This window comes from Silene latifolia, unplaced genomic scaffold, assembly GCF_048544455.1.
Source record: "Silene latifolia isolate original U9 population unplaced genomic scaffold, ASM4854445v1 scaffold_112, whole genome shotgun sequence".
Classification (NCBI taxonomy): domain Eukaryota; kingdom Viridiplantae; phylum Streptophyta; class Magnoliopsida; order Caryophyllales; family Caryophyllaceae; genus Silene; species Silene latifolia.
In genome coordinates, this window is record NW_027413126.1 from 179,443 (window position 1) to 323,621 (window position 144,179).

A 144,179-nucleotide genomic window follows, 5' to 3' on the forward strand; every position below is an offset into this window, starting at 1 on the left:
CAAGGAAAAATGGTTCACACAACAAGTCACAATAACAAGAACAAATGGTTTACAAAACAAGTCACAAGGACTAATAAACAAGGAGAAATGGTTTAAACAATGAGTTACCAGGATTAATGAACAAGGACAAATGGTTCACACAACGAGTCAAAAGGACTAATGAACAAGGAAAAATATTTTACACAACAAGTCACAATAACAAGGACAAATGGTTTACACAACGAGTCACAAATACTAATAAACAAGGACAAATGGTTTAAACAACGAGTCACAAGGACTAATGAACAAGGACAAATGACTCACACAACGAGTCACATGGACTAATGAACAAGGACAAATAGTTTACACAACGAGTCACAAGGACTAATGAAATAGGACAAATGATTCACACAACGAGTCACAAGGACTAATGAACAAGGACAAATGGTTTAAACAATGAGTCATAAGGACTAAAGAACGAGGACAAATGGTTCACACAACGAGTCAAAAGGACTAATGAACAAGGAAAAATGTTTCACACAACAAGTCAGAATAACAAGGACAAATGGTTTACACAACGAGTCACAAAGACTAATAAACAAGGACAAATGGTTTAAACAACGAGTCACAAGGACTAATGAACAAGGACAAATGACTCACACAATGAGTCACAAGGACTAATGAACAAGGACTAATAAACAAGGACAAATGGTTTAAACAAACAGTCATATGGACTAAAGAACAAGGACAAATGGTTCACACAACGAGTCAGAAGGACTAATAAACAAGGGCATGGTTTAAACAACGAGTCACAAGGACTAAAGAACAAGGACAAATGGTTCACACAACGGAGTCACAAGGACTAATGAACAAGGACAAATAGTTTACACAACGAGTCACAAGGACTAATGAACAAGGATAAATAGTTCACACAACGAGTCACAAGGACTAATGAACAAGGAAAAATGGTTCACACAACAAGTCACAATAACAAGGACAAATGGTTTACAAAACAAGTCACAAGGACTAATAAACAAGGACAAATGGTTTAAACAACGAGTCATAAGGACTAAAGAACAAGGACAAATGGTTCACACAACGAGTCACATGGACTAATGAACAAGGACAAATGGTTTACACGGCGAATCACAATAACAAGGACAAATGGTTTACACAACGAGTCACAAAGACTAGTAAATAAGGACAAATGGTTTAAACAACGAGTCACAAGGACTAATGAACAACGACAAATGACTCACACAACGAGTCACAAGGACTAATAAAAAATGGGCATGGTTTAAACAACGAGTCACAAGGACTATAGAAAAAGGAAAAATGGTTCACACAACGAGTCACAAGGACTAATGAACAAGACAAAAAGTTTACACAACGAGTCACAAGGACTAATGAACAAGGAAAAATAGTTCACACAACAAGTCACAATAACAAGGACAAATGGTTTACACAACGAGTCACAAGGACTAATAAACAAGGACAAATAGTTTACACAACGAGGGACAAGGACTAATGAACAAGGACAAACGGCTCACACAACAAGTCACATGGACTAATGAACAAGGACAAATAGTTTACACAACGAGTCACAAGGACTAATGAGCAAGGACAAATGGTTCACACAACGAATCACAATGACTAATTAACAAGGAAAAGTGGTTTACACAACAAGTCACAATAACAAGGACAAATGGTTCACACAACGAGTCACAAGGACTAATAAAAAAAGAGCATGGTTTAAACAACGAGTCACAAGGACTAAAGAACAAGGACAAATGGTTCACACAACGAGTCACAAGGACTAATGAACAAGACAAATAGTTTACACACCGAGTCATAAGGACTAATGAATAAGGAAAAATAGTTCACACAACAAGTCACAATAACAAGGACAAATGGTTTACACAACGAGTCACAATGACTAATAAACAAGGACAAATAGTTTACACAACGAGGGACAAGGACTAATGATTAAGGACAAATGGTTCACACAACGAGTCACAAGGACTAATGAAACAGGAAAAATGGTTCACACAACAAGTCACAATAACAAGGACAAATGGTTTACACAACGAGTCACAAGGACTAATAAACAAGGAGAAGTGGTTTAAACAATGAGTTACAAGGATTAATGAACAAGGACAAATGGTTCACACAACGAGTCAAAAGGACTAATGAACAAGGAAAAATGTTTTACACAACAAGTCACAATAACAAGGACAAATGGTTTACACAACGAGTCACAAATACTAATAAACAAGGACAAATAGTTTACACAACGAGGGACAAGGGCTAATGAACAAGGACAAACGGCTCACACAACAAGTCACATGGACTAATGAACAAGGACAAATAGTTTACACAACGAGTCACAAGGACTAATGAGCAAGGACAAATGGTTCACACAACGAATCACAATGACTAATGAACAAGGAAAAGTGTTTTACACAACAAGTCACAATAACAAGGACAAATGGATTACACAACGAGTCACAAGGACTAATAAACAAGGACAAATGGTTCACACAACAAGTCACAATAACAAGGACAAATGGTTTAAACAATGTGTCATAACGACTAAAGAACAAGGACAAATGGTTCACACAACGACTCACAAGGACTAATAAAAAAAGGGCATGGTTTAAACGAGTCACAAGGACTAAAGAACAAGGATAAATGGTTCACACAACGAGTCACAAGGACTAATGAACAAGAAAAAATGGTTCACACAACAAGTCACAATAACAAGGACAAATTGTTTACAAAACAAGTCACAAGGACTAATAAACAAGGACAAATGGTTTAAACAACGAGTCATAAGGACTAAAGAACAAGGACAAATGGTTCTCACAACGAGTCACATGGACTACTGAACAAGGACAAATGGTTTACACGGCGAGTCACAAGAACAAGGACAAATGGTTTACACAACGAGTCACAAAGACTAGTAAATAAGGACAAATGGTTTAAACAACGAGTCACAATGACTAATGAACAAGGACAAATGACTCACACAACGAGTCACAAGGACTAATAAAAAAAGTGGTTTACACAACAAGTCACAATAACAAGGACAAATGGTTTACACAACGAGTCACAAGGACTAATAAACAAGGACAAATGGTTCACACAACAAGTCACAATAACAAGGACAAATGGTTTAAACAACGAGTCATAAGGACTAAAGAACAAGGACAAATGGTTCACACAACGAGTCACAAGGACTAATAAAAAAAGGGCATGGTTTAAACAACGTGTCACAAGGACTAAAGAACAAGGACAAATGGTTCACACAACGAGTCACAAGGACTAATGAACAAGACAAATAGTTTACACACCGAGTCATAAGGACTAATGAATAAGGAAAAATAGTTCACACAACAAGTCACAATAACAAGGACAAATGGTTTACACAACGAGTCACAAGGACTAATAAACAAGGACAAATAGTTTACACAACGAGGGACAAGGACTAATGAACAAGGACAAATGGTTCACACAACGAGTCACAAGGACTAATGAAACAGGAAAAATGGTTCACACAACAAGTCACAATAACAAGGACAAATGGTTTACACAACGAGTCACAAAGACTAATAAACAAGAAGAAATGGTTTAAACAATGAGTTACAAGGATTAATGAACAAGGACAAATGGTTCACACAACGAGTCAAAAGGACTAATGAACAAGGAAAAATGTTTTACACAACAAGTCACAATAACAAGGACAAATGGTTTACACAACGAGTCACAAATACTAATAAACAAGGACAAATGGTTTAAACAACGAGTCACAAGGACTAATGAACAAGGACAAATGACTCACACAACGAGTCACATGGACTAATGAACAAGGACAAATAGTTTACACAACGAGTCACAAGGACTAATAAAAAAGGACAAATGGTTCACACAACGAGTCACAAGGACTAATGAACAAGGAAAAGTGGTTTACACAACAAGTCACAATAACAAGGACAAATGGTTTACACAACGAGTCACAAGGACTAATAAACAAGGACAAATGGTTCACACAACAAGTCACAATAACAAGGACAAATGGTTTAAACAACGAGTCATAAGGACTAAAGAACAAGGACAAATGGTTCACACAACGAGTCACAAGGACTAATAAAAAAAGAGCATGGTTTAAACAACGAGTCACAAGGACTAAAGAACAAGGACAAATGGTTCACACAACGAGTCACAAGGACTAATGAACAAGACAAATAGTTTACACACCGAGTCATAAGGACTAATGAATAAGGAAAAATAGTTCACACAACAAGTCACAATAACAAGGACAAATGGTTTACACAACGAGTCACAATGACTAATAAACAAGGACAAATAGTTTACACAACGAGGGACAAGGACTAATGATTAAGGACAAATGGTTCACACAACGAGTCACAAGGACTAATGAAACAGGAAAAATGGTTCACACAACAAGTCACAATAACAAGGACAAATGGTTTACACAACGAGTCACAAGGACTAATAAACAAGGAGAAGTGGTTTAAACAATGAGTTACAAGGATTAATGAACAAGGACAAATGGTTCACACAACGAGTCAAAAGGACTAATGAACAAGGAAAAATGTTTTACACAACAAGTCACAATAACAAGGACAAATGGTTTACACAACGAGTCACAAATACTAATAAACAAGGACAAATAGTTTACACAACGAGGGACAAGGGCTAATGAACAAGGACAAACGGCTCACACAACAAGTCACATGGACTAATGAACAAGGACAAATAGTTTACACAACGAGTCACAAGGACTAATGAGCAAGGACAAATGGTTCACACAACGAATCACAATGACTAATGAACAAGGAAAAGTGTTTTACACAACAAGTCACAATAACAAGGACAAATGGATTACACAACGAGTCACAAGGACTAATAAACAAGGACAAATGGTTCACACAACAAGTCACAATAACAAGGACAAATGGTTTAAACAATGAGTCATAACGACTAAAGAACAAGGACAAATGGTTCACACAACGACTCACAAGGACTAATAAAAAAAGGGCATGGTTTAAACGAGTCACAAGGACTAAAGAACAAGGATAAATGGTTCACACAACGAGTCACAAGGACTAATGAACAAGAAAAAATGGTTCACACAACAAGTCACAATAACAAGGACAAATTGTTTACAAAACAAGTCACAAGGACTAATAAACAAGGACAAATGGTTTAAACAACGAGTCATAAGGACTAAAGAACAAGGACAAATGGTTCTCACAACGAGTCACATGGACTACTGAACAAGGACAAATGGTTTACACGGCGAGTCACAAGAACAAGGACAAATGGTTTACACAACGAGTCACAAAGACTAGTAAATAAGGACAAATGGTTTAAACAACGAGTCACAAGGACTAATGAACAAGGACAAATGACTCACACAACGAGTCACAAGGACTAATAAAAAAAGGGCATGGTTTAAACAACGAGTCACAAGGACTAAAGAAAAAGGAAAAATAGTTCACACAAGAAGTCACAATAACAAGGACAAATGGTTTACACAACGAGTCACAAGGACTAATAAACAAGGACAAATAGTTTACACAACGAGGGACAAGGACTAATGAACAAGGACAAATGGTTCACACAACGAGTCACAAGGACTAATGAAACAGGAAAAATGGTTCACACAACAAGTCACAATAACAAGGACAAATGGTTTACACAACGAGTCACAAAGACTAATAAACAAGAAGAAATGGTTTAAACAATGAGTTACAAGGATTAATGAACAAGGACAAATGGTTCACACAACGACTCAAAAGGACTAATGAACAAGGAAAAATGTTTTACACAACAAGTCACAATAACAAGGACAAATGGTTTACACAACGAGTCACAAATACTAATAAACAAGGACAAATAGTTTACACAACGAGGGACAAGGGCTAATGAACAAGGACAAACGGCTCACACAACAAGTCACATGGACTAATGAACAAGGACAAATAGTTTACACAACGAGTCACAAGGACTAATGAGCAAGGACAAATGGTTCACACAACGAATCACAATGACTAATGAACAAGGAAAAGTGGTTTACACAACAAGTCACAATAACAAGGACAAATGGTTTACACAACGAGTCACAAGGACTAATAAACAAGGACAAATGGTTCACACAACAAGTCACAATAACAAGGACAAATGGTTTAAACAACGAGTCATAAGGACTAAAGAAAAAAGGACAAATGGTTCACACAACGAGTCACAAGGACTAATAAAAAAAGGGCATGGTTTAAACGAGTCACAAGGACTAAGAACAAGGACAAATGGTTCACACAACGAGTCACAAGGACTAATGAACAAGACAAATAGTTTACACAACGAGTCATAAGGACTAATGAACAAGGAAAAATAGTTCACACAAGAAGTCACAATAACAAGGACAAATGGTTTATACAACGAGTCACAAGGACTATTAAACAAGGACAAATAGTTTACACAACGAGGGACAAGGACTAATAAACAAGGACAAATGGTTCACACAACGAGTCACAAGGACTAATGAAACAGGAAAAATGGTTCACACAACAAGTCACAATAACAAGGGCAAATGGTTTACACAACGAGTCACAAGGACTAATAAACAAGGAGAAATGGTTTAAACAATGAGTTACAAGGATTAATGAACAAGGACAAATGGTTCACACAACGAGTCAAAAGGACTAATGAACAAGGAAAAATGTTTTACACAACAAGTCACAATAACAAGGACAAATGGTTTACACAACGAGTCACAAATACTAATAAACAAGATCAAATGGTTTAAACAACGAGTCACAAGGACTAATGAACAAGGACAAATGACTCACACAATGTGCCACATGGACTAATGAACAAGGACAAATAGTTTACACAACGAGTCACAAGGACTAATGAAAAAGGACAAATGGTTCACACAACGAGTCACAAGGACTGATAAACAAGGACAAATGGTTTAAACAACGAGTCATAAGGACTAAAGAACAAGGACAAATGGTTCACACAACGAGTCAAAAGGACTAATGAACAAGGAAAAATGTTTCACACAACAAGTCAGAATAACAAGGACAAATGGTTTACACAACGAGTCACAAAGACTAATAAACAAGGACAAATGGTTTAAACAACGAGTCACAAGGACTAATGAACAAGGACAAATGACTCACACAATGAGTCACAAGAACTAATGAACAAGGACTAATAAACAAGGACAAATGGTTTAAACAAACAGTCATATGGACTAAAGAACAAGGACAAATGGTTCATACAACGAGTCGAGGAAGGACTAATAAACAAGGGCATGGTTTAAACAACGAGTCACAAGGACTAAAGAACAAGGACAAATGGTTCACACAACGAGTCACAAGGACTAATGAACAAGGACAAATAGTTTACACAACGAGTCACAAGGACTAATGAACAAGGACAAATAGTTCACACAATGAGTCACAAGGACTAATGAACAAGGACTAATGGTTTAAACAACGAGTCACAAGGACTAATGAACAAGGACAAATGACTCACACAATGAGTTACATGGACTAATGAACAAGGACAAATAGTTTACACAACGAGTCACAAGGACTAATGAACAAGGACAAATGGTTCACACAACGAATCACAATGACTAATGAACAAGGAAAAGTGGTTCACACAACAAGTCACAATAACAAGGACAAATGGTTTACACAACGAGTCACAAGGACTAATAAACAAGGACAAATCGTTGACACAACAAGTCACAATAACAAGGACAAATGGTTTAAACAACGAGTCAAAAGGGCAAATGGTTTACACAACGAGTCACAAGGACTAATAAACAAGGAGAAATGGTTTAAACAATGAGTTACAAGGATTAATGAACAAGGACAAATGGTTCACACAACGAGTCAAAAGGACTAATGAACAAGGAAAAATGTTTTACACAACAAGTCACAATAACAAGGACAAATGGTTTACACAACGAGTCACAAATACTAATAAACAAGGACAAATGGTTTAAACAACGAGTCACAAGGACTAATGAACAAGGACAAATGACTCACACAACGAGTCACATGGACTAATGAACAAGGACAAATAGTTTACACAACGAGTCACAAGGACTAATAAAAAAGGACAAATGGTTCACACAACGAGTCACAAGGACTAATAAACAAGGACAAATGGTTTAAACAATGAGTCATAAGGACTAAAGAACGAGGACAAATGGTTCACACAACGAGTCAAAAGGACTAATGAACAAGGAAAAATGTTTCACACAACAAGTCAGAATAACAAGGACAAATGGTTTACACAACGAGTCACAAAGACTAATAAACAAGGACAAATGGTTTAAACAACGAGTCACAAGGACTAATGAACAAGGACAAATGACTCACACAATGAGTCACAAGGACTAATGAACAAGGACTAATAAACAAGGACAAATGGTTTAAACAAACAGTCATATGGACTAAAGAACAAGGACAAATGGTTCACACAACGAGTCAGAAGGACTAATAAACAAGGGCATGGTTTAAACAACGAGTCACAAGGACTAAAGAACAAGGACAAATGGTTCACACAACGGAGTCACAAGGACTAATGAACAAGGACAAATAGTTTACACAACGAGTCACAAGGACTAATGAACAAGGATAAATAGTTCACACAACGAGTCACAAGGACTAATGAACAAGGAAAAATGGTTCACACAACAAGTCACAATAACAAGGACAAATGGTTTACAAAACAAGTCACAAGGACTAATAAACAAGGACAAATGGTTTAAACAACGAGTCATAAGGACTAAAGAACAAGGACAAATGGTTCACACAACGAGTCACATGGACTAATGAACAAGGACAAATGGTTTACACGGCGAATCACAATAACAAGGACAAATGGTTTACACAACGAGTCACAAAGACTAGTAAATAAGGACAAATGGTTTAAACAACGAGTCACAAGGACTAATGAACAACGACAAATGACTCACACAACGAGTCACAAGGACTAATAAAAAATGGGCATGGTTTAAACAACGAGTCACAAGGACTATAGAAAAAGGAAAAATGGTTCACACAACGAGTCACAAGGACTAATGAACAAGACAAAAAGTTTACACAACGAGTCACAAGGACTAATGAACAAGGAAAAATAGTTCACACAACAAGTCACAATAACAAGGACAAATGGTTTACACAACGAGTCACAAAGACGAATAAACAAGGACAAATAGTTTACACAACGAGGGACAAGGACTAATGAACAAGGACAAACGGCTCACACAACAAGTCACATGGACTAATGAACAAGGACAAATAGTTTACACAACGAGTCACAAGGACTAATGAGCAAGGACAAATGGTTCACACAACGAATCACAATGACTAATTAACAAGGAAAAGTGGTTTACACAACAAGTCACAATAACAAGGACAAATGGTTTACACAACGAGTCACAAGGACTAATAAACAAGGACAAATGGTTCACACAACAAGTCACAATAACAAGGACAAATGGTTTAAACAACGAGTCATAAGGACTAAAGAACAAGGACAAATGGTTCACACAACGAGTCACAAGGACTAATAAAAAAAGGGCATGGTTTAAACAACGTGTCACAAGGACTAAAGAACAAGGACAAATGGTTCACACAACGAGTCACAAGGACTAATGAACAAGACAAATAGTTTACACACCGAGTCATAAGGACTAATGAATAAGGAAAAATAGTTCACACAACAAGTCACAATAACAAGGACAAATGGTTTACACAACGAGTCACAAGGACTAATAAACAAGGACAAATAGTTTACACAACGAGGGACAAGGACTAATGAACAAGGACAAATGGTTCACACAAGGACTAATGAAACAGGAAAAATGGTTCACACAACAAGTCACAATAACAAGGACAAATGGTTTACACAACGAGTCACAAAGACTAATAAACAAGAAGAAATGGTTTAAACAATGAGTTACAAGGATTAATGAACAAGGACAAATGGTTCACACAACGACTCAAAAGGACTAATGAACAAGGAAAAATGTTTTACACAACAAGTCACAATAACAAGGACAAATGGTTTACACAACGAGTCACAAATACTAATAAACAAGGACAAATAGTTTACACAACGAGGGACAAGGGCTAATGAACAAGGACAAACGGCTCACACAACAAGTCACATGGACTAATGAACAAGGACAAATAGTTTACACAACGAGTCACAAGGACTAATGAGCAAGGACAAATGGTTCACACAACGAATCACAATGACTAATGAACAAGGAAAAGTGGTTTACACAACAAGTCACAATAACAAGGACAAATGGTTTACACAACGAGTCACAAGGACTAATAAACAAGGACAAATGGTTCACACAACAAGTCACAATAACAAGGACAAATGGTTTAAACAACGAGTCATAAGGACTAAAGAAAAAAGGACAAATGGTTCACACAACGAGTCACAAGGACTAATAAAAAAAGGGCATGGTTTAAACGAGTCACAAGGACTAAGAACAAGGACAAATGGTTCACACAACGAGTCACAAGGACTAATGAACAAGACAAATAGTTTACACAACGAGTCATAAGGACTAATGAACAAGGAAAAATAGTTCACACAAGAAGTCACAATAACAAGGACAAATGGTTTATACAACGAGTCACAAGGACTATTAAACAAGGACAAATAGTTTACACAACGAGGGACAAGGACTAATAAACAAGGACAAATGGTTCACACAACGAGTCACAAGGACTAATGAAACAGGAAAAATGGTTCACACAACAAGTCACAATAACAAGGGCAAATGGTTTACACAACGAGTCACAAGGACTAATAAACAAGGAGAAATGGTTTAAACAATGAGTTACAAGGATTAATGAACAAGGACAAATGGTTCACACAACGAGTCAAAAGGACTAATGAACAAGGAAAAATGTTTTACACAACAAGTCACAATAACAAGGACAAATGGTTTACACAACGAGTCACAAATACTAATAAACAAGATCAAATGGTTTAAACAACGAGTCACAAGGACTAATGAACAAGGACAAATGACTCACACAATGTGCCACATGGACTAATGAACAAGGACAAATAGTTTACACAACGAGTCACAAGGACTAATGAAAAAGGACAAATGGTTCACACAACGAGTCACAAGGACTGATAAACAAGGACAAATGGTTTAAACAACGAGTCATAAGGACTAAAGAACAAGGACAAATGGTTCACACAACGAGTCAAAAGGACTAATGAACAAGGAAAAATGTTTCACACAACAAGTCAGAATAACAAGGACAAATGGTTTACACAACGAGTCACAAAGACTAATAAACAAGGACAAATGGTTTAAACAACGAGTCACAAGGACTAATGAACAAGGACAAATGACTCACACAATGAGTCACAAGAACTAATGAACAAGGACTAATAAACAAGGACAAATGGTTTAAACAAACAGTCATATGGACTAAAGAACAAGGACAAATGGTTCACACAACGAGTCAGAAGGACTAATAAACAAGGGCATGGTTTAAACAACGAGTCACAAGGACTAAAGAACAAGGACAAATGGTTCACACAACGAGTCACAAGGACTAATGAACAAGGACAAATAGTTTACACAACGAGTCACAAGGACTAATGAACAAGGACAAATAGTTCACACAATGAGTCACAAGGACTAATGAACAAGGACTAATGGTTTAAACAACGAGTCACAAGGACTAATGAACAAGGACAAATGACTCACACAATGAGTTACATGGACTAATGAACAAGGACAAATAGTTTACACAACGAGTCACAAGGACTAATGAACAAGGACAAATGGTTCACACAACGAATCACAATGACTAATGAACAAGGAAAAGTGGTTCACACAACAAGTCACAATAACAAGGACAAATGGTTTACACAACGAGTCACAAGGACTAATAAACAAGGACAAATCGTTGACACAACAAGTCACAATAACAAGGACAAATGGTTTAAACAACGAGTCAAAAGGGCAAATGGTTTACACAACGAGTCACAAGGACTAATAAACAAGGAGAAATGGTTTAAACAATGAGTTACAAGGATTAATGAACAAGGACAAATGGTTCACACAACGAGTCAAAAGGACTAATGAACAAGGAAAAATGTTTTACACAACAAGTCACAATAACAAGGACAAATGGTTTACACAACGAGTCACAAATACTAATAAACAAGGACAAATGGTTTAAACAACGAGTCACAAGGACTAATGAACAAGGACAAATGACTCACACAACGAGTCACATGGACTAATGAACAAGGACAAATAGTTTACACAACGAGTCACAAGGACTAATAAAAAAGGACAAATGGTTCACACAACGAGTCACAAGGACTAATAAACAAGGACAAATGGTTTAAACAATGAGTCATAAGGACTAAAGAACGAGGACAAATGGTTCACACAACGAGTCAAAAGGACTAATGAACAAGGAAAAATGTTTCACACAACAAGTCAGAATAACAAGGACAAATGGTTTACACAACGAGTCACAAAGACTAATAAACAAGGACAAATGGTTTAAACAACGAGTCACAAGGACTAATGAAAAGGACAAATGACTCACACAATGAGTCACAAGGACTAATGAACAAGGACTAATAAACAAGGACAAATGGTTTAAACAAACAGTCATATGGACTAAAGAACAAGGACAAATGGTTCACACAACGAGTCAGAAGGACTAATAAACAAGGGCATGGTTTAAACAACGAGTCACAAGGACTAAAGAACAAGGACAAATGGTTCACACAACGGAGTCACAAGGACTAATGAACAAGGACAAATAGTTTACACAACGAGTCACAAGGACTAATGAACAAGGATAAATAGTTCACACAACGAGTCACAAGGACTAATGAACAAGGAAAAATGGTTCACACAACAAGTCACAATAACAAGGACAAATGGTTTACAAAACAAGTCACAAGGACTAATAAACAAGGACAAATGGTTTAAACAACGAGTCATAAGGACTAAAGAACAAGGACAAATGGTTCACACAACGAGTCACATGGACTAATGAACAAGGACAAATGGTTTACACGGCGAATCACAATAACAAGGACAAATGGTTTACACAACGAGTCACAAAGACTAGTAAATAAGGACAAATGGTTTAAACAACGAGTCACAAGGACTAATGAACAACGACAAATGACTCACACAACGAGTCACAAGGACTAATAAAAAATGGGCATGGTTTAAACAACGAGTCACAAGGACTATAGAAAAAGGAAAAATGGTTCACACAACGAGTCACAAGGACTAATGAACAAGACAAAAAGTTTACACAACGAGTCACAAGGACTAATGAACAAGGAAAAATAGTTCACACAACAAGTCACAATAACAAGGACAAATGGTTTACACAACGAGTCACAAAGACGAATAAACAAGGACAAATAGTTTACACAACGAGGGACAAGGACTAATGAACAAGGACAAACGGCTCACACAACAAGTCACATGGACTAATGAACAAGGACAAATAGTTTACACAACGAGTCACAAGGACTAATGAGCAAGGACAAATGGTTCACACAACGAATCACAATGACTAATTAACAAGGAAAAGTGGTTTACACAACAAGTCACAATAACAAGGACAAATGGTTTACACAACGAGTCACAAGAACTAATAAACAAGGACAAATGGTTCACACAACAAGTCACAATAACAAGGACAAATGGTTTAAACAACGAGTCATAAGGACTAAAGAACAAGGACAAATGGTTCACACAACGAGTCACAAGGACTAATAAAAAAGGGCATGGTTTAAACAACGTGTCACAAGGACTAAAGAACAAGGACAAATGGTTCACACAACGAGTCACAAGGACTAATGAACAAGACAAATAGTTTACACACCGAGTCATAAGGACTAATGAATAAGGAAAAATAGTTCACACAACAAGTCACAATAACAAGGACAAATGGTTTACACAACGAGTCACAAGGACTAATAAACAAGGACAAATAGTTTACACAACGAGGGACAAGGACTAATGAACAAGGACAAATGGTTCACACAACGAGTCACAAGGACTAATGAAACAGGAAAAATGGTTCACACAACAAGTCACAATAACAAGGACAAATGGTTTACACAACGAGTCACAAAGACTAATAAACAAGAAGAAATGGTTTAAACAATGAGTTACAAGGATTAATGAACAAGGACAAATGGTTCACACAACGAGTCAAAAGGACTAATGAACAAGGAAAAATGTTTTACACAACAAGTCACAATAACAAGGACAAATGGTTTACACAACGAGTCACAAATACTAATGAACAAGACAAATGGTTTAAACAACGAGTCACAAGGACTAATGAACAAGGACAAACGGCTCACACAACAAGTCACATGGACTAATGAACAAGGACAAATAGTTTACACAACGAGTCACAAGGACTAATGAGCAAGGACAAATGGTTCACACAACGAATCACAATGACTAATGAACAAGGAAAAGTGTTTACACAACGAATCACAATGACTAATGAACAATGAGTTACAAGGACAAATGGTTTAAACAACGAGTCACAAGGACTAAAGAACAAGGACAAATGGTTCACACAACGAGTCACAAGGACTAATGAACAAGGACAAATAGTTTACACAACGAGTCACAAGGACTAATGAACAAGGACAAATAGTTCACACAATGAGTCACAAGGACTAATGAACAAGGACTAATGGTTTAAACAACGAGTCACAAGGACTAATGAACAAGGACAAATGACTCACACAATGAGTTACATGGACTAATGAACAAGGACAAATAGTTTACACAACGAGTCACAAGGACTAATGAACAAGGACAAATGGTTCACACAACGAATCACAATGACTAATGAACAAGGAAAAGTGGTTCACACAACAAGTCACAATAACAAGGACAAATGGTTTACACAACGAGTCACAAGGACTAATAAACAAGGACAAATCGTTGACACAACAAGTCACAATAACAAGGACAAATGGTTTAAACAACGAGTCATAAGGACTAAAGAACAAGGACAAATGGTTCACACAACGAGTCACAAGGACTACTAAAAAAATGGCATGGTTTAAACAACGAGTCACAAGGACTAAAGAACAAGGACAAATGGTTCACACAAAGAGTCACATGGAAAAATGAACAAGGACAAATGGTTTACACAACGAGTCACAAGGAACATGGTTAACACAACCAGTTACAAGGACTAATGAACAAGGAAAAATGGTTCACACAACGAGTCACAAGGACTAATGAACAAGGACTAATAAACAAGGACAAATGGTTTAAACAACGAGTCATAAGAACTAAAGAACAAGGACAAATGGTTCACACAACGAGTCAGAAGGACTAATAAACAAGGGCATGGTTTAAACAATGAGTCACAAGGACTAAAGAACAAGGACAAATGGTTCACACAAAGAGTCACAAGGACTAATGAACAAGGACAAATAGTTTACACAACGAGTCACAAGGACTAATGAACAAGGATAAATAGTTCACACAACGAGTCACAAGGACTAATGAACAAGAAAAAATGGTTCACACAACAAGTCACAATAACAAATGGTTCACACAACGAGTCAGAAGGACTAATAAACAAGGGCATGGTTTAAACAACGAGTCACAAGGACTAAAGAACAAGGACAAATGGTTCACACAACGAGTCACAAGGACTAATGAACAAGGACAAATAGTTTACACAACGAGTCACAAGGACTAATGAACAAGGACAAATAGTTCACACAACGAGTCACAAGGACTAATGAACAAGACAAAAAGTATACACAACGAGTCACAAGGACTTATAAACAAGGACAAATAGTTTACACAACGAGGGACAAGGACTAATGAACAAGGACAAACGGCTCACACAACAAGTCACATTGGCTAATGAACAAGGACAAATAGTTTACACAACGAGTCACAAGGACTAATGAGCAAGGACAAATGGTTCACACAACGAATCACAATGACTAATGAACAAGGAAAAGTGGTTTACACAACAAGTCACAATAACAAGGACAAATGGTTTACACAACGAGTCACAAGGACTAATAAACAAGGACAAATGGTTCACACAACAAGTCACAATAACAAGGACAAATGGTTTAAACAACGAGTCATAAGGACTAAAGAACAAGGACAAATGGTTCACACAACGAGTCACAAGGAATAATAAAAAAGGGCATGGTTTAAACAACGAGTCACAAGGACTAAAGAACAAGGACAAATGGTTCACACAACGAGTCACAAGGACTAATGAACAAGACAAATAGTTTACACAATGAGTCATAAGGACTAATGAACAAGGAAAAATAGTTCACACAACAAGTCACAATAACAAGGACAAATGGTTTACACAACGAGTCACAAGGACTAATAAACAAGGACAAATAGTTTACACAACGAGGGACAAGGACTAGTGAACAAGGACAAATGGTTCACACAACGAGTCACAAGGACTAATGAAACAGGAAAAATGGTTCACACAACAAGTCACAATAACAAGGACAAATGGTTTACACAACGAGTCACAAGGACTAATAAACAAGGACAAATAGTTTACACAACGAGGGACAAGGACTAATGAACAAGGACAAATGGTTCACACAACGAGTCACAAGGACTAATGAAACAGGAAAAATGGTTCACACAACAAGTCATAATAACAAGAACAAATGGTTTACAGAACGAGTCACAAGGACTAATAAACAAGGAGAAATGGTTTAAACAATGAGTTACAAGGATTAATGAATAAGGACAAATGGTTCACACAACGAGTCAAAAAGACTAATGAACAAGGAAAAATGTTTTACACAACAAGTCACAATAACAAGGACAAATGGTTTACACAACGAGTCACAAATACTAATAAACAAGGACAAATGGTTTAAACAACGAGTCACAAGGACTAATGAACAAGGACAAATGACTCACACAACGAGTCACATGGACTAATAAACAAGGGCATGGTTTAAACAACGAGTCACAAGGACTAAAGAGCAAGGTCACAATAACAAGGACAAATGGTTTACAAAACAAGTCACAAGGACTAATAAACAAGGACAAATGGTTTAAACAACGAGTCACAATAACAAAGACAAATGGTTTACACAACAAGTCACAAATACTTATAAACAAGGACAAATGGTTTAAACAACGAATCACAAGGACTAATGAGCAAGGACAAATGACTCACACAACGAGTCACATGGACTAATGAACAAGGACAAATAGTTTACACAACGAGTCACAAGGACTAATGAAAAAGGACAAATGGTTCACACAACGAGTCACAAGGACTAATAAACAAGGACAAATGGTTTAAACAACGAGTCATAAGGACTAAAGAACAAGGACAAATGGTTCACACAACGAGTCAAAAGGACTAATGAACAAGGAAAAATGTTTCACACAACAAGTCAGAATAACAAGGACAAATGGTTTACACAACGAGTCACAAAGACTAATAAACAAGGACAAATGGTTTAAACAACGAGTCACAAGGACTAATGAACAAGGACAAATGGTTCTCACAACGAGTCACATAGACTACTGAACAAGGACAAATGGTTTACACGGCGAGTGACAAGAACAAGGACAAATGGTTTACACAACGAGTCACAAAGACTAGTCATTCAAAATAATCTGATTTTGGCTAAGGGTTGTGCTTGCTTTTATACGAGTCACAATGACAAATGAACAAGGAGAAATGGTCAACACAACGAGCCACAAGGATTAATTAACAAGGACAAATGATTCACATAACGAGTCACAATGACTAATGAACTAGAACAAGTGATTCACACAAAGAGTCACAATGACTAATGAACAAGGACCAATGGTTCACACAATGAGTCACAATGACTAATTAACAAGGACAATTGGTTAACACAACGAGTCACAAGGACTAATTAACAAGGACAAATGATTCACACAACGAGTCAAAGGGACTAATTAACAAGGACAAATGATTCACACAACGAGTCAAAGGGACTAATTACCAAGGATAAATGATTCACACAACGAGTCACAAGGACTAATAAAATAGGACAAATGATTCACACAACGAGTCACAAGGACTAATGAATTAGGACAAATGATTCACACAACGAGTCACAATGACTAATGAACAAGGACAAATGGTTTACACAACGAGTCACAAGGAATAATTAACAAGGACAAATGATTCACACAACGAGTCACAACGACTAATGAACTAGAACAAGTGATTCACACAACTAGTCACAATGACTAATGAACAAGGACCAATGGTTCACATACCGAGTCACAATGACTAATAACAAGGACAAATGATTCACACTACGAGTCAAAGGGACTAATTAACAAGGACAAATGATTCATACAACTAGTCACAAGGACTAATTAACAAGGACAAATGATTCATACAACGAGTCACAATGACTAATGAACAAGGAAAAATGATTCATACAACGAGTCACAACGACTAATGAACAAAGACAAATGATTCACACAACGAGTCACAATGACTAATTAACAAGGACAAATGATTTACATAACGAGTCACAATGATTAATAAACTGCAACAAGTGATTCACACAACGAGTCACAATAACTAATTAACAAGAACCAATGGTTCACACAACGAGTCACAAGGACTAATTAACAAGGACAAATGATTCACACAACTAGTAAAAGGGACTAATTGACAAGGACAAATGATTCACACAACAATTTACAAAGACTAATGATCTAAGACAATTGATTCACACAACGAGTCACAAAGAATAATAAACAAGGACAAATGATTCACACAACAAGTTACACTGACTAATGAACTAGAAAAAGTGATTCACACAACGAGTCACAATGACTAATGAACAAGAACCAATGGTTCACACAACGGGTCACAATGACTGATTAACAAGGACAAATGATTCACACAACGAGTAAAAGGGACTAATTGACAAGGACAGATAATTCACACAACAATTTACAAAGACTAATGAACTAGGACAATTGATTCACACAACGAGTCACAAAGAATAATTAACAAGGACAAATGATTCACACAACAAGTTACACTAACTAATGAACTAGAACAAGTGATTCACACAACGAGTCACAATGACTAATGAACAAGGACCAATGGTTCACACAACGAGTCACAAGGACTAATTAACAAGGGCAAATGATTCACACAACTAGGAAAAGGGACTAATTGGCAAGGACAAATGATTCACACAACAATTTACAAAGACTAATGAACTAGGACAATTGATTCACACAACGAGTCACAAAGAATAATTAACAAGGACAAATGATTCACACAACAAGTTACACTGACTAACGAACTAGGACTAATTCACACAACGAGTCGCAGACTAATGAACAAGAACAAATGGTTCACACATCGAGTCACAAGGACTATAATAACAAGGACAAATGATTCACACAATGAGTCACATGGACTAATTAACAAGGACAAATGATTCGCACAACAAGATACAATGACTAATGAACTAGGGAAAATGATTCACACAACTAGTCACAATGACTAATGAACAAGAACAAATGGTTCACACAATGAGTCACAAGGACTAATGAACAAGGACAAATGATTCACACAACGAGTCACAAGGACTAATTAACAAGGACAAATGATTCACACAACGAGTCACAATGACAAATGAACAAGGAGAAATGGTCAACACAACGAGCCACAAGGATTAATTAACAAGGACAAATGATTCACATAACGAGTCACAATGACTAATGAACTAGAACAAGTGATTCACACAAAGAGTCACAATGACTAATGAACAAGGACCAATGGTACACACAATGAGTCACAATGACTAATTAACAAAGACAAACGGTTAACACAACGAGTCACAAGGACTAATTAACAAGGACAAATGATTCACACAACGAGTCAAAGGGACTAATTAACAAGGACAAATGATTCACACAACGAGTCAAAGGGACTAATTACCAAGGATAAATGATTCACACAACGAGTCACAAGGACTAATAAAATAGGACAAATGATTCACACAACGAGTCACAAGGACTAATGAATTAGGACAAATGATTCACACAACGAGTCACAATGACTAATGAACAAGGACAAATGGTTTACACAACGAGTCACAAGGAATAATTAACAAGGACAAATGATTCACACAACGAGTCACAACGACTAATGAACTAGAACAAGTGATTCACACAACTAGTCACAATGACTAATGAACAAGGACCAATGGTTCACATAACGAGTCACAATGACTAATTAACAAGGACAAATGATTCACACAACGAGTCACAATAACTAATGAACAGGGACAAATGTTTACACAACGAGTCACAAGGAATAATTAACAAGGACAAATGATTCACACAACGAGTCACAAGGACTAATTAACAAGGACAAATGATTCATACAACGCGTCACAATGACTAATGAACAAGGAAAAATGATTCATACAACGAGTCACAATGACTAATGAACAAGAACAAATAGTTCACACAACGAGTCACAAGGACTATTTAACAAGGACAAATGATTCACATAACGAGTCACAATGACTAATAAACTGGAACAAGTGATTCACACAACGAGTCTCAATAACTAATTAACAAGGACCAATGATTCACAGAACGAGTCACAAGGACTAATTAACAAGGACAAATGATTCACACAACTAGTAAAAGGGACTAATTGACAAGGACAAATGATTCACACAACAATTTACAAAGACTAATGAACTAGGACAATTGATTCACACAACGAGTCACAAAGAATAATTAACAAGGACAAATGATTCACACAACAAGTTACACTGACTAATGAACTAGGACTAATTCACACAATGAGTCGCAGACTAATGAACAAGAACAAATGGTTCACACAACGAGTCACAAGGACCATAATAACAAGGACAAATGATTCACACAATGAGTCACATGGACTAATTAACAAGGACAAATGATTCACACAACAAGATACAATGACTAATGAACTAGGGAAAATGATTCACACAACTAGTCACAATGACTAATGAACAAGAACAAATGGTTCACACAAGGAGTCACAAGGACTAATGAACAAGGACAAATGATTCACACAACGAGTCACAAGGACTAATTAACAAGGACAAATGATTCACACAACGAGTCACAATGACAAATGAACAAGGAGAAATGGTCAACACAACGAGCCACAAGGATTAATTAACAAGGACAAATGATTCACATAACGAGTCACAATGACTAATGAACTAGAACAAGTGATTCACACAAAGAGTCACAATGACTAATGAACAAGGACCAATGGTACACACAATGAGTCACAATGACTAATTAACAAGGACAAATGGTTAACACAACGAGTCACAAGGACTAATTAACAAGGACAAATGATTCACACAACGAGTCAAAGGGACTAATTAACAAGGACAAATGAGTCACACAACGAGTCAAAGGGACTAATTACCAAGGATAAATGATTCACACAACGAGTCACAAGGACTAATAAAATAGGACAAATGATTCACACAACGAGTCACAACGACTAATGAACTAGAACAAGTGATTCACACAACTAGTCACAATGACTAATGAACAAGGACCAATGGTTCACATAACGAGTCACAATGACTAATTAACAAGGACAAATGATTCACACTACGAGTCAAAGGGACTAATTAAAAAAGGACAAATAATTCATACAACTAGTCACAAGGACTAATTAACAAGGACAAATGATTCATACAACGAGTCACAATGACTAATGAACAAGGAAAAATGATTCATACAACGAGTCACAACGACTAATGAACAAAGACAAATGATTCACACAACGAGTCACAATGACTAATTAACAAGGACAAATGATTTACATAACGAGTCACAATGATTAATAAACTGCAACAAGTGATTCACACAACGAGTCACAATAACTAATTAACAAGAACCAATGGTTCACACAACGAGTCACAAGGACTAATTAACAAGGACAAATGATTCACACAACTAGTAAAAGGGACTAATTGACAAGGACAAATGATTCACACAACAATTTACAAAGACTAATGATCTAAGACAATTGATTCACACAACGAGTCACAAAGAATAATAAACAAGGACAAATGATTCACACAACAAGTTACACTGACTAATGAACTAGAACATGTGATTCACACAACGAGTCACAATGACTAATGAACAAGGACCAATGGTTCACACAACGGGTCACAATGACTGATTAACAAGGACAAATGATTCACACAACGAGTAAAAGGGACTAATTGACAAGGACAGATAATTCACACAACAATTTACAAAGACTAATGAACTAGGACAATTGATTCACACAACGAGTCACAAAGAATAATTAACAAGGACAAATGATTCACACAACAAGTTACACTAACTAATGAACTAGAACAAGTGATTCACACAACGAGTCACAATGACTAATGAACAAGGACCAATGGTTCACACAACGAGTCACAAGGACTAATTAACAAGGGCAAATGATTCACACAACTAGGAAAAGGGACTAATTGGCAAGGACAAATGATTCACACAACAATTTACAAAGACTAATGATCTAGGACAATTGATTCACACAACGAGTCACAAAGAATAATTAACAAGGACAAATGATTCACACAACAAGTTACACTGACTAACGAACTAGGACTAATTCACACAACGAGTCGCAGGCTAATGAACAAGAACAAATGGTTCACACATCGAGTCACAAGGACTATAATAACAAGGACAAATGATTCACACAATGAGTCACATGGACTAATTAACAAGGACAAATGATTCGCACAACAAGATACAATGACTAATGAACTAGGGAAAATGATTCACACAACTAGTCACAATGACTAATGAACAAGAACAAATGGTTCACACAATGAGTCACAAGGACTAATGAACAAGGACAAATGATTCACACAACGAGTCACAAGGAATAATTAACAAGGACAAATGATTCACACAACGAGTCACAATGACAAATGAACAAGGAGAAATGGTCAACACAACGAGCCACAAGGATTATTTAACAAGGACAAATGATTCACATAACGAGTCACAATGACTAATGAACTAGAACAAGTGATTCACACAAAGAGTCACAATGACTAATGAACAAGGACCAATGGTACACACAATGAGTCACAATGACTAATTAACAAGGACAAATGGTTAACACAACGAGTCACAAGGACTAATTAACAAGGACAAATGATTCACACAACGAGTCAAAGGGACTAATTAACAAGGACAAATGATTCACACAACGAGTCAAAGGGACTAATTACCAAGGATAAATGATTCACACAACGAGTCACAAGGACTAATAAAATAGGACAAATGATTCACACAACGAGTCACAAGGACTAATGAATTAGGACAAATGATTCACACAACGAGTCACAATGACTAATGAACAAGGACAAATGGTTTACACAACGAGTCACAAGGAATAATTAACAAGGACAAATGATTCACACAACGAGTCACAACGACTAATGAACTAGAACAAGTGATTCACACAACTAGTCACAATGACTAATGAACAAGGACCAATGGTTCACATAACGAGTCACAATGACTAATTAACAAGGACAAATGATTCACACAACGAGTCACAATAACTAATGAACAGGGACAAATGTTTACACAACGAGTCACAAGGAATAATTAACAAGGACAAATGATTCACACAACGAGTCACAAGGACTAATGAACTAGGACAATTGATTCACAAAACGAGTCACAAAGAATAATTAACAAGGACAAATGATTCACACAACAAGTTACACTAACTAATGAACTAGAACAAGTGATTCACACAACGAGTCACAATGACTAATGAACAAGGACCAATGGTTCACACAACGAGTCACAAGGACTAATTAACAAGGGCAAATGATTCACACAACTAGGAAAAGGGACTAATTGGCAAGGACAAATGATTCACACAACAATTTACAAAGACTAATGAACTAGGACAATTGATTCACACAACGAGTCACAAAGAATAATTAACAAGGACAAATGATTCACACAACAAGTTACACTGACTAACGAACTAGGACTAATTCACACAACGAGTCGCAGGCTAATGAACAAGAACAAATGGTTCACACATCGAGTCACAAGGACTATAATAACAAGGACAAATGATTCACACAATGAGTCACATGGACTAATTAACAAGGACAAATGATTCGCACAACAAGATACAATGACTAATGAACTAGGGAAAATGATTCACACAACTAGTCACAATGACTAATGAACAAGAACAAATGGTTCACACAAGGAGTCACAAGGACTAATGAACAAGGACAAATGATTCACACAACGAGTCACAAGGAATAATTAACAAGGACAAATGATTCACACAACGAGTCACAATGACAAATGAACAAGGAGAAATGGTCAACACAACGAGCCACAAGGATTATTTAACAAGGACAAATGATTCACATAACGAGTCACAATGACTAATGAACTAGAACAAGTGATTCACACAAAGAGTCACAATGACTAATGAACAAGGACCAATGGTACACACAATGAGTCACAATGACTAATTAACAAGGACAAATGGTTAACACAACGAGTCACAAGGACTAATTAACAAGGACAAATGATTCACACAACGAGTCAAAGGGACTAATTAACAAGGACAAATGATTCACACAACGAGTCAAAGGGACTAATTACCAAGGATAAATGATTCACACAACGAGTCACAAGGACTAATAAAATAGGACAAATGATTCACACAACGAGTCACAAGGACTAATGAATTAGGACAAATGATTCACACAACGAGTCACAATGACTAATGAACAAGGACAAATGGTTTACACAACGAGTCACAAGGAATAATTAACAAGGACAAATGATTCACACAACGAGTCACAACGACTAATGAACTAGAACAACTGATTCACACAACTAGTCACAATGACTAATGAACAAGGACCAATGGTTCACATAACGAGTCACAATGACTAATTAACAAGGACAAATGATTCACACAACGAGTCACAATAACTAATGAACAGGGACAAATGTTTACACAACGAGTCACAAGGAATAATTAACAAGGACAAATGATTCACACAACGAGTCATAAGGACTAATTAACAAGGACAAATGATTCATACAACGCGTCACAATGACTAATGAACATGGAAAAATGATTCATACTACGAGTCACAATGACTAATGAACAAGAACAAATAGTTCACACAACGAGTCACAAGGACTATTTAACAAGGACAAATGATTCACATAACGAGTCACAATGACTAATAAACTGGAACAAGTGATTCACACAACGAGTCTCAATAACTAATTAACAAGGACCAATGATTCACAGAACGAGTCACAAGGACTAATTAACAAGGACAAATGATTCACACAACTAGTAAAAGGGACTAATTGACAAGGACAAATGATTCACACAACAATTTACAAAGACTAATGAACTAGGACAATTGATTCACACAACGAGTCACAAAGAATAATTAACAAGGACAAATGATTCACACAACAAGTTACACTGACTAATGAACTAGGACTAATTCACACAACGAGTCGCAGACTAATGAACAAGAACAAATGGTTCACACAACGAGTCACAAGGACCATAATAACAAGGACAAATGATTCACACAATGAGTCACATGGACTAATTAACAAGGACAAATGATTCACACAACAAGATACAATGACTAATGAACTAGGGAAAATGATTCACACAACTAGTCATAATGACTAATGAACAAGAACAAATGGTTCACACAAGGAGTCACAAGGACTAATGAACAAGGACAAATGATTCACACAACGAGTCACAAGGACTAATTAACAAGGACAAATGATTCACACAACGAGTCACAATGACAAATGAACAAGGAGAAATGGTCAACACAACGAGCCCCAAGGATTAATTAACAAGGACAAATGATTCACATAACGAGTCACAATGACTAATGAACTAGAACAAGTGATTCACACAAAGAGTCACAATGACTAATGAACAAGGACCAATGGTACACACAATGAGTCACAATGACTAATTAACAAGGACAAATGGTTAACACAACGAGTCACAAGGACTAATTAACAAGGACAAATGATTCACACAACGAGTCAAAGGGACTAATTAACAAGGACAAATGAGTCACACAACGAGTCAAAGGGACTAATTACCAAGGATAAATGATTCACACAACGAGTCACAAGGACTAATAAAATAGGACAAATGATTCACACAACGAGTCACAAGGACTAATGAATTAGGACAAATGATTCACACAACGAGTCACAATGACTAATGAACAAGGACAAATGGTTTACACAACGAGTCACAAGGAATAATTAACAAGGACAAATGATTCACACAACGAGTCACAACGACTAATGAACTAGAACAAGTGATTCACACAACTAGTCACAATGACTAATGAACAAGGACCAATGGTTCACATAACGAGTCACAATGACTAATTAACAAGGACAAATGATTCACACAACGAGTCACAATAACTAATGAACAGGGACAAATGTTTACACAACGAGTCACAAGGTGTGACACCCTTAAATTTAGCGATAAATAACCACGTAAAATCTACAGAAAAACTGACAGGATATGTTTGTAATTGGTTCAACTAGACAAAACCTGTAATTTTTAAAATTTTCCTAAACCATTCGCAAACATCTCCAACATTTCCAAGAGGAGGGTGCCAAAACCTGCAATGCTAACGAACTAATTTACATGCCATAGCTAACGATAAGAAAATATAATGATACAACCCAAAGAAAAAGAGGGAGACATATGTCCCTTCAAAATATATACAAAACCAAAAGTTAAAAGGTTTACTACAAAAATAGCCAAACTAGGTCCAAGGTTCTCTAGCTCACTAGCTCGTCCGTGAACCCCAACTAAGCATCAAGTACCTGTCAATCGCATTTTATACAAACACGAAAGCCACAATTCAGTGGGGAGTAACTTCGAGTCCTCCCAGCCACGAAACGTCATATTTAATGTAACATGAAGTGTAACATGTAAATAATGTGATAAACAATTTAATTAACAAGTATTCTAACCTATGAATACCAAACTGACCAAATTAAACTATCATGTGAAACATATAACAAGCAGTAATCCAAACTTTATCAATTGTAACCGGCTTACATCTCACCTATTACAATTCATAAAATCACCATTACAAGAAAGGGCAATATATCAAAGACAGGCATAAGTTCTTAGTACGGTCAATAGTCACTCTGTAACTCGAGTCTATACCACGAGGTAGGGAAGGTAATCGAACCGGTATCTTGGCTCAGAGGTTCTATCAAAACATGGCCAAGACACAACACAACCCTAGCCTAAAATCTGCGCAGACCTAGACATGCGGATACACACCACCGCACCCAAGACCCACAATTTTTCTAAAACAAAGTGAGTACCCTAAGGAGTCCACCAAAGGGTTGGCTAGTACTTAAGCTGACCACTTACTATCAAAATAAGTAACGAGGTCATGCCCCAACTTGGATATAATCCCACCAAGTAGGAACACAAAGGCTATTAAGCAGTGAACATATACTCGTCAAAGACTATAAAGACCTATCTATGACAAACACAACAACCTGCAAGAAAGTATTTAATACCAATACCATTTCTAGCAATATTAACAATATTAAAGGCTTTAGGGAATCTAGGGCCGTTTCTACAATATAAGAAACTATTAAATTCAACCAACTATACATGTGAACTAAAAACTTGATAAATGGCCTAAAACAAGAAAAAGGCCGATTATCCAATTCATATAAAATTTCATCCAACCGAATTTTTACCCGCAACCCCAGCCCTGCGACAGGTACGGGTTAAATTGCGGCTGACCAATCACTCAATTAACTGACATCGAATCAGTCAAAGGGACTAAGGCTCAGTTTTCGGCACAATCATCAAAACATTACAATTATCGCTATAAAATTCATTTTGAGCCTAATCATTACAATTTCATTTTATAATCTACCCTAACATGTGCAACTATCAATATGAGCATAATTCTACCAACCTCATTATCTTTACTACCTACATTATTCATTTCAAAGGTTTACCCATATGATTCTTATTCTAACTATAACATTAATGAACCTAAAATGATGAACAAAGCATGAAAAACCGCGAAACAAGCAACGGGCTGACCCGGGCCTGCCGTGGGCCTGCCGTGGGCCTGCACGGGCCTGCCGGGCCTGCTGGCCGCCACCCCCACACCTCCATTTCTCCATTTTTGTTCAGTATAACACCGTCTGAAACATAATTAATCGTTCCCATACTAATATGTTAACTTAAACTAACCAAAAGACATGAATTAGCCATGCATGCAACCATATTATCATGTGGAATTAACTACTTAAATAAAAATCACAAAAACATACAAAAACAACAAAGAATGTGGCGATTATTCGTCGAGTAACTCGAAATATGTTACCTTAAGCTAGAAAACGAGCAATTAGCACCTTGAAAACCAAACCCTATGATGTAAAACAGTATGGAAAAACGAGAATGAACAGATCGTTGAACTGTTCGTTTGAGTTTGTTAATTCTGTGATTGTGTATGTCGTGATAATTAGTAAATTTGCAGCGGAAATTGATTTGTTTGGACTGATTATTTCGTGATTAAGGATGTAACCTGGATAGTATGGTGAATTCCTAGTCCTAACCTCGCAAGGTGTCAAACGCAGATTCACGCAATCAACCTCGCAAGGAAGATCTAAAGATTAAGCTCGCAAACCTAATCAGAATAATGCTCACAAATGTAAACAATTTTATTGCTGGAAATTCGATGGTGTTTCTCTGATCATACACGGCCTAATATACTCCTAAACGAGGTCACAATTCGGCCCAAACCCTAGCTTGGAAATTAAGCTATCTTTCCTTTTCCTAAACTAACTAGGAAAATTATTCCCCTTTCCTAAACTAACTAGGAAAGTAATTAAAATACTAAAAACTAGAATACAATCAGATTTAGGGTATTCTAATTTGACTAGGATTAGGAAAATCTAGCTTTCCTAACTTTATTAGAAATAGTAATTAACTAACTTATTATTCTACACGATTTAGGAAACCGTGTATCCTAATCATCCTAGGAGCCGTGATATGCAACTCCAGAGCCGTGTTATGCAGCTCCCATACCTTCCCATTTTAGCATCAACACATTACTCGATCCAAGCTCAAATCCTTTTACTAGTTGAGTTACATTTCGACTAATAAGGATCTCATTTGCTTGTTCCGAACATGCTCCTGCATCATTCTCTCCTTCTTTTTGAGAATTTGCCCTCAAATCCTCGTCTTCTAGATATGGTGATAGGTCGCCTACGTTGAATGTCGCGCTCACCCCACCATATTCACTCGGCAACTCCAGCTTGTATGCGTTAGAACCATAACATTCGAGGATCTTGAATGGACCATCTGCTCGCGGCATCAACTTATTCTTCCTTTTGGACGGAAATCGTTCCTTTCTCAAATGTAACCACACAAGATCACCTTCTTTGAAAACAGGCTGCTTTCGATGTTTATTAGCCTTCTCTTTGTATTTAGCATTTGCCTTCTCAATTTGAGCTCGAACTTGTTCACATACTCGGAGAAATGCAGCTTGTCTTTCTTTGGCTTCAAAACTTAACACATCTTTCTTTGGAATGGGCACTAAATCGATTGGCAGGTATGGATTCACGCCATAGACAATCTCGAATGGAGCTCGTCCTGTCGTCATTGATGGTGTACGATTATAAGCGAATTCAGCATGCGCCAATTTGATATCCCAATCCTTTGTGCTTTTACTAACCAATCCTCGCAATAGACTCCCTAGAGTACGGTTGGTTACCTCGGTCCGACCATCCTGTTTGTGGATGGTGTGATGTCTTGAAAAGAAGCTTAGTCCCCATCAAACACCATAACGTTTTCCAGAAGTAACTAAGAAACTTCACATCTCTATCTGAAACAATAGTAAGAGGTATTCCATGTAATCGAACGATCTCTCTATAGTACAAATCAGCCACTTTAGTTGCATCATCAGTCTTGTGACACGGAATAAAATGCGCCATCTTCGAGAATCGATCAACTACCACCATAATCGAGTCCTTACCCCTCTGAGTTCTCGGCAAACCAAGGATAAAATCCATGCTTACCTCATTCCATGGCTGTACAGTGCACGGGCAGAGGTGTATACAAGCCCTTGGTGAACGTGCTTTTAGCCTTTTGACATACCACGCATTTCGCCACAATCTCTTGCACGTCCTTATTCATTCTCGGCCAGTAGAAGTGCTCACTTAGGATGTCACTCGTCTTATTAACTCCAAAGTGTCCAGCAATAGCCCCGCCATGAGCTTCTCGTACCAACAACTCCCTAATCGACCCATTCGGAATGCATAGCCGATTACCCTTGAAGAGATAGCCATCCCGAACAAGATACAAACCTCGTCGGATCAATGATTTCCTTTGAAAATTCTGGATCGACTTGTACGTTCCTTGATATGTTCGAAACCAAGAATCCTTGCATCCAACTCAATCAACAATGAATGCCTTCGTGATAATGCATCAGCCACGATATTAGAACTTCCCGTCTTATATTTTGAAGAAAACGTGAATGATTGCAAGAATTCTATCCATTTGGCATGTCTTTGATTTAACTTTTGCTGTCCATGGATGTGTTTAAGAGCCTCGTGATCAGAATGTAAAATAAACGGCTTTGGACGCAGATAATGACTCCAATGATCCAATGCTCTCACGATTGCATAAAACTCCTTGTCATAGGTTGAATAGTTCAACCTTGCGCCGTTTAATTTCTCGCTGAAATATGCAATATGCCTCTTTTCTTGTATTAACACGGCACCAATCCCAACACCACTTGCATCACACTCGACTTCAAACAATTTATTAAAATCAGGTAGTGCTAAAACAGGTCCGGAGCATAGCTTGCGTTTTACTTCTTCAAACGCCTTTTGGGCGCTGTTAGTCCACACGAACTCTCCCTTCTTGGTTAGCTCTGTAATTGGAGCCACAATCGAGCTAAAACCCTGGATGAACCGTCTATAAAATGATGCTAAACCATGAAAGCTTCGCACCTCTGTAGTTGATTTCGGAACTGGCCAGGCTTGAATAGCATCGACCTTGGATGGGTCCATACTTACCCCGTCTTTTCCCACAATATAACCAAGAAAGACAACACTTGAGACCATAAAAGTACATTTTTCCAACTTACCATAAAGCTTCTGATCTCGCAAAACTTTAAACACAGCTCGCAAATGTCGTTTGTGCGACTCTTCATCTTTGCTATAAATCAGGATGTCGTCAAGATAGACCACCACAAATTTGTTAAGGAACGGCCTTAACACTTCATTCATCAACCTCATAAACGAACTAGGAGCATTGCACAATCCAAACGGCATCACAAGCCATTCATATAACCCTTGCTTCGTTTTAAACGCGGTCTTCCACTCATCCCCTTCTCGAATCCTCATTTGATGGTAGCCACTCCTCAAATCCAGTTTAGAAAAGACACTCGAACCAGAAAGTTCGTCAAGCATATCATCAAGTCTTGGCATAGGAAAGCGATATTTGATTGTAATGTTATTTACCGCTCTACTATCAATGCACATTCTCCAAGTCCCTTCCTTCTTTGGTACTAATAACGCAGGCACCGCACATGGACTTAAGCTCTCTTGAACATATCCCCTATCTATCAATTCTTGGACTTGTCTCTGTAACTCCTTTGCTTCCTCGGATTACAGCGATAGGCCGGCTTATTAGGCAATGCCGCCCCTGGAATCAGATCTATTTGGTGTTCAATACCACGTAAAGGAGGTAACCCATCCGGTAATTCATCCGGAAACACATCCCGGAACTCTTCTAACAACTCCTGTACCTCACGGTCATCACACACACCAACGGACCCCAATTCACGAACCAGCAACACATAAGTTCGTTCCCCACGAGCTAAAGCCTCCTCAACCTCCCGAGCCTCCATAAACATACTCCCCTTCTTTGTTTTGGACTCTTTAATCTTATTAGGTGACATAGGTTTCAGATTATATCTCACATTACCCTTCATCACGCTATACACATTAGCTCTCCCGTCATGTTCAACCTTTCTATCGAATTGCCAAGGCCTACCCAACAGAATGTGGCATGCATTCATAGGAATTATATCGCACCACACCTCATCAGCATAGGGTCCTAAACTCAACGAAACTAAGGCCTGTTTCTTAACTTGGATCCCATTCTCCCCATTCAGCCAATGTAATTTATATGGTTTAACTCGGTCTTTAGTTTGCAATTTCAGTTCATCAACAAGGTCCCTCGCTACTACATTAGCACATGATCCACTATCAATAATAAGATTGCAAATTTTACGGTTTACCTTGCACCGAGTATGGAAGATTTGCTCCCGTTGTTCATTCTCGGTGAACCCGTTTCCATATGTAAATTACGCAAAGCACTAAACACTCCTCTTCACTCAATGGATCCAAATCGTAGACTTTTCCTTCACCATCAGTTTCAACATTCCCTTGAACTGTTTCTTCTTCTGGCGTGACAAATACGGGGATCATATCACATAATTCTTGAGCTGTTAGGGCTCGTTTCTGAGGACATTCGTTTGCTATATGCCCATAGCCTTGACACTTGAAGCAACGCCTCAAAGAACCCCCCTTTGGCTCGGCAACACCCTTTCCTTTGTCCTTGGGTTCTTCTTTCGGGATTTCTTTAGCCTTGCTAGAGCTGGCCGGAATATGAGTTGGTTCCCGAACTTTGTCCCTTGGAATAAGCATAAGGTTTACGTGCCTTTTCATGTTTTTCAAATTTTAACGCCAATCTGCAAACATCACTAAACCCGTCATAATTCTGGATTTCTACCTTTGTTGCAATCGCGGGTGTTAGGCCCTTGATGAATCTCGCCACTCTTAGCTCTTCTTTCTCCTCAAGATCGCACACGATTGACATCTTTTCGAATTCTTTGATGTAATCAGTCACGGACATGCTTCCTTGCTCTAAAGATTGGAGCTTTAAGTAGTTATCTTGCTCATAATCCCTTGGCAGGAATCGCCTCATCAAGTGCTTCTTTAATTTGATCCAAGATTCGATCTTGTCTTTGCCTTCCTTTCTCCTCTGTTTTTTCAGATTTTCGTACCATAAAGATGCATACTTTGTAAGCTTTAAGATTGCAACTTTAAATTGCTTCTTGTCATCGTATTCTTTATATTCGAAAACCCTCTCAGCTTGTCTTACCCAATCCAGAAATTTTTCCGGATCCATCTCGCCATCAAAGTCTGGAATATCGAGTTTTAAACCCCGATCATCATCGTTCTTATTTTTTGACTTCCTCTTTGGTTGCTCGTCCTCTTCTTCAGATTCGGATGGGGTGTCCGATTCTTTTTTCTTCTCTTTAGCCTTCAACATGCTTGCTATATTTTTTAACACATAAGCCATCTGAGCCATCTCCAACTTCAGCTCGTTATGACCATCTTCCCATGTTTTCGGACCTTCTTCACCGTCTTTAACCATGATTAGCAACGTCCCAAGACAGATCTATTAAGGAATAAATCGGAACTTAGCTCTTGTAACCAATTTGATGTAAAACAGTATGGAAAAACGAGAATGAACAGATCGTTGAACTGTTCGTTTGAGTTTGTTAATTCTGTGATTGTGTATGTCGTGATAATTAGTAAATTTGCAGCGGAAATTGATTTGTTTGGACTGATTATTTCGTGATTAAAGATGTAACCTGGATAGTATGGTGAATTCCTAGTCCTAACCTCGCAAGGTGTCAAACGCAGATTCACGCAATCAACCTCGCAAGGAAGATCTAAAGATTAAGCTCGCAAACCTAATCGGAATAATGCTCACAAATGTAAACAGTTTTATTGCTGGAAATTCGATGGTGTTTCTCTGATCATACACGGCCTAATATACTCCTAAACGAGGTCACAATTCGACCCAAACCCTAGCTTGGAAATTAAGCTATCTTTCCTTTTCCTAAACTAACTAGGAAAATTATTCCCCTTTCCTAAACTAACTAGGAAAGTAATTAAAATACTAAAAACTAGAATACAATCAGATTTAGGGTATTCTAATTTGACTAGGATTAGGAAAATCTAGCTTTCCTAACTTTATTAGAAATAGTAATTAACTAACTTATTATTCTACACGATTTAGGAAACCGTGTATCCTAATCATCCTAGGAGCCGTGATATGCAACTCCAGAGCCGTGTTATGCAGCTCCCATACCTTCCCATTTTAGCATCAACACATTACTCGATCCAAGCTCAAATCCTTTTACTAGTTGAGTTACATTTCGACTAATAAGGATCTCATTTGCTTGTTCCGAACATGCTCCTGCATCACCCTAACAAGCAACTAGCCACTATCTTCGACAATATACGAGTCCCCAAACTCGTCTTCCAATTCTTCACCTAAATAAACCATAAAAACACAATAATAAGTACAAATACCGAAATTATGCCAAAATCGTCTTAAAACAACTTCAAGAAAACTGAAATTAAAATATACCAGAAGGTAGATCTCGAAGAGAGGATTCCGGAAATATAAATTTTGTGAAAATCCGACAAGAAATGAGGAAGTTATGGAGAAATTTGCTTGGGATTTTGTATAAAAATGGTGTATTTGGTTTTGGAACAATTTAGAACATAAAGGAAGATGGGTTTGGTAAGAAAATCAGAAAAAGGAAGGAAGGGGGAAGGGTGCCGCGGGAAAGGGAGAGGAAAGGAGGAAGGTGCGGGTTTTAGCCGGGATTTTACGAGTCGGTTTTGGCTCGTTTCGATAATAATTAGAACCGCTTGTTAAACGCAAATTCCGACAAGACCAAAGTTCTTAAACACGAGATTACAAGAAAATTGAATACTCATACGACCCATTTCCAAAATCGTTTGCCCAATTTTCAATAGAATTGTCATTTTCCCCCCGATATGCCCTTATTTCGAAATAAAAAGTTTTTACACGGTTTAAACTATTTTTAAACATTTCGAAACTATCAAAATAAATACTTTTCTTCAAAATATAATAAAATTATATTTCTTTGAATTATTTTTACTTTAAATACATTAATATCAAATTTTACTTGATTAATAAATTACTTCCGAAATATATTAACGGTCCGAAATTACGGGGTGTTACAATCACCCCTCCTTTTAAAAAGTTTCGTCCTCGAAACTTAGAAGGAGAAATTATAATATACAACATCTTAATAATATAATCATAAGAAAATATAGGTATCTTTTCAATGAAACGGTGATACTCTCGTTGATGAGACAAGAATATCCACATTCATATCAAGATATAAAAATATTTCTACACCAATAAATGAGAAAACCCATTATTGGGACGTCACCAACAACGAGATTTAACACTCATTAATGATAAAACCATTAAAAATCATAAAAGCATTTTCAAAATTTTAGTTTAAAGTTCTATAGTAAGAATAATATCTTTACTAATTATGATTAAACACGGCTTAGTAACTCGGAAAAAGAGTAAGAAAAGGAATACCTTACGAGAATAATTCAGGATATTTAGCTAACATAGAAGCTTCAGTCTCCCAAGTCTCTTCTTCGACATTTCCACAACGCCAAAGAACACGGACTAGAGGTACAACTTTGCTCCTAAGCTGCTTGTTGGCTTTTTCAAGAATCCGAATTGGCCTTTCTTCAACCACCAAGTTAGGCTCCAATTCAAGAATCTCTTCTTGGATGATATGGCTAGGGTCACTAATGTACTTCCTCAATTGAGAAACATGGAAGACATTGTGAACCTTGCTCAGATTTGGGGGCAATTCTAAACGGTAAGCAGCAGGACCAATCTTTTCAATCACCCGGAAAGGTCCAATATATTTAGGGCTCAGCTTCCCTTTTACGCCAAACCGTTTCACCCCTTTCATAGGTGACACTTTAAGGAATACTTGATCATCAACCTCAAAGGAAAGTGGTCGACGACGGACATCAGCATATGATTTTTGACGGTCCTGAGCGGCCTTCATCCGCTCCCGAATGATCTTAACTTGTTCAATGGACTCGGTCACCAAATCAGGTCCTAACATTGGAACATTTTGGGTTTGATCCCAACAGACTGGAGTACGACATTTTCTACCATACAGAGCTTCATATGGTGCCATTTTAATGGAGGCTTGATAGCTGTTGTTGTAAGAGAATTCAACCAGAGGTAAACATTTCTCCCAAGAAGTTTGGAAATCTAAAGCACAGGCACGAAGAAGATCCTCTAAAGTTTGAATTGTTCTCTCGGTTTGACCATCAGTGGCGGCGTGAAAAGCAGTGCTCATCAATAGTTTACTACCCAAGGCCTCTTGTAATGCAGTCCAGAACCGAGAACAAAATCGAGGGTCTCGATCTGAAACTATATCTTTAGGAACCCCATGATAGCGCACTACTTCATTCACATAGGCACCAGCTAGAACTTTTAATCTCCAGGTCTCTTTGATAGGAATAAACCGAGCACACTTAGTCAATCGGTCCACAATCACCCAAATAGCATTCTTTCCCGAGGAAGTCCTGGGTAAAGCCATCACAAAATCCATGGAAATAGACTCCCATTTCCAAAGAGGAACATCCAAGGGTTGAAGCAAACCCCCGGGCTTTTGATGCTCTATCTTTACTCTCGGGCGGGTGAGGCATTTCTTGACATACTCCATAACTTCAATCTTCATCCTAGGCCACCAGAATTGCAATCTCAAATCTTTGTACATTTTGGTAGCTCCCGGATGAACGGAGTAAGGAGAGAGGTGTGCTTCATCAAGAATTCTTTTTCTCAAATCAGCTGCACTCGGAACATAGATTCTACCATGATAACGAAGATACCCATCATCATCAATCTTACAATCCTTAGCTTGCCCAAGTTGAATTTTAGCTCGAATGGATTTGAAAGTAGGATCATTAGGAAGGCAAGTACGGATCTCACGGTGGAAGTCGAGGTTGGGTGACATGGCATCAAGATGATGAGAGCCCCTTTTACAAGGCTTATTCCTAGTTTTTGAAGTTCTAAAGCAAGTTCAGGAGGTAATTCCCGAAAAGAATTCAAAGAATGACAGGATTTTCTGCTAAGAGCATCAGCCACCACATTAGCTTTTCCTTCATGATAAATTAGATCGGCATCATAGTCATTCACCAATTCTAACCATCTTCTTTGTCTCATATTCAGCTCTTTTTGGGTAAAGAGATATTTCAGGCTCTTGTGGTCGGTGTAGATGTTGCAATGGACTCCAATGAGGTAGTGTCTCCAAATCTTCAAAGCATGCACCACTGCAGCTAATTCAAGATCATGAGTCGGGTAGTTAACTTCATGAACTCTAAGCTGTCGAGAGGCATACGCAATGACTTTCCCTTTTTGCATCAAGACACAACCTATACCATGCTTAGAAGCATCACAGTAAACATCAAAGTCCACTCCTTCTTCAGGTAAGGTCAACACCGGAGCGGTAGTCAACCTCTTTTTCAATTCCTGGAAGGCATTTTCACATTCCTCAGACCACACAAATTTAGACTCTTTCTTCAACAACTGAGTCATTGGCCTAGCAATCTTTGAAAAATCCTTTACAAACCGCCGATAGTAACCCGCCAAGCCAAGGAAACTACGGATTTCAGAAACATTGGTCGGACTTTTCCAATCAACAACGACTTCAATTTTGGCAGGATCTACCATAACGCCCTCTTTTGAAATGACGTGCCCAAGGAAGGTCACTTTAGGTAACCAGAATTCACATTTGGAGAATTTAGCATACCATTTTTCACGCGCGAGAATCTCCAAAATAGCACGAAGGTGTTGGACATGTTCTTCTTCAGATTTAGAATAGATTAAGATGTCATCAATGAACACTACAACGCATTTGTCGAGGTGTTCTCTGAAAGTACGGTTCATCTGATCCATGAATACTGCTGGAGCATTGGTCAATCCGAATGGCATCGTGGTAAACTCGAAATGACCATATCTCGTACTGAAGGCGGTTCTAGGAATGTCAGCTTCTCGGACTGGAATTTGATGATAGCCCGAACGAAGATCAATTTTAGAAAAAGTAGAAGCACCACGGAGTTGGTCGAAAAGATCATCAATTCTAGGAAGAGGATATTTATTCTTGATAGTAACCCGGTTAAGCTCACGATAATCTATACATAATCGCATAGATCCATCCTTCTTTCTTACAAAGAGAACAGGAGCACCCCAAGGTGAAGAGCTAGGTCGGATAAAACCTTTGACAATCAAATCATCGGTGAGTCTTGACTCTTTCATTTCAGACGGTGCCGACCTATAAGGAGCTTTAGCAATAGGGCGGTACCGGGAATAAGATCAATAGCAAATTCAACTTCCCTTTCGGGAGGAATTCCCGGTAGCTCATCAGGAAAAACATCGGGAAATTCACATACTACAGAACATTCTCTTTAGGAGGTAGAGAGGAAGAATCGGAAGGAGTCACCATACACAAGAAGGCTTGATGACCCTTTTTCATCGCATTGACAAACTTCATAGCAGAAATTAATTTAGTACCGGTTTGTCTTTTAACCATTTGATAAGACACACGGTGACCTGAAGGGCTTGTAAGAATTATTTTCTGATCTCGACATTCAAATCGAGCATGATAAGTATGTAACCAATCCATGCCCAAAATGACATCAAATTCTTCAAGCGGAAATTGGAAAAGATTTCTTTGGAAATATAGATCCCGCAATAGAAATAGGGACTTCGGGATAGATTTTAGAACAGGAAAAGACATCACCGGAGGGTAAGGATATAGATGTGCTTTCTTCTTGTGATGATTCAAGCGATAACTTATCGGAGAGTTTCATTGAAATAAAAGATAAAGAGGCACCCGTATCAAATAGTACCAAACAAGGAACATCAAAAATAGAAAATGTACCAGTAATGATATCGGGATGTGCCTCTGAAACCGCTCGACTCATGACAAAAATCCGACCCTTCGGCCTCACCGGTCTCATGGGCGGCGGGGAGTAATAGGAGCCGTCACCTTCTTCTCCGGGCAAACATTGGCCTTGTGGCCCGGTTTGTTGCATGAAAAGCATATGATAGGATCAACAAAGCACTTACCGGGGTGTCTTTGGTTTCTTGCGATTATAGCACACTCGGTCTTTAGTACCTTTATTGTCATTAAGAGTCAAGATTGACCACCCGGTTAACTTGCACATTAGAAACAAATCTCCTCTTGTTTGAGTCAGAGGGAGAAGAGATGAACCTGGGTGAAGGAGTATAAGGCCTAGAAGATGGATATAAAGGCCTCTTGCCAAGATTAGAACTAGTTGCACGAGCTTCATTTTCAATGTCTTTTAGGGAATTCTCAGCCCATAAAGCATCATTGTACATTGAAACAAAGCTGGTGGAATCCCGACGGACCATGCTTTTGATTTTAGGAGAGAGCTTTTCAAGATAAAAGAAGGCTTTTTCATTGTCATCCTTCACCAATCTAGTTGCATAATGAGCCAACTCGTTGAATTTATCGGTGAAGGCCTGAACAGGAAGGCTTCCTTGCTTTAATTCCATGAATCCCTTCAACTTCTGCTGCTTAAGTTCTTGCGGATAGAATCGGGCCTCCACTAATTCCTTGAAACGTTCCCAGTCAAATCCCGGTTCAGATGAAACGGTAGGCCCAGTCATGGACCACCATCGATCTGCTTCTCGTACTAGGAAGTGAGATGCCAGCTTCACTTTATGTTCCTCCTTAACATCATACAACGTAAAGCTTTTCTCTAACTCCCGAAACCACCTTGTAAGAGCAACTGGATCAATCTCTCCACCATAAGTGGGAGTGTTGATTCGGGTTAATTGATTAGCCACCCAAGTATAGGTGCCTGGAGTACCCTCAAAGCAGCGGGGAAGAGGAGCTTGTTGGTTACGCTGATTTTGTTGGTTTTGGAGAATTTGAGTAAGAACTAGTAAAAGAGCATCATCAATTCTTCTTGGCGGAGCCATCTTACAAAAGAGAAAATTAATTAGTACCTATCAATTAGCAATCACAAACAGACTACCACATAAAATCCTAAATCTACCCATCCTACCCATCTCTCAAGTTTATTATTTAAAGGTCAAGTGATTTTAAGTGGGGTGCACAAACGTGCGTCGGGAGCAACAAGCTCTGATACCAACTGTGACACCCTTAATTTAGCGATAAATAACCACGTAAAATCTACCAGAAAAACTGACAGGATATGTTTGTAATTGGTTCAACTAGACAAAACCTGTAATTTTTAAAATTTTCCTAAACCATTCACAAACATCTCCAACATTTCCAAGAGGAGGGTGCCAAAACCTGCAATGCTAACGAACTAATTTACATGCCATAGCTAACGATAAGAAAATATAATGATACAACCCAAAGAAAAAGAGGGAGACATATGTCCCTTCAAAATATATACAAAACCAAAAGTTAAAAGGTTTACTACAAAAATAGCCAAACTAGGTCCAAGGTTCTCTAGCTCACTAGCTCGTCCGTGAACCCCAACTAAGCATCAAGTACCTGTCAATCGCATTTTATACAAACACGAAAGCCACAATTCAGTGGGGAGTAACTTCGAGTCCTCCCAGCCACGAAACGTCATATTTAATGTAACATGAAGTGTAACATGTAAATAATGTGATAAACAATTTAATTAACAAGTATTCTAACCTATGAATACCAAATCGACCAAATTAAACTATCATGTGAAACATATAACAAGCGATAATCCAAACTTTATCAATTGTAACCGCTTACATCTCACCTATTACAATTCATAAAATCACCATTACAAGAAAGGGCAATATATCAAAGACAGGCATAAGTTCTTAATACGGTCAATAGTCACTCTGTAACTCGAGTCTATACCACGAGGTAGGGAAGGTAATCGAACCGGTATCTTGGCTCAGAGGTTCTATCAAAACATGGCCAAGACACAACACAACCCTAGCCTAAAATCTCTTGAGACCTAGACATGCGGATACACACCACCGCACCCAAGACCCACAATTTTTCTAAAACAAAGTGAGTACCCTAAGGAGTCCACCAAAGGGTTGGCTAGTACTTAAGCTGACCACTTACTATCAAAATAAGTAACGAGGTCATGCCCCAACTTGGATATAATCCCACCAAGTAGGAACACAAAGGCTATTAAGCAGTGAACATATACTCGTCAAAGACTATAAAGACCTATCTATGACAAACACAACAACCTGCAAGAAAGTATTTAATACCAATACCATTTCTAGCAATATTAACAATATTAAAGGCTTTAGGGAATCTAGGGCCGTTTCTACAATATAAGAAACTATTAAATTCAACCAACTATACATGTGAACTAAAAACTTGATAAATGGCCTAAAACAAGAAAAAGGCCGATTATCCAATTCATATAAAATTTCATCCAACCGAATTTTTACCCGCAACCCCACCCGCGACAGTGCGGGTTAAATTGCGGTGACCAATCACTCAATTAACCGACATCGAATCAGTCAAAGGGACTAAGGCTCAGTTTTCGGCACAATCATCAAAACATTACAATTATCGCTATAAAATTCATTTTGAGCCTAATCATTACAATTTCATTTTATAATCTACCCTAACATGTGCAACTATCAATATGAGCATAATTCTACCAACCTCATTATCTTTACTACCTACATTATTCATTTCAAAGGTTTAACCATATGATTCTTATTCTAACTATAACATTAATGAACCTAAAATGATGAACAAAGCATGAAAAACCGCGAAACAAGCAACGGGCTGACCCGGGCCAGCCGTGGGCCTGCACGGGCCTGCCGGGCCTGCCGGGCCTGCTGGCCGCCACCCCCACACCTCCATTTCTCCATTTTTGTTCAGTATAACACCGTCTGAAACATAATTAATCGTTCCCATACTAATATGTTAACTTAAACTAACCAAAAGACATGAATTAGCCATGCATGCAACCATATTATCATGTGGAATTAACTACTTAAATAAAAATCACAAAAACATACAAAAACAACAAAGAATGTGGCGATTATTCGTCGAGTAACTCGAAATATGTTACCTTAAGCTAGAAAACGAGCAATTAGCACCTTGAAAACCAAACCCTAACAAGCAACTAGCCACTATCTTCGACAATATACGAGTCCCCAAACTCGTCTTCCAATTCTTCACCTAAATAAACCATAAAAACACAATAATAAGTACAAATACCGAAATTATGCCAAAATCGTCTTAAAACAACTTCAAGAAAACTGAAATTAAAATATACCAGAAGGTAGATCTCGAAGAGAGGATTCCGGAAATATAAATTTTGTGAAAATCCGACAAGAAATGAGGAAGTTATGGAGAAATTTGCTTGGGATTTTGTATAAAAATGGTGTATTTGGTTTTGGAACAATTTAGAACATAAAGGAAGATGGGTTTGGTAAGAAAATCAGAAAAAGGAAGGAAGGGGGAAGGGTGCCGCGGGAAAGGGAGAGGAAAGGAGGAAGGTGCGGGTTTTAGCCGGGATTTTACGAGTCGGTTTTGGCTCGTTTCGATAATAATTAGAACCGCTTGTTAAACGCAAATTCCGACAAGACCAAAGTTCTTAAACACGAGATTACAAGAAAATTGAATACTCATACGACCCATTTCCAAAATCGTTTGCCCAATTTTCAATAGAATTGTCATTTTCCCCCCGATATGCCCTTATTTCGAAATAAAAAGTTTTTACACGGTTTAAACTATTTTTAAACATTTCGAAACTATCAAAATAAATACTTTTCTTCAAAATATAATAAAATTATATTTCTTTGAATTATTTTTACTTTAAATACATTAATATCAAATTTTACTTGATTAATAAATTACTTCCGAAATATATTAACGGTCCGAAATTACGGGGTGTTACAATCACCCCTCCTTTTAAAAAGTTTCGTCCTCGAAACTTAGAAGGAGAAATTATAATATACAACATCTTAATAATATAATCATAAGAAAATATAGGTATCTTTTCAATGAAACGGTGATACTCTCGTTGATGAGACAAGAACATCCACATTCATATCAAGATATAAAAATATTTCTACACCAATAAATGAGAAAACCCATTATTGGGACGTCACCAACAACGAGATTTAACACTCATTAATGATAAAACCATTAAAAATCATAAAAGCATTTTCAAAATTTAAGTTTAAAGTTCTATAGTAAGAATAATATCTTTACTAATTATGATTAAACACGGCTTAGTAACTCGGAAAAAGAGTAAGAAAAGGAATACCTTACGAGAATAATTCAGGATATTTAGCTAACATAGAAGCTTCAGTCTCCCAAGTCTCTTCTTCGACATTTCCACAACGCCAAAGAACACGGACTAGAGGTACAACTTTGCTCCTAAGCTGCTTGTTGGCTTTTTCAAGAATCCGAATTGGCCTTTCTTCAACCACCAAGTTAGGCTCCAATTCAAGAATCTCTTCTTGGATGATATGGCTAGGGTCACTAATGTACTTCCTCAATTGAGAAACATGGAAGACATTGTGAACCTTGCTCAGATTTGGGGGCAATTCTAAACGGTAAGCAGCAGGACCAATCTTTTCAATCACCCGGAAAGGTCCAATATATTTAGGGCTCACTTCCTTTTACGCCAAACCGTTTCACCCCTTTCATAGGTGACACTTTAAGGAATACTTGATCATCAACCTCAAAGGAAAGTGGTCGACGACGGACATCAAAGATATGATTTTTGACGGTCCTGAGCGGCCTTCATCCGCTCCCGAATGATCTTAACTTGTTCAATGGACTCGGTCACCAAATCAGGTCCTAACATTGGAACATTTTGGGTTTGATCCCAACAGACTGGAGTACGGCATTTTCTACCATACAGAGCTTCATATGGTGCCATTTTAATGGAGGCTTGATAGCTGTTGTTGTAAGAGAATTCAACCAGAGGTAAACATTTCTCCCAAGAAGTTTGGAAATCTAAAGCACAGGCACGAAGAAGATCCTCTAAAGTTTGAATTGTTCTCTCGGTTTGACCATCAGTGGCGGCGTGAAAAGCAGTGCTCATCAATAGTTTACTACCCAAGGCCTCTTGTAATGCAGTCCAGAACCGAGAACAAAATCGAGGGTCTCGATCTGAAACTATATCTTTAGGAACCCCATGATAGCGCACTACTTCATTCACATAGGCACCAGCTAGAACTTCTAATCTCCAGGTCTCTTTGATAGGAATAAACCGAGCACACTTAGTCAATCGGTCCACAATCACCCAAATAGCATTCTTTCCCGAGGAAGTCCTGGGTAAAGCCATCACAAAATCCATGGAAATAGACTCCCATTTCCAAAGAGGAACATCCAAGGGTTGAAGCAAACCCCCGGGCTTTTGATGCTCTATCTTTACTCTCTGGCAGGTGAGGCATTTACTGACATACTCCATAACTTCAATCTTCATCCTAGGCCACCAGAATTGCAATCTCAAATCTTTGTACATTTTGGTAGCTCCCGGATGAACGGAGTAAGGAGAGAGGTGTGCTTCATCAAGAATTCTTTTTCTCAAATCAGCTGCACACGGAACATAGATTCTACCATGATAACGAAGATACCCATCATCATCAATCTTACAATCCTTAGCTTGCCCAAGTTGAATTTTAGCTCGAATGGATTTGAAAGTAGGATCATTAGGAAGGCAAGTACGGATCTCACGGTGGAAGTCAGGTTCGGCTGACATGGCATCAAGATGATGAGAGCCCCTTTTTACAAGGCTTATTCCTAGTTTTTGAAGTTCTAAAGCAAGTTCAGGAGGTAATTCCCGAAAAGAATTCAAAGAATGACAGGATTTTCTGCTAAGAGCATCAGCCACCACATTAGCTTTTCCTTCATGATAAATTAGATCGGCATCATAGTCATTCACCAATTCTAACCATCTTCTTTGTCTCATATTCAGCTCTTTTTGGGTAAAGAGATATTTCAGGCTCTTGTGGTCGGTGTAGATGTTGCAATGGACTCCAATGAGGTAGTGTCTCCAAATCTTCAAAGCATGCACCACCGCAGCTAATTTAAGATCATGAGTCGGGTAGTTAACTTCATGAACTCTAAGCTGTCGAGAGGCATACGCAATGACTTTCCCTTTTTGCATCAAAACACAACCTACACCATGCTTAGAAGCATCACAGTAAACATCAAAGTCCACTCCTTCTTCAGGTAAGGTCAACACCGGAGCGGTAGTCAACCTCTTTTTCAATTCCTGGAAGGCATTTTCACATTCCTCAGACCACACAAATTTAGACTCTTTCTTCAACAACTGAGTCATTGGCCTAGCAATCTTTGAAAAATCCTTTACAAACCGCCGATAGTAACCCGCCAAGCCAAGGAAACTACGGATTTTTAAACATTGGTCGGACTTTTCCAATCAACAACGGCTTCAATTTTGGCAGGATCTACCATAACGCCCTCTTTTGAAATGACGTGCCCAAGGAAGGTCACTTTAGGTAACCAGAATTCACATTTGGAGAATTTAGCATACCATTTTTCACGGCGCAGAATCTCCAAAATAGCACGAAGGTGTTGGACATGTTCTTCTTCAGATTTAGAATAGATCAAGATGTCATCAATGAACACTACAACGCATTTGTCGAGGTGTTCTCTGAAAGTACGGTTCATCTGATCCATGAATATCTTTGGAGCATTGGTCAATCCGAATGGCATCACCGTAAACTCGAAATGACCATATCTCGATCAAGGCGATTCTAGGAATGTGAGCTTCTCTTTGACCGGAATTTGATGATAGCCCGAACGAAGATCAATTTTAGAAAAAGTAGAAGCACCACGGAGTTGGTCGAAAAGATCATCAATTCTAGGAAGAGGATATTTATTCTTGATAGTAACCCGGTTAAGCTCACGATAATCTATACATAATCGCATAGATCCATCCTTCTTTCTTACAAAGAGAACAGGAGCACCCCAAGGTGAAGAGCTAGGTCGGATAAAACCTTTGATAATCAAATCATCCAGCTGAGTCTTCACTCTTTCATTTCAGGACGGTGCCAGCCTATAAGGAGCTTTAGCAATAGGGCGGTACAGGAATAAGATCAATAGCAAATTCAACTTCCCTTTCAGGAGGAATTCCCGGTAGCTCATCAGGAAAAACATCGGGAAATTCACATACTACAGGAACATTCTCTTTAGGAGGTAGAGAGGAAGAATCAGAAGGAGTCACCATACACAAGAAGGCTTGATGACCCTTTTTCATCGCATTGACAAACTTCATAGCAGAAATTAATTTAGTACCGGTTTGTCTTTTAACCATTTGATAAGACACACGGTGACCTGAAGGGCTTGTAAGAATTATTTTCTGATCTCGACATTCAAATCGAGCATGATAAGTATGTAACCAATCCATGCCCAAAATGACATCAAATTCTTCAAGCGGAAATTGGAAAAGATTTGCTGGAAATATAGATCCCGCAATAGAAATAGGGACTTCAGGATAGATTTTAGAACAGGAAAAGACATCACCAGAGGGTAAGGATATAGATGTGCTTTCTTCTTGTGATGATTCAAGCGATAACTTATCGGAGAGTTTCATTGAAATAAAAGATAAAGAGGCACCCGTATCAAATAGTACCAAACAAGGAACATCAAAAATAGAAAATGTACCAGTAATGATATCAGGATGTGCCTCACACGCTCGACTCATGACAAAAATCCGACCCTTTGGCCTCTTTGGTCTCACTTTGGGCGGCGGGAGTAATAGGAGCCGTCACCTTCTTCTCCGGGCAAACATTGGCCTTGTGGCCCGGTTTGTTGCATGAAAAGCATATGATAGGATCAACAAAGCACTTACCAGGGTGTGCTGGTTTCTTGCAGTTATAGCACACTCGGTCTTTAGTACCTTTATTGTCATTAAGAGCTGAAGATTGACCACCCCGGTTAACTTGCACATTAGAAACAAATCTCCTCTTGTTTGAGTCAGAGGGAGAAGAGATGAACCTGGGTGACGGAGTATAAGGCCTAGAAGATGGATATAAAGGCCTCTTGCCAAGATTAGAACTAGTTGCACGAGCTTTATTTTCAATGTCTTTTAGGGAATTCTCAGCCCATAAAGCATCATTGTACATTGAAACAAAGCTGGTGGAATCCCGACGGACCATGCTTTTGATTTTAGGAGAGAGCTTTTCAAGATAAAAGAAGGCTTTTTCATTGTCATCCTTCACCAATCTAGTTGCATAATGAGCCAACTCGTTGAATTTATCGGTGAAGGCCTGAACAGGAAGGCTTCCTTGCTTTAATTCCATGAATCCCTTCAACTTCTGCTGCTTAAGTTCTTGCGGATAGAATCGGGCCTCCAATAATTCCTTGAAACGTTCCCAGTATAATCCCGGTTCAGATGAAACGGTAGGCCCAGTCATGGACCACCATCGATCTGCTTCTCGTACTAGGAAGTGAGATGCCAGCTTCACTTTATGTTCCTCCTTAACATCATACAACGTAAAGCTTTTCTCTAACTCCCGAAACCACCTTGTAAGAGCAACTGGATCAATCTCTCCACCATAAGTGGGAGTGTTGATTCGTGTTAATTGATTAGCCACCCAAGTATAGGTGCCTGGAGTACCCTCAGCAGGCGGGGGAAGAGGAGCTTGTTGGTTCTGCTGATTTTGTTGGTTTTGGAGAATTTGAGTAAGAACTAGTAAAAGAGCATCATCAATTCTTCTTGGCGGAGCCATCTTACAAAAGAGAAAATTAATTAGTACCTATCAATTAGCAATCACAAACAGACTACCACATAAAATCCTAAATCTACCCATCCTACCCATCTCTCAAGTTTATTATTTAAAGGTCAAGTGATTTTAAGTGGGGTGCACAAACGTGCGTCGGGAGCAACAAGCTCTGATACCAACTGTGACACCCTTAAATTTAGCGATAAATAACCACGTAAAATCTACAGAAAAACTGACAGGATATGTTTGTAATTGGTTCAACTAGACAAAACCTGTAATTTTTAAAATTTTCCTAAACCATTCACAAACATCTCCAACATTTCCAAGAGGAGGGTGCCAAAACCTGCAATGCTAACGAACTAATTTACATGCCATAGCTAACGATAAGAAAATATAATGATACAACCCAAAGAAAAAGAGGGAGACATATGTCCCTTCAAAATATATACAAAACCAAAAGTTAAAAGGTTTACTACAAAAATAGCCAAACTAGGTCCAAGGTTCTCTAGCTCACTAGCTCGTCCGTGAACCCCAACTAAGCATCAAGTACCTGTCAATCGCATTTTATACAAACACGAAAGCCACAATTCAGTGGGGAGTAACTTCGAGTCCTCCCAGCCACGAAACGTCATATTTAATGTAACATGAAGTGTAACATGTAAATAATGTGATAAACAATTTAATTAACAAGTATTCTAACCTATGAATACCAAACTGACCAAATTAAACTATCATGTGAAACATATAACAAGCAGTAATCAAAACTTTATCAATTGTAACCGGCTTACATCTCACCTATTACAATTCATAAAATCACCATTACAAGAAAGGGCAATATATCAAAGACAGGCATAAGTTCTTAGTACGGTCAATAGTCACTCTGTAACTCGAGTCTATACCACGAGGTAGGGAAGGTAATCGAACCGGTATCTTGGCTCAGAGGTTCTATCAAAACATGGCCAAGACACAACACAACCCTAGCCTAAAATCTGCGTAGACCTAGACATGCGGATACACACCACCGCACCCAAGACCCACAATTTTTCTAAAACAAAGTGAGTACCCTAAGGAGTCCACCAAAGGGTTGGCTAGTACTTAAGCTGACCACTTACTATCAAAATAAGTAACGAGTTCATGCCCCAACTTGGATATAATCCCACCAAGTAGGAACACAAAGGCTATTAAGCAGTGAACATATACTCGTCAAAGACTATAAAGACCTATCTATGACAAACACAACAACCTGCAAGAAAGTATTTAATACCAATACCATTTCTAGCAATATTAACAATATTAAAGGCTTTAGGGAATCTAGGGCCGTTTCTACAATATAAGAAACTATTACATTCAACCAACTATACATGTGAACTAAAAACTTGATAAATGGCCTAAAACAAGAAAAAGGCCGATTATCCAATTCATATAAAATTTCATCCAACCGAATTTTTACCCGCAACCCCAGCCCTGCGACAGTGCAGGTTAATTGCGGTGACCAATCACTCAATTAACTGACATCGAATCAGTCAAAGGGACTAAGGCTCAGTTTTCGGCACAATCATCAAAACATTACAATTATCGCTATAAAATTCATTTTGAGCCTAATCATTACAATTTCATTTTATAATCTACCCTAACATGTGCAACTATCAATATGAGCATAATTCTACCAACCTCATTATCTTTACTACCTACATTATTCATTTCAAAGGTTTAACCATATGATTCTTATTCTAACTATAACATTAATGAACCTAAAATGATGAACAAAGCATGAAAAACCGCGAAACAAGCAACGGGCTGACCCGGGCCAGCCGTGGGCCTGCACGGGCCTGCCGGGCCTGCCGGGCCTGCTGGCCGCCACCCCCACACCTCCATTTCTCCATTTTTGTTCAGTATAACACCGTCTGAAACATAATTAATCGTTCCCATACTAATATGTTAACTTAAACTAACCAAAAGACATGAATTAGCCATGCATGCAACCATATTATCATGTGGAATTAACTACTTAAATAAAAATCACAAAAACATACAAAAACAACAAAGAATGTGGCGATTATTCGTCGAGTAACTCGAAATATGTTACCTTAAGCTAGAAAACGAGCAATTAGCACCTTGAAAACCAAACCCTAACAAGCAACTAGCCACTATCTTCGATAATATACGAGTCCCCAAACTCGTCTTCCAATTCTTCACCTAAATAAACCATAAAAACACAATAATAAGTACAAATACCGAAATTATGCCAAAATCGTCTTAAAACAACTTCAAGAAAACTGAAATTAAAATATACCAGAAGGTAGATCTCGAAGAGAGGATTCCGGAAATATAAATTTTGTGAAAATCCGACAAGAAATGAGGAAGTTATGGAGAAATTTGCTTGGGATTTTGTATAAAAATGGTGTATTTGGTTTTGGAACAATTTAGAACATAAAGGAAGATGGGTTTGGTAAGAAAATCAGAAAAAGGAAGGAAGGGGGAAGGGTGCCGCGGGAAAGGGAGAGGAAAGGAGGAAGGTGCGGGTTTTAGCCGGGATTTTACGAGTCGGTTTTGGCTCGTTTCGATAATAATTAGAACCGCTTGTTAAACGCAAATTCCGACAAGACCAAAGTTCTTAAACACGAGATTACAAGAAAATTGAATACTCATACGACCCATTTCCAAAATCGTTTGCCCAATTTTCAATAGAATTGTCATTTTCCCCCCGATATGCCCTTATTTCGAAATAAAAAGTTTTTACACGGTTTAAACTATTTTTAAACATTTCGAAACTATCAAAATAAATACTTTTCTTCAAAATATAATAAAATTATATTTCTTTGAATTATTTTTACTTTAAATACATTAATATCAAATTTTACTTGATTAATAAATTACTTCCGAAATATATTAACGGTCCAAAATTACGGGGTGTTACAATCACCCCTCCTTTTAAAAAGTTTCGTCCTCGAAACTTAGAAGGAGAAATTATAATATACAACATCTTAATAATATAATCATAAGAAAATATAGGTATCTTTTCAATGAAACGGTGATACTCTCGTTGATGAGACAAGAACATCCACATTCATATCAAGATATAAAAATATTTCTACACCAATAAATGAGAAAACCCATTATTGGGACGTCACCAACAACGAGATTTAACACTCATTAATGATAAAACCATTAAAAATCATAAAAGCATTTTCAAAATTTAAGTTTAAAGTTCTATAGTAAGAATAATATCTTTACTAATTATGATTAAACACGGCTTAGTAACTCGGAAAAAGAGTAAGAAAAGGAATACCTTACGAGAATAATTCAGGATATTTAGCTAACATAGAAGCTTCAGTCTCCCAAGTCTCTTCTTCGACATTTCCACAACGCCAAAGAACACGGACTAGAGGTACAACTTTGCTCCTAAGCTGCTTGTTGGCTTTTTCAAGAATCCGAATTGGCCTTTCTTCAACCACCAAGTTAGGCTCCAATTCAAGAATCTCTTCTTGGATGATATGGCTAGGGTCACTAATGTACTTCCTCAACTGAGAAACATGGAAGACATTGTGAACCTTGCTCAGATTTGGGGGCAATTCTAAACGGTAAGCAGCAGGACCAATCTTTTCAATCACCCGGAAAGGTCCAATATATTTAGGGCTCAGCTTCCCTTTTACGCCAAACCGTTTCACCCCTTTCATAGGTGACACTTTAAGGAATACTTGATCATCAACCTCAAAGGAAAGTGGTCGACGACGGACATCAGCATATGATTTTTGACGGTCCTGAGCGGCCTTCATCCGCTCCCGAATGATCTTAACTTGTTCAATGGACTCGGTCACCAAATCAGGTCCTAACATTGGAACATTTTGGGTTTGATCCCAACAGACTGGAGTACGGCATTTTCTACCATACAGAGCTTCATATGGTGCCATTTTAATGGAGGCTTGATAGCTGTTGTTGTAAGAGAATTCAACCAGAGGTAAACATTTCTCCCAAGAAGTTTGGAAATCTAAAGCACAGGCACGAAGAAGATCCTCTAAAGTTTGAATTGTTCTCTCGGTTTGACCATCAGTGGCGGCGTGAAAAGCAGTGCTCATCAATAGTTTACTACCCAAGGCCTCTTGTAATGCAGTCCAGAACCGAGAACAAAATCGAGGGTCTCGATCTGAAACTATATCTTTAGGAACCCCATGATAGCGCACTACTTCATTCACATAGGCACCAGCTAGAACTTCTAATCTCCAGGTCTCTTTGATAGGAATAAACCGAGCACACTTAGTCAATCGGTCCACAATCACCCAAATAGCATTCTTTCCCGAGGAAGTCCTGGGTAAAGCCATCACAAAATCCATGGAAATAGACTCCCATTTCCAAAGAGGAACATCCAAGGGTTGAAGCAAACCCCCGGGCTTTTGATGCTCTATCTTTACCCTCTGGCGGGGTGAGGCATTTTGACATACTCCATAACTTCAATCTTCATCCTAGGCCACCAGAATTGCAATCTCAAATCTTTGTACATTTTGGTAGCTCCCGGATGAACGGAGTAAGGAGAGAGGTGTGCTTCATCAAGAATTCTTTTTCTCAAATCAATTTGCACTCGGAACATAGATTCTACCATGATAACGAAGATACCCATCATCATCAATCTTACAATCCTTAGCTTGCCCAAGTTGAATTTTAGTTCGAATGGATTTGAAAGTAGGATCATTAGGAAGGCAAGTACGGATCTCACAGTGGAAGTCAGGTTCGGCTGACATGGCATCAAGATGATGAGAGCCCCTTTTTACAAGGCTTATTCCTAGTTTTTGAAGTTCTAAAGCAAGTTCAGGAGGTAATTCCCGAAAAGAATTCAAAGAATGACAGGATTTTCTGCTAAGAGCATCAGCCACCACATTAGCTTTTCCTTCATGATAAATTAGATCGGCATCATAGTCATTCACCAATTCTAACCATCTTCTTTGTCTCATATTCAGCTCTTTTTGGGTAAAGAGATATTTCAGGCTCTTGTGGTCGGTGTAGATGTTGCAATGGACTCCAATGAGGTAGTGTCTCCAAATCTTCAAAGTATGCACCACCGCAGCTAATTCAAGATCATGAGTCGGGTAGTTAACTTCATGAACTCTAAGCTGTCGAGAGGCATACGCAATGACTTTCCCTTTTTGCATCAAAACACAACCTATACCATGCTTAGAAGCATCACAGTAAACATCAAAGTCCACTCCTTCTTCAGGTAAGGTCAACACCGGAGCGGTAGTCAACCTCTTTTTCAATTCCTGGAAGGCATTTTCACACTCCTCAGACCACACAAATTTAGACTCTTTCTTCAACAACTGAGTCATTGGCCTAGCAATCTTTGAAAAATCCTTTACAAACCGCCGATAGTAACCCGCCAAGCCAAGAAAACTACGGATTTCAGAAACATTGGTCGGACTTTTCCAATCAACAACGGCTTCAATTTTGGCAGGATCTACCATAACGCCCTCTTTTGAAATGACGTGCCCAAGGAAGGTCACTTTAGGTAACCAGAATTCACACTTGGAGAATTTAACATACCATTTTTCACGGCGCAGAATCTCCAAAATAGCACGAAGGTGTTGGACATGTTCTTCTTCAGATTTAGAATAGATCAAGATGTCATCAATGAACACTACAACGCATTTGTCGAGGTGTTCTCCGAAAGTACGGTTCATCTGATCCATGAATACTGCTGGAGCATTGGTCAATCCGAATGGCATCACCGTAAACTCGAAATGACCATATCTCGTACTGAAGGCAGTTCTAGGAATGTGAGCTTCTCGGACTGGAATTTGATGATAGCCCGAACGAAGATCAATTTTAGAAAAAGTAGAAGCACCACGGAGTTGGTCGAAAAGATCATCAATTCTAGGAAGAGGATATTTATTCTTGATAGTAACCCGGTTAAGCTCAAGATAATCTATACATAATCGCATAGATCCATCCTTCTTTCTTACAAAGAGAACAGGAGCACCCCAAGGTGAAGAGCTAGGTCGGATAAAACCTTTGACAATCAAATCATCCAGCTGAGTCTTCAGCTCTTTCATTTCAGACGGTGCCAGCCTATACGGAGCTTTAGCAATAGGGCCGGTACCAGGAATAAGATCAATAGCAAATTCAACTTCCCTTTCAGGAGGAATTCCCGGTAGCTCATCAGGAAAAACATCGGGAAATTCACATACTACAGGAACATTCTCTTTAGGAGGTAGAGAAGAAGAATCAGAAGGAGTCACCATACACAAGAAGGCTTGATGACCCTTTTTCATCGCATTGACAAACTTTATAGCAGAAATTAATTTAGTACCGGTTTGTCTTTTAACCATTTGATAAGACACACGGTGACATGAAGGGCTTGTAAGAATTATTTTCTGATCTCGACATTCAAATCGAGCATGATAAGCATACAAAGCAAGGGCCAAGGGTCCTAAGCAAGCCACAAACTTTGAAGTAGGGGATCTTGTTTGAATTAACCTAAGAAAAGAAAGATTTCCAGCCAAAAGGAAGAACAAGCTCATGCCAAGAGCGGATGGTCCATTCGAAGTCCTTGAAAAGATTAGGTCCAATGCCAACAAGATTAACTTGCCCGGAGATTATGAGGTCCATGGCACATTCAATGTTGGGGATTTAAGTCCTTATTATGAAGAGATTGAAGATGATAATGGCCAGGATTTGAGGGCAAATCCTTTTCAAGAAGGGGAGATTGAAGAGAATTCAGCCGAGCATTCCTCTTTTGAACCCGGTTTTGGACCTTGCACAATATTGAGGTCTAACATGAATTCCGTCTAAGAAGTCGTGCCTTTTTCCAGCATGGGACTATTCCTTGGTGAGTTTAGGACATTTTTGTGTAGGAACTTGTATCCCAAAGCTTTTCCTATCAAGAGTTTGCCAAGCTTTAAAAACCGTGCGCAACAAGGACCATGGCTGGAGCATGCTTAGTTTATTGTGCATTATGTCGCTATCAACATTCCTCTTTTGATCAAACATAGCTCAAGGGCCCTTAGGAGAGTATTTGCAGTATTGCCAAAGTCTTCCAAGTGAGTCAAAGTGTGCATAAACAAGACTTGAGCTAGTAAACAAGGGATTGTTGTACTATTAGTTTACAATCTATCTTTTATGCTTTATGTCCTTTTCTTTTCTGAATTCTTGTAAGGCATGGGCTGCCGTGTTTTGTGCCTATTAGCAGCTCTTTTTGTGGCCTTAGGATGCTATCTTAGATGAAGGGAGGGGATTGTCTTGCTTGTCCTATAAAAGCAAACACAACCCTTAGACAAAATCAGATTATTTTGAATGAAAAAACCCTAAGAAGCAACCTGCTTTCTTTCTTCTTTATCTTTGCTTTGTGCTTGATAAAACTCCCTTGCTTAGTGTTAGGAGGTTGGATAAGTCCTTTGCTAAGTGCTTGGACGAGTCCTAGGCTTAATTCATTGCTTTGTGTTCGAATTAAGTCATACCTTGAGTCCTAAACAAGCTGAGTTTTCTTTGTTTGTCATTTGAGCATTTCGTGTCAAAATCACTCCCAAATCTGATAGTTTTAGTTCAAATTGGTTATCAGAGCTTTGGTTAACAACAAAATCCTTTCTTTGTGAGTTCATCATACCCTAACCACATTAAAAACACAAAAAACAACCATGAGTGAAGAAAGGATTGCTGGAATTGAAACACAAGTTACTCAACTTTCTGAAAAATGTGATTTGTTGCTAGAATCTCTCAATGTTATCATGGCTAATATTCCAACACCACCACCAAGAGGAGGACAACCACCTAGAGGCAGGGGTAGAGGCCGTGGCTTCATGGGGAGAGGACGAGCTCATGGTGGCCATGAGGAAGAGGAGCTCTCTGATTCGGAGGAATCCATGGCCGAGGCCTTGCATGGAGAGCCCAACAAAGACTTAAAGGTAGAGATTCCTGATTTTCATGGTAGTTTAAACCCCGAGGATTTGTTAGATTGGTTTAGGACCATTGAAAGAGTCTTTGAGTTTAAAGGTTATTCCGATAGCAAAGCTTTTAAAGTTGCAATCTTGAAACTCAAAGGCTATGCCTCCCTTTGGTATGAGAACTTAAAAAATCAGAGAAGAAGGGATGGTAAGGAACCTATTAAGTCTTGGTTAAAACTGAAAAAGAAGCTTAATGAGAAGTTTATACCTAAAGAGTACACTCAAGACATTTTCATTAAGATCACACAACTTAAACAAGACCAACAACCACTTGAGTCATATCTTAGAGACTTTGAACAACTTACTTTGCAATGTGAACTCAATGAGAAGCCCGAACAGAAAATTGCTAGATTTGTTGAAGGTTTAGATACCAAGATTGCTCATAGGGTTAGAATGCAACAAGTATGGTCCTTTGATGAAGCCGTTAATTTGGCTTTAAGGGTTGAGAAAATGGGTAAAGGAAAGGCTACAACCACCAAACCAACCACCAAAACAGCCACCTTTAAACCCCCAACCAGTTTCAAAATTAATGAACCACCCTCTCAAAACAAAACCACCATACTTGACAAGGGAAAAGCAGCCGAAACCTCACAAAAAAAGACCATGCCTCTCAAAAAATGTTACCAATGCCAAGATTATGGTCACTTTGCCAAAGAATGCCCAACCAAGAGAGCCCTTAGTAGCTTTGAAGTGGTTCATTGGGGTGATGATGAGATCCTTGTGTGTGATGAGGAAAGGGAGGTAACGGACCATGAAGAGGATGATGTGGTTATGCCGGATGCGGGTCTTAGCTTGGTTACTTGGAGAGTGATGCATACCCAACCCCAACCCTTGGAAATGGACCAAAGACAACAAATTTTCAGGTCTAGGTGCACCATTAAAGGAAGGGTTTGTAATCTTATCATTGATGGAGGGAGTTGTACCAATGTTGCCTCTAGTACTCTCATTGACAAGCTATCATTGCCTACACAAGACCATCCTAGTCCTTATAAGCTAAGGTGGCTCAACAAAGGGGCTGAAGTGAGGGTTGATAAGCAATGCTTGGTTCCTTTTTCCATTGGCAAAAACTATGTAGATGAAGCTCTTTGTGATGTTCTTCCAATGGATGCTTGTCACTTGCTACTTGGGAGACCGTGGGAGTTTGATAGGGACTCGGTTCATCATGGTAAAGACAACACCTACACCTTCAAATTTGGCTCAAGAAAGGTCATCCTAGCACCTTTACCACCTGTTCTCAAGCATATTCCAACACCCTCCATGCTTGAACCATCTAAGGAAGTGTTGCTAATCAATGGGGCAGAAATGTTGCAAGAGTTAAAGGAGGATATGGATGTGTATGTGCTTATAGCCAAGGAAGTGGTGGGAGAGCAAGAGAAGGGGCTGCCTAGTGAGGTCCAACGCCTACTCAAAACCTATGGTGATGTGTTTCCAAATGAGCTCCCTAGTGGCTTGCCTCCTCTTAGAGGAATTGAACACCAAATTGATTTCATTCCAGGAGCTACTCTACCCAACAAGGCAGCCTATAGAAGTGATCCTAAAGCTAGCCAAGAATTGCAACAACAAATTGGAGAGCTTATGAGCAAGGGTTTTGTGAGGGAGAGCCTTAGCCCTTGTGCCGTTCCAGCCTTGCTTGTGCCCAAGAAAGATGGGTCATGGAGGATGTGCACCGATAGTAGAGCCATCAACAACATAACAATCAAGTATAGGTTTCCTATACCAAGGCTTGATGACATCCTAGATGAGCTAAGTGGAGCCAAACTGTTTTCAAAGATTGATTTAAGGCAAGGCTATCATCAAGTAAGAATCAAAGAAGGAGATGAGTGGAAAACCGCATTCAAGACAAAGCATGGGTTGTATGAATGGCTTGTCATGCCATTTGGTCTTTCCAATGCACCAAGCACTTTCATGAGGCTTATGAATGAATTGCTTAGGCCTCACTTGGGCAGCTTTGTTGTTGTATACTTTGATGACATCTTGGTGTATAGTCCTAACAAAGAAGAGCACCTCAATCATTTGCAAATATTGTTTGACACTCTTAGGGAACACAAGTTGTATGGGAAGCTTGAGAAGTGTTCTTTTATGCAAAGTGAAGTCCAATTCTTGGGTTTCATCATTTCTGACCGTGGCATATTAGTTGATCAAGAGAAGGTTAAAGCAATCAAGTCATGGCCTATTCCTAGGAATATCACGGATGTGAGGAGCTTTCATGGGTTAGCATCATTCTATAGGAGGTTTATCAAGGATTTTAGCACTCTCATGGCTCCTATAACTGAATGTATGAAGAAGGGGGAGTTCAAATGGGGAGATAAAGCTGAAACTTCCTTCAACACCATCAAGGAAAAGCTATGTGAGTCTCCTATTCTTGCTTTACCGAATTTTGATAAGTTGTTTGAAGTTGAGTGTGATGCTAGTGGCATTGGCATTGGGGCTGTCCTTGTTCAAGAGCACAAGCCAATTGCTTACTTTAGCGAGAAATTGAGTGGTGCCAAGCTAAATTACTCAACTTATGACAAAGAGTTCTATGCCATTGTAAGAGCCTTAACTCATTGGAGCCATTACCTCAAGCCAAGACCCTTTGTTCTTCATTCGGATCATGAGGCTCTTAAGTACATCAATGGGCAGCATAAGCTCAACCATAGACATGCCAAATGGGTTGAGTTCTTACAATCATTCAACTTTGCAAGCAAGTACATAGAAGGGAAGGATAACGTGGTTGTGGATGCTCTATCAAGAAGGTTCATTATGTTGAGTTACATGGAACAAAGAGTGCTTGGATTTGAGCACATAAAAGAGTTTTACCAAGAGGATCCAGATTTCAAGGAGGAGTGGGGGTCATTGCAAAATGGACGAGCTAAAGAGGGTCAATACTTGGTCCAAGAGGGGTTCTTGTTTCGTGGAAACCGTTTGTGTGTGCCAAAGAGTCCCTATAGAAGCTTGTTGGTGAGAGAGGCACACTCCAATGGTCTTGCCGGGCACTTTGGCATTCAAAAGACCTATGACATACTCCAAGAGCATTTCTATTGGCCTAAGATGCTTGGGGATGTCCAAGATGTTATCAAGAGGTGTGCTCCATGTCAACAATCCAAGTCCTACTTCAAAACAGGCCCCTATACTCCTTTACCCGTCCCAAACCAGCCATGGGAGGACATTAGCATGGATTTCATAGTTGCTTTGCCAAGAACTCAAAGAGGCAAGGACTCCATCATGGTTATTGTGGATAGGTTTAGCAAGATGGCTCACTTCATTGCTTGTAAGAAAACGGAGGATGCATCTAGTGTAGCTGATTTATACTTCAAAGAGGTGGTTAAGCTCCATGGAGTTCCCAAGTCTATTGTCTCGGATAGGGACTCAAAGTTCATGAGCCATTTTTGGAGGTCCTTGTGGAAGCTACTCAAGACTAGGCTCTTATTTAGCACCTCTCATCACCCCCAAACTGATGGGCAAACGGATGTGACTAACAAGACTCTAGGGAGGATCCTAAGGTGCACGGTTTCTAAGTCATTGAAGGATTGGGATCTCAAACTAGCTCAAGCCGAGTTTGCCTTCAATAGGGCTCCTTCTACAAGCACGGGCAAGTCTCCATTTGAAGTTGTTTATGGCGCCAATCCCCTCATGCCCACTGATTTGGCCCCCATCCAGAGGAAAAAGATTGATTTCGATGCTAAGAAAAGAGTTGAGCAAATGCTACAAATCCATGCTCAAGTTAAGAAGCAAATTGAGAAAACAAATGAAGCATACAAAGCAAGGGCCAAGGGTCCTAAGCAAGCCACAAACTTTGAAGTAGGGGATCTTGTTTGGATTAACCTAAGAAAAGAAAGATTTCCAGCCAAAAGGAAGAACAAGCTCATGCCAAGAGCGGATGGTCCATTCGAAGTCCTTGAAAAGATTGGGTCCAATGCCTACAAGATTAACTTGCCCGGAGATTATGAGGTCCATGGCACATTCAATGTTGGGGATTTAAGTCCTTATTATGAAGAGATTGAAGATGATAATGGCCAGGATTTGAGGGCAAATCCTTTTCAAGAAGGGGAGATTGAAGAGAATTCAGCCGAGCATTCCTCTTTTGAACCCGGTTTTGGACCTTGCACAAGATTGAGGTCTAACATGAATTCCGTCTAAGAAGTCGTGCCTTTTTCCAGCATGGGACTATTCCTTGGTGAGTTTAGGACATTTTTGTGTAGGAACTTGTATCCCAAAGCTTTTCCTATCAAGAGTTTGCCAAGCTTTAAAAACCGTGCGCAACAAGGACCATGGCTGGAGCATGCTTAGTTTATTGTGCATTATGTCGCTATCAACATTCCTCTTTTGATCAAACATAGCTCAAGGGCCCTTGGGAGAGTATTTGCAGCATTGCCAAAGTCTTCCAAGTGAGTCCAAGTGTGCATAAACAAGACTTGAGCTAGTAAACAAGGGATTGTTGTACTATTAGTTTACTTTCTATCTTTTATGCTTTATGTCCTTTTCTTTTCTGAATTCTTGTAAGGCATGGGCTGCCGTGTTTTGTGGCTATTAGCAGCTCTTTTGGTGGCCTTAGGAATCCTATCTTAGATGAAGGGAGGGGATTGTCTTGCTTGTCCTATAAAAGCAAACACAACCCTTAGACAAAATCAGATTATTTTGAATGAAAAAACCCTAAGAAGCAACTTGCTTTCTTTCTTCTTTATCTTTGCTTGGTGCTTGATAAAACTCCCTTGCTTAGTGCTAGGAGGTTGGATAAGTCCTTTGCTAAGTGCTTGGACGATTCCTAGGATTAATTCATTGCTTTGTGTTCGAATTAAGTCATACCTTGAGTCCTAAACAAGCTGAGTTTTCTTTGTTTGTCATTTGAGCATTTCGTGTCAAAATCACTCCCAAATCTGAAAGTTTTAGTTCACAAGGACTAATGAACAAGGACAAATGATTCACACAACGAGTCACAAGGACTAATTAACAAGGACAAATGATTCACACAACGAGTCACAATGACAAATGAACAAGGAGAAATGGTCAACACAACGAGCCACAAGGATTAATTAACAAGGACAAATGATTCACATAACGAGTCACAATGACTAATGAACTAGAACAAGTGATTCACACAAAGAGTCACAATGACTAATGAACAAGGAACAATGGTACACACAATGAGTCACAATGACTAATTAACAAGGACAAATGGTTAACACAACGAGTCACAAGGACTAATTAACAAGGACAAATGATTCACACAACGAGTCAAAGGGACTAATTAACAAGGACAAATGATTCACACAACGAGTCAAAGGGACTAATTACCAAGGATAAATGATTCACACAACGAGTCACAAGGACTAATAAAATAGGACAAATGATTCACACAACGAGTCACAAGGACTAATGAATTAGGACAAATGATTCACACAACGAGTCACAATGACTAATGAACAAGGACAAATGGTTTACACAACGAGTCACAAGGAATAATTAACAAGGGCAAATGATTCACACAACGAGTCACAACGACTAATGAACTAGAACAAGTGATTCACACAACTAGTCACAATGACTAATGAACTAGAACAAGTGATTCACACAAAGAGTCACAATGACTAACGAACAAGGACCAATGGTACACACAATGAGACACAATGACTAATTAACAAGGACAAATGGTTAACACAACGAGTCACAAGGACTAAATAACAAGGACAAATGATTCACACAACGAGTCAAAGGGACTAATTAACAAGGACAAATGATTCACACAACGAGTCAAAGGGACTAATTACCAAGGATAAATGATTCACACAACGAGTCACAAGGACTAATAAAATAGGACAAATGATTCACACAACGAGTCACAAGGACTAATGAATTAGGACAAATGATTCACACAACGAGTCACAATGACTAATGAACAAGGACAAATGGTTTACACAACGAGTCACAAGGAATAATTAACAAGGACAAATGATTCACACAACGAGTCACAACGACTAATGAACTAGAACAAGTGATTCACACAACTAGTCACAATGACTAATGAACAAGGACCAATGGTTCACATAACGAGTCACAATGACTAATTAACAAGGACAAATGATTCACATAACGAGTCACAATAACTAATGAAAAGGGACAAATGTTTACACAACGAGTCACAAGGAATAATTAACAAGGACAAATGATTCACACAACAAGTTACACTAACTAATGAACTAGAACAAGTGATTCACACAAAGAGTCACAATGACTAATGAACAAGGACCAATGGTTCACACAATGAGTCACAATGACTAATTAACAGGGACAAATGGTTAACACAACGAGTCACAAGGACTAATTAACAAGGACAAATAATTCACACAACGAGTCAAAGGGACTAATTAACAAGGACAAATGATTCACACAACGAGTCAAAGGGACTAATTACCAAGGATAAATGATTTACACAACGAGTCACAAGGACTAATAAAATAGGACAAATGATTCACACAACGAGTCACAAGGACTAATGAATTAGGACAAATGATTCACACAACGAGTCACAATGACTAATGAACAAGGACAAATGGTTTACACAACGAGTCACAAGGAATAATTAACAAGGACAAATGATTCACACAACGAGTCACAACGACTAATGAACTAGAACAAGTGATTCACACAACTAGTCACAATGACTAATGAACAAGGACCAATGGTTCACATAACGAGTCACAATGACTAATTAACAAGGACAAATGATTCACACAACGAGTCACAATGACTAATGAACAGGGACAAATGTTTACACAACGAGTCACAAGGAATAATTACCAAGGACAAATGATTCACACAACGAGTCACAAGGACTAATTAACAAGGACAAATGATTCATACAACGCGTCACAATGACTAATGAACAAGGAAAAATGATTCATACAACGAGTCACAATGACTAATGAACAAGAACAAATGGTTCACACAAGGAGTCACAAGGACTAATGAACAAGGACAAATGATTCACACAACGAGTCACAAGGAATAATTAACAAGGACAAATGATTCACACAACGAGTCACAACGACTAATGAACTAGAACAAGTGATTCACACAACTAGTCACAATGACTAATGAACAAGGACCAATGGTTCACATAACGAGTCACAATGACTAATTAACAAGGACAAATGATTCACACTACGAGTCAAAGGGACTAATTAACAAGGACAAATGATTCATACAACTAGTCACAAGGACTAATTAACAAGGACAAATGATTCATACAACGAGTCACAATGACTAATGAACAAGGAAAAATGATTCATACAACGAGTCACAACGACTAATGAACAAAGACAAATGGTTCACACAACGAGTCACAATGACTAATTAACAAGGACAAATGATTTACATAACGAGTCACAATGATTAATAAACTGCAACAAGTGATTCACACAACAAGTCACAATAACTAATTAATAAGAACCAATGGTTCACACAACGAGTCACAAGGACTAATTAACAAGGGCAAATGATTCACACAACTAGTAAAAGGGACTAATTGGCAAGGACAAATGATTCACACAACAATTTACAAAGACTAATGAACTAGGACAATTGATTCACACAACGAGTCACAAAGAATAATTAACAAGGACAAATGATTCACACAACAAGTTACACTGACTAATGAACTAGGACTAATTTACACAACGAGTCGCAGACTAATGAACAAGAACAAATGGTTCACACAACGAGTCACAAGGACCATAATAACAAGGACAAATGATTCACACAACGAGTGACATGGACTAATTAACAAGGACAAATGATTCACACAACAAGATACAATGACTAATGAACTAGGGAAAATGATTCACACAACTAGTCACAATGATTAATGAACAAGAACAAATGGTTCACACAAGGAGTCACAAGGACTAATGAACAAGGACAAATGATTCACACAACGAGTCACAAGGACTAATTAACAAGGACAAATGATTCACACAACGAGTCACAATGACAAATGAACAAGGAGAAATGGTCAACACAACGAGCCACAAGGATTAATTAACAAGGACAAATGATTCACATAACGAGTCACAATAACTAATGAACTAGAACAAGTGATTCACACAAAGAGTCACAATGACTAATGAACAAGGACCAATGGTTCACACAATGAGTCACAATGACTAATTAACAAGGACAAATAGTTAACACAACGAGTCACAAGGACTAATTAACAAGGACAAATGATTCACACAACGAGTCAAAGGGACTAATTAACAAGGACAAATGATTCACACAACGAGTCAAAGGGACTAATTACCAAGGATAAATGATTCACACAACGAGTCACAAGGACTAATAAAATAGGACAAATGATTCACACAACGAGTCACAAGGACTAATGAATTAGGACAAATGATTCGCACAACGAGTCACAATGACCAATGAACAAGGACAAATGGTTACACAACGAGTCACAAGGAATAATTAACAAGGACAAATGCTTCACACAACGAGTCACAACGACTAATGAACTAGAACAAGTGATTCACACAACTAGTCACAATGACTAATGAACAAGGACCAATGGTTCACATAACGAGTCACAATGACTAATTAACAAGGACAAATGATTCACACTACGAGTCAAAGGGACTAATTAACAAGGACAAATGATTCATACAACTAGTCACAAGGACTAATTAACAAGGACAAATGATTCATACAACGAGTCACAATGACTAATGAACAAGGAAAAATGATTCATACAACGAGTCACAACGACTAATGAACAAAGACAAATGGTTCACACAACGAGTCACAATGACTAATTAACAAGGACAAATGATTTACATAACGAGTCACAATGATTAATAAACTGCAACAAGTGATTCAGACAACGAGTCACAATAACTAATTAATAAGAACCAATGGTTCACACAACGAGTCACAAGGACTAATTAACAAGGACAAATGATTCACACAACTAGTAAAAGGGACTAATTGACAAGGACAAATGATTCACACAACAATTTACAAAGACTAATGATCTAAGACAATTGATTCACACAACGAGTCACAAAGAATAATAAACAAGGACAAATGATTCACACAACAAGTTACACTGACTAATGAACTAGAACAAGTGATTCACACAACGACTCTTAATGACTAATGAACAAGGACCAATGGTTCACACAACGGGTCACAATGACTGATTGACAAGGACAGATAATTCACACAACAATTTACAAAGACTAATGAACTAGGACAATTGATTCACACAACGAGTCACAAAGAATAATTAACAAGGACAAATGATTCACACAACAAGTTACACTAACTAATGAACTAGAACAAGTGATTCACACAACGAGTCACAATGACTAATGAACAAGGACCAATGGTTCACACAACGAGTCACAAGGACTAATTAACAAGGGCAAATGATTCACACAACTAGTAAAAGGGACTAATTGGCAAGGACAAATGATTCACACAACAATTTACAAAGACTAATGAACTAGGACAATTGATTCACACAACGAGTCACAAAGAATAATTAACAAGGACAAATGATTCACACAACAAGTTACACTGACTAATGAACTAGGACTAATTCACACAACGAGTCGCAGACTAATGAACAATAACAAATGGTTCACACATCGGGTCACAAGGACTATAATAACAAGGACAAAAGATTCACACAATGAGTCACATGGACTAATTAACAAGGACAAATGATTCACACAACAAGATACAATGACTAATGAACTAGGGAAAATGATTCACACAACTAGTCACAATGACTAATGAAAAAGAACAAATGAAACACACAAGGAGTCACAAGGACTAATGAACAAGGACAAATGATTTACACAACGAGTGACAAGGACTAATTAACAAGGACAAATGATTCACACAATGAGTCACAATGACAAATGAACAAGGAGAAATGGTCAACACAACGAGCCACAAGGATTAATTAACAAGGACAAATGATTCACATAACGAGTCACAATGACTAATGAACTAGAACAAGTGATTCACACAAAGAGTCACAATGACTAATGAACAAGGACCAATGGTTCACACAATGAGTCACAATGACTAATTAACAGGGACAAATGGTTAACACAACGAGTCACAAGGACTAATTAACAAGGACAAATAATTCACACAACGAGTCAAAGGGACTAATTAACAAGGACAAATGATTCACACAACGAGTCAAAGGGACTAATTACCAAGGATAAATGATTCACACAACGAGTCACAAGGACTAATAAAATAGGACAAATGATTCACACAACGAGTCACAAGGACTAATGAATTAGGACAAATGATTCACACAACGAGTCACAATGACTAATGAACAAGGACAAATGGTTTACACAACGAGTCACAAGGAATAATTAACAAGGACAAATGATTCACACAACGAGTCACAACGACTAATGAACTAGAACAAGTGATTCACACAACTAGTCACAATGACTAATGAACAAGGACCAATGGTTCACATAACGAGTCACAATGACTAATTAACAAGGACAAATGATTCACACAACGAGTCACAATGACTAATGAACAGGGACAAATGTTTACACAACGAGTCACAAGGAATAATTACCAAGGACAAATGATTCACACAACGAGTCACAAGGACTAATTAACAAGGACAAATGATTCATACAACGCGTCACAATGACTAATGAACAAGGAAAAATGATTCATACAACGAGTCACAATGACTAATGAACAAGAACAAATGGTTCACACAAGGAGTCACAAGGACTAATGAACAAGGACAAATGATTCACACAACGAGTCACAAGGACTAATTAACAAGGACAAATGATTCACACAACGAGTCACAATGACAAATGAACAAGGAGAAATGGTCAACACAACGAGCCACAAGGATTTATTAACAAGGACAAATGATTCACATAACGAGTCACAATGACTAATGAACTAGAACAAGTGATTCACACAAAGAGTCACAATGACTAATGAACAAGGACCAATGGTACACACAATGAGTCACAATGACTAATTAACAAGGACAAATGGTTAACACAACGAGTCACAAGGACTAATTAACAAGGACAAATGATTTACACAACGAGTCAAAGGGACTAATTAACAAGGACAAATGATTCACACAACGAGTCAAAGGGACTAATTACCAAGGATAAATGATTCACACAACGAGTCACAAGGACTAATAAAATAGGACAAATGATTCACACAACGAGTCACAAGGACTAATGAATTAGGACAAATGATTCACACAACGAGTCACAATGACCAATGAACAAGGACAAATGGTTACACAACGAGTCACAAGGAATAATTAACAAGGACAAATGATTCACACAACGAGTCACAAAGACTAATGAACTAGAACAAGTGATTCACACAACTAGTCACAATGACTAATGAACAAGGACCAATGGTTCACATAACGAGTCACAATGACTAATTAACAAGGACAAATGATTCACACAACTAGTAAAAGGGACTAATTGACAAGGACAAATGATTCACACAACAATTTACAAAGACTAATGATCTAAGACAATTGATTCACACAACGAGTCACAAAGAATAATAAACAAGGACAAATGATTCACACAACAAGTTACACTGACTAATGAACTAGAACAAGTGATTCACACAACGACTCTTAATGACTAATGAACAAGGACCAATGGTTCACACAACGGGTCACAATGACCGATTGACAAGGACGAGATAATTCACACAACAATTTACAAAGACTAATGAACTAGGACAATTGATTCACACAACGAGTCACAAAGAATAATTAACAAGGACAAATGATTCACACAACAAGTTACACTAACTAATGAACTAGAACAAGTGATTCACACAACGAGTCACAATGACTAATGAACAAGGACCAATGGTTCACACAACGAGTCACAAGGACTAATTAACAAGGGCAAATGATTCACACAACTAGTAAAAGGGACTAATTGGCAAGGACAAATGATTCACACAACAATTTACAAAGACTAATGAACTAGGACAATTGATTCACACAACGAGTCACAAAGAATAATTAACAAGGACAAATGATTCACACAACAAGTTACACTGACTAATGAACTAGGACTAATTCACACAACGAGTCGCAGACTAATGAACAATAACAAATGGTTCACACATCGGGTCACAAGGACTATAATAACAAGGACAAAAGATTCACACAATGAGTCACATGGACTAATTAACAAGGACAAATGATTCACACAACAAGATACAATGACTAATGAACTAGGGAAAATGATTCACACAACTAGTCACAATGACTAATGAAAAAGAACAAATGAAACACACAAGGAGTCACAAGGACTAATGAACAAGGACAAATGATTTACACAACGAGTGACAAGGACTAATTAACAAGGACAAATGATTCACACAATGAGTCACAATGACAAATGAACAAGGAGAAATGGTCAACACAACGAGCCACAAGGATTAATTAACAAGGACAAATGATTCACATAACGAGTCACAATGACTAATGAACTAGAACAAGTGATTCACACAAAGAGTCACAATGACTAATGAACAAGGACCAATGGTTCACACAATGAGTCACAATGACTAATTAACAGGGACAAATGGTTAACACAACGAGTCACAAGGACTAATTAACAAGGACAAATAATTCACACAACGAGTCAAAGGGACTAATTAACAAGGACAAATGATTCACACAACGAGTCAAAGGGACTAATTACCAAGGATAAATGATTCACACAACGAGTCACAAGGACTAATAAAATAGGACAAATGATTCACACAACGAGTCACAAGGACTAATGAATTAGGACAAATGATTCACACAACGAGTCACAATGACTAATGAACAAGGACAAATGGTTTACACAACGAGTCACAAGGAATAATTAACAAGGACAAATGATTCACACAACGAGTCACAACGACTAATGAACTAGAACAAGTGATTCACACAACTAGTCACAATGACTAATGAACAAGGACCAATGGTTCACATAACGAGTCACAATGACTAATTAACAAGGACAAATGATTCACACAACGAGTCACAATGACTAATGAACAGGGACAAATGTTTACACAACGAGTCACAAGGAATAATTACCAAGGACAAATGATTCACACAACGAGTCACAAGGACTAATTAACAAGGACAAATGATTCATACAACGCGTCACAATGACTAATGAACAAGGAAAAATGATTCATACAACGAGTCACAATGACTAATGAACAAGAACAAATGGTTCACACAAGGAGTCACAAGGACTAATGAACAAGGACAAATGATTCACACAACGAGTCACAAGGACTAATTAACAAGGACAAATGATTCACACAACGAGTCACAATGACAAATGAACAAGGAGAAATGGTCAACACAACGAGCCACAAGGATTTATTAACAAGGACAAATGATTCACATAACGAGTCACAATGACTAATGAACTAGAACAAGTGATTCACACAAAGAGTCACAATGACTAATGAACAAGGACCAATGGTACACACAATGAGTCACAATGACTAATTAACAAGGACAAATGGTTAACACAACGAGTCACAAGGACTAATTAACAAGGACAAATGATTTACACAACGAGTCAAAGGGACTAATTAACAAGGACAAATGATTCACACAACGAGTCAAAGGGACTAATTACCAAGGATAAATGATTCACACAACGAGTCACAAGGACTAATAAAATAGGACAAATGATTCACACAACGAGTCACAAGGACTAATGAATTAGGACAAATGATTCACACAACGAGTCACAATGACCAATGAACAAGGACAAATGGTTACACAACGAGTCACAAGGAATAATTAACAAGGACAAATGATTCACACAACGAGTCACAAAGACTAATGAACTAGAACAAGTGATTCACACAACTAGTCACAATGACTAATGAACAAGGACCAATGGTTCACATAACGAGTCACAATGACTAATTAACAAGGACAAATGATTCACACAACTAGTAAAAGGGACTAATTGACAAGGACAAATGATTCACACAACAATTTACAAAGACTAATGATCTAAGACAATTGATTCACACAACGAGTCACAAAGAATAATAAACAAGGACAAATGATTCACACAACAAGTTACACTGACTAATGAACTAGAACAAGTGATTCACACAACGACTCTTAATGACTAATGAACAAGGACCAATGGTTCACACAACGGGTCACAATGACTGATTGACAAGGACAGATAATTCACACAACAATTTACAAAGACTAATGAACTAGGACAATTGATTCACACAACGAGTCACAAAGAATAATTAACAAGGACAAATGATTCACACAACAAGTTACACTAACTAATGAACTAGAACAAGTGATTCACACAACGAGTCACAATGACTAATGAACAAGGACCAATGGTTCACACAACGAGTCACAAGGACTAATTAACAAGGGCAAATGATTCACACAACTAGTAAAAGGGACTAATTGGCAAGGACAAATGATTCACACAACAATTTACAAAGACTAATGAACTAGGACAATTGATTCACACAACGAGTCACAAAGAATAATTAACAAGGACAAATGATTCACACAACAAGTTACACTGACTAATGAACTAGGACTAATTCACACAACGAGTCGCAGACTAATGAACAATAACAAATGGTTCACACATCGGGTCACAAGGACTATAATAACAAGGACAAAAGATTCACACAATGAGTCACATGGACTAATTAACAAGGACAAATGATTCACACAACAAGATACAATGACTAATGAACTAGGGAAAATGATTCACACAACTAGTCACAATGACTAATGAAAAAGAACAAATGAAACACACAAGGAGTCACAAGGACTAATGAACAAGGACAAATGATTTACACAACGAGTGACAAGGACTAATTAACAAGGACAAATGATTCACACAATGAGTCACAATGACAAATGAACAAGGAGAAATGGTCAACACAACGAGCCACAAGGATTAATTAACAAGGACAAATGATTCACATAACGAGTCACAATGACTAATGAACTAGAACAAGTGATTCACACAAAGAGTCACAATGACTAATGAACAAGGACCAATGGTTCACACAATGAGTCACAATGACTAATTAACAGGGACAAATGGTTAACACAACGAGTCACAAGGACTAATTAACAAGGACAAATAATTCACACAACGAGTCAAAGGGACTAATTAACAAGGACAAATGATTCACACAACGAGTCAAAGGGACTAATTACCAAGGATAAATGATTCACACAACGAGTCACAAGGACTAATAAAATAGGACAAATGATTCACACAACGAGTCACAAGGACTAATGAATTAGGACAAATGATTCACACAACGAGTCACAATGACTAATGAACAAGGACAAATGGTTTACACAACGAGTCACAAGGAATAATTAACAAGGACAAATGATTCACACAACGAGTCACAACGACTAATGAACTAGAACAAGTGATTCACACAACTAGTCACAATGACTAATGAACAAGGACCAATGGTTCACATAACGAGTCACAATGACTAATTAACAAGGACAAATGATTCACACAACGAGTCACAATGACTAATGAACAGGGACAAATGTTTACACAACGAGTCACAAGGAATAATTACCAAGGACAAATGATTCACACAACGAGTCACAAGGACTAATTAACAAGGACAAATGATTCATACAACGCGTCACAATGACTAATGAACAAGGAAAAATGATTCATACAACGAGTCACAATGACTAATGAACAAGAACAAATGGTTCACACAAGGAGTCACAAGGACTAATGAACAAGGACAAATGATTCACACAACGAGTCACAAGGACTAATTAACAAGGACAAATGATTCACACAACGAGTCACAATGACAAATGAACAAGGAGAAATGGTCAACACAACGAGCCACAAGGATTTATTAACAAGGACAAATGATTCACATAACGAGTCACAATGACTAATGAACTAGAACAAGTGATTCACACAAAGAGTCACAATGACTAATGAACAAGGACCAATGGTACACACAATGAGTCACAATGACTAATTAACAAGGACAAATGGTTAACACAACGAGTCACAAGGACTAATTAACAAGGACAAATGATTTACACAACGAGTCAAAGGGACTAATTAACAAGGACAAATGATTCACACAACGAGTCAAAGGGACTAATTACCAAGGATAAATGATTCACACAACGAGTCACAAGGACTAATAAAATAGGACAAATGATTCACACAACGAGTCACAAGGACTAATGAATTAGGACAAATGATTCACACAACGAGTCACAATGACCAATGAACAAGGACAAATGGTTACACAACGAGTCACAAGGAATAATTAACAAGGACAAATGATTCACACAACGAGTCACAAAGACTAATGAACTAGAACAAGTGATTCACACAACTAGTCACAATGACTAATGAACAAGGACCAATGGTTCACATAACGAGTCACAATGACTAATTAACAAGGACAAATGATTCATACAACGCGTCACAATGACTAATGAACAAGGAAAAATGATTCATACAACGAGTCACAATGACTAATGAACAAGAACAAATGGTTCACACAAGGAGTCACAAGGACTAATGAACAAGGACAAATGATTCACACAACGAGTCACAAGGACTAATTAACAAGGACAAATGATTCACACAACGAGTCACAATGACAAATGAACAAGGAGAAATGGTCAACACAACGAGCCACAAGGATTAATTAACAAGGACAAATGATTCACATAACGAGTCACAATGACTAATGAACTAGAACAAGTGATTCACACAAAGAGTCACAATGACTAATGAACAAGGACCAATGGTTCACACAATGAGTCACAATGACTAATTAACAAGGACAAATGGTTAACACAACGAGTCACAAGGACTAATTAACAAGGACAAATGATTCACACAACGAGTCAAAGGGACTAATTAACAAGGACAAATGATTCACACAACGAGTCAAAGGGACTAATTACCAAGGATAAATGATTCACACAACGAGTCACAAGGACTAATAAAATAGGACAAATGATTCACACAACGAGTCACAAGGACTAATGAATTAGGACAAATGATTCACACAACGAGTCACAATGACCAATGAACAAGGACAAATGGTTACACAACGAGTCACAAGGAATAAGTAACAAGGACAAATGATTCACACAACGAGTCACAACGACTAATGAACTAGAACAAGTGATTCACACAACTAGTCACAATGACTAATGAACAAGGACCAATGGTTCACATAACGAGTCACAATGACTAATTAACAAGGACAAATGATTCACACTACGAGTCATAGGGACTAATTAACAAGGACAAATGATTCATACAACTAGTCACAAGGACTAATTAACAAGGACAAATGATTCATACAACGAGTCACAATGACTAATGAACAAGGAAAAATGATTCATACAACGAGTCACAACGACTAATGAACAAAGACAAATGGTTCACACAACGAGTCACAATGACTAATTAACAAGGACAAATGATTTACATAACGAGTCACAATGATTAATAAACTGCAACAAGTGATTCACACAACGAGTCACAATAACTAATTAATAAGAACCAATGGTTCACACAACGAGTCACAAGGACTAATTAACAAGGACAAATGATTCACACAACTAGTAAAAGGGACTAATTGACAAGGACAAATGATTCACACAACAATTTACAAAGACTAATGATCTAAGACAATTGATTCACACAACGAGTCACAAAGAATAATAAACAAGGACAAATGATTCACACAACAAGTTACACTGACTAATGAACTAGAACAAGTGATTCACACAACGAGTCACAATGACTAATGAACAAGGACCAATGGTTCACACAACGGGTCACAATGACTGATTAACAAGGACAAATGATTCACACAACGAGTAAAAGGGACTAATTGACAAGGACAGATAATTCACACAACAATTTACAAAGACTAATGAACTAGGACAATTGATTCACACAACGAGTCACAAAGAATAATTAACAAGGACAAATGATTCACACAACAAGTTACACTAACTAATGAACTAGAACAAGTGATTCACACAACGAGTCACAATGACTAATGAACAAGGACCAATGGTTCACACAACGAGTCACAAGGACTAATTAACAAGGGCAAATGATTCACACAACTAGTAAAAGGGACTAATTGGCAAGGACAAATGATTCACACAACAATTTACAAAGACTAATGAACTAGGACAATTGATTCACACAACGAGTCACAAAGAATAATTAACAAGGACAAATGATTCACACAACAAGTTACACTGACTAATGAACTAGGACTAATTCACACAACGAGTCGCAGACTAATGAACAATAACAAATGGTTCACACATCGAGTCACAAGGACTATTATAACAAGGACAAATGATTCACACAATGAGTCACATGGACTAATTAACAAGGACAAATGATTCACACAACAAGATACAATGACTAATGAACTAGGGAAAATGATTCACACAACTAGTCACAATGACTAATGAACAAGAACAAATGAAACACACAAGGAGTCACAAGGACTAATGAACAAGGACAAATGATTTACACAACGAGTCACAAGGACTAATTAACAAGGACAAATGATTCACACAACGAGTCACAATGACAAATGAACTAGGAGAAATGGTCAACACAACGAGCCACAAGGATTAATTAACAAGGACAAATGATTCACATAACGAGTCACAATGACTAATGAACTAGAACAAGTGATTCACACAAAGAGTCACAATGACTAATGAACAAGGACCAATGGTTCACACAATGAGTCACAATGACTAATTAACAGGGACAAATGGTTAACACAACGAGTCACAAGGACTAATTAACAAGGACAAATGATTCACACAACGAGTCAAAGGGACTAATTAATAAGGACAAATGATTCACACAACGAGTCAAAGGGACTAATTACCAAGGATAAATGATTCACACAACGAGTCACAAGGACTAATAAAATAGGACAAATGATTCACACAACGAGTCACAAGGACTAATGAATTAGGACAAATGATTCACACAACGAGTCACAATGACTAATGAACAAGGACAAATGGTTTACACAACGAGTCACAAGGAATAATTAACAAGGACAAATGATTCACACAACGAGTCACAACGACTAATGAACTAGAACCAGTGATTCACACAACTAGTCACAATGACTAATGAACAAGGACCAATGGTTCACATAACGAGTCACAATGACTAATTAACAAGGACAAATGATTCACACAACGAGTCACAATGACTAATGAACAGGGACAAATGTTTACACAACGAGTCACAAGGAATAATTAACAAGGACAAATGATTCACACAACGAGTCACAAGGACTAATTAACAAGGACAAATGATTCATACAACGCGTCACAATGACTAATGAACAAGGAAAAATGATTCATACAACGAGTCACAATGACTAATGAACAAGAACAAATGGTTCACACAAGGAGTCACAAGGACTAATGAACAAGGACAAATGATTCACACAACGAGTCACAAGGACTAATTAACAAGGACAAATGATTCACACAACGAGTCACAATGACAAATGAACAAGGAGAAATGGTCAACACAACGAGCCACAAGGATTAATTAACAAGGACAAATGATTCACATAACGAGTCACAATGACTAATGAACTAGAACAAGTGATTCACACAAAGAGTCACAATGACTAATGAACAAGGACCAATGGTACACACAATGAGTCACAATGACTAATTAACAAGGACAAATGGTTAACACAACGAGTCACAAGGACTAATTAACAAGGACAAATGATTTACACAACGAGTCAAAGGGACTAATTAACAAGGACAAATGATTCACACAACGAGTCAAAGGGACTAATTATCAAGGATAAATGATTCACACAACGAGTCACAAGGACTAATAAAATAGGACAAATGATTCACACAACGAGTCACAAGGACTAATGAATTAGGACAAATGATTCACACAACGAGTCACAATGACTAATGAACAAGGACAAATGGTTTACACAACGAGTCACAAGGAATAATTAACAAGGACAAATGATTCACACAACGAGTCACAACGACTAATGAACTAGAACAAGTGATTCACACAACTAGTCACAATGACTAATAAACAAGGACCAATGGTTCACATAACGAGTCACAATGACTAATTAACAAGGACAAATGATTCACACAACGAGTCACAATAACTAATGAACAGGGACAAATGTTTACACAACGAGTCACAAGGAATAATTAACAAGGACAAATGATTCACACAACGAGTCACAAGGACTAATTAACAAGGACAAATGATTCATACAACGCGTCACAATGACTAATGAACAAGGAAAAATGATTCATACAAGGAGTCACAATGACTAATGAACAAGAAAAAATAGTTCACACAACGAGTCACAAGGACTATTTAACAAGGACAAATGATTCACATAACGAGTCACAATGACTAATAAACTAGAACAAGTGATTCACACAACGAGTCTCAATAACTAATTAACAAGGACCAATGATTCACAGAACGAGTCACAAGGACTAATTAACAAGGACAGATGATTCACACAACTAGTAAAAGGGACTAATTGACAAGGACAAATGATTCACACAACAATTTACAAAGACTAATGAACTAGGACAATTGATTCACACAACGAGTCACAAAGAATAATTAACAAGGACAAATGATTCACACAACGAGTCACATGGACTAATTAACAAGGACAAATGATTCACACAACAAGATACAATGACTAATGAACTAGGGAAAATGATTCACACAACTAGTCACAATGACTAATGAACAAGAACAAATGGTTCACTCAAGGAGTCACAAGGACTAATGAACAAGGACAAATGATTCACACAACGAGTCACAAAGACTACTTAACAAGGACAAATGATTTACACAACGAGTCACAATGACAAATGAACAAGGAGAAATGGTCAACACAACGAGCCACAAGGATTAATTAACAAGGACAAATGATTCACATAACGAGTCACAATGACTAATGAACTAGAACAAGTGATTCAGACAAAGAGTCACAATGACTAATGAACAAGGACCAATGGTTCACACAATGAGTCACAATGACTAATTAACAAGGACAAATGGTTAACACAACGAGTCACAAGGACTAATTAACAAGGCCAAATGATTTACACAACGAGTCAAAGGGACTAATTAACAAGGACAAATGATTCACACAACGAGTCAAAGGGACTAATTACCAAGGATAAATGATTCACACAACGAGTCACAAGGACTAATAAAATAGGACAAATGATTCACACAACGAGTCACAAGGACTAATGAATTAGGACAAATGATTCACACAACGAGTCACAATGACTAATGAACAAGGACAAATGGTTTACACAACGAGTCACAAGGAATAATTAACAAGGACAAATGATTCACACAACGAGTCACAACGACTAATGAACTAGAACAAGTGATTCACACAACTAGTCACAATGACTAATGAACAAGGACCAATGGTTCACATAACGAGTCACAATGACTAATTAACAAGGACAAATGATTCACACTACGAGTCAAAGGGAATAATTAACAAGAACAAATGATTCATACAACTAGTCACAAGGACTAATTAACAAGGACAAATGATTCATACAACGAGTCACAATGACTAATGAACAAGGAAAAATGATTCATACAACGAGTCACAACGACTAATGAACAAAGACAAATGGTTCACACAACGAGTCACAATGACTAATTAACAAGGACAAATGATTTACATAACGAGTCACAATGATTAATAAACTGCAACAAGTGATTCACACAACGAGTCACAATAACTAATTAACAAGAACCAATAGTTCACACAACGAGTCACAAGGACTAATTAACAAGGACAAATGATTCACACAACTAGTAAAAGGGACTAATTGACAAGGACAAATGATTCACACAACAATTTACAAAGACTAATGATCTAAGACAATTGATTCACACAACGAGTCACAAAGAATAATAAACAAGGACAAATGATTCACACACCAAGTTACACTGACTAATGAACTAGAACAAGTGATTCACACAACGAGTCACAATGACTAATGAACAAGGACCAATGGTTCACACAACGGGTCACAATGACTGATTAACAAGGACAAATGATTCACACAACGAGTAAAAGGGACTAATTGACAAGGACAGATAATTCACACAACAATTTACAAAGACTAATGAACTAGGATAATTGATTCACACAACGAGTCACAAAGAATAATTAACAAGGACAAATGATTCACACAACAAGTTACACTAACTAATGAACTAGAACAAGTGATTCACACAACGAGTCACAATGACTAATGAACAAGGACCAATGATTCACACAACGAGTCACAAGGACTAATTAACAAGGGCAAATGATTCACACAACTAGTAAAAGGGACTAATTGGCAAGGACAAATGATTCACACAACAATTTACAAAGACTAATGAACTAGGACAATTGATTCACACAACGAGTCACAAAGAATAATTAACAAGGACAAATGATTCACACAACAAGTTACACTGACTAACGAACTAGGACTAATTCACACAACGAGTCGCAGACTAATGAACAAGAACAAATGGTTCAAACATTGAGTCACAAGGACTATAATAACAAGGACAAATGATTCACACAATGAGTCACATGGACTAATTAACAAGGACAAATGATTCACACAACAAGATACAATGACTAATGAACTAGGGAAAATGATTCACACAACTAGTCACAATGACTAATGAACAAGAACAAATGGTTCACACAAGGAGTCACAAGGACTAATGAACAAGGACAAATGATTCACACAACGAGTCACAAGGACTAATTAACAAGGACAAATGATTCACACAACGAGTCACAATGACAAATGAACAAGGAGAAATGGTCAACACAACGAGCCACAAGGATTAATTAACAAGGACAAATGATTCACATAACGAGTCACAATGACTAATGAACTAGAACAAGTGATTCACACAAAGAGTCACAATGACTAATGAACAAGGACCAATGGTTCACACAATGAGTCACAATGACTAATTAACAAGGACAAATGGTTAACACAACGAGTCACAAGGACTAATTAACAAGGACAAATGATTCACACAACGAGTCAAAGGGACTAATTAACAAGGACAAATGATTCACACAACGAGTCAAAGGGACTAATTACCAAGGATAAATGATTCACACAACGAGTCACAAGGACTAATAAAATAGGACAAATGATTCACACAACGAGTCACAAGGACTAATGAATTAGGACAAATGATTCACACAACGAGTCACAATGACCAATGAACAAGGACAAATGGTTTACACAACGAGTCACAAGGAATAATTAACAAGGACAAATGATTCACACAACGAGTCACAACGACTAATGAACTAGAACAAGTGATTCACACAACTAGTCACAATGACTAATGAACAAGGACCAATGGTTCACATAACGAGTCACAATGACTAATTAACAAGGACAAATGATTCACACTACGAGTCAAAGGGACTAATTAACAAGGACAAATGATTCATACAACTAGTCACAAGGACTAATTAACAAGGACAAATGATTCATACAACGAGTCACAATGACTAATGAACAAGGAAAAATGATTCATACAACGAGTCACAACGACTAATGAACAAAGACAAATGGTTCACACAACGAGTCACAATGACTAATTAACAAGGACAAATGATTTACATAACGAGTCACAATGATTAATAAACTGCAACAAGTGATTCACACAACAAGTCACAATAACTAATTAATAAGAACCAATGGTTCACAAAACGAGTCACAAGGACTAATTAACAAGGACAAATGATTCACACAACTAGTAAAAGGGACTAATTGACAAGGACAAATGATTCACACAACAATTTACAAAGACTAATGATCTAAGACAATTGATTCACACAACGAGTCACAAAGAATAATAAACAAGGACAAATGATTCACACAACAAGTTACACTGACTAATGAACTAGAACAAGTGATTCACACAACGAGTCACAATGACTAATGAACAAGGACCAATGGTTCACACAACGGGTCACAATGACTGATTAACAAGGACAAATGATTCACATAACGAGTAAAAGGGACTAATTGACAAGGACAGATAATTCACACAACAATTTACAAAGACTAATGAACTAGGACAATTGATTCACACAACGAGTCACAAAGAATAATTAACAAGGACAAATGAGTCACACAACAAGTTACACAAACTTATGAACTAGAACAACTGATTCACACAACGAGTCACAATGACTAATGAACAAGGACCAATGGTTCACACAACGAGTCACAAGGACTAATTAACAAGGGCAAATGATTCACACAACTAGTAAAAGGGACTAATTGGCAAGGACAAATGATTCACACAACAATTTACAAAGACTAATGAACTAGGACAATTGATTCACACAACGAGTCACAAAGAATAATTAACAAGGACAAATGATTCACACAACAAGTTACACTGACTAATGAACTAGGACTAATTCACACAACGAGTCGCAGACTAATGAACAAGAACAAATGGTTCACACATCGAGTCACAAGGACTATAATAACAAGGACAAATGATTCACACAATGAGTCACATGTACTGATTAACAAGGACAAATGATTCACACAACAAGATACAATGACTAATGAACTAGGGAAAATGATTCACACAACTAGTCACAATGACTAATGAACAAGAACAAATGGTTCACACAAGGAGTCACAAGGACTAATGAACAAGGACAAATGATTCACACAACGAGTCACAAGGACTAATTAACAAGGACAAATGATTCACACAACGAGTCACAATGACAAATGAACAAGGAGAAATGGTCAACACAACGAGCCACAAGGATTAATTAACAAGGACAAATGATTCACATAACGAGTCACAATGACTAATGAACTAGAACAAGTGATTCACACAAAGAGTCACAATGACTAATGAACAAGGACCAATGGTTCACACAATGAGTCACAATGACTAATTAACAAGGACAAATGGTTAACACAACGAGTCACAAGGACTAATTAACAAGGACAAATGATTCACACAACGAGTCAAAGGGACTAATTAACAAGGACAAATGATTCACACAACGAGTCAAAGGGACTAATTACCAAGGATAAATGATTCACACAACGAGTCACAAGGACTAATAAAATAGGACAAATGATTCACACAACGAGTCACAAGGACTAATGAATTAGGACAAATGATTCACACAACGAGTCACAATGACCAACGAACAAGGACAAATGGTTTACACAACGAGTCACAAGGAATAATTAACAAGGACAAATGATTCACACAACGAGTCACAACGACTAATGAACTAGAACAAGTGATTCACACAACTAGTCACAATGACTAATGAACAAGGACCAATGGTTCACATAACGAGTCACAATGACTAATTAACAAGGACAAATGATTCACACTACGAGTCAAAGGGACTAATTAACAAGGACAAATGATTCATACAACTAGTCACAAGGACTAATTAACAAGGACAAATTATTCATACAACGAGTCACAATGACTAATGAACAAGGAAAAATGATTCATACAACGAGTCACAACGACTAATGAACAAAGACAAATGGTTCACACAACGAGTCACAATGACTAATTAACAAGGACAAATGATTTACATAACGAGTCACAATGATTAATAAACTGCAACAAGTGATTCACACAACAAGTCACAATAACTAATTAATAAGAACCAATGGTTCACACAACGAGTCACAAGGACTAATTAACAAGGACAAATGATTCACACAACTAGTAAAAGGACTAATTGACAAGGACAAATGATTCACACAACAATTTACAAAGACTAATGATCTAAGACAATTGATTCACACAACGAGTCACAAAGAATAATAAACAAGGACAAATGATTCACACAACAAGTTACACTGACTAATGAACTAGAACAAGTGATTTACACAACGAGTCACAATGACTAATGAACAAGGACCAATGGTTCACACAACGGGTCACAATGACTGATTAACAAGGACAAATGATTCACATAACGAGTAAAAGGGACTAATTGACAAGGACAGATAATTCACACAACAATTTACAAAGACTAATGAACTAGGACAATTGATTCACACAACGAGTCACAAAGAATAATTAACAAGGACAAATGAGTCACACAACAAGTTACACAAACTAATGAACTAGAACAACTGATTCACACAACGAGTCACAATGACTAATGAACAAGGACCAATGGTTCACACAACGAGTCACAAGGACTAATTAACAAGGGCAAATGATTCACACAACTAGTAAAAGGGACTAATTGGCAAGGACAAATGATTCACACAACAATTTACAAAGACTAATGAACTAGGACAATTGATTCACACAACGAGTCACAAAGAATAATTAACAAGGACAAATGATTCACACAACAAGTTACACTGACTAATGAACTAGGACTAATTCACACAACGAGTCGCAGACTAATGAACAAGAACAAATGGTTCACACATCGAGTCACAAGGACTATAATAACAAGGACAAATGATTCACACAATGAGTCACATGGACTGATTAACAAGGACAAATGATTCACACAACAAGATACAATGACTAATGAACTAGGGAAAATGATTCACACAACTAGTCACAATGACTAATGAACAAGAACAAATGGTTCACACAAGGAGTCACAAGGACTAATGAACAAGGACAAATGATTCACACAACGAGTCACAAGGACTAATTAACAAGGACAAATGATTCACACAACGACTCACAATGACAAATGAACAAGGAGAAATGGTTAACCCAACGAGCCACAAGGATTAATTAACAAGGACAAATGATTCGCATAACGAGTCACAATGACTAATGAACTAGAACAAGTGATTCACACAAAGAGTCACAATGACTAATGAACAAGGACCAATGGTTCACACAATGAGTCACAATGACTAATTAACAAGGACAAATGGTTGACACAACGAGTCACCAGGACTAATTAACAAGCAAATGATTCACACAACGAGTCAAAGGGACTAATTAACAAGGACAAATGATTCACACAACGAGTCAAAGGGACTAATTACCAAGGATAAATGATTCACACAACGAGTCACAAGGACTAATAAAATAGGACAAATGATTCACACAACGAGTCACAAGGACTAATGAATTAGGACAAATGATTCACACAACGAGTCACAATGACTAATGAACAAGGACAAATGGTTTACACAACGAGTCACAAGGAATAATTAACAAGGACAAATTATTCACACAACGAGTCACAACGACTAATGAACTAGAACAAGTGATTCACACAACTAGTCACAATGACAAATGAACAAGGACCAATGGTTCACATAACGAGTCACAATGACTAATTAACAAGGACAAATGATTCACACAACGAGTCACAATGACTAATGAACAGGGACAAATGTTTACACAACGAGTCACAAGGAATAATTAACAAGGACAAATAATTCACATAACGAGTCACAAGGACTAATTAACAAGGACAAATGATTCATACAACGCGTCACAATGACTAATGAACAAGGAAAAATGATTCATACAACGAGTCACAATGACTAATGAACTAGGACAAATGGTTCACACAGCGAGTCACAAGGACTATTTAACAAGGACAAATGATTCAACTAACGAGTCACAATGACTAATAAACTGGAACAAGTGATTCACACAACGAGTCTCAATAACTAATTAACAAGGACCAATGATTCACAGAACGAGTCACAAGGACTAATTAATAAGGACAAATGATTCACACAACTAGTAAAAGGGACTAATTGACATGGAAAAATGATTCACACAACAATTTACAAAGACTAATGAACTAGGACAATTGATTCACACAACAAGTCACAAAGAATAATTAACAAGGACAAATGATTCACACAACAAGTTACACTGACTAATGAACTAGGACTAATTCACACAACGAGTCTCAGACTATTGAACAAGAACAAATGGTTAACACAACGAGTCACAAGGACCATAATAACAAGGACAAATGATTCACACAATGAGTCACATGGACTAATTAACAAGGACAAATGATTCACACAACGAGTCACAACGACTAATGAACTAGAACAAGTGATTCACACAACTAGTCACAATGACTAATGAACAAGGACCAATGGTTCACATAACGAGTCACAATGACTAATTAACAAGGACAAATGATTCACACAACGAGTCACAATGACTAATGAACAGGGACAAATGTTTACACAACGAGTCACAAGGAATAATTAACAAGGACAAATAATTCACATAACGAGTCACAAGGACTAATTAACAAGGACAAATGATTCATACAACGCGTCACAATGACTAATGAACAAGGAAAAATGATTCATACAACGAGTCACAATGACTAATGAACTAGGACAAATGGTTCACACAGCGAGTCACAAGGACTATTTAACAAGGACAAATGATTCAACTAACGAGTCACAATGACTAATAAACTGGAACAAGTGATTCACACAACGAGTCTCAATAACTAATTAACAAGGACCAATGATTCACAGAACGAGTCACAAGGACTAATTAATAAGGACAAATGATTCACACAACTAGTAAAAGGGACTAATTGACAAGCACAAATGATTCACACAATAATTTACAAAGACTAATGAACTAGGACAATTGATTCACACAACAAGTCACAAAGAATAATTAACAAGGACAAATGATTCACACAACAAGTTACACTGACTAATGAACTAGGACTAATTCACACAACGAGTCTCAGACTATTGAACAAGAACAAATGGTTCACACAACGAGTCACAAGGACCATAATAACAAGGACAAATGATTCACACAATGAGTCACATGGACTAATTAACAAGGACAAATGATTCATACAACGAGTCACAATGACTAATGAACAAGGAAAAATGATTCATACAACGAGTCACAACGACTAATGAACAAAGACAAATGGTTCACACAACGAGTCACAATGACTAATTAACAAGGACAAATGATTTACATAACGAGTCACAATGATTAATAAACTGCAACAAGTGATTCACACAACGAGTCACAATAACTAATTAATAAGAACCAATGGTTCACACAACGAGTCACAAGGACTAATTAACAAGGACAAATGATTCACACAACTAGTAAAAGGGACTAATTGACAAGGACAAATGATTCACACAACAATTTACAAAGACTAATGATCTAAGACAATTGATTCACACAACGAGTCACAAAGAATAATAAACAAGGACAAATGATTCACACAACAAGTTACACTGACTAATGAACTAGAACAAGTGATTCACACAACGAGTCACAATGACTAATGAACAAGGACCAATGGTTCACACAACGGGTCACAATGACTGATTAACAAGGACAAATGATTCACATAACGAGTAAAAGGGACTAATTGACAAGGACAGATAATTGACACAACAATTTACAAAGACTAATGAACTAGGACAATTGATTCACACAACGAGTCACAAAGAATAATTAACAAAGACAAATGAGTCACACAACAAGTTACACTAACTAATGAACTAGAACAAGTGATTCACACAACGAATCACAATGACTAATGAACAAGGACCAATGGTTCACACAACGAGTCACAAGGACTAATTAACAAGGGCAAATGATTCACACAACTAGTAAAAGGGACTAATTGGCAAGGACAAATGATTCACACAACAATTTACAAAGACTAATGAACTAGGACAATTGATTCACACAACGAGTCACAAAGAATAATTAACAAGGACAAATGATTCACACAACAAGTTACACTGACTAATGAACTAGGACTAATTCACACAACGAGTCGCAGACTAATGAACAAGAAAAAATGGTTCACACATCGAGTCACAAGGACTATAATAACAAGGACAAATGATTCACACAATGAGTCATATGGACTGATTAACAAGGACAAATGATTCACACAACAAGATACATTGACTAATGAACTAGGGAAAATGATTCACACAACTAGTCACAATGACTAATGAACAAGAACAAATGGTTCACACAAGGAGTCACAAGGACTAATGAACAAGGACAAATGATTCACACAACGAGTCACAAGGACTAATTAACAAGGACAAATGATTCACACAACGAGTCACAATGACAAATGAACAAGGAGAAATGGTCAACACAACGAGCCACAAGGATTAATTAACAAGGACAAATGATTCGCATAACGAGTCACAATGACTAATGAACTAGAACAAGTGATTCACACAAAGAGTCACAATGACTAATGAACAAGGACCAATGGTTCACACAATGAGTCACAATGACTAATTAACAAGGACAAATGGTTAACACAACGAGTCACCAGGACTAATTAACAAGCAAATGATTCACACAACGAGTCAAAGGGACTAATTAACAAGGACAAATGATTCACACAACGAGTCAAAGGGACTAATTACCAAGGATAAATGATTCACACAACGAGTCACAAGGACTAATAAAATAGGACAAATGATTCACACAACGAGTCACAAGGACTAATGAATTAGGACAAATGATTCACACAACGAGTCACAATGACTAATGAATAGGACAAATGGTTTACACAACGAGTCACAAGGAATAATTAACAAGGACAAATTATTCACACAACGAGTCACAACGACTAATGAACTAAAACAAGTGATTCACACAACTAGTCACAATGACTAATGAACAAGGACCAATGGTTCACATAACGAGTCACAATGACTAATTCACAAGGACAAATGATTCACACAACGAGTCACAATGACTAATGAACAGGGACAAATGTTTACACAACGAGTCACAAGGAATAATTAACAAGGACAAATGATTCACACAACGAGTCCCAAGGACTAATTAACAAGGACAAATGATTCATACAACGCGTCACAATGACTAATGAACAAGGAAAAATGATTCATACAACGAGTCACAATGACTAATGAACAAGAACAAATGGTTCACACAACGAGTCACAAGGACTATTTAACAAGGACAAATGATTCACATAACGAGTCACAATGACTAATAAACTGGAACAAGTGATTCACACTACGAGTCTCAATAACTAATTAACAAGGACCAATGATTCACTGAACGAGTCACAAGGACTAATTAACAAGGACAAATGATTCACACAACTAGTAAAAGGGACTAATTGACAAGGACAAATGATTCACACAACAATTTACAAAGACTAATGAACTAGGACAATTGATTCACACAACGAGTCACAAAGAATAATTAACAAGGACAAATGATTCACACAACAAGTTACACTGACTAATGAACTAGGACTAATTCACACAACGAGTCGCAGACTAATGAACAAGAACAAATGGTTCACACAACGAGTCACAAGGACCATAATAACAAGGACAAATGATTCACACAACGAGTCACATGGACTAATTAACAAGGACAAATGATTCACACAACAAGATACAATGACTAATGAACTAGGGAAAATGATTCACACAACTAGTCACAATGACTAATGACCAAGAACAAATGGTTCACACAAGAAGTCACAAGGACTAATGAACAAGGACAAATATTTCACACAACGAGTCACAAGGACTAATTAACAAGGACAAATGATTCACACAACGAGTCACAATGACAAATAAACAAGGAGAAATGGTCAACACAACGAGCCACAAGGATTAATTAACAAGGACAAATGATTCACATAACGAGTCACGATGACCTATGAACAAGAAAAAGTGATTCACACAAAGAGTCACAATGACTAATGAACAAGGACCAATGGTTCACACAATGAGTCACAATGACTAATTAACAAGGACAAATGGTTAACACAACGAGTCACAAGGACTAATTAACAAGGACAAATGATTCACACAACGAGTCAAAGGGACTAATTAACAAGGACAAATGATTCACACAACGAGTCAAAGGGACTAATTTCCAAGGATAAATGATTCACACAACGAGTCACAAGGACTAATAAAATAGGACAAATGATTCACACAACGAGTCACAAGGACTAATGAATTAGGACAAATAATTCACACAACGAGTCACAATGACTAATGAACAAGGACAAATGGTTTACACAACGAGTCACAAGGAATAATTAACAAGGACAAATGATTCACACAACGAGTCACAACTACTAATGAACTAGAACAAGTGATTCACACAACTAGTCACAATGACTAATGAACAAGGACCAATGGTTCACATAACGAGTCACAATGACTAATTAACAAGGACAAATGATTCACACAACGAGTCACAATGACTAATGAACAGGGACAAGTGTTTACACAACGAGTCACAAGGAATAATTAACAAGGACAAATGATTCACACAACGAGTCACAAGGACTAATTAACAAGGACAAATGATTCGAACAACGCGTCACAATGACTAATGAACAAGGAAAAATGATTCATACAACGAGTCACAATGACTAATGAACAAGGACAAATGGTTCACACAGCGAGTCACAAGGACTATTTAACAAGGACAAATGATTCAAATAACGAGTCACAATGACTAATAAACTGGAACAAGTGATTCACACAACGAGTCTCAATAACTAATTAACAAGGACCAATGATTCACAGTACGAGTCACAAGGACTAATTAATAAGGACAAATGATTCACACAACTAGTAAAAGGGACTAATTGACAAGGACAAATGATTCACACAACAATTTACAAAGACTAATGAACTAGGACAATTGATTCACACAACGAGTCACAAAGAATAATTAACAAGGACAAATGATTCACACAACAAGTTACACTGACTAATGAACTAGGACTAATTCACACAACGAGTCGCAGACTAATGAACAAGAACAAATGGTTCACACAACGAGTCACAAGGACCATAATAACAAGGACAAATGATTCACACAATGAGTCACATGGACTAATTAACAAGGACAAATGATTCACACAACAAGATACAATGACTAATGAACTAGGGAAAATGATTCACACAACTAGTCACAATGACTAATGACCAAGAACAAATGGTTCACACAAGGAGTCACAAGGACTAATGAACAAGGACAAATATTTCACACAACGAGTCACAAGGACTAATTAACAAGGACAAATGATTCACACAACGAGTCACAATGACAAATAAACAAGGAGAAATGGTCAACACAACGAGCCACAAGGATTAATTAACAAGGACAAATGATTCACATAACGAGTCACGATGACCTATGAACAAGAAAAAGTGATTCACACAAAGAGTCACAATGACTAATGAACAAGGACCAATGGTTCACACAATGAGTCACAATGACTAATTAACAAGGACAAATGGTTAACACAACGAGTCACAAGGACTAATTAACAAGGACAAATGATTCACACAACGAGTCAAAGGGACTAATTAACAAGGACAAATGATTCACACAACGAGTCAAAGGGACTAATTTCCAAGGATAAATGATTCACACAACGAGTCACAAGGACTAATAAAATAGGACAAATGATTCACACAACGAGTCACAAGGACTAATGAATTAGGACAAATAATTCACACAACGAGTCACAATGACTAATGAACAAGGACAAATGGTTTACACAACGAGTCACAAGGAATAATTAACAAGGACAAATGATTCACACAACGAGTCACAACTACTAATGAACTAGAACAAGTGATTCACACAACTAGTCACAATGACTAATGAACAAGGACCAATGGTTCACATAACGAGTCACAATGACTAATTAACAAGGACAAATGATTCACACAACGAGTCACAATGACTAATGAACAGGGACAAGTGTTTACACAACGAGTCACAAGGAATAATTAACAAGGACAAATGATTCACACAACGAGTCACAAGGACTAATTAACAAGGACAAATGATTCGAACAACGCGTCACAATGACTAATGAACAAGGAAAAATGATTCATACAACGAGTCACAATGACTAATGAACAAGGACAAATGGTTCACACAGCGAGTCACAAGGACTATTTAACAAGGACAAATGATTCAAATAACGAGTCACAATGACTAATAAACTGGAACAAGTGATTCACACAACGAGTCTCAATAACTAATTAACAAGGACCAATGATTCATAGTACGAGTCACAAGGACTTATTAATAAGGACAAATGATTCACACAACTAGTAAAAGGGACTAATTGACAAGGACAAATGATTCACACAACAATTTACAAAGACTAATGAACTAGGACAATTGATTCACACAACGAGTCACAAAGAATAATTAACAAGGACAAATGATTCACACAACAAGTTACACTGACTAATGAACTAGGACTAATTCACACAACGAGTCGCAGACTAATGAACAAGAACAAATGGTTCACACAACGAGTCACAAGGACCATAATAACAAGGACAAATGATTCACACAATGAGTCACATGGACTAATTAACAAGGACAAATGATTCACACAACAAGATACAATGACTAATGAACTAGGGAAAATGATTCTCATAACTAGTCTCAATGACTAATGAACAAGAACAAATGGTTCACACAAGGAGTCACCAGGACTAATGAACAAGGACAAATGATTCGAACAACGAGTCACAAGGACTAATTAACAAGGACAAATGATTCACACAACGAGTCACAATGACTAATGAACAAGGAAAAATGATTCATACAACGAGTCACAACGACTAATGAACAAAGACAAATGGTTCACACAAAGAGTCACAATGACTAATTAACAAAGACAAATGATTTACATAACGAGTCACAATGATTAATAAACTACAACAAGTGATTCACACAACGAGTCACAATAACTAATTAACAAGAACCAATGGTGCACACAACGAGTCACAAGGACTAATTAACAAGGACAAATGATTCACACAACTAGTAAAAGGGACTAATTGACAAGGACAAATGATTCACACAACAATTTACAAAGACTAATGATCTAAGACAATTGATTCACACAACGAGTCACAACGAATAATAAACAAGGACAAATGATTCACACAACAAGTTACACTGACTAATGAACTAGAACAAGTGATTCACACAACGAGTCACAATGACTAATGAACAAGGACCAATGGTTCACACAACGGGTCACAATGACTGATTAACAAGGACAAATGATTCACACAACGAGTAAAAGGGACTAATTGACGAGGACAGATAATTCACACAACAATTTACAAAGACTAATGAACTAGGACAATTGATTCACACAACGAGCCACAAAGAATAATTAACAAGGACAAGTGATTCACACAACAAGTTACACTAACTAATGAACTAGAACAAGTGATTCACACAACGAGTCACAATGACTAATGAACAAGGACCAATGGTTCACACAACGAGTCACAAGGACTAATTAACAAGGGCAAATGATTCACACAACTAGTAAAAGGGACTAATTGGCAAGGACAAATGATTCACACAACAATTTACAAAGACTAATGAACTAGGACAATTGATTCACACAATGAGTCACAAAGAATAATTAACAAGGACAAATGATTCACACAACAAGTTACACTGACTAATGAACTAGGACTAATTCACACAACGAGTCGCAGACTAATGAACAAGAACAAATGGTTCAGACATCGAGTCACAAGGACTATAATAACAAGGACAAATGATTCACACAATGAGTCACATGGACTAATTAACAAGGACAAATGATTCACACAACAAGATACAATGACTAATGAACTAGGGAAAATGATTCACACAACTAGTCACAATGACTAATGAACAAGAACAAATGGTTCACACAAGGAGTCACAAGGACTAATGAACAAGGACAAATGATTCACACAACGAGTCACAAGGACTAATTAACAAGGACAAATGATTCACACAACGAGTCACAATGACAAAAGAACAAGGAGAAATGGTCAAACAACAAGAGCCACAAGGATTAATTAACAAGGACAAATGATTCACATAACGAGTCACAATGACTAATGAACTAGAACAAGTGATTCACACAAAGAGTCACAATGACTAATGAACAAGGACCAATGGTTCACACAATGAGTCACAATGACTAATTAACAAGGACAAATGGTTAACACAACGAGTCAAAGGGACTAATTAACAAGGACAAATGATTCACACAACGAGTCAAAGGGACTAATTAACAAGGACAAATGATTCACACAACGAGTCAAAGGGACTAATTACCAAGGATAAATGATTCACACAACGAGTCACAAGGACTAATAAAATAGGACAAATGATTCACACAACGAGTCACAAGGACTAATGAATTAGGACAAATGATTCACACAACGAGGCACAATGACTAATGAACAAGGACAAATGGTTTACACAACGAGTCACAAGGAATAATTAACAAGGACAAATGATTCACACAACGAGTCACAACGACTAATGAACTAGAACAAGTGATTCACACAACTAGTCACAATGACTAATGAACAAGGACAAATGATTCACACAACGAGTCACAATGACTAATGAACAGGGACAAATGTTTACACAACGAGTCACAAGGAATAATTAACAAGGACAAATGATTCACACAACGAGTCACAAGGACTAATTAACAAGGACGAATGATCCATACAACGCGTCACAATGACTAATGAACAAGGAAAAATGATTCATACAACGAGTCACAATGACTAATAAACAAGAACAAATGGTTCACACAACGAGTCACAAGGACTATTTAACAAGGACAAATGATTCACATAACGAGTCACAATGACTAATAAACTGGAACAAGTGATTCACACTACGAGTCTCAATAACTAATTAACAAGGACCAATGATTCACTGAACGAGTCACAAGGACTAATTAACAAGGACAAATGATTCACACAACTAGTAAAAGGGACTTATTGACAAGGACAAATGATTCACACAACAATTTACAAAGACTAATGAACTAGGACAATTGATTCACACAACGAGTCACAAAGAATAATTAACAAGGACAAATGATTCACACAACAAGTTACACTGACTAATGAACTAGGACTAATTCACACAACGAGTCGCAGACTAATGAACAAGAACAAATGGTTCACACAACGAGTCACAAGGACCATAATAACAAGGACAAATGATTCACACAATGAGTCACATGGACTAATTAACAAGGACAAATGATTCACACAACAAGATACAATGACTAATGAACTAGGGAAAATGATTCTCATAACTAGTCACAATGACTAATGAACAAGAACAAATGGTTCACACAAGGAGTCACCAGGACTAATGAACAAGGACAAATGATTCAAACAACGAGTCACAAGGACTAATTAACAAGGACAAATGATTCACACAACGAGTCACAATGACTAATGAACAAGGAAAAATGATTCATACAACGAGTCACAACGACTAATGAACAAAGACAAATGGTTCACACAAAGAGTCACAATGACTAATTAACAAAGACAAATGATTTACATAACGAGTCACAATGATTAATAAAGCGCAACAAGTGATTCACACAACGAGTCACAATAACTAATTAACAAGAACCAATGGTTCACACAACGAGTCACAAGGACTAATTAACAAGGACAAATGATTCACACAACTAGTAAAAGGGACTAATTGATAAGGACAAATGATTCACACAACAATTTACAAAGACTAATGATCTAAGACAATTGATTCACACAACGAGTCACAACGAATAATAAACAAGGACAAATGATTCACACAACAAGTTACATCGACTAATGAACTAGAACAAGTGATTCACACAACGAGTCACAATGACTAATGAACAAGGACCAATGGTTCACACAACGGGTCACAATGACCGATTAACAAGGACAAATGATTCACACAACGCGTAAAAGGGACTAATTGACGAGGACGGATAATTCACACAACAATTTACAAAGACTAATGAACTAGGACAATTGATTCACACAACGAGTCACAAAGAATAATTAACAAGGACAAGTGATTCACACAACAAGTTACACTAACTAATGAACTAGAACAAGTGATTCACACAACGAGTCACAATGACTAATGAACAAGGACCAATGGTTCACACAACGAGTCACAAGGACTAATTAACAAGGGCAAATGATTCACACAACTAGTAAAAGGGACTAATTGGCAAGGACAAATGATTCACACAACAATTTACAAAGACTAATGAACTAGGACAATTGATTCACACATTGAGTCACAAAGAATAATTAACAAGGACAAATGATTCACACAACAAGTTACACTGACTAATGAACTAGGACTAATTCACACAACGAGTCGCAGACTAATGAACAAGAACAAATGGTTCAGACATCGAGTCACAAGGACTATAATAACAAGGACAAATGATTCACACAATGAGTCACATGGACTAATTAACAAGGACAAATGATTCACACAACAAGATACAATGACTAATGAACTAGGGAAAATGATTCTCATAACTAGTCACAATGACTAATGAACAAGAACAAATGGTTCACACAAGGAGTCACCAGGACTAATGAACAAGGACAAATGATTCAAACAACGAGTCACAAGGACTAATTAACAAGGACAAATGATTCACACAACGAGTCACAATGACTAATGAACAAGGAAAAATGATTCATACAACGAGTCACAACGACTAATGAACAAAGACAAATGGTTCACACAAAGAGTCACAATGACTAATTAACAAAGACAAATGATTTACATAACGAGTCACAATGATTAATAAACTGCAACAAGTGATTCACACAACGAGTCACAATAACTAATTAACAAGAACCAATGGTTCACACAACGAGTCACAAGGACTAATTAACAAGGACAAATGATTCACACAACTAGTAAAAGGGACTAATTGACAAGGACAAATGATTCACACAACAATTTACAAAGACTAATGATCTAAGACAATTGATTCACACAACGAGTCACAACGAATAATAAACAAGGACAAATGATTCACACAACAAGTTACACTGACTAATGAACTAGAACAAGTGATTCACACAACGAGTCACAATGACTAATGAACAAGGACCAATGGTTCACACAACGGGTCACAATGACTGATTAACAAGGACAAATGATTCACACAACGAGTAAAAGGGACTAATTGACGAGGACAGATAATTCACACAACAATTTACAAAGACTAATGAACTAGGACAATTGATTCACACAACGAGTCACAAAGAATAATTAACAAGGACAAGTGATTCACACAACAAGTTACACTAACTAATGAACTAGAACAAGTGATTCACACAACGAGTCACAATGACTAATGAACAAGGACCAATGGTTCACACAACGAGTCACAAGGACTAATTAACAAGGGCAAATGATTCACACAACTAGTAAAAGGGACTAATTGGCAAGGACAAATGATTCACACAACAATTTACAAAGACTAATGAACTAGGACAATTGATTCACACATTGAGTCACAAAGAATAATTAACAAGGACAAATGATTCACACAACAAGTTACACTGACTAATGAACTAGGACTAATTCACACAACGAGCATGAGACTAATGAACAAGAACAAATGGTTCGGACATCGAGTCACAAGGACTATAATAACAAGGACAAATGATTCACACAATGAGTCACATGGACTAATTAACAAGGACAAATGATTCACACAACAAGATACAATGACTAATGAACTAGGGAAAATGATTCTCATAACTAGTCACAATGACTAATGAACAAGAACAAATGGTTCACACAAGGAGTCACCAGGACTAATGAACAAGGACAAATGATTCAAACAACGAGTCACAAGGACTAATTAACAAGGACAAATGATTCACACAACGAGTCACAATGACTAATGAACAAGGAAAAATGATTCATACAACGAGTCACAACGACTAATGAACAAAGACAAATGGTTCACACAAAGAGTCACAATGACTAATTAACAAAGACAAATGATTTACATAACGAGTCACAATGATTAATAAACTGCAACAAGTGATTCACACAACGAGTCACAATAACTAATTAACAAGAACCAATGGTTCACACAACGAGTCACAAGGACTAATTAACAAGGACAAATGATTCACACAACTAGTAAAAGGGACTAATTGACAAGGACAAATGATTCACACAACAATTTACAAAGACTAATGATCTAAGACAATTGATTCACACAACGAGTCACAACGAATAATAAACAAGGACAAATGATTCACACAACAAGTTACACTGACTAATGAACTAGAACAAGTGATTCACACAACGAGTCACAATGACTAATGAACAAGGACCAATGGTTCACACAACGGGTCACAATGACTGATTAACAAGGACAAATGATTCACACAACGAGTAAAAGGGACTAATTGACGAGGACAGATAATTCACACAACAATTTACAAAGACTAATGAACTAGGACAATTGATTCACACAACGAGTCACAAAGAATAATTAACAAGGACAAGTGATTCACACAACAAGTTACACTAACTAATGAACTAGAACAAGTGATTCACACAACGAGTCACAATGACTAATGAACAAGGACCAATGGTTCACACAACGAGTCACAAGGACTAATTAACAAGGGCAAATGATTCACACAACTAGTAAAAGGGACTAATTGGCAAGGACAAATGATTCACACAACAATTTACAAAGACTAATGAACTAGGACAATTGATTCACACATTGAGTCACAAAGAATAATTAACAAGGACAAATGATTCACACAACAAGTTACACTGACTAATGAACTAGGACTAATTCACACAACGAGTCGCAGACTAATGAACAAGAACAAATGGTTCAGACATCGAGTCACAAGGACTATAATAACAAGGACAAATGATTCACACAATGAGTCACATGGACTAATTAACAAGGACAAATGATTCACACAACAAGATACAATGACTAATGAACTAGGGAAAATGATTCACACAACTAGTCACAATGACTAATGAACAAGAACAAATGGTTCACACAAGGAGTCACAAGGACTAATGAACAAGGACAAATGATTCACACAACGAGTCACAAGGACTAATTAACAAGGACAAATGATTCACACAACGAGTCACAATGACAAAAGAACAAGGAGAAATGGTCAACACAACGAGCCACAAGGATTAATTAACAAGGACAAATGATTCACATAACGAGTCACAATGACTAATGAACTAGAACAAGTGATTCACACAAAGAGTCACAATGACTAATGAACAAGGACCAATGGTTCACACAATGAGTCACAATGACTAATTAACAAGGACAAATGGTTAACACAACGAGTCACAAGGACTAATTAACAAGGACAAATGATTCACATAACGAGTCACAATGACTAATAAACTGGAACAAGTGATTCACACTACGAGTCTCAATAACTAATTAACAAGGACCAATGATTCACTGAACGAGTCACAAGGACTAATTAACAAGGACAAATGATTCACACAACTAGTAAAAGGGACTTATTGACAAGGACAAATGATTCACACAACAATTTACAAAGACTAATGAACTAGGACAATTGATTCACACAACGAGTCACAAAGAATAATTAACAAGGACAAATGATTCACACAACAAGTTACACTGACTAATGAACTAGGACTAATTCACACAACGAGTCGCAGACTAATGAACAAGAACAAATGGTTCACACAACGAGTCACAAGGACCATAATAACAAGGACAAATGATTCACACAACGAGTCACATGGACTAATTAACAAGGACAAATGATTCACACAACAAGATACAATGACTAATGAACTAGGGAAAATGATTCACACAACTAGTCACAATGACTAATGACCAAGAACAAATGGTTCACACAAGGAGTCACAAGGACTAATGAACAAGGACAAATATTTCACACAACGAGTCACAAGGACTAATTAACAAGGACAAATGATTCACACAACGAGTCACAATGACAAATGAACAAGGAGAAATGGTCAACACAACGAGCCACAAGGATTAATTAACAAGGACAAATGATTCACATAACGAGTCACGATGACCTATGAACAAGAAAAAGTGATTCACACAAAGAGTCACAATGACTAATGAACAAGGACCAATGGTTCACACAATGAGTCACAATGACTAATTAACAAGGACAAATGGTTAACACAACGAGTCACAAGGACTAATTAACAAGGACAAATGATTCACACAACGAGTCAAAGGGACTAATTAACAAGGACAAATGATTCACACAACGAGTCAAAGGGACTAATTTCCAAGGATAAATGATTCACACAACGAGTCACAAGGACTAATAAAATAGGACAAATGATTCACACAACGAGTCACAAGGACTAATGAATTAGGACAAATAATTCACACAACGAGTCACAATGACTAATGAACAAGGACAAATGGTTTACACAACGAGTCACAAGGAATAATTAACAAGGACAAATGATTCACACAACGAGTCACAACTACTAATGAACTAGAACAAGTGATTCACACAACTAGTCAGAATGACTAATGAACAAGGACCAATGGTTCACATAACGAGTCACAATGACTAATTAACAAGGACAAATGATTCACACAACGAGTCACAATGACTAATGAACAGGGACAAGTGTTTACACAACGAGTCACAAGGAATAATTAACAAGGACAAATGATTCACACAACGAGTCACAAGGACTAATTAACAAGGACAAATGATTCATACAACGCGTCACAATGACTAATGAACAAGGAAAAATGATTCATACAACGAGTCACAATGACTAATGAACAAGGACAAATGGTTCACACAGCGAGTCACAAGGACTATTTAACAAGGACAAATGATTCAAATAACGAGTCACAATGACTAATAAACTGGAACAAGTGATTCACACAACGAGTCTCAATAACTAATTAACAAGGACCAATGATTCACAGTACGAGTCACAAGGACTAATTAATAAGGACAAATGATTCACACAACTAGTAAAAGGGACTAATTGACAAGGACAAATGATTCACACAACAATTTACAAAGACTAATGAACTAGGACAATTGATTCACACAACGAGTCACAAAGAATAATTAACAAGGACAAATGATTCACACAACAAGTTACACTGACTAATGAACTAGGACTAATTCACACAACGAGTCGCAGACTAATGAACAAGAACAAATGGTTCACACAACGAGTCACAAGGACCATAATAACAAGGACAAATGATTCACACAATGAGTCACATGGACTAATTAACAAGGACAAATGATTCATACAACGCGTCACAATGACTAATGAACAAGGAAAAATGATTCATACAACGAGTCACAATGACTAATGAACAAGGACAAATGGTTCACACAGCGAGTCACAAGGACTATTTAACAAGGACAAATGATTCAAATAACGAGTCACAATGACTAATAAACTGGAACAAGTGATTCACACTACGAGTCTCAATAACTAATTAACAAGGACCAATGATTCACTGAACGAGTCACAAGGACTAATTAACAAGGACAAATGATTCACACAACTAGTAAAAGGGACTTATTGACAAGGACAAATGATTCACACAACAATTTACAAAGACTAATGAACTAGGACAATTGATTCACACAACGAGTCACAAAGAATAATTAACAAGGACAAATGATTCACACAACAAGTTACACTGACTAATGAACTAGGACTAATTCACACAACGAGTCGCAGACTAATGAACAAGAACAAATGGTTCACACAACGAGTCACAAGGACCATAATAACAAGGACAAATGATTCACACAACGAGTCACATGGACTAATTAACAAGGACAAATGATTCACACAACAAGATACAATGACTAATGAACTAGGGAAAATGATTCACACAACTAGTCACAATGACTAATGACCAAGAACAAATGGTTCACACAAGGAGTCACAAGGACTAATGAACAAGGACAAATATTTCACACAACGAGTCACAAGGACTAATTAACAAGGACAAATGATTCACACAACGAGTCACAATGACAAATGAACAAGGAGAAATGGTCAACACAACGAGGCACAAGGATTAATTAACAAGGACAAATGATTCACATAACGAGTCACGATGACCTATGAACAAGAAAAAGTGATTCACACAAAGAGTCACAATGACTAATGAACAAGGACCAATGGTTCACACAATGAGTCACAATGACTAATTAACAAGGACAAATGGTTAACACAACGAGTCACAAGGACTAATTAACAAGGACAAATGATTCACACAACGAGTCAAAGGGACTAATTAACAAGGACAAATGATTCACACAACGAGTCAAAGGGACTAATTTCCAAGGATAAATGATTCACACAACGAGTCACAAGGACTAATAAAATAGGACAAATGATTCACACAACGAGTCACAAGGACTAATGAATTAGGACAAATAATTCACACAACGAGTCACAATGACTAATGAACAAGGACAAATGGTTTACACAACGAGTCACAAGGAATAATTAACAAGGACAAATGATTCACACAACGAGTCACAACTACTAATGAACTAGAACAAGTGATTCACACAACTAGTCACAATGACTAATGAACAAGGACCAATGGTTCACATAACGAGTCACAATGACTAATTAACAAGGACAAATGATTCACACAACGAGTCACAATGACTAATGAACAGGGACAAGTGTTTACACAACGAGTCACAAGGAATAATTAACAAGGACAAATGATTCACACAACGAGTCACAAGGACTAATTAACAAGGACAAATGATTCATACAACGCGTCACAATGACTAATGAACAAGGAAAAATGATTCATACAACGAGTCACAATGACTAATGAACAAGGACAAATGGTTCACACAGCGAGTCACAAGGACTATTTAACAAGGACAAATGATTCAAATAACGAGTCACAATGACTAATAAACTGGAACAAGTGATTCACACAACGAGTCTCAATAACTAATTAACAAGGACCAATGATTCACAGTACGAGTCACAAGGACTAATTAATAAGGACAAATGATTCACACAACTAGTAAAAGGGACTAATTGACAACGACAAATGATTCACACAACAATTTACAAAGACTAATGAACTAGGACAATTGATTCACACAACGAGTCACAAAGAATAATTAACAAGGACAAATGATTCACACAACAAGTTACACTGACTAATGAACTAGGACTAATTCACACAACGAGTCGCAGACTAATGAACAAGAACAAATGGTTCACACAACGAGTCACAAGGACCATAATAACAAGGACAAATGATTCACACAATGAGTCACATGGACTAATTAACAAGGACAAATGATTCACACAACAAGATACAATGACTAATGAACTAGGGAAAATGATTCTCATAACTAGTCACAATGACTAATGAACAAGAACAAATGGTTCACACAAGGAGTCACCAGGACTAATGAACAAGGACAAATGATTCAAACAACGAGTCACAAGGACTAATTAACAAGGACAAATGATTCACACAACGAGTCACAATGACTAATGAACAAGGAAAAATGATTCATACAACGAGTCACAACGACTAATGAACAAAGACAAATGGTTCACACAAAGAGTCACAATGACTAATTAACAAAGACAAATGATTTACATAACGAGTCACAATGATTAATAAACTGCAACAAGTGATTCACACAACGAGTCACAATAACTAATTAACAAGAACCAATGGTTCACACAACGAGTCACAATGACTAATTAACAAGGACAAATGATTCACACAACGAGTCACAATGACTAATGAACAGGGACAAATGTTTACACAACGAGTCACAAGGAATAATTAACAAGGACAAATGATTCACACAACGAGTCACAAGGACTAATTAACAAGGACGAATGATCCATACAACGCGTCACAATGACTAATGAACAAGGAAAAATGATTCATACAACGAGTCACAATGACTAATAAACAAGAACAAATGGTTCACACAACGAGTCACAAGGACTATTTAACAAGGACAAATGATTCACATAACGAGTCACAATGACTAATAAACTGGAACAAGTGATTCACACAACGAGTCTCAATAACTAATTAACAAGGACCAATGATTCACAGAACAAGTCACAAGGACTAATTAACAAGGACAAATGATTCACGCAACTAGTAAAAGGGACTAATTGACAAGGACAAATGATTCACACAACAATTTACAAAGACTAATGAACTAGGACAATTGATTCACTTAACGAGTCACAAAGAATAATTAACAAGGACAAATGATTCACACAACAAGTTACACTGACTAATGAACTAGGACTAATTCACACAACGAGTCGCAGACTAATGAACAAGAACAAATGGTTCACACAACGAGTCACAAGGACAATAATAACAAGGACAAATGATTCACACAACGAGTCACATGAACTAATTAACAAGGACAAATGATTCACACAACAAGATACAATGACTAATGAACTAGGGAAAATGATTCACACAACTAGTCACAATGACTAATGAACAAGAACAAATGGTTCACACAAGGAGTCACAAGGACTAATGAACAAGGACAAATATTTCACACAACGAGTCACAAGGACTAATAAAATAGGACAAATGATTCACACAACGAGTCACAAGGACTAATAATTTAGGACAAATGATTCACACAACGAGTCACAATGACTAATGAACAAGGACAAATGGTTTACACAATGAGTCACAAGGAATAATTAACAAGGACAAATGATTCACACAACGAGTCACAACGACTAATGAACTAGAACAAGTGATTCACACAACTAGTCACAATGACTAATGAACAAGGACCAATGGTTCACATAACGAGTCACAATGACTAATTAACAAGGACAAATGATTCACACAACGAGTCACAATGACTAATGAACAGGGACAAATGTTTACACAACGAGTCACAAGGAATAATTAACAAGGACAAATAATTCACATAACGAGTCACAAGGACTAATTAACAAGGACAAATGATTCATACAACGCGTCACAATGACTAATGAACAAGGAAAAATGATTCATACAACGAGTCACAATGACTAATGAACTAGGACAAATGGTTCACACAGCGAGTCACAAGGACTATTTAACAAGGACAAATGATTCAACTAACGAGTCACAATGACTAATAAACTGGAACAAGTGATTCACACAACGAGTCTCAATAACTAATTAACAAGGACCAATGATTCACAGAACGAGTCACAAGGACTAATTAATAAGGACAAATGATTCACACAACTAGTAAAAGGGACTAATTGACAAGGACAAATGATTCACACAACAATTTACAAAGACTAATGAACTAGGACAATTGATTCACACAACAAGTCACAAAGAATAATTAACAAGGACAAATGATTCACACAACAAGTTACACTGACTAATGAACTAGGACTAATTCACACAACGAGTCTCAGACTATTGAACAAGAACAAATGGTTCACACAACGAGTCACAAGGACCATAATAACAAGGACAAATGATTCACACAATGAGTCACATGGACTAATTAACAAGGACAAATGATTCACACAACAAGATACAATGACTAATGAACTAGGGAAAATGATTCTCATAACTAGTTACAATGACTAATGAACAAGAACAAATGGTTCACACAAGGAGTCACCAGGACTAATGAACAAGGACAAATGATTCACACAACGAGTCACAAGGACTAATTAACAAGGACAAATGATTCACACAACGAGTCACAATGACAAATGAACAAGGAGAAATGGTCAACACAACGAGCCACAAGGATTAATTAACAAGGACAAATGATTCACATAACGAGTCACAATGACTAATGAACTAGAACAAGTGATTCACACAAAGAGTCACAATGACTAATGAACAAGGACCAATGGTTCACATAACGGGTCACAATGACTGATTAACAAGGACAAATGATTCACACAACGAGTAAAAGGGACTAATTGACAAGGAAAGATAATTCACACAACCATTTACAAAGACTAATGAACTAGGACAATTGATTCACACAACGAGTCACAAAGAATAATTAACAAGGACAAATGATTCACACAACAAGTTACACTGACTAATGAACTAGGACTAATTCACACAACGAGTCGCAAACTAATGAACAAGAACAAATGGTTCACACAACGAGTCACAAGGACCATTATAACAAGGACAAATGATTCACACAATGAGTCACATGGACTAATTAACAAGGACAAATGATTCACACAACAAGATACAATGACTAATGAACTAGGGAAAATGATTCTCATAACTAGTCACAATGACTAATGAACAAGAACAAACGGTTCACACAAGGAGTCATCAGGACTAATGAACAAGGACAAATGATTCACACAACGAGTCACAAGGACTAATTAACAAGGACAAATGATTCACACAACGAGTCACAATGACAAACGAACAAGGAGAAATGGTCAACACAACGAGCCACAAGGATTAATTAACAAGGACAAATGATTCACATAACGAGTCACAATGACTAATGAACTAGAACAAGTGATTCACACAAAGAGTCACAATGACTAATGAACAAGGACCAATGGTTCACATAACGGGTCACAATGACTGATTAACAAGGACAAATGATTCACACAACGAGTAAAAGGGACTAATTGACAAGGACAGATAATTCACACAACAATTTACAAAGACTAATGAACTAGGACAATTGATTCACACAACGAGTCACAAAGAATAATTAACAAGGACAAATGATTCACACAACAAGTTACACTGACTAATGAACTAGGACTAATTCACACAACGAGTCGCAGACTAATGAACAAGAACAAATGGTTCACACAACGAGTCACAAGGACCATAATAACAAGGACAAATGATTCACACAATGAGTCACATGGACTAATTAACAAGGACAAATGATTCACACAACAAGATACAATGACTAATGAACTAGGGAAAATGATTCTCATAACTAGTCACAATGACTAATGAACAAGAACAAACGGTTCACACAAGGAGTCATCAGGACTAATGAACAAGGACAAATGATTCACACAACGAGTCACAAGGACTAATTAACAAGGACAAATGATTCACACAACGAGTCACAATGACAAACGAACAGGGAGAAATGGTCAACACAACGAGCCACAAGGATTAATTAACAAGGACAAATGATTCACATAACGAGTCACAATGACTAATGAACTAGAACAAGTGATTCACACAAAGAGTCACAATGACTAATGAACAAGGACCAATGGTTCACCCAACGAGTCACAATGACTAATTAACAAGGACAAATGATTCACACAACGAGTCAAAGGGACTAATTAACAAGGACAAATGATTCACACAACGAGTCACAATGACTAATGAACAGGGACAAATGTTTACACAACGAGTCACAAGGAATAATTAACAAGGACAAATAATTCACATAACGAGTCACAAGGACTAATTAACAAGGACAAATGATTCATACAACGCGTCACAATGACTAATGAACAAGGAAAAATGATTCATACAACGAGTCACAATGACTAATGAACTAGGACAAATGGTTCACACAGCGAGTCACAAGGACTATTTAACAAGGACAAATGATTCAACTAACGAGTCACAATGACTAATAAACTGGAACAAGTGATTCACACAACGAGTCTCAATAACTAATTAACAAGGACCAATGATTCACAGAACGAGTCACAAGGACTAATTAATAAGGACAAATGATTCACACAACTAGTAAAAGGGACTAATTGACAAGGACAAATGATTCACACAACAATTTACAAAGACTAATGAACTAGGACAATTGATTCACACAACAAGTCACAAAGAATAATTAACAAGGACAAATGATTCACACAACAAGTTACACTGACTAATAAACTAGGACTAATTCACACAACGAGTCTCAGACTATTGAACAAGAACAAATGGTTCACACAACGAGTCACAAGGACCATAATAACAAGGACAAATGGTTCACACAATGAGTCACATGGACTAATTAACAAGGACAAATAATTCACACAACAAGATACAATGACTAATGAACTAGGGAAAATGATTCTCATAACTAGTCACAATGACTAATGAACAAGAACAAACGGTTCACACAAGGAGTCATCAGGACTAATGAACAAGGACAAATGATTCACACAACGAGTCACAAGGACTAATTAACAAGGACAAATGATTCACACAACGAGTCACAATGACAAACGAACAAGGAGAAATGGTCAACACAACGAGCCACAAGGATTAATTAACAAGGACAAATGATTCACATAACGAGTCACAATGACTAATGAACTAGAACAAGTGATTCACACAAAGAGTCACAATGACTAATGAACAAGGACCAATGGTTCACCCAACGAGTCACAATGACTAATTAACAAGGACAAATGGTTAACACAACGAGCCACAAGGACTAATTAACAAGGACAAATGATTCACACAACGAGTCAAAGGGACTAATTAACAAGGACAAATGATTCACACAACGAGTCAAAGGGACTAATTACCAAGGATAAATGATCCACACAACGAGTCACAACGACTAATAAAATTGGACAAATGATTCACACAACGAGTCACAAGGACTAATGAATTATGACAAATGATTCACACAACGAGTCACAATGACTAATGAACAAGGACAAATGGTTTACACAACGAGTCACAAGGAATAATTAACAAGGACAAATGATTCACACAACGAGTCACAACGACTAACCCACTAGAACAAGTGATTCACACAACTAGTCACAATGACTAATGAACAAGGACCAATGGTTCACATAACGTGTCACAATGACTAATTAACAAGGACAAATGATTCACACAACGAGTCACAATGACTAATGAACAAGGACAAATGGTTTACACAACGAGTCACAAGGAATAATTAACAAGGACAAATGATTCACACAACGAGTCACAAGGACTAATTAACAAGGACAAATGATTCACACAACGAGTCACAATGACAAATGAACAAGGAGAAATGGTCAACACAACGAGCCACAAGGATTCATTAACAAGGACAAATGATTCACATAACGAGTCACAATGACTAATGAACTAGAACAAGTGATTCACACAAAGAGTCACAATGACTAATGAACAAGTACCAATGGTTCACACAACGGGTCACAATGACTGATTAACAAGGACAAATGATTCACACAACGAGTAAAAGGGACTAATTGACAAGGACAGATAATTCACACAACAATTTACAAAGACTAATGAACTAGGACAATTGATTCACACAACGAGTCACAAAGAATAATTAACAAGGACAAATGATACACACAACAAGTTACACTGACAAATGAACTAGGACTAATTCACACAACGAGTCGCAGACTAATGAACAAGAACAAATGGTTCACACAACGAGTCACAAGGACCATAATAACAAGGACAAATGATTCACACAATGAGTCACACGGACTAATTAACAAGGACAAATGATTCACACAACAAGATACAATGACTAATGAACTAGGGAAAATGATTCTCATAACTAGTCACAATGACTAATGAACAAGAACAAACGGTTCACACTAGGAGTCATCAGGACTAATGAACAAGGACAAATGATTCACACAACGAGTCACAAGGACTAATTAACAAGGACAAATGATTCACACAACGAGTCACAATGACAAATGAACAAGGAGAAATGGTCAACACAACGAGCCACAAGGATTAATTAACAAGGACAAATGATTCACATAACGAGTCACAATGACTAATGAACTAGAACAAGTGATTCACACAAAGAGTCACAATGACTAATGAACAAGGACCAATGGTTCACCCAACGAGTCACAATGACTAATTAACAAGGACAAATGGTTAACACAACGAGCCACAAGGACTAATTAACAAGGACAAATGATTCACACAACGAGTCAAAGGGACTAATTAACAAGGACAAATGATTCACACAACGAGTCAAAGGGACTAATTACCAAGGATAAATGATCCACACAACGAGTCACAACGACTAATAAAATTGGACAAATGATTCACACAACGAGTCACAAGGACTAATGAATTATGACAAATGATTCACACAACGAGTCACAATGACTAATGAACAAGGACAAATGGTTTACACAACGAGTCACAAGGAATAATTAATAAGGACAAATGATTCACACAACGAGTCACAACGACTAATGCAATATAACAAGTGATTCACACAACTAGTCACAATGACTAATGAACAAGGACCAATGGTTCACATAACGAGTCACAATGACTAATTAACAAGGACAAATGATTCACACAAGGAGTCACAATGACTAATGAACAAGGACAAATGGTTTACACAACGAGTCACAAGGAATAATTAACAAGGACAAATGATTCACACAACGAGTCACAAGGACTAATTAACAAGGACAAATGATTCATATAATGAGTCACAATGACTAATGAACTAGAACAAGTGATTCACACAACGAGTCACAATGACTAATGAACAAGCACTAATGGTTCACATAACGAGTCACAATGACTAATTAACAAGGACAAATGATTCACACTACGAGTCAAAGGGACTAATTAACAAGGACAAATGATTCATACGAGTCACAAGGACTAATTAACAAGGACAAATGATTCATACAACGAGTCACAATGACTAATGAACAAGGAAAAATGATTCATACAACGAGTCACAACGACTAATGAACAAAGACAAATGGTTCACACAACGAGTCACTATGACTAATTAACAAGGACAAATGATTTACATAACGAGTCACAATGACTAATAAACTGCAACAAGTGATTCACACAACGAGTCACAATAACTAATTAACAAGAACCAATGGTTTACACAACGAGTCACAAGGACTAATTAACAAGGGCAAATGATTCACACAACAATTTACACTGACTAATGAACTAGAACACGTGATTCACACAACGAGTCACAATGACTAATGAACAAGGACCAATGGTTCACACAACGGGTCACAATGACCGATTAACAAGGACAAATGATTCACACAACGCGTAAAAGGGACTAATTGACAAGGACAAATGATTCACACAACAATTTACAAAGACTAATGATCTAAGACAATTGATTCACACAACGAGTCACAAAGAATAATAAACAAGGGCAAATGATTCACACAACAAGTTACACTGACTAATGAACTAGAACAAGTGATTCACACAACGAGTCACAATGACTAATGAACAAGGACCAATGGTTCACACAACGGGTCACAATGACCGATTAACAAGGACAAATGATTCACACAACGCGTAAAAGGGACTAATTGACAAGGACAGATAATTCACACAACAATTTACAAAGACTAATTGATGCAGGAGCATTGATGGAAAATGAAAATGAAGTGCTACTTAGTCGAAATACAACTCATTTAGTCGAAGGCTTCAAGATTGGGTCAAGTTATTTGACGATGCTCACTTGGGTGGACAAAGGCCCAGAAGACGTTGAATACACGGTTAATCCAACCGTGTAAATGCGCTAGCTGGTCCGTATTATTAGTATTATTTAGCTAATTAATTTATTACGAATAAAATTAGGAAAGTCTATAATTTCCTAATCCTAGCTGAATTATTAGTTCTTATTTCAGTTTATTTGTTTCCTAATTAGTTGAGGAAACTAGTTTGCTTATTGCCCAAGTATGATTAGGTTTTCGAATACTATAAATTAAGGCTTTGTAACCTAATTACATTCAGATTACAGAATACAATAAAACTTCCAGTTTTGTGTTTCATTCGTTATTCTTACGAGATACACGAACCCTACCTTGCGAGGTTGCCTATGAGTGTTTCGAGTGATTGCCTTGCGAGGTACTGATCAAGATTCACCTATCTATCTTGTTCTCTTATCAATTGATCTGTTTTAGATACTGTTTAGTTCGTTATTTTGAGCAAATATCACAACCAGATTCTTTAAATTCCACTGCATAATTACCAGTCTATAGAATTCGCTTAAAACACACTAATTCTATATCAAATTGGTTAACAGAGCCTAGGTTTTTGCTTTATTGCTTAATAAATCAGTCTTGGGAGAAGATGGTTAATGGAGAAGGAGATAAACCATCGAAGGAAGATATGGATGCAATCAAGGCTGAAATTGGTCAGATTTCGTACGTGGTAAAGAGCATAGCTACGGATTTAGCTAGGAAAAAGAAGAAGAAATTGAACGAGTCAGAGTCAGACACCCACTCTGAATCTGAAGAGGACGAACAGCCAAAATCAACCAAAAAGAAGAACGATGATGATAGAGGCCTGAAACTCGACATTCCCGAGTTTAACGGAGATGGAGATGCTGAAAAGTTCTTAGATTGGATTCGTCAAGCAGAGAGGATCTTTGAGTACAAAAATTATGATGAATAAAAGCAATTCAAGGTGGCTACCTTAAAATTGACCAAGTACGCGTCTTTGTGGTACGAAAACTTGAAGAGGCAGCGTAAGAAGGATAAGAAGCCAAAAATTGGAACATGGGATAAACTCAAGAAGCACCTCACAAAGAGATTTCTTCCTAGAGACTATGAGCAGGACAATTATCTGAAACTAACATCTCTGTCACAAGAGAGTTCGAGTGTCTGGCGTGTCTCTGATTACATAAATGAGTTTGAGAAGATGAGTATCGTATGTGATCTAGAGGAAAAGCAAGAGTTGAGGACAACACGATTCATTCGTGGCCTTAACCCTAGTTTGGCGCAAAGAGTGGAAATTCAACATTATGACAACTTTGACGATGCTTGCAGGTTGGCTCTTAAATTTGTGAAGCAGGATAAGAGCAAGAAGTCCTATACTCGTGACTATGCAAAGAATTCGAGCACCTACTCGAAACCAGCAGCTACCACATCTAGTAGCAAGGAAACACGACAAGAGGATTCTAAAGATAAGGGAAAAGGCACGGTGGTGGAAGCTAAGGAGACACGGTTGAGGCGTTGCTTCAAGTGCCAGGGATATGGGCACATTGCCAATGAGTGTCCGCAAAAGAAAGCTCTGATAATTCAGGAATTGATTAACTTGATTCCAAATTTCGTTGTCCCAGAATCTGAATCGGAGCCTATTGATGTCGAAGATGAGAGTGGTGGGGAAGAAGTACATGAGGTGGAGCCTTACAGTGATGAGGAGAAAGGAGTATTGGTGCTTAGAAGCCTCCACACCGAGGCTGCTCAAATTGAGCACGAGCAAAGGGAGCAATTGTTTCATTCCCGTTGTAAGGTAAACAGTCGGATTTGCACTCTTATTATTGATAGTGGTTCTTGTACCAATGTTATAGCTAAGGATGTCGTTGCTAAACTGAAATTGCCTACTAAGAATCATCCTAAACCATATAAATTACATTGGCTTGATGGGAATAATGGGGTTATGGTAAAGAAACAGGCTTTAATTTCTTTGCAATTGGGACCGTATAAAGATGAGATATTATGTGACGTAATCCCGATGAATGCTTGCCATATTTTGTTGGGTAGACCGTGGCAATATGATAGGAAGGTGGAACATGACGGACGAAGTAATGTTTATGTTGTTTCTAAAGGGAAAGCTAAGTGTCATTTGAAGCCATTGTCACCAACCAAATATAACAAACCTATTGCAAAAGTCAGTTTGTTTTTAGATGCTAATGAGGTCGAGGAGGTTGTAGCTCGAGGGGAACCAGCATACTTACTGGTTGTTCGAGAGGTGAAAAAAATGGAGAGTAATGATGCGAGAATTCATGAGTTATTAGTTGAGTTCAGTGATGTGTTTCCTGACGAGTTACCTGATGGGTTACCACCAAAGAGGGGGATTGAGCACCAAATTGACTTACTTTCAGGGGCTGCATTACCTAATAAACCAGCCTATCGATGTAATCCCGAAGAGGCTAAGGAATTACAGAGACAAGTGCAAGAACTGATATTAGAGGATATGTGAAAGAAAGCTTGAGCCCGTGTGCTGTACCAGCTCTTTTGGTACCGAAAAAAGAGGGAACTTGGCGAATGTGTATAGATAGCAGAGCCGTGAATAACATCACTATTAAGTACCGTTTTCCTATGCCAAGACTTGATGATATGCTAGATGAGTTATCCGGTTCATGTGTGTTTTCTAAACTGGATTTGAGGAGTGGCTACCACCAAATGCGGATTCGTGAAGGGGATGAGTGGAAGACCGCTTTCAAAACAAAACAGGGGTTGTATGAGTGGCTTGTCATGCCGTTTGGATTGTGTAATGCACCTAGTTCGTTTATGAGGCTCATGAATGAAGTGTTAAGGCCGTTCCTTAACAAGTTTGTGGTTGTCTATCTTGATGACATTCTCATCTATAGCAAGAGTGAAGAAGAACACAAGCTCCATCTTAGAGCTGTATTTGAAGTCATGAGAACGCAGAAGCTGTATGGTAAGTGAAGGAAAAGTAGATCTAAATACTCAACATATTAATATATGTTTTATTTTAATTTGTCATAAAATTAATGGTGATCTTATGCATGCAAACTTATAAACAAAATAAGGAAGAAACATTCATTCTTACATTGGAAATTCGGTTTATATGGGCACAAGAGAGATCACCTTCTCTCTTGTTCTTGAGCTTCCAAATATTGGATGAACAAGGTTCAAATTAGAACCTCTCTCAAAAGCATATACCCAAGATAATCCCTTAATAGATTAATATTATTAGATCTAGAATAATAATAATCTTACTAAAAATTGACCCAAAATATTTTTGTGCTCTTGAATTTTCGGCCAAGAGGAGAGGAAATTTGGAGTAATTTTATCTCTCTAAAATACATTTGTTTTAGATGTGTTGAATGAATAATATACACACTAGTTTTCATGTAGTGTTGTAGTGGAAAAATTAAGCAAAAACTTTTGCTCTTTTTCTTATGGTAAAACCGAAAATGGGGAAGGGAGAAGACCCAATGCATGCTCTCCTTTTTCTTTCCAAGAGAAAGCTATGCATGCAAGGCTAGAGGTAGGCATTATAATTGTGTTTTCCACTTACAAATAATCAACACAATTTTATCCTAATACTCCCTCCATTTCGGTATACACACATAAAATGGATGAGTCCATTTCATTTGTGATTTTGTTAATATGTCACATGTGACACATTTCATGACACCTCAATAAAATGTATTTTTAACCATTAAAAATCAACATATTAACAAAATATGTCACTTATAAAATCAACATAGTAATTCACAATTACTTGTACCAAAATGGTTTACCAATTTATAAATCACAATATCTTGCATTTATATATAATAAATTATTCATTCCGTTTCAATTGTTTCCGTAAACAATAATTTCATCTAAGTAACAAAACAATTCGATTACTTAGACCGTATCTTATTATAATCAAATATAATAAGACACGTAAATATTACTTCCAAAATCGTCCGTCAATTTTAGGTAATTTAATTAACTCGTATCGTCATACGATCAATTAAATAATCAATTAAGAGTGTTACCCTTTAGGTATGACCTAAGGGGATCAACTGATCACCACCGTCGCACGACAGTAATGTCAAACTCTAGTCAGCCAATCATTACCAATATGTGTGGACCAGTTGACTGTAAAATATTACATCCCACATGTATTCTTAAAATGAGATTTAATAATGATATTTAAATCATGTGATCGCACTATTGTTGAGGACACATTTCCCAACAATCTCCCACTTGTCCTCGACAAGTGTGCGTCACCAATTCTCTTGTCCTATTACTATCTCCCACTCAATGCAAGGTGTCTTTCAGGTCGTACTTGCAAGTGATCATATCGAGAGTGGTTTCCTCGATCTGGAGAATAACTGTTTGACCGGATTTATCTATCATAGTTACCTTCCGAGCGTGGCCACGCATTTCCAGTTCATTACTCCTCGAGTGGCCCTGAGATATTGTTTTAACCCTGACAAGGGGATGGACAATTCCTATCGCACTTATTCCCTTCGACTAGCCACAGCCATCATAATCCAAAATATGCCCATTTGACCCCATTTACGAAGGTCGTAGTAACACAAATCAAAGTTAATCTGAAACTGTGCCATCTTAGGCGAATAGTCTTTAGTCAAAAGAATCGACTCATTAGAATACTATAGCAGCTCTCGCCACGACCAGGCTATATAAATTGCCAGAACTCTATAAGCGGTCATAAGGCCCGACAAAATGTTTGATGTAGGTCAATAAGGGAACAAATGAAAGCTGCTGGAAACACACGGTTTCCTAGGCCAACTAGAAGAAACGGTATCCTAAACCGTATAGGACTCTTAGAATATTAGTTATTATTTTCGAATAAGATTAGGAAAACTAGCTTATCCTAGTCAAGTTAGGAAAACTTGTTATTTCCTAATCCTAGTTATTATGGGATTTCTAAATTCTGGTTATATTTTTAATTATTAGTTAAATAAGTTTTCTAATTAGATTAGGAAAGAGTTAGATAGCTTAACTAGCATGTTAAGGAATTATATCTCGAGTCAGATTGTGACATCGAGTAGGACTATAAATAAGGACCGATTGTGGCCTTATTTTTGAGATTATTCAGATTATGAGTTTTTAATAAAAGTTTACATATTGCGAGCTGTCAAATTAATCTTGCGAGGTTAGTTTTTATTTCTTCCTTGAGAGGTTGAAGTTATAGTAGGTTGAGCTATAACCTTGCGAGGTTAGAACGAGATCCACTATCCTATCCGGTTACCTTGTTCCAATTCACGCGCATCATTCAATCTATTTCTTGTTTTCAATCATTTACACAAAAATCCTCACATAAACAGCCTGTATTCATTAGTTTTCAAGATTTTCAATCCGTTTTTAATATTATTCCGCTGCCAGCTTTACAAACCCTAATTCGTTCATTCAAAACCTACGAATTCTACATCAATGTTCCTAACAGTCTGCCTATGTGATCGACTAGTCATCCCACATGACTCTATGGCAATTGAACTTGCCATCAATCGCATCACACTCTAGTCACTTCGAGACGTCACCTCATATAAGTGACTATGGGCGAATATAATGCTAATCCGTGTTCACTTTAACGGGGTTCAATGTTGTCTCTACAACCCGTTTGGATGTAACAAAGTATAATAAAAGAGTTTTAAAGGAAAAACTCGAACGACAAATGCGATTATCACATATGAATAGTCAATGCCTGATTACTATTTTATGTTCTATAATCTAATTTGATCTTGTATGTAGTTGTTCATTTCAATTCAATTGAAATGACATGACTCATCATGTTTAGCCTTTGAGAAGGCTTTGGTTAGTAGGTTTTATCAATTTCTTGTACCTTACTCAACCTTACTACATACTCGTTTTCCTTTGTAATGTATACATTTGCATTACAAAACTTTCTGAGTACGTGTCGAGATCCAATCAAGACATAGGCCCTTTAGCCTAAGAATAGCTCCCACTGTTTTCACAGTGTGCGGGACTCATCCTTCTTGCACATCTCATGATTGCAAGTGTACTCAATTTCCGTTATAAATATCTCTCATTGTTCTTTATTGCCTAGAACGATTCTAGAAAATCTACTTCTTATTTAACATTGCCACAATGGTATCTTAACCATCCTAATGTGTTTTGATTATGGTTTTGTCGGAAACCATGCGCAATCTCAATTGTCAATTGTCACTTGTGTAACACCCTTACACAAAATTGCATCATAAACACTTTGCATCATAGCCTTAATGCTTCTGCAAGCACTTAAGCGTAATCTTTATGGCTTACTTGGTAAAGATTACTTAAATTCGATTTTGAAAATAATTCATCATACTCAAAGTATATGAAGTGTTATACATCATTACTTATTTAATTGATCCGGCAGCGGAAGCAAATGGAATCAATCAAATATGTTCAATTTAATTGAACTAGTCATGAATCTTATCAACATAAGACTTATTATTTACGCCAATATCATGTAGATTTATCTTCATAAATCTGGATATTAAAGATGTATTATATTACTCCAAAAGTCTTAAATCATTCTCAATGATCAATATGTCATCCACATATCGGACTAAATAAAATTTCCGTAACTCCCACTAAACTCCATGTATAAACACAACTTCTTGACTTATCGAGAAAAGTTTTATAACATGATCAAAACATTGATTCCAACTCATTGATGTCCTACTTAAGATTCTCTCTTAAGTTTCACATTATCTTAGGATTGCAAGAATCTACTAAACTCAAGACATGTATTGAATACATTCCTTCTTTTGAAGAAGTGGGTTTTAGATTCACATGCTGTATGCGTATCCTCATAATGAAACACAATCCCTAAGAAGATCCAAATAGACTTAAGCATTTCAATTAGTGCAAAACCCTTTGCAACCAATATTGCTTTGAAATCTCTCTTTATTAGTGCAAAACCCTTTGTCACTAATCAAGCCCTTTTGTTTCGGATTTTCATGGCTCTAAGCCTTGTATTGAGTTGTGACTTAAACACTCTTATGTAAGTCATATGTTCATTACTTTCTAGAAGTAATCAACTTGAATCAAACAATTTCTTTTGTAAGTTATAAGCTCTTTACTTTCTTAAAAGTAGCATGAATTCATCATTTTTAATAAGTGACGAATTTAACCTCCTAGGTTTTGAAGAAACAATGTCTTACACAAAACGTCTCATGTAGCCAAGAAAGACCAGTTTCTTGCGACATAACATTCTCTGTGGCATTCTTTGTGGCTCTTGAATAATTTCTCCCACTATGTCTTCTAGAAATAAACTTGTATTTTAGAAAGACAGCTTCACGAGCCGCAAACCCGTCGTACTCGTGATAATTGAAAAGGGAAAAATGCGCATTTGTTTCTTGTGAAAACTTACAAACTATTTCGGTAACCCTTACCATTTCATATCTCATATGATTCGATTTAGTGGAAAAATAATCTAGACAAAATGATAAAATCCCCAAAAGGATCAACTAACTCAAAGTAACTTGATCGAAGTCCAAACCTTATCGAATAGCGATTGAATTCTTATCTAATCATACATTATCCCATAACCGTGTTAAGAGAGATTAATTTGTGATACTATATCACAATTCATTTGGCTTATATCAAAGTCTTCACTTTGATAATCCCATCACGACTAAATCGTGATTCCTTGAACTCTTTGAAATTCTTCAAAGATTTCTCTATTTACCTTATTAAGTGAACATATTAGTGTCAACTTAAATCGTTGGTAAAAGATAATGATCAACCTATTTTGGATCGATGATTTACAACCTCGATCTCCTTTTCAACCAAAAGGCACGAGACATCTTGCTTTGAATACAAGATACGCATATACCATTAACAATCTAATGGTTTCAAGAGTACTCGATAACCCTTTGCGTTTATCATTCCAAAATCTAAGGTTTGATCTTGGGTTACCAATTTGAGTCTTGCATCATCTTTATGATATATCATTCTAGTTTGGTTTAAAATATAATCACCTTGATAATGGGCTAGCCATACATCAATTCGTGGTGTATAGGGTCACAAAAGTGAAACCTCTTTTGTATCTTAACAAGTTTATATTCTCATTTAGAGTTTATGTACTTAATAGTCACAATTAAGTACAACTTTAAATCCAAAAAACTAGATTGAGTACACAATTACTCTATCTCTCGACATTATTGTTGCTAATCGTCATATTCTAATCATTTTATGTGTCGAATGCAATGATGAAAACCTCCACTGGTTTCTAATATTGACGAAGTGGTACTAGCAAAATTTATGTTTAATCAAATAAACATTTAAAGAAGAAGATCCCATTAGATGTCCCACAACTAATTTGTTGATTCTTCAATAATTTGGGGTAGTTTCCTTTCTAGTGTCTAACATTTAAGACAATGGAAACTTTATCGGTCGGGATTGATAGGTTTAGTATCGCTATTCTCAACAACTTTACTTTCAACATTACCTTGTATCAATTCCATTATAATCTTTACTTCTTGAACCTCATTCTCATCTTAACGGTTTAAGAGAATGCTCCCACTCATTTCAATGAGTCTTTGCTTTGAAAAGCAAAATTGAATTCATGAAGATTACTCTTCATTTGTTCGTTTTAGTCTTAAAACTTTCATTGAAGTGGTTGCGTTATTTTGGTCAATTATGAATTCCAACAAATCTAATTACCAAAACAATTTATCATTTCAAGGTACTTAATTCAATTAAGTATATGAAAAATAATCCATTGTAAGTAGATGTGTTAGTCAAGAATAAAAAACCTGTTTGATAATGAATAACTTTAATCTATACTCTTTACATGAGATCCTTAGCAATGGTTCATTTGAGGTTTTAGAAGCAAATTCATATTTGTCTTTAGTTACGATGTTTTAATGGAGATTTTGAAAAATCGAAATGATATCGTATATGAATTGTGGTAAAGAAATAGAACAATATGATAACGGAATAATGAAAACAAAAACATTTGTCGTTATAATAATACTTGTAAATAACAAGTAAAGCATTTACATAGTGACCTCTACCCAACTATGATAAATGATTCCAAGATCCAAATTCATATTAACTTGGGCACGGTATGGCCGATGAAACCCTTATCAATATAACTCGGTGGATTAACGTTTTAATCGATTCTACTTTTAGAACTCTTGGTCGATAAAATTACTCTAATAATTATCTTTAGCCCAAAACACATCCGACAAGGGCACGGTATGGCCGATGAAACCCTTATCAAAAACTTTTGTTGAGTTCAATCCAAATTTCGAATAAATGTGTCCATGATCCAAATCCACATCAATTTAGGCACGGTATGGCCGATGAAACCCTCATCAATATGAACTCGGTGGATAGACATTTATCACCCACTTCCCCTACGTAACAAGGTTTGTACCCTGGTAGGGCCGAGTGCACTCCCTCGCGAAATAGGTTTTCATGGTTTCTACTATTTGGTAAGGCTGTCTCAATTGATTGTTTTAGCGAGAGGTCATGTCAATTTATTATCTATCACGTTTTAAGTGAACTAAAGTGGTGAACTATGATAATTTTAATTGACACGGTCGATAAACTCGATAAGATGATGATGCATGTTTTAGTTATGGCGATTTAGCGATGCATGTGACATATAAATAAAATGCAAAAATAAAAATAAATCCTAGTATGGCCTTCCTAAAAATAGAAAACTATTTAACTATTACATATTCGGAAACCAACTCCATTGGTCCCTTGAACTTCGGTTGTTGCACGCATCTCGAGGTAACACCGTCTTTATGTATCGCCATCTTGAAGAAATCCGTCTTTGGGAACTCCGAGATAAATTAAATTACATAGCAAATTACATAATTTCCTATTATACATTTGTAACTAAAATAAAATAAATCTATTAAATTACAAAACGGTGATACGAGATCACAATAAAATTACAACCGAATCGATATTCCCATACATTTCGGGAAATACCAATTAAAAACTAAGGCCATACTAAGTAAAAATTACATAATTCAAAATTACATAAATAAAATTATGACAATCATAAAGAAAATGCAGCATTATAATATGTATGAACATGCCCAATTTTATGCTAAATCGCCTTTAAATAGCCAATATCGTATATTACTCGGTTTTTACGGATTTGCGTGATTTCAACATTTTATAATCACAAAATTACATAAATTCATATTTATGCATAAGTTAATTACCCTAACCTCTTAGGACTCAAAATTTAGTCTTCACTAATTATTTGACCATAATTAACTCATATATCTAAAAAATTGTTCATTAATGGACCAAAAATTATAAAAATAAGCTATAAACTTCAAATAAATCACAAAATTTCAAATAAATTCAAAATTTGAAATTTAAACTCATGAACATTCTGCAAAAATACCATGACACTCATAATGTTCAAAAAACTTAGATTAAAAAATTTCGAAATTTATCCGGAAAAACAATGTTGCGGTTTATCGGTTTTAACTAAAATAATCATAAAAAACATGTGAAAAATTATATACATCAACTTTTCAATTTTAGATCTGAAAAAGATAATAAAATGCAACATTGGACGTTTTTCCTTAGTCATAGAGTATGTTTTATTAATTTTTCACTAATAAAGTCACTATTCATGCTATTTTTCTTCAAAAATCCATAAATCATGCAAAAAGACTTCACTATAGCCTATTATTTTACACACATCTTGTAAAATTTCATGTGACAACATACTAAATTTATATGACCAGATTCGAAATTTATCTCATATTAACCTATTTTTCACCTAAATCCGAATTTAATAATAAAAAATCCATTTTTCGAGCATAAGAAGTCCAAAAATTATGAAAATTTACAGGTCATCTCAAAATAATATATGTGATAACATATCCAAAAATCACTGGAAAATTCGAAGTTTAGCTAATTTTAGTTCGAAAATGGCATTTTATTCATAAAATCATATTTTTAATGTCATTATCATGTAATATGAACAATAAAAATCCATAAAATAACCAAAAAATCCTAAAACATTTTAGGACCAGAAATTTTAACATGCATGAAGATTTTCGTGATATATCATAATAACACAAATTTTACAAGTTTTATATGTTATTCTTATAACTCGGAAAAACTTTTAACCGATTTGCATGCAAACAACCATGGCTCTGATACCAATTGAAGGAAAAGTAGATCTAAATACTCAACATATTCATATATGTTTTATTTTAATTTGTCATAAAATTAATGGTGATCTTATGCATGCAAACTTATAAACAAAATAAGGAAGAAACATTCATTCTTACATTGGAAATTCGGTTTATATGGGCACAAGAGAGATCACCTTCTCTCTTGTTCTTGAGCTTCCAAATATTGGATGAACAAGGTTCAAATTAGAACCTCTCCCAAAAGCATATACCCAAGATAACCCCTTAATAGATTAATATTATTAGATCTAGAATAATAATAATCTTACTAAAAATTGACCCAAAATATTTTTGTGCTCTTGAATTTTCGGCCAAGAGGAGAGGAATTTTGGAGTAATTTTATCTCTCTAAAATACATTTGTTTTAGATGTGTTGAATGAATAATACACACACTAGTTTTCATGTAGTGTTGTAGTGGAAAAATTAAGCAAAAACTTTTGCTCTTTTTCTTATGGTAAAACCGAAAATGGGGAAGGGAGAAGACCCAATGCATGCTCTCCTTTTTCTTTCCAAGAGAAAGCTATGCATGCAAGGCTAGAGGTAGGCATTATAATTGTGTTTTCCACTTACAAATAATCAACACAATTTTATCCTAATACTCCCTCCATTTCGGTATACACACATAAAATGGATGAGTCCATTTCATTTGTGATTTTGTCAATATGTCACATGTGACACATTTCATGACACCTTATTTATAAAATGTATTTTTAACCATTAAAAATCAACATATTAACAAAATATGTCACTTATAAAATTAACATAGTAATTCACAATTACTTGTACCAAAATGGTTTACCAATTTATAAATCACAACATCTTGCATTTATATATAATAAATTATTCATTCCATTTCAATTGTTTCCGTAAACAATAATTTCATCTAAGTAACAAAGCAATTCGATTACTTAGACCGTATCTTATTATAATCAAATATAATAAGACACGTAAATATTACTTCCAAAATCGTCCGTCAATTTTAAGTAATTTAATTAACTCGTATCGTCATACGATCAATTAAATAATCAATTAAGAGTGTTACCCTTTAGGTACGACCTAAGGGGATCAACTGATCACCACCGTCGCACGACAGTAATGTCAAACTCTAGTCAAGCCAATCATTACCGATATGTGTGGACCAGTTGACTGTAAAATATTACATCCCACATGTATTCTTAAAATGATATTTAATAATGATATTTAAATCATGTGATCGCACTATTGTTGAGGACACATTTCCCAACAGTAAGCTCGAAAAGTGTACTTTTATGGTGTCAAGTGTTGTTTTTCTTGGTTACATTGTAGGTAAAGACGGAGTAAGCATGGACCCATCCAAGGTCGAAGCTATTCAAGCTTGGCCAGTGCCTAAATCCACGACTGAAGTCCGTAGTTTTCATGGTTTGGCATCGTTTTATAGGCGTTTTATCCAGGGGTTTAGCTCAATTATGGCTCCAATTACCGAGCTAACCAAGAAAGGGGAGTTTGTTTGGACTCCGAGTGCTCAAAGGGCATTTGAAGAAGTGAAGACAAAGTTGTGTTCTGGACCTGTTTTAGCGCTACCCAACTTCGAGAAATTATTTGAAGTCGAGTGTGATGCGAGTGGCGTTGGGATTGGTGCCGTGTTGATCCAAGAGAAACGACCCATTGCTTATTTCAGTGAGAAACTTGGAGGTGCAAGGCTGAATTATTCAACCTATGACAAAGAGTTTTATGCTATTGTACGAGCATTGGAGCATTGGAGTCATTATTTGCGTCCGAAACCATTCGTGCTACATTCTGATCACGAAGCTCTTAAACATATTCATGGACAACAAAAATTGAACATAAGACACGCGAAGTGGGTCGAGTTTTTACAATCATTCACGTTTTCATCCAAGTACAAAACAGGTGATTCTAATATTGTAGCTGATGCATTATCCAGAAGACACTGTTTGTTGGTTGAATTAGATGCAAGATTGTTGGGTTTTGAGCATATTAAAGAGTTATACAAGGCCGATCCGGCGTTTGCTAAAGAGGTGATTGAACCTACTGGACTTTATACAATGCAAGACGGATTTTTGTTTAAGGGAAATCGCCTTTGCATCCCACAAGGGTCAATTCAGGAGTTGATTATTAGAGAAGCTCACGGAGGAGCTTTGGCTGGTCATTTTGGTTCGAATAAAACTTATGACATTGTAAGTGAACATTTCTATTGGCCCAAGATGAGTAAGGATGTCCAAGAAATTGTGGGCAAGTGCGTTGTGTGTCAGAAAGCAAAGAGCTCGTTTGTCAAAGGGTCAGACACGCCTTTACTCGTGCAAAAAACAGCCATGGAGCGAGGTGAGCATGGATTTCATACTTGGTTTGCCACGAACACAAAGGGGTAAAGACTCGATCATGGTTGTTGTTGATCGGTTTTCAAAGATGGCTCATTTTATTCCTTGTCACAAGACGGATGATGCTACAAATGTTTCTGATTTGTACTATAAGGAGGTAGTTCGTTTGCACGGTATTCCCATTACTATTGTCTCAGACTGTGATGTGAAGTTCCTTCGTTATTTTTGGAAGACTTTGTGGCGTTTGATGGGTACAAAGTTCTTTGTTCAAGATTTCGCACCATCCTCAAACAGATGGGCAAACGGAGGTCACTAATCGTACTTTGGGGAGCTTATTGCGTGGCCTAGTGAGCAAGACTACAAAGGATTGGGATACTAAACTTGCACATGCTGAATTTGCGTATAACTAGGACTCCATCAAGAACTACGGGCGTGCTCCATTCGAAATTGTGTATGGCATTAATCCATTTTTGCCTATTGATCTAGTTCCAATTCCGAAGAAAGACCTTATGAGCTTTGAAGCAAAGGAGAGGCAGGCTACATTTCTAAGGACTTGTGAACAAGTGAGAGCCCAAATTGAGAAATCAAATGCTAAATACAAAGAGAAACCAAATAAGCATCGAAAACAGCCCGTGTTCAAAGTAGGGGATCTCGTGTGGCTTCATTTGAGGAAGGAGCACTTTCCATCCAAGCGAAAGAACAAGTTGATGCCGCGAGCAGATGGCCCATTCAAGGTCACAGAATGCTACGGTTCGAATGCTTACAAGTTGGAATTACCAAGTGAGTACGGTGGTGTGAGTGCAACGTTTAATGTTGGTGACCTGTCCCCATTTCTCGACGACGACAATTTGAGGTCAAATTCTCAAAAAGAGGGAGAGAATGATGCAGGAGCATTGATGGAAAATGAAAATGAAGAGCTACTTAGTCGAAATACAACTCATTTAGTCGAAGGCTTCAAGATTGGGTCAAGTTATTTGACGATGCTCACTTGGGTGGACAAAGGCCCAGAAGACATTGAATACACGGTTAATCTAACCGTGTAGATGTGCTAGCTGGTCCGTATTATTAGTATTATTTAGCTAATTAATTTATTACGAATAAAATTAGGAAAGTCTATAATTACCTAATCCTAGCTGAATTATTAGTTCTTATTTCAGTTTATTTGTTTCCTAATTAGTTAAGGAAACTAGTTTGCTTATTGCCCAAGTATGATTAGGTTTTCGAATACTATAAATTAAGGCTTTGTAACCTAATTACATTCAGATTACAGAATACAATAAAACTTCCAGTTTTGTGTTTCATTCGTTATTCTTGCGAGATACACGAACCCTACCTTGCGAGGTTGCCTATGAGTGTTTCGAGTGTTTGCCTTGCGAGGTACTGATCAAGATTCACCTATCTATCTTGTTCTCTTATCAATTGATCTGTTTTACATACTGTTTAGTTCGTTATTTTGAGCAAATATCACAACCAGATTCTTTAAATTCCGCTGCATAATTACCAGTCTATAGAATTCGCTTATAACACAATAATTCTATATCACTAATGAACTAGGACAATTGATTCACACAACGAGTCACAAAGAATAATTAACAAGGACAAATGATTCACACAACAAGTTACACTAACTAATGAACTAGAACAAGTGATTCACACAACGAGTCACAATGACTAATGAACAAGGACCAATGGTTCACACAACGAGTCACAAGGACTAATTAACAAGGGCAAATGATTCACACTGTAACACCCCGTATTTTATTAAGTTGGATAAAATTCTTTTAATTGCTATTTTGAATTTAATTACATCATTTAACGATTTATATATATATATATATATATGCTTAGCTAATTAATTAATTTCATCATAATTCGATACGTTAATTTTAATAATCATTAATAAGTTTATTTAAAGTTAGTTCGAGTTTATTGAAGTTAGTTCGAGTTTATTTATTTAATAATTTCCGTTTCTTTACGAGTCCTTATGAAAGTTGTTTTAAGTGAACTCGAGATGGATTTTGGGAACAAAACCGTCCAATTAGCTATTTTGATCTTATTTCACTAAATTAGCAATTTTTATTAATATCCGTTAGTTTTGTAAAAATCGCTAATAATTCCGATTCAAGCTGATATTGTATTATTTACGTTAACTAGCTGAGTTTATTTTATTTTCACTCATTAAATTTATTTATTATTGATTCCGTTTTATTACTGAAACTTTTACTAAAACCGATTTTATTAACTCGAGACGGTTTTAAAAACGAGCGAAATTACTTAACGATGAAGAAAGATACGTATAATAAATAGCTAGCAAGCAAGCACGTCACTCATTTCTACGTTGTTCCTCCATCTTCTTTCTTCTTCTTTCGTTCTTCTTCTTCTTTTTCTTTTTTTCCCTTTACAATTTCGCGTCTATAAACCCGTCCCGACGCTTCGTTTCTCAACCGTTTTCAATTATTTTTGTTCCATAGCGCTCCTCTCGTCGTTCTCGCCATTCCGATGTAAGTAACATTCTTTTTCGTCATGTATTTTTACAAACCCAATTTATACTTTTAGCTTTATTTATTATAAGACGGTTGTAGATGCTGAGATAGGCGGTCTTGTAGAAGATTTGTTAGTCATAAATGATTAGTTCAATCGGAAAAAGGTAACAATGATAGGTTACTCGATATTACTTATAAAATATGTTTATTTCGAATGCTGGTTAGTCTGTTTTATAGTTGAGACGGTGTATAATTATATATAGGGATCATTATGGATGTTAATTAGTCCGTTGTATAGTTGAGACGGTGTATACTGATATGTGGAGATGATTGAGACGGTGTATACTGACCTGTAGGGATCATTTGGGATGCTAGCTAGTAAGTGGTATATTTAAGACGGTGTATGCTGACATGTATGGATTGTTTTGGGATGCTATTTGGGATAAAGATGATTGTGTTAGAATAATAAAAGGAATTATGGATGGTTGCCATGTTAGGTGTAACTAATTTATAAATGGAAGAGGAGGTGGGATATGTGAGACGAAAGAGATCATGATGGATATATAAAGCTTTATACGTTGAATTGCAGAGAGATATTCATAGCACTTGTACCGTCAGTTGATTAATGGCTTTGAGGTTCAGATTTGGACTATGGATTTGGGGTATTGTATATTAATTTGTGTTCCTGGCTGTAGCTTGGCCGTGGCCTAGCTAAGTCACGAGTTTGAGGCCATGTGTAGTTGGTGGTTAGGCCGAGTTTGAGGTTGTCATAATAACTTTTGGGCCGTGTCTATAAATTTTTTTGACGCTAGTTTGGTTTATTTAAAATATAATTAAATTAATTTCCGTCTCTTATTTTATATAACGATAATTCGTTAATATCGTCCTTTCACATAATTATTTTAGGTGGCTCATATGTGGTTGAAGATGAAGAGTAATTTTGGGTTTTAGAAGCTTTCTCAAGGGTTATTTGCCTTTTTCTAGCTTAAGGTAACTATTCCGAGTTACTCGACGAATTAATGTCACATTAGTATTTGATGTTGTGTTTGGTGTTTGTTAAGTGTTTAGGTGATTGATAATGTGTTACTTTCGTTTTTCACATGATAGAAATTGGAAATAACATGAGAATAATATTGCGATAAAATTTGTGATTTGGGCCAAAGTAGGCCAAGACTCTGAGCTGGGCCAGATTGACCGAACGAGTTTGGTCAAACTAGGTTTAAACCGGTCAGCCTCGATTTGACCGATGACCCGTCGCGGGACTCGGGTCGAGGGTTTGTCTTTGAGGTGAGATTGGTTGTTATTGGAAGTTTTATGTTATGCCTTGATATTTGTAATTATCATTTCACATGTTGGTTGTTGGATGCTTTGGATGCCTTATGCTTGAGTCTTCTTGCCTTGTTGCCAGTTTAGCTTGTTCTCATGAATTATGAGATTAACGGTTAGCTGGAATTTGGATTATTATTGATATTGGAGATATTGTTGGATTGTCAATTGAATATGCTCTTGCGTAGCCTTTCATATACTAGGGTGTGTATGATCATATGAGTGTGCAAGCTTGGACTCTTTGCCTCTCTTATGGTTAATTGGGTGTCCTACTTGTCTTGTGTGGTGTGGGCTAAAGTATTCAAGCTGGGACCTAGATTGGTTTTATTTAGGTCCTAGGTGAGTATTTCGGCCTTCATCATAGATAGGCCATTATAGTCTTTGACGAGTATATGTTTGCGGCTTAATAGCCTTTGTGTTCCTGGCTTGGTGGGTTTATATCCAAGCTGGGGCATGACCTTTCTGCCTATTTTGTGAGGAGATGGTCAGCTTAAGTACTAGCCAACCCTTTGGTGGACTCCTTAGGGTACTCATGTGGTTTTATCATGAGTCTTGGGTGCGGTGGTTTTATCCGCATTTCTTTAGGTCTCTGTGATCTAGGATTAGGGTTGAGTCGTGTTTTGGCCATGTTTTATTCATATTAACCTCTGAGCCAAAATACTAGCTTCCCTACCTCGTGGTATAGACTCGAGTTACAAAGTGACTATTGACTGTACTAGTAACTTATGCCTGTCTCTAGATATATTGTCCTTTCTCGTTTGATGATTCTATGAATCATAGAAGGTGAGATGCAAGCCGGCTATGGTTGATAGAGTTTGGATTCCTGGATGTTATGTGATTCACATGATAGTGTAGTATGAGTCGGTCTGGTATTCGCATGCTAGGACTATGTGTTGTTATATTGTTGTTCACATGATAAGCACGATTGTCTAGCATCTATATGCTAAGGCTATGTGTTATTCATATTCATATTCTTATGTTTACATGTTATATTAATTATGACATTTTGTGGCTGGGAGAACTCGGAGTTACTTCCCACTGACTGTGGCTTTCGTATTTGTATAAAATGTGAATGACAGGTAGGTGATGCATATATGGGGTACATGGACGAGCTAGCGAGCAAAGTAACCTTGGAACCTAGATTGGTTTTATTTTATTGTGACCCTTAAACACTTTTTATGTCACATACATTTTAGGGACATATGTCTCCCTTTCTCATATTTGGGTTGTATAACTTTGTTTCGCGACTTTAGCGATGTTTCATTCATGAGATTTATTTTGGACCTTGCATGTTTGACACCTTCCCATTTGGATATTTTTATAATAGGTTCAGGTTTCGTTTTCGGTTTTAAAAATTACAGGTTTTTACCCAACTGAACCTATTACAAACATATCCATGCAGCTTTATTCTAGAATTACTATGTTTATTTTTCCGCGATAAATGAGGGTGTCACAGTTGGTATCAGAGCATATTTGCTCCCGACGTACGTTTGTGCACCCCAATATAAATAACTTGACCTTGAAATAATAAACTCGAGAGATGGGTAAGATGGGTAGACTTAGGACCTTATGTTGTAGTCTCTTTGTGTTTGCTCTTTGTTAGGTACTAACCTGTTTGTTGATTGTCATTTAATAATTGTTGCGTTCTTGGATCAATGACCGTGAGCTTATTTATAGCTAATGGAGTTATTACCCTTATTATAAAAAAAATTTTGAACTAAAGGTTTTGAAAATATTTTAATGTTTTTCACTGGTTTTAACGTCAATTAGTGTTAAAGCTTGTTATTGGAGACGTCTGATAATTAGTTTTATCATTTGTTGGTGTAAAAATGTATTTTTTTATGTCTTTGAATTGGAATATTGATGTTCGTGAGTGATCGCCAAGAGTATCTCCGTTCCATTGAAAGGACACTTATATTTTAAGAAGATCAAGATTTAGTGCCTATTGCTGAGAATTGAAGATTTGTTCAACCTTTGAAGAATGCTTCTACTTCCTTGAAGATGTTTCTCGTTCTTTTTGTATCTCGCCTTATTCTTAATCTCTTGGTGCTTATCCTCCTTCTAAACTCCCTTCTGTTTTACTTTAAAAGCTACGCTTGTACTCCTAACTTGTCCTTTGTTCTTTGCTTATCCTCCCTTAACGCCATTAGATAGTACTCTTTCTTGTAAGGAATGTTGACCTTGGTTGGAAAATTCGACTTTTGAGGAGATTGTTTGTGTCTGACCCTTAACCCTGGTTTTGAGAGGATGTGATGTTAGAAAGACTTAGGTAATGTGATGAGACATACTTAGTGATTCTTATACCTAGTTCCTTGACAAAGTGAGTATAATCGATTGGTGGATTCTTTGTGTTAGGAATGAGTTGCCTATGTAATTAAAGTTATAGAACTTGGCTTTGTTGTTTATGTTTGGGATTTGAAAGCTTAGTAGGTTGAGCGTCGTCACCTTAGGAGTAAACATGAGATAAGTTTAGAATATGAATTTGGATGAAAACCCATTTTTAGATGTTAACAATCCCGTATAGATTAGGGATGTGATTTGGTGTTAGTTGTTCCTTGAGAACTTTGTTGAGAAGTCTTTGTCAATTCATTCTTTGGTTTTTAAAACATTGAGGTTGTGTCGAGTGCTTGAGATAAAGAGATGCTTTTATACTTGAGTGGTAGATTTGATTTAGGGAAATCCTAATATGTGATAAGATAGGTGGAAGAAGTATCTAACTGATTTATCACCCCTTAAGCGAGCGTTTATTTTACCTTGACCCTTGTTTGGGATTTGGTCGTTTTGTCATGAAGGTACAATACCCTAATAGGCGTGACCTTGTTAGAGAGAACCTTAAGTTTTAGGAAGCGTATGGATTAAGCCTTAAAAATCCTCTTTCGTACCATTAATCGTTTTCCTCCCTTTCGTTCATACATTGGTTGGATTTGATTCTTAAGTATAAAAGTTTACTCGTTATTTCCTTGTCTTGAATACCTTCCTAATTCTAATATCTCTTACTGGTTGGTAACTAGTTATCTTTATGATTCGACTCTTTTAGTCTCACATCTTGACATGTTCATATATCCCTTTTTAAATTTCCTATCATTTCCCGACTTTGGTTATTACCCTTTGTTTCCTTAGTGGAGTGATGACATTGTTGTTTGAGATTTGAGTATCTGGCGTTTCCTTGTTGTCTAATTTCCCTTTCTCCTTGATCATAAGCGTTACCGTTCATACCTCATTTCCTCGCTTCATCTTGCTCCTCCTTTAAGTTTGACACTCGTATCTTGTGAAACTCTATCTTTGACATCCTTGTAATTTTGACTTCAATTTTTACCCTATGAAAGTCATTATAGCTCTCTTGTTGGTTAAGTTTGAGCTCTCTTAACATACTTTGTTTTTATGCTATCTAAGTTACTTTCCTTTTTGTACAACTTCTAAACTTTCAAGCTACCAGTTTCGATTCATTCTTAAAAGTTTATGTCACTTCTGCAAACCTAACCTATTTTTAAAGATTTGAAAATGAAAATTTGATTTAATTCCATATTTGTTCCTTGAGTATAGACTTCTTTATCATGATTTTAATCGCTAAACCCGGGATTTCTTTAAATTTTATCCAATTTCTGTTAACTTTGATTTATTTATGACTTCTTTGTCAAAGTTTAATGTTACATTTTCAGGGATTTGACCCCCATTTGGGTTTAAAAGTGAAACCTTTATTTCTATTTTGGCTTTTTGCAAAAGAAAATTTGAGTAGATTACCTTTCTCTTATTTTGATTTTAACGTTGATCGGATGTTAGAACTAGTTATTGGAGACGTTTGATAACTTGTTCTACGCTTGTCGGCGAATAGTTTTTGTTTTAAATTTGTCTCTGACTTGGAAAGTTAGCGTTCTTGTGTGCACGACAAGAGCATTTCCGTTCCATGAATGAGACTTATATTTTTGAAAACTCTTCATTAATGTTTTTGAAGGTATTTTGATTTTTGATTTATACAAATGATTTGCCTTTTGACCTTATCTTTGATTTGGAATGTGATGTTCTTGAATACGTAACGAGAACACTTTCGTTCCCTTGATGAGAATCGGTTGCTTCGGAAAATTTTATTTGAAACTTTTGAAAGAATTTTGATTCTTACGATAAATAACCTTTAAAATGTTTTGGTTACCGATTCCAATTCCAGTTTTATTTTTATAACCTTTCATTTATACTTTCAAGTTTCGAGGACGAAACTTTTTAAAAGATGGGGTGATTGTAACACCCCGTATTTTATTAAGTTGGATAAAATTCTTTTAATTGCTATTTTGAATTTAATTACATCATTTAACGATTTATATATATATGCTTAGCTAATTAATTAATTTCATCATAATTCGATACGTTAATTTTAATAATCATTAATAAGTTTATTTAAAGTTAGTTCGAGTTTATTGAAGTTAGTTCGAGTTTATTTATTTAATAATTTCCGTTTCTTTACGAGTCCTTATGAAAGTTGTTTTAAGTGAACCCGAGATGGATTTTGGGAACAAAACCGTCCAATTAGCTATTTTGAGCTTATTTCACTAAATTAGCAATTCTTATTAATATCCGTTAGTTTTGTAAAAATCGCTAATAATTCCGATTCAAGCTGATATTGTATTATTTACGTTAACTAGCTGAGTTTATTTTATTTTCACTCATTAAATTTATTTATTATTGATTCCGTTTTATTACTGAAACTTTTACTAAAACCGATTTTATTAACTCGAGACGGTTTTAAAAACGAGCGAAATTACTTAACGATGAAGAAAGATACGTATAAATAGCTAGCAAGCAAGCGTGTCACTCATTTCTACGTTGTTCCTCCATCTTCTTTCTTCTTCTTTCGTTCTTCTTCTTCTTCTTCTTTTTTTCCCTTTACAATTTCGCGTCTATAAACCCGTCCCGACGCTTCGTTTCTCAACCGTTTTCAACTATTTTTGTTCCATAGCGCTCCTCTCGTCGTTCTCGCCATTCCGATGTAAGTAACATTCTTTTTTGATGCGTATACGTAGCGGAAGACTTAATTGTTTTGTTTTTGGTTTTTTTGTTGTGCAAAAGATAAAGGATATTTGTTTCGATTCCTTGAGAAGAGATCGAAAACAATGGGATATTTGGTATCACTAGACCTATAGTGATAACAATGGGGAATTACTCGAAACGCGTCAAGCAATTCAACTCAAATCATGGAGCACGTCCTTAGTTTAAGGCAAGACTCGAAATCATCGACTCTTTGAAAAAGATTGAAACCAACAAGTTTCTCTCTCTAAAATGTTTTTACTTCAACTTTGGATGCTTACAAATGAGGGAGGCTAGGTCCTTTTATAGGAAAAAGTCCTTGGCCTCCAAGCAAAATATTAAATGCTAGTTGTAAGTTCTAGGATGATTAGATGCATAGAACTTACAACCTAGACCTTTTGTCAAATCTTATTCAAACTATGTTGAAAAATGCAAAAATATAAACTAGGATTCCTCTCCCTTGGTGCCGCCACATTCGGCCCTCTCTCCCCTTGTTCCCATTTGATTTTCTTTTGTTCCCACACGGCATCAAGGGGTGTGCGGATCTCGAGCTTCAACCGCGCATAATACCTCTCTTTTACGTAAACCCATCCAATTTTCATGCATAAAAAATGTGTTCTTTGGGCCTGGTTTTGATTGGTGCTCTATGTCGAGCACAACTTCTTCCATGGGGTCCATATCCGCGTCATCTCCTCCTTCTTGAAAAGGAATTGCCCTCAATTCCTTGATTCCATCGTCGTCAATGTAAGGAGATAGATCCCCGACGTTGAAAGTGGCGTGTACCCCATACTCTCCGGGCAACTCGATCTTGTATGCGTTGTCGCCTACCTTTGATATTACCTTGTAGGGACCTTCTTTCGCGGCATGAGTTTGTTCTTGCGTTTGTTCTAAAACGCTCCTTCCTTAAGTTTAACCACACGAGGTCTCCTTCGTTGAAGGATCTTGGCTGGCGGGTTTTGTTTGCTTTGCGTTTGTACATTTCATTAATTTTCTCAATTCTTGCCCTGACTTGATCATGTAGTTTGATCATTGACTTCAATTTGGTTTCCGCATCCTTGTGTATGATTTCATCCTTGGGTAGGGGAATGAGGTCTAGTGGTAAATACGGGTTTATACCATATACGACCTCAAATGGGGAGTGCTTTGTTGCATAAGTTGGGGAGCGGTTATATGCGAACTCAGCGTGCGCGAGTTTCAAATCCCAATCTTTCTGAGTTTTACTCACCAGACTTCGCAACATTGTTCCCAGAGTACGGTTCGTGACCTCCGTTTGTCCGTCCGTCTGGGGGTGATGAGAAGTGCTGAACAAAAGCTTGGTTCCCACCCTTTTCCATAACGTTTTCCAGAAGTAGCTTAGGAATTTGGAATCTCGATCGGAGACGATTGTTCTTGGGATCCCGTGGAGTCGTAAGACTTCCCGAAAATACAAGTCCGCCACATTGCTGGCGTCATCGGTTTTGTGACAGGCGATAAAATGATCTTTGAGAATCGGTCGACTACTACCATGATCGCATCTTTGCCTCTCTGTGTTCGCGGTAACGCCACGATGAAATCCATGGATATATCTTCCCAAGGTCGGCACGGGATAGGCAATGGCACATACTCCCCAGGTTGGAATTTGCTTTTGGCCATGTGACATGTGATGCATTTTCGTACTATTGCTTGCACGTCTCCTTGCAATTGTGGCCAATAGAAATGTTCCTTGAGGATATCCACAGTCTTGTTTACTCCAAAATGTCCCCCAAGTCCACCTCCATGGGCTTCTCGAATAAGGAGTTCTCGGACCGGAAGTTTCGGGACACAAAGTCTGTTTCCTTTGAAAAGAAAACCGTCTTGCGTAATGAATTCTTCATGAGCCCCGTTCTCGCAAATCTTGAAGACTTCCCCAAAGTCGGGATCGTTCTCGTAGGATTCCTTCAGTGCCTCGAATCCCAGTAATCGGATATCAAGCACCGTCAATAATGAGTATCGGCGTGAGAGAGCATCGGCCACCACGTTACTTTTGCCAGTCTTGTATTTGGAGGAGAAATGGAAGGATTGCAAAAATTCCACCCACTTGGCATGCCTTGAGTTCAACTTTTGTTGCCCATTGATATGTTTCAATGATTCGTGGTCCGAGTGCAGGATGAAATGACTCGGTCGGAGATAGTGACTCCAATGTTGTAGGGCCCTTACGATCGCATAGAATTCCTTGTCGTAAGTCGAGTAATTGAGCCTGGCCCCGTTCAGTTTCTCAGAGAAGTAAGCGATGGGTCGCTTTCCTTGCACTAACACGGCTCTAATTCCAACACCGCTTGCGTCACATTCGACTTCGAACGGGCGGGTGAAATCTGGGAGTGCCAACAATGGTGCCTCACAAAGTTTTTGGATAATCGTCTCGAATGCCCGTTGAGCAGCCGGAGTCCACACGAAAGTTCCCTTCTTTGTACATTCAGTGATGGGGCTAGCGATGGTGCTGAAATCCCGAATGAACCTCCGATAGAATGAAGCAAGTCCGTGAAAGGATCGGACTTCTGTGACAGTTTTCGGAATAGGCCACGATTTGATCGCCTCAATCTTGGATTGATCGACGGAAACCCCTTCTTTAGAAACCTTGTATCCAAGAAATATAACGCTCTCGACTAAGAACGAGCACTTCTCCTTCTTTCCATAGAGTTGTTGTTCCCGAAGTGTGTTGAACACCTTACGAAGATGTTGGAAGTGATCATCCTTGCTCCGACTGTAGATCAAGATATCGTCCAAGTAAACGACTACGAATCTGCCTATGAAAGGCTTGAGTACCTCGTTCATGAGCCGCATAAAGGTACTTGGAGCGTTTGTCAAGCCGAATGGCATAACCGTCCATTCGTATAACCCATGCTTAGTTTTAAACGCAGTTTTCCACTCGTCCCCTTCTCTCATCCGAATTTGGTGATAACCACTCCTCAAATCCACTTTAGAGAAGATCTCGGCTCCATGTAACTCATCGAGCATATCATCAAGCCTCGGAATTGGAAACCGATACTTGATAGTGATGTTGTTCACGGCTCGGCTATCGATGCACATTCGCCACGTTCCATCCTTCTTTGGAACAAGTAGTGTAGGAACGGCACATGGGCTCATGCTCTCGCGTACATAGCCTCGTTCCATTAACTCTTCGATTTGACGCTGTAACTCCTTGGTCTCCATCGGATTGCACCGGTAGGCGGCTTTGTTTGGCAAAGGAGCTCCGGGCAGGAGGTCGATTTGGTGTTCGATCCCACGAATAGGTGGTAATCCAGTGGGTAGTTCCTCGGGGAAAACATCTTTGAACTCATCCAAGAGCGAGATTAATCGTCCATCCTTGCTTTCATTGCTAGAAGTCTCATTGACCACCATTAGGTAAACCTGGTTGCCATTGACGATAGCCTCGTCCACTTCTTTCTCACTAGCAAGCATGGTCATGCTAGTGGTCGTCCCACGCTTGGCACTCATAGAACGTACTTCACCTGGCGCCATTGGTTTTAAGACAATTCTTTTTCCCTTACTTACCAACTCGTACTCGTTGCTTCGGCCGCGATGCACCACATCCCGGTCATACTGCCAAGGTCGTCCTAATAGGACATGACATGCATCCATTGGTACAACATCGCATAGGATGTCGTCGTTGTAAGATCCCATGGCCAGTGCCACCCTCACTTGCTTAGTGATTTTCACCTTATTCTCGTCATCCAACCAATGCAGGGCGTATGGTTTTGGGTGAGGTGTCGTGGGTAGTTTTAATTTCTCCACCATCTCCTTTGAGGCGACGTTGGTGCAACTGCCTCCGTCAATGATTAGGCTACACCATTTGTCTTTCACTTGGAATTTGGTGTGGAATATTTGACCTCGTTGCTCTGTTTCCATGGGCGACGTTTGGGCTTGCAGGGTTCGGAGAACCAAAGCACAGTCATAACTAGGAGCGATGTAATCCTCGACGTTCTCGGCGTGTGCCTCTTCTTCTTCTCCTTCGAGATTAAAAATACCCTCGGTTCTTTCCTCTTCTTCGAACAGTTCATCACGACATTTCACGGCCTCTCTTAGTGTGATGGTTCGCTGATTTGGGCACGCATTTTTGAAATGTCCAAACCCTTGACATTTAAAACACCGAATCTGCGTGTAGCTATTCTCCTTTGAGGCGGGTGGTTTGATAGCAGCACTGGGGGTAGGAGTTATCTTGGGATCGGTGGTGTTCCCCGTTGTGCTTGTCCTTGAGTTGTTCTCATTTTTCCAAGTCCGGCTATTCTCACCATAGGTGGTTGCCACCTTCGTCTTTCCTTGCGCCTCCACTTTGAGACACATACTACACAAGGTATCGAAATCTGAGTAATTCTGTAACTCGACAACATGGGCGATGTTGCGGTTTAGACCTCGTAGGAATCGCGCCATCCTTATGTCTTCATCTTCCACCAAGTCTCCCCTTAAGGCTAGATTCTCAAATTCGTTGATGTATTCCAGGACACTTAGCCTTCCTTGGGTAAGATCGGTGATCTTATGATAGGTTGTAAGCCTATGGGTGGCGGGTACATATCTTTTCCGTAATTTGAGTTTAAGCACGTGCCATGATGTTATCTTTGATTTTCCGGCTCGAACTCTTCTGGTCTTAAGGCTTTCATACCATAATGAAGCCCCATTTCTTAATTTCAAAATGGCGTACTTGCAGCTCTGTTCATCATCAAGTCCCTTAAAATCAAACATCCGATCTATTTGTCTTTCCCATTCAAGGTAAGACTCGGGATCCGTGCTTCCTGTGAACTCGGGTAGTTCACTCATTTTGAACTCGTCAATGACTCGTTCACGTCTAGGATGCCATTTGGGATCGTGTTCTTGTAAATTCTTTAAGGCCTTTTGAAGATCCTTGAGAAAGTTTGGATCGTCGAAGTTCATGTTTGGTGATTGGGGTTTTGAGTTTTCGAAAAGAAGGAAGTGTTTTTTTTTTTTTTTTTTTTTTGTCAGTGAACAGTACCGTGAACAGTGATTTTCGTTTTTTTTTTTTTTGTTCAATTCGTGCCTTCAAGATCCAACCGATTAAACCTCAACTACCTCGCCGAGTTTAATCTTTGAATACCAAGCGCGTTGGATATTCAACTATCAACTGATTGGGACCTCCTTAGGACCGTCTTGATTTTTTTGGGGTGATCAAGAGCCGAAGCTCTGATACCATTTGATGCGTATACGTAGCGGAAGACTTAATTGTTTTGTTTTTGGTTTTTTTGTTGTGCAAAAGATAAAGGATATTTGTTTCGATTCCTTGAGAAGAGATCGAAAACAATGGGATATTTGGTATCACTAGACCTATAGTGATAACAATGGGGAATTACTCGAAACGCGTCAAGCAATTCAACTCAAACTGCGGAGCACGTCCTTAGTTTAAGGCAAGACTCGAAATCATCGACTCTTTGAAAAAGATTGAAACCAACAAGTTTCTCTCTCTAAAATGTTTTTACTTCAACTTTGGATGCTTACAAATGAGGGAGGCTAGGTCCTTTTATAGGAAAAAGTCCTTGGCCTCCAAGCAAAATATTAAATGCTAGTTGTAAGTTCTAGGATGATTAGATGCATAGAACTTACAACCTAGACCTTTTGTCAAATCTTATTCAAACTATGTTGAAAAATGCAAAAATATAAACTAGGATTCCTCTCCCTTGGTGCCGCCACATTCGGCCCTCTCTCCCCTTGTTCCCATTTGATTTTCTTTTGTTCCCACACGGCATCAAGGGGTGTGCGGATCTCGAGCTTCAACCGCGCATAATACCTCTCTTTTACGTAAACCCATCCAATTTTCATGCATAAAAAATGTGTTCTTTGGGCCTGGTTTTGATTGGTGCTCTATGTCGAGCACAACTTCTTCCATGGGGTCCATATCCGCGTCATTTTTCGTCATGTATTTTTACAAACCCAATTTATACTTTCAGCTTTATTTATTATAAGACGGTTGTAGATGCTGAGATAGGCGGTCTTGTAGAAGATTTGTTAGTCATAAATGATTAGTTCAATCGGAAAAAGGTAACAATGATAGGTTACTCGATATTACTTATAAAATATGTTTATTTCGAATGCTGGTTAGTCTGTTTTATAGTTGAGACGGTGTATAATTATATATAGGGATCATTATGGATGTTAATTAGTCCGTTGTATAGTTGAGACGGTGTATACTGATATGTGGAGATGATTGAGACGGTGTATACTGACCTGTAGGGATCATTTGGGATGCTAGCTAGTAAGTGGTATATTTAAGACGGTGTATGCTGACATGTATGGATTGTTTTGGGATGCTATTTGGGATAAAGATGATTGTGTTAGAATAATAAAAGGAATTACGGATGGTTGCCATGTTAGGTGTAACTAATTTATAAATGGAACAGGAGGTGGGATATGTGAGACGAAAGAGATCATGATGGATATATAAAGCTTTATACGTTGAATTGCAGAGAGATATTCATAGCCCTTGTACCGTCAGTTGATTAATGGCTTTGAGGTTCAGATTTGGACTATGGATTTGGGGTATTGTATATTAATTTGTGTTCCTGGCTGTAGCTTGGCCGTGGCCTAGGCAGTGGCCTAGCTAAGTCACGAGTTTGAGGCCATGTGTAGTTGGTGGTTAGGCCGAGTTTGAGGTTGTCATAATAACTTTTGGGCCGTGTCTATAAATTGTTTTGACGCTAGTTTGGTTTATTTAAAATATAATTAAATTAATTTACGTCTCTTATTTTATATAACGATAATTCGTTAATATCGTCCTTTCACATAATTATTTTAGGTGGCTCATATGTGGTTGAAGATGAAGAGTAATTTTGGGTTTTAGAAGCTTTCTCAAGGGTTATTTGCCTTTTTCTAGCTTAAGGTAACTATTCCGAGTTACTCGACGAATTAATGTCACATTAGTATTTGATGTTGTGTTTGGTGTTTGTTAAGTGTTTAGGTGATTGATAATGTGTTACTTTCGTTTTTCACATGATAGAAATTGGAAATAGCATGAGAATAATATTGCGATAAAATTTGTGATTTGGGCCAAAGTAGGCCAAGACTCGAAAGTGGGCCGATTGACCGAACGAGTTTGGTCAAACTAGGTTTAAACCGGTCAGCCTCGATTTGACCGATGACCCGTCGCGGGACTCGGGTCGAGGGTTTGTCTTTGAGGTGAGATTGGTTGTTATTGGAAGTTTTATGTTATGCCTTGATATTTGTAATTATCATTTCACATGTTGGTTGTTGGATGCTTTGGATGCCTTATGCTTGAGTCTTCTTGCCTTGTTGCCATTTTAGCTTGTTCTCATGAATTATGAGATTAACGGTTAGCTGGAATTTGGATTATTATTGATATTGGAGATATTGTTGGATTGTCAGCTGAATATGCTCTTGCGTAGCCTTTCATATACTAGGGTGTGTATGATCATATGAGTGTGCAAGCTTGGACTCTTTGCCTCTCTTATGGTTAATTGGGTGTCCTACTTGTCTTGTGTGGTGTGGGCTAAAGTATTCAAGCTGGGACCTAGATTGGTTTTATTTAGGTCCTAGGTAAGTATTTCGGCCTTCATCATAGATAAGCCATTATAGTCTTTGACGAGTATATGTTTGCGGCTTAATAGCCTTTGTGTTCCTGGCTTGGTGGGTTTATATCCAAGCTGGGGCATGACCTTTCTGCCTATTTTGTGAGGAGATGGTCAGCTTAAGTACTAGCCAACCCTTTGGTGGACTCCTTAGGGTACTCATGTGGTTTTATCATGAGTCTTGGGTGCGGTGGTTTTATCCGCATTTCTCTAGGTCTGCGCAGTCTAAGATTAGGGTTGAGTCGTGTTTTGGCCATGTTTTATTCATATTAACCTCTGAGCCAAAATACTAGCTTCCCTACCTCGTGGTATAGACTCGAGTTACAAAGTGACTATTGACTGTACTAGTAACTTATGCCTGTCTCTAGATATATTGTCCTTTCTTGTTTGATGATTCTATGAATCATAGAAGGTGAGATGCAAGCCGGCTATGGTTGATAGAGTTTGGATTCCTGGATGTTATGTGATTCACATGATAGTGTAGTATGAGTCGGTCTGGTATTCGCATGCTAGGACTATGTGTTGTTATATTGTTGTTCACATGATAAGCACGATTGTCTAGCATCTATATGCTAAGGCTATGTGTTATTCATATTCATATTCTTATGTTTACATGTTATATTAATTATGACATTTTGTGGCTGGGAGAACTCGGAGTTACTCCCCACTGACTGTGGCTTTCGTATTTGTATAAAATGCGAATGACAGGTAGGTGATGCATATATGGGGTACATGGACGAGCTAGCGAGCAAAGTAACCTGGAACCTAGATTGGTTTTATTTTATTGTGACCCTTAAACACTTTTTATGTCACATACATTTTAGGGACATATGTCTCCCTTTCTCATATTTGGGTTGTATAACTTTGTTTCGCGACTTTAGCGATGTTTCATTCATGAGATTTATTTTGGACCTTGCATGTTTGACACCTTCCCATTTGGATATTTTTATAATAGGTTCAGGTTTCGTTTTCGGTTTTAAAAATTACAGGTTTTTACCCAACTGAACCTATTACAAACATATCCATGCAGCTTTATTCTAGAATTACTATGTTTATTTTTCCGCGATAAATGAGGGTGTCACACACACAACTAGTAAAAGGGACTAATTGGCAAGGACAAATAATTCACACAACAATTTACAAAGACTAATGAATTAGGACAATTGATTCACACAACGAGTCACAAAGAATAATTAACAAGGACAAATGATTCACACAACAAGTTACACTGACTAATGAACTAGGACTAATTCACACAACGAGTCGCAGACTAATGAACAAGAACAAATGGTTCACACATCGAGTCACAAGGACCATAATAACAAGGACAAATGATTCACACAATGAGTCACATGGACTAATTAACAAGGACAAATGATTCACACAACAAGATACAATGACTAATGAACTAGGGAAAATGATTCACACAACTAGTCACAATGACTAATGAACAAGAACAAATGGTTCACCCAAGGAGTCACAAGGACTAATGAACAAGGACAAATGATTCACACAACGAGTCACAAGGACTAATTAACAAGGACAAATGATTCACACAACGAGTCACAATGACAAATGAACAAGGAGAAATGGTCAACACAACGAGCCACAAGGATTAATTAACAAGGACAAATGATTCACATAACGAGTCACAATGACTAATGAACTAGAACAAGTGATTCACACAAAGAGTCACAATGACTAATTAACAAGGAAAAATGGTTAACACAACGAGTCACAAGGACTAATTAACAAGGACAAATGATTCACACAACGAGTCAAAGGGGCTAATAACAAGGATAAATGATTCACACAACGAGTCAAAGGGACTAATTACCAAGGATAAATGATTCACACAACGAGTCACAAGGACTAATAAAATAGGACAAATGATTCACACAACGAGTCACAAGGACTAATGAATTAGGACAAATGATTCACACAACGAGTCACAATTTCTAATGAACAATGACTAATGAACAAGGACAAACGAGTCACAATGACCGGAACATGTGAGGAGTAAGCTGAGAGAGGAGTTTGATGGATTTAAGATGACATCTGATATGTCAGTTGCTGTGTATTACAAGCAGTTTAATGAGAAGTCTAGGTATGCTGAGGATATGGGTTTGAGTGAGGAGAACCTGGCGCTGAGGTTTGAGAGAAGGTTGACACCCAAGATTATGGATAAGTTACCCGTGGGAGTCCTTACCGATGTTAAGGAAGCTTATGATAGGGCTGGGAGAGCTGAGAGGCTGGTTAAGATGGCTCAGGAGAGAGTGAGTGAGAAAAGAAAGGCTGAGAGTGAGGGTGGAGGCCAATATAGTCACAAGAAAGGCAACCACAATCAAGCTAAGGGGTTTTCTTCTGGGTCAGGATTCAGTGCTGGGGCTTCTTATGGGCGTGGCCGTGTGAGTGGTAGTGGTAGTTTGTGGATGACCTGCTATGGCTGTGGCGGTGTAGGCCACAAGAGACATGAGTGCACGAGTGCACCGGGAGCTTTTCAGGGGTCGGCTCGGGGGAGCTATTCTCAGGGACCTGCACAGAGTTATGCGAGCAACAGACCAGGTGGGTCATGGTCTAACCGGGGAAGTCAGAGCTATCAGGGTGGAGGTAACCGCAATGGCGGTAATTCCTATCAGAAACCAGCTACGAACAACAACAACAATCAGGGATCGGGTGCTAACCCGACCACATCAGCCAGTACTGTCCAGGGAGGTGGACAGACCAGTGGAAAGTTGTTCATGATGGACAAGAAAGCAGCTGAGGAGGATGCACATGTTATCACTGGTACCTTTCTTGTTAACGGTATCCATACCTTTGTTTTGTTTGATTCGGGGGCGTCTCAGTCGTTTGTATCTTCGAGTCATGTTAAACGGTTGGGTTTGAGGGTATATGAGTCTGTAAGTGAGAAAGTTTTTATACCTTCGGGTGAGTCTGTATCATGTGGGAGGTTGTTTAGAGATGTATCTATGATAGTTGGGCAAGTTGATCTACCTGTAGACTTGCTAGAGTTTCCTTTTGACGGTTTTGAGATGATAGTCGGGATGGATTGGTTAGGAAAGTATAAAGCTAAGATAGACTGTCATCAAAAGAAAGTGTCTCCGAGAGGGCCTAAGGGTGTTAGTGTGTCTTATCGTGGGTTTCTAGTCAAACCCAAAGTTAAGTTGATTGCAGCTGTCACCTTGAAGTCTTATCTGAGGAAGGGGTGCCCTTTGATCTTGTGCCATGTGAGAGATGACCGGATAGAGAGTCCGACAGTTGATCAGATACCGGTGGTGGGAGAGTTCGCAGATGTTTTTCCAGAGGAGATTCCGGGGTTGCCACCGAAGAGAGAGATAGATTTCACCGTTGAGTTGAAACCGGGGACGGGGCCAATCTCTAAGGCACCGTACCGGATGGGTCCTAAAGAGATGGAGGAGCTCAGGAAACAGTTAGATGATCTGATAGAGAAGGGATACATTAGACCTAGTGTATCGCCGTGGGGAGCACCAGTTCTTTTCGTGAAGAAGAAAGATGGGAGTTTGAGGTTGTGCATAGATTACAGAGAGCTGAACCGAGTGACAGTGAAGAATAAGTATCCTTTGCCAAGGATAGATGATCTGTTTGATCAGTTGAGTGGTGCATCAGTCTTTTCCAAGATTGATTTGAGGTCGGGATACCATCAGGTGAAGATTAGAGAGGTGGACATACCAAAGACCGCTTTCACGTCGAGGTATGGTCATTATGAGTACGTGGTGATGTCGTTTAGGTTATCTAATGCACCGGCTGTGTTTATGGATTTGATGAACAAAATCTTCAGACAGTTTTTGGACAAGTTCGTGGTGGTGTTTATCGATGACATCTTAGTCTACTCTAAGACTAAGGAGGAGCATGAGGAGCATCTGAGGATTGTGTTGCAGAATCTGAGGGAGCATGAGTTATATGCTAAGTTGTCCAAGTGTGAGTTCTGGTTAGAGAAAGTTGCTTTTCTGGGGCATGTGATCTCTAAGGAGGGAGTATCTGTGGATCCGGCGAAGATTAAGGCAGTGACAAAGTGGGAAGCACCAAAGAATGTTGCTGAGATCAGGAGTTTCTTGGGTTTAGCTGGATACTACAGACGGTTCATGAAAGATTTCTCCAAGATAGCTAGACCTATGACAGCTTTGATGAGGAAAGAGAACAGGTTTCGTTGGGATGAGAGTTGTGAGAAGGCGTTCCAAACATTAAAGGAGCGTTTGACCACAGCTCCTATCTTAGCATTGCCTGAAGGGATCGAGAACTTTGAGGTTTATACAGATGCCTCAAAGAATGGGTTGGGATGTGTGTTGATGCAGAACGGTAAGGTGATTGCCTATGCTTCTAGGCAATTGAAGCCGTATGAGGAGAATTATCCTACACATGATCTAGAGTTGGGTGCAGTGGTGTTTGCTCTCAAGATTTGGAGACATTACCTTTATGGAGCGACCTTTAAGGTATTTTCAGATCACAAGAGTCTCAAGTACATCTTTACTCAAAAGGAGTTGAACATGAGATAGAGGAGGTGGATGGAGCTGATTGGCGATTATGACATGGATATTATCTACCATGAAGGGAAAGCCAATGTTGTTGCAGATGCTTTGAGTAGGAAGAGTGTACATTCCTTGTGTACAGCTCTATCTTTGATGAGGTTGAGAGATGAGGTGGGGAAGTTTGGTATACATATGATGCAGAGAGGAGATGCTGTGGGAGATTTAACAAGATGCCGATCTTTATGAGGATATTCGTGGTAAAACAGGCTTTGGATCCTAAGATGGTTGAGTGGAGAGTGGAGTAGAGAAAGGGACAAAGTGTCTCGATTCTCCATTCATACAGATGGTAGTTTGAGGTTCGATGGTAGGTGGTGTGTCCCTAATGATGAGGAGCTGAAAAAGACAATCATGACAGAGGCACATTGTACACCATATTCAGTACATCCAGGTGGAGACAAGCTATACAAGGATTTGAAGA

At 37.4% G+C, this 144,179-nt stretch overlaps 1 pseudogene; it reads right to left on the reverse strand.

Moving 5' to 3' along the window:
• Positions 1 to 30,302: 30,302 nt before the first annotated feature.
• Positions 30,303 to 33,674, reverse strand: LOC141637436 (uncharacterized; annotated as a pseudogene).
• Between the last annotated feature and the right edge of the window lie 110,505 nt (positions 33,675 to 144,179).